This window comes from Tauraco erythrolophus, chromosome 1 (assembly GCF_009769465.1).
Source record: "Tauraco erythrolophus isolate bTauEry1 chromosome 1, bTauEry1.pri, whole genome shotgun sequence".
NCBI classification, from domain to species: domain Eukaryota; kingdom Metazoa; phylum Chordata; class Aves; order Musophagiformes; family Musophagidae; genus Tauraco; species Tauraco erythrolophus.
Window position 1 is genome coordinate 31,220,527 of NC_141465.1, and position 144,179 is coordinate 31,364,705.

Genomic DNA, 144,179 nt, shown 5'->3' on the forward strand with positions numbered 1-144,179 from the left:
CTGGGCCTTCTCAGCTCCCTGCTGCCCCACAGACAACTGCTTTGGGGTGTGAATGAAGACATCACTTTAGTTGTTAGCTGTGAGTGCCCGCATTGATTTAGCTCTTTTTAATACAATCAGTTGCTCCTCATGCAGAATTTTCAGGGCACCCTGGCTTTCCACTACTCAGTGACCTAATGAGGATGAGCATCTGCCTCCATAGAAAAGCATCTTCTTTAGGGACACAGAAGTCTGAAAATGCAGAACTTGAGCAACCTGTTTCTAAACGTTAATTATCTACCTGGATAATTCTAGAGATTTAATTATTCATTAGCCATACAGTATCCCAAATCAGAACCCTCTCTTCAAAAGCAGACACACCTGCTTCAAGTCTACTAGCATGTGTTAGTCTTGAACTCAGAACTGACTGATGGTACATTTTAGAAATGGTAATAGGATCTTAATCATCAAGCGTATCGTGAAAACACTGTCCGATGAATGTCACGATTTCTCATTTTAAAATGCTGATTTGTTACAAACAAAACATTTTCAATTCAGTCATAATCGTAGAATTACTTCCACGTTAAAGATCTTGTCCTATTAAACTTGGTTTTATTGCCTCCAACTTACTTGCAGGAGATGCTTACTTTCTTAAACAGGTTCATGTCAATCTCCATATAAAAGCATCATGGCTAACAGTGTATTAAATGGAATGGGGTCACTAGGTTGGCTTCCAATGTCAAAGAAAACTAAAACAAAAGAAAAGAAGTGCAGCATTCTAGAACAATTTTTGTGTTATTTGTCTTTATACAAAAATACTTTCTTTAAACAATTGTTGAGGTCAACTCATTTTAAAATGATAGTTTGAAACTAGCTATGCTGAAATGCAAACAAGCACATAAAAATCCCTTTCACTGGATTAGCCTGGGAAAAAATGATTTCTTTAAAAATAAGTTACCTTCTCCGGACCGTTACATCTAAAAGAAATGCAAGAATGGGGAAGAAAGTATAAAGACCACTCAAAACAATACCAAACATTCTAGTGCATATTTACTAGATATATTATCTATGAAATAGTTTAATATTTCAATATTCAAATTACAAGTCTCCAACAAAATAACGAACTTGAACAGGATTGATTCCATACTTTGCAGAGACAAGTGCTGCTACCATCACACAGAAGTGTAAATATTTATTGAAAACCTAAGGCTGAAACAGGCATCTGCTACGGAAGTGACAATTCCAGCTTTTGTCAGAAGTTATCTACCACACACAACACAACTCCTCGTTGCAAACAAGTGTAGCAACCAAACAGCTTAAAGAGGCAAAAAGGTGTTTGCAGAGCTTCATCTGGGCCCCCATTTGATGTCTTTTACACCATGAAATTGCCTTTTCAAAGCATGGTTGTCTGCCCACTCAGCATTGAGAAATGAGTCGTCCTCATCCTCTTCAAGTTTCTGTAAACAGAACCGGGGGTTAAGGAGGTTACGAAGGTTAAAAAGGCACCAACCACTGTCACCTGCAGTTAGTGCCCTCAACAGCACAGCTCACACACAGTAAAAAGACACTGTTACCTTAAGTTCCTCCTGCTTTCTGTAGTAGTACAGCATCATCTGTTTTTGCTCTTCGTGACTAATTAGAGGTTCACGCCCTGGAGCTCCTTGTCCTTTCTGAAAGGGAAATCATAAATTTTATTTATGATGGCATTTGCGATACAAAAGAGAAGCTGCTATGCAAAGATAGCAAAAATCTTTCTTCAGACAATAGGATTTCTCAAATTTACTAAGATCCCTCAGGACAGCAAAATAAACATTGACAAACTTCTGCTGCACTCAAGTGAGAATTATTCTTTCAGCTCAGCATCTGAATCCTGCTGTCAATTTCGTGGACATCAATGGAAGCTGCAAAGAGGACCGACTCTATTTTATTTAAACTTCTGCTTTAGAAGGCATAGTAAATCTCTCTGCCTCAAGGGTGTTCCAGATGTCTTGGGATGGGCCCACCCATCTTTAGCTCCCCTGGTAACAGAGACTCAAGTTGGCATATGACTTAGTAAAGCAGGGAAGGAACGCAGTTACAAAACACTACAAATAAAAGAAATTTTATTTGTTACTACAAATAAAAGAAATTATTTTTCTTCTAGGCAACTGTCCTCATGGAAGAAATGATGCGCACAGGAGAAAATAGCTGACGACAGCTATTGTCAACAATAGCAAACGGAACAGTTTGAATGGAGATGGTGAATCCTCTCTGGAACAAAAAGGGTCTGAGGTGGTTTAAATTAGCTCTCCAACCCAAGAATGCAGGCATCCCTTGTCAGACAGAAAACCACTGTACTACTTTGCATTCTCTGAAGAGGTCCATCAACTCACTAAACAGTAAGACAACTTTCCTGGGAGCCTACACTTCAATGGCTGTTGATTTGTCACACCATTTTTCAGTCATCTCGATAGGAGAGAGCAATTCTGGTCTTCTAAATGACAAACACATACATGACTTGACTTTTTTTTTTCAGGAATTCTATTGCAGACACCAGCAGATAATAACATCTACCATAGAAGAGAAGCTCTCACTGACATGGAAGGGAAATGTCGCTCCAGAATAATTCTGAGCTACTGGTAAGTACTCTGAGACATTTGAGATTCACAAAAGCACCATTTGAATGTGGTATTTTTTATATATGTGTATACACACACACACTCACACACTTATATATACACGAACAGGGCGAGCACCTTCTGACAAAGCTCTGAAAGCGAACTGAAACACCGAACATTCCTTCCTGTGTATGGCATTCTCACCAGAGATGAACACAACTGCGCAGTTAGTACAAAATCACTTTGTTCAAAAAAATAATCAACAGTCCCAGTAGCTTGATACTAATTCTGATATTGCAAGAACATGACCATTGCATCAGGCACCAGCATACACTTAATGACTGGCTTTTGCTGAAGCATCAGGTCTATAAAACTGAGAAGCAGCTGGAGATCTTTGCCTCATCTTAGCTTATTATTCCAGAGGATGACTCAGACCTGTGTTCACAATTAATACAGAAGACCTCATCTGCTTCACCACATGTGACAACTGGGAAGTCTCATTTCTTTAAAAAAAATTCAGCTGGGAGCTTTAGGTGAGCTGGAGCCGACAGTGCTAGCACTCCCCGAGTTCTCACTGAATACTTTGGAAGAGCATAACTTCAGGCTCTTCCACAACCTGTGTCCTCTCAAAGGAGATACATGTCCACATTTCCAAGGCAACTGAGACAGGCTGAGAACCTGCCATCAAGAAACTCTGGACATCACTGGCAGGTAACTACCGAGTTACAGACACTGTCCTTCAGACACAGAACAGATCGAAACGGGGATGAAGTACTGAAGTATCCACACCACATAGGCACAAATCACTAAAACTGTTTTTTAAAGGCCAGAATATGAAGACAAAAACACGTAGAAAAACTGGGCAGACTGAATGACTGGGTCTGTTCAGTGCTCTGCACTGAGGTGGAACCGAGAGCCACTTGAGGTTTTTTGAACTTTTTCGTTTGTATTTCATCTATTTTTAAATACTTTTTTGCTGTACTTTAGAAAAGCGCTATGGAGCAAGTAATAGCAACTACAGTATTTAACTGACAGGCAGAGGAACTAAAGAAAAACTTGGAACATAATAAATTAAAACCTTAAAATAGATGTACAGTTTTAAGGCACTCAAGCTGGAACTAATCTAACCCATTTTATACACCTACAGACAATTCTCTTCCACAGATAGTTAGGCAGCCAAAAGTGAGTAACTTGTAAAGAAATCTCCCAGCGATACTTACTTTCTGTATCTTGACGATGATGGTGGTTTTCTCATTTTTGCCTACATAGTCAGAGAGCAACTTTGTTTCTTTCAGCTCCTTTCCTGCCCACCATAATTGTGCTTTTGATTCTTCTATAACTTCAAGTCCAGCCTGTGATAAATAAACAAACAAGGTGAAGTGTTGGGGGGGTGTTGGTTTTTTGCTTTTTTTTTTTCAAAAAGAGAAAAAATTTCTGGGAAAATCCTTCTGGAATTCCTAACAGAAAGGCCAGTGTAATTTTACACTACACTTCTGCTACATCTTTCTCACCATACTAATCTACAGCATTTTCATTCATAATCTGTTCAGTCTTCATCTAACATAAACACTTTGGGCAACAAATTCTCAACACTGGCATTAGAAAGAAATGACAAGCTATTTAAAATGAGTTCGAGACTTCCCTGAACTTTGTATGTAACATTTGAAATAAATGTCACTCATCTTATTTCTAGTTAAGCTATTGGTGTGCTTTTACTTAAACTATCAGACAAAAAAATATTAAACAAAATTTGTCATGCAAATGAAAACAACCTTAACTGATAAAACGGAGACCAGCATAGCACATATTTAACCCAGGCACTACATATAATACAAATACATTACTGCATACATGAGTTCCTGATAAGTCTTCTTTATCTTCAAACTCCATCCTAACTGGATCATGTGGAGGCAATCCCATTGGATACACAATCATCACAGCCCCTCGGAGCTGGTCCAATGCATCTTTCACCATCTCCATAGTAACACACACATTGGCTTGAACTTGTTTCTGAAATACAGGCAGGGATCATTGGTAATTTAAAAAAAATATGAAGAAAGACTTTGCTGACTTTGAAGTCAGTTCAAAGGTTCAACAGGGGGATATTTGAGCAAAACTGCACAAAGTTATTAGAAGCACAAATTTTCTCGTTTGAACACCAACTTCTGAATACATCACTACACTTTTGCCCCCTCCATTTAGCTTGCTTACACTGAAGGGGGAACTAAAAAAAATTAAAAAAAAAAGATCATCACTAAATTATGTAGGAGGCATTTAGTAACAAATGTCTGTGGGATACAGGCAGTCAAGTACACATATGACCACAGAAACTGGATGGCGAGTCTTTTGTTCCTAGTACTTGTGATTCATGAACAAGATTCAAACCAGAAGATTCCAAGTGAGGGATAGAGAAGGGGCCTAAAATGTGAGGAAAAAAAAAAATACAGCACATGTGAGCAGAAGAGCAAAGCTTGGCTTACTGCACGGCTTATGCCGAGATCTGTAAGATCAAATACTTGAGATGATTCCAAACCCTACTGCAACAGATAAAGAACAAACAAGACGCATCTGGAAGAGAAGAAAAAGCTTTTGCTTATGGATTTAACAGTTCCAATATTTTCAGTAACATGGTTTATAAAAAAAAGAGTAAGAGAACGTTGCCTCCTTGTGGACATTCTTAAACTAGATAGCTGGCAAGTAACAATTGTTTTCTCAGTCTCAGATGATCGACATTTTCTTTTTTTCTTTTAAATACACAGGCATATTTCTTCATTTTCAGCATTGTAAGATGATGAAGCTAACAAACCACTTCACAAAACTATCCTTGACTTAATTCACCAGTGAAGAGCAGTGATTTCTGGAGTAAGTCAGCATGCAGTGCAGCACTTTTGCAACTTTTTATTGTAAATGACATCATGGTATATAATTCGAAGTTTTGCCCAGGAAGACTTGCAAAGTGGAGACCAAATCTGCAGATATTATTAATTTCCTCACTGTTTAGAAATAGAGCTGACGAGACGCAATCCAAACGAAAAAAAGTCTATCTGGAGAAGATCTTTATAGTCCAGAAGCTTTGATCTGAAATGTCTCTCATTTTGCGTAGATTTTGCTCTCACTCAGAACAGTTTGGCTGAAATCCTGCCTCAATTCAGGAAAGGTTTGCTGCAACTCAGCGCACCCGCAGCACTGCCAGGCAACAGGGCAGGTCCCCTGCTTGCCTCCACGAGGCCTTTGGAAACACTGAGCGGCTCACTCTAAACGACTGATACGACACTGTTATCAGCAACGAAACAGCCAAGGCGGCCAATTTAAGAGCACAGGCAACACTAAAAATCCAGTAACATTATCTATTTGCAGAACTGGTTTCAAGCTGTTTTAAAGTTCCGCAGACACTCATTCCCAGAATTGTAGGGGTGGGGAGACGAAAATTACTTGCAGATGTTTACCAAAAAAAAAGCAGTCTGATAATAAATGTTACTTAATTTGTGTTTCAAAGTCATATTAAAGCTGAGACACAATACAGAGCATCTACAGATTTGGTAAAGTGAAGCTGACTAATCGAGACCACAGTCCCATCAGGGCATACCCTCCCACTTACCTTTAAACACACAGACTCACTGGGACTCAGCATGAGTCTTAGTGCTTGTAAAACCAAGGCCTAATCTAAGAGATTAGAACACATTTTTCAATTAATTATACATAAAACTCAAAAGACTACGTTAATGAGCAAAAGGTATTCTATTCCAGGAACATTACAGAACACAGTTAATTTTTCACCAGAAAACACGACAAGCATTCGCCTAAAGAATGCATCAATAGCAAATTAAGAGCATGTGGATAAAATTAAATGTGATTTAATCATTCAATGTGGTCACGGCTGCCAGCATTCTCTTGGAGTTTAATATCTGATTCCTTAACTTGTTGAACCAGCTTGCCAAAAGCCATTAAGAAAATCATTAACAGAAATGTCAGTTTTTATTAGACTGTTCACATCACTTCATGATATTACTCAAAAACTGCTAGCCCTTGCACTGAAAAAAGCTGATTTTTTTCTCAAGCTGCCCAACTACATAATAGCTATTAAGAAAGTCCCACATACCACACGCTACTTCAGGAAACTTACCCTAGAGATTAATGCCTTGGCTTCCTCTATTGTCTTCTTTATAACTTGCTGCATTTTCTCATTTGGAGCTAAAAAGAAGAGACACATATTTAATAGTCTACACTTACTACAAGGAAACCAAGCAAAAGACTCATCCAGGTTATTCTCTACTGTAAGCAAATGGAACATTGTTAAATCACAAAGCAAGAGAGACACTACTAAGTTGCACTCTATTTACCAGTTTGATAGTTCATTGCCATATTTCTTACTAACTTAAGAGACAAAACAGCATTTCTCCTGTGGGAGAGCCACACTTACTTTTCCACAAAGACATTTGATTGGTATTTGGAACTTCATCTGGGACAAAAGTACTGAGTGGAAAGCAGCAGCCATAATCTCATACTCACCACAACCAAAACCAAGACTCTCTTCTCCATGCCATACTTAATGACTATTGTGGGCTGTGCTGGCAGATGTGCACAAAACGGGACAAGAGCTTCGAGTTTTCTGACTTTTTTTCCAATTAAAATTTTAACCTAACAGCAAATGTGGTTTTGCAAACACAATGTGCGTTTCATATTATAGTTACCCATTTTAATAGTTATAAAAAGCCTCTCCTCGAAAACAAAGATCCGATTAAATCACACTTATTCACAGCTGAACATTTAAATGCATCCCCTGCTGGGGGATTTATTTATTTATTTAGTTTGGCCCACATTGACATGCTGTTCCATACTGTAATTTCGTTAATATTGCAAAGCTGTCCTCTCACTAACAAATAAATGCCCAAGCACAACTACAGGTGGTTCTGGCCTTACGTGAACGTTGCTTGTAAATTTTTACTGTCAGGCCCGACGCGGCTCACAGACACATGAAACGCGACAGGCTTTGCCCACGTGCCTACGCGCGAGACACTCGGCTATTTCTGAGAACGCAGTTAGGAGGGAAAACATTTAACATAAGCTCTTAATCAAGTTCAGCAAAGGCTTAAATTTGATTGGACAATGTGTTGTGTTAGAAGAATTATTTTCCCCAAAATAAGACACCAGGAGTAAGCCGTTTGCATATGGCTAGTTAAGACTTACATTACTCAAAGACTCTTCCTTAACTGAGCTGCCCTGCAACCAACATCCAAAGGGCTGCTGACCCAACAAGGGCTGTTTTGGTGTCAGGAGTACAGGGACAGACTGCAAGAAGACAACCTCGGTCTTTTCTGTGCAATCAGTCCTTGTGCTCTCGACTCTAAAGCGGTGCTCGATACACACACCAAGTGCTAAGGCAAAACCACTTGGCTGGAGCTGCAGAAGGAAAAAGTGACAGGGGTGAGCTCAGCAAGTCTGAGTCACAGTGAATGAGAAAAAAAAGGAGAAACATTAGAAAAGCAACATGTATCTTGGAGCCTCTGGAGAAAAATATTACACAAGTATGCATTTACACATGGGGAGAACAAATTAAAGTGTAACAGTCAAACGTGCTTCTCATAATTGTTTACTTATCTTTGGAGTTTACTTCCAAGTGCTGCAGTTGCACAATTAAATAACGTGCTGAAGAGATACGCTACTACTTAGGCTTTTAAACCAACATTACAACAGGATCTAATCCCAGGCAGATGACTTACATATGTAACTGATATTTTAGCAGATTTATTGCAAAAGCAGGCTCTTGAAATAGCTATTACTCAACAAATCTACCTTTAACACAGTTTATTTACAGGTTTATTTTTATAATTAGCAAATAAACAGGAGCCAGCTAACATGCTGGCCTGAAATATGTATACTTAATATCTACTCTTTTTTTTTTTGTCTTCCAGGACAGCGAGGTAAAAGTGAAAGGTCCAGAATCATGTTTTTTGTGTTCTTCACTATATTATAGATTATCTATGCCTGCAGATAGAAAGAACCATTTATAATTGATTTACCATGTCCATTTCTTCGCCCAATTTCATCCTTCTTGAAGACACTTCCACCACTCGGTACACACTTTTCTGCCCACTCATCCTTTAACTTCAGTTCTTCGATTTGCTCCTCTGTCAGTCCTTGCATATTATAAGGCAAGAAAACACCATGCTCTGCCAGCTCCTCCATCTCTTTAAAGTGTTTAGAGAACAAGATTAAAAATCTCTGTTACTGAGAACATTTCATTTACTAAAGCCTTTCACACTACGTACATGCAGGCAAAATTTACTCCTAGCCTTCAGTTTCTAAAGAGCTAAGTATACAGAATAAATAATAAGGTATACATATACACATAAATATATAGCTATATGTGCTGTAATTACATATAATACCTACATTTCACATATATATGACATAATTTAACAAATGACACAGTACAGTTATGCAAATCTAGACAATATTTGCTGGCCATAAACTTTTTGCTATTTCCTTAGTCAGCTTTAGCTGACTGCATATTCCTTTTTCTAAGTACTTTTGGGAAACCAACTTCTTACAAAATGGAAAAACAATTTATTGTTATACAGTAAATTAATTTCTTTGCAGTTCAGAAAATAGGTAACTGGACTACCTATAGCTTTGTCTATATGACACCCAATCCAAGGGGTCAGATTCACACCCGGTATGAAGTAAAAAAGTCTCCACAATAATTTATGTCTAATCAAGAAACAACAGTACAGGGTAATTCTAGCTGAGACAAGAGAGGTGTAAACGCTGGTTACCAATGCACAGTCTCATGCAGCCGAAGTAGACAGTTCGTGGATGCAGTTTCCTACCCCTTTTGTCTATCCTATCGCACCTGATCCACGGCCTCAAGCTACGCTCACTGCTTTCCCCTAGAACAACTTATCCAGCTGTCAGACCGCTTCACAGCACCCTTTCCTTGAAGGCCCTCCAGCCTTACCACCACCATATCAATTAAAGCACATCGATCTCACAACAAACACACCAGAAGCACCCCAAGTCCCAAGAAATGGCAATTCTGATCCTGTGGCTGGGAATATAGGCAGCCACATGAAATCATGAAGGCCAAGACTAAATTAGCAAGTACTGTGGAGCAACAGCAGCAGATCTGTAATGTTGAATGCTGAAAATATCATCTGAATGCTAAAAATATGGTAACCATGGTGTCTGGGTTTTGGAATTTTTAAATTTCAGATTAGCTTCAGTATGGCCTCATACACTATATGCGTTTTTGAGGCTGAAGCACATCAGATGTACACAGACTGCACCCTTCAGGTCAGTCTCACCTGAAAGGAATCCCAGTTCTCCGGTTCCCAGGCTGATCCACAATGCAAACCAAAGTGTGGTCAGCAGGGCCAAACAGCAAATGTTTTTCAAAAGCTGACTCCTGAATTGAACTAAAGCACTAACACAGACACACCCAGTGACTCTCCATCATCACGGGGAGAGTCATCACCAAGCATGCACTAGGCAACGCGACAGTTTCACTCCCGTGTGGGGTACGCTGCTGGTCACAAAGGGTTAACGCAGCCACTACGGGACGGGACATACTGCAGTTCAGTCACGCAACAGGTGGATTTTCAGCCGTGTACAGTGGGAAGCTCAGAGCCACGAGGTCTCCAACAAACAAATACTAAAACTCGGGAAGGTGGGAATTTACGCACGGTTTGGTGGGTATTCGCCGTCCTCTCAAGTTTCGGGGAGGACGGCTTGTCTGACGCCGGGGTGGGAACTGAGAGGTGTCTCTGAACTTACGCCAGCGCAGAACTCCTGCGAGGCCGCAGCCCAGCAACCTCCCGGTGCCGCCGCTCAGCTCCCACCCTGGGAGCCCGCGGGGCAGAACCACCCCGCAGCCTGCGCAGCGCTGGCGGCCGCCGGAGGCGCGGCCAGGCCCGGGCGGGCGGCGAGCCCGCTCCGGCCCACGGCGGGGGAGCCGGCGCCCGCCACCTGCCGGGGAAAGGAGCCCGGCGGGCCGGTACCTGAGCAGAGGCGCTGCACCTTCAGCCTCCCGTTGTAGATGCGGGCGACGAGGGGCGCCAGGTCGGCGAGGCGGGAGCTGCCGGCCGCGTCCAGCAGGAACTGGCTCTCGTCGCCGCGCTTCACGTGCAGCCGCACCATGGCGGGGCCGGGGCCGGCGCCGCTCTACGCCTGTGCGGGGAGAGGAGGCGGCTGTCAGCGCCGCTGCAGCCGCCGCCGGGCTCCCCTCCCTCCACAGCAACCGGCCCGCGTCCCTGGATACCGGCGGCGCGAAGGGAGCGGGGCGGGGGAGAAAGGCCGCGCCCGGCGCTTCCTGACCACCCTGAGGGCGCCGCCCCGGTGCCGCCCGCCCTCCTCTTTCTCACACCCGCCCCGGCGCCGCCCGCCCTCCTCTCTCTCACACCCGCCCCGGCGCCGCCCGCCCTCCTCTCGCAGCCGCCCCGGCGCGCACCGGAGCTGCGAGCACCGGTATCTCCCAACGGGCGCCGGCCCTTCCCGCCCACCCTGCCCTCCGGCTTCCGCTTCCGGCCCTCCCGCTGCCGTCATGGGAGGCGCTTAAAGGGCCCGCGCCAAACCCTCCCAGCGATAACCGTGAGCAGGGAGGTGCTGCGGTAACGAGATTCCCGGGAAAGCGCCCGAGAGACAAAGAGAGGACGAGCGAATTCGTTACGGGCAGGTATGTTTATTTCATGAGTACACCACCGCCTTCCACAGGGCAGATAGGGAACGCTGTACGCCACGGAGCTTCAACACTGCAGCGCTGGAAAGGGGACAGCCATAAATATTGGTGTGCCACAAGCGAGGAAATCGTCACACTTCACAGAGCAGTTTACCACAGGGAACACAGAACTCGTGGAAACGTGGCGAGTGTTTCTAATTTTAATTCCTAGTATTTTCATAACTTGCGCTTAGTGATAATTTTCGTTAACGCACGTCACAGTGGTTAGCTATATACACACACGCGCTAATTTGGGAGCGTTTCTTGTGACCGGCGCAGTACTTTGCTGTCCATCTCCGTAATCCTGTAAAGCGTAAAGGTGTCGTATACCAGGTACATTTTAGACAGTAGGTTTTAATCACTGTAATTAAATATTCAACAAAGAACGTATTTATCACGTAACTCCCACTAGCAAAAAGTCTCCCCCCAAAATCGGTTTGCTAATGTAAGAATATACCAAAACACCAATCACACAGATGTTTATAGCAACAGTTTAAAACAGGGTAATTCACATACCGAAGCACAGAGAGGTTAGTACTACTGCTGTTTAAAACGCACAAGTACTGCTGAATGACCTGAACAGAAAAAAGCACGATATAAAACTCGCTGTTGTCACTCCTCCATCCACCAGCTGCAGCTCATGGCTTAACCACAAAAGGAAGAGTGGATTCTTTTATAAATAATGCTTTGATAGCATTTGAGAATTTAAAAAAAGTGCTGTCGTTGTGGCTTTTGCTGCTATAAATATAGTGCTAGTAGGTTGTGTTTTCAGTCCCTGGTTTTGCAGAACCAGTACGGTTTGTTCGCAAGTGAGCCAACGGGTGTAGGCATCTATTTGCAGTCCCCCGAGAGATGACGACGTCGTGACACGTTCAGCTTTGATGAAAGCACGCAGCTGCGCAACACGATTTTATGTCCTAAGACGCTGCAAATTTTAAGGAGAAATGCAGGGGTTTATAGCATACATAAATGGAGCTAACAAAATCGGTTATTTTAAATTGCCTCAAGATAATGACATACCGTACTTTATGTAACCCCACGTGAGCTTTAGAAAAATCACAGAAGCACAAAGAGTTGCATTTTTATCTCATAATACGTAGCAGTGTGACTTAGCCTTCACCAGCGTCAAAGCAGCACCACACAGAGGTGGCACCACACCTTCTCTGGGCAAGGAAGAGTCACTCTCTCAGTTTTAACTGCAGAAGTGACAGAATGGTATTGTTCGGCTCAGAGAATTACTGTTCTGCTGTTGTCTTTGAAAGCTAGATTTTAAAAATACAGGAGTAACTCTAGCAGGCAGGGAGGATGCTGAGCAGACAGCACAATCACATAAGATGACTTTCTCCTCTGACGTGGTTCCCTCACTCGGGTCTTTCTACAGGACAAGAAAGCCTTTCTAACATGCAAAAGAGGAGAGTGGGACAAGCCAACTCCAATATGTTGTCTGCAACTGGTAGAGACTGCTTTGTATCTTAAAACCCAAGGGGATTTTTTTTTTTCCAGAGGTTGAGGGAAAACTTGTTTTATCAGTTGTTTCCAATCTGTGGAAAAAAGTATCTTTAAAATAGTAATGACTAAATGGATGATATGCAACAATTATTCTGAAGTAATGCTAGTGAAGATATGTCACAATAATATTTAATAGCTGAAATGTACTGACACAGAAAATTAAAGTAAAATATGGAATATATTAATATGCAAAGTTTTGTTTCTATTTTGAAATAAGACAATTTTTGTTGTGCCTCAAATTCAAATATAAGCCTTACAAATATCCATAGCCTCTGTTATAAATTAAACAACTTCTAAACAATACTTGTCAACATTCAAATCTCAGTAAACTTTGGCAGCTCTTTGGTAAATACTTACAAATATCAATTAACAAAACAGTAAAAAAGGGATCAAGGAGGCTACCAGCAGGGAGCCTCCTTTTTTTTTTTTTTTTTTTTAAATTCCATGAAGGGGAACAGAAATGAGAGAGCTCCCTAAGCAAAAACTACTTCCAAGATTGGTATATTTTAATGAGTTTATAGTTCATCCTTCTTTTCTCTGTCTATTCAAATACTATTACATCAGGATTTTAATAAATTTCAGACAATTTTTTGTGCTCTACTATATATACATATTCAAAATTTATACACAAACAATAGTGGCTGTTTACGAGTAGAGTTAAGTTTCAGTGCATTTGACAATTAATTATTGCACACAGAGTAATCTCAAATGCCCAATTATTCTACTGGATAAATGTAGCAACAAATATAACTTCTTATATTTTTGAACATCTATCTTTCTGTAAAATCTTGCGTTGGTGACACCTTAGGTGCCAAAGAAGCGAAAGGATCTGCAGGGGATCTGTTGCTGGTTGTTCTCGATGGTATAGGAGGTGCAGGTGGTCTTCTTGCTGGCATTGTACAGAAGCAATCAGTAGAACTTTTATTCCAGTCATTATCAAAGTTAAAGTCTGAACCAAGAAAAGTATTTTGTTCAGTGCCCAGCAAATCTGGAGATCCAGCTGACTTCCTGGAACTGATTTGCTTAAAATCTGGAACACTTTTAGATGGCTTTAGCTTTACATTGAAATTCTCATCATCATCATCAAACGTTACCCATCCTTTTGGCTGTACGTTTTTCACCATGAGAGATTTACTTCGCAAGCAAAAAGTGTTTTCAAATGCATCAACAGAAAATACAGGCTTGCTTTTATTACAATGGGGGGGATTTAGAGACGGGAAAGGATTGCAAGCGGCATGTCCTTCTAGTAAACGTGAAGTTATTTCAGACTCCTGCGTTTCCGTTCTAAACGGGTTTCCAGCATTAGGAGTTCTTTCAGTGAATGGATTTGTGCAGTTCAGTCCAGTAATAAATGGATTTGGAGAGCTGCGGATATGTTCCTGCGATGTGTTAAAGGTTGGAATAGGAGGCATTGCTGGCATGCAATTTACAGTATTCAAAATATCAGCACGTCTTTGTGTTGCTGAAGGCAACTGCATTAATTCCTTTTGGTTTGAAGTCGGAACAGGTGATGTTCGAACAGACGTCTGCATCTTTGACACAAGCAGCTTAAAGGACAAATCTTCAAAAGGGTCACTGTTTAACTGGGTTTCAAGTTTAGTGCTGTACGTTCCATTTGTTTTAATCTGGAAAGAAAACAAGGTGCTTAGTAATCACGTGGCTGTCTGTCTTAAGATTATTACTAACTCCCCATTTCTCACTCTTCTATGAGAAGAAAAGAAGCTCTTGAGCTTAAACTGAAACTTCAATACAATTTGGCTCTAACTTGCACAATACACTTGTAGTGGAACGATTGCTTCTTTTCTGGAAAACAATAGCCCTTAACCCCTTCTTTGAAGAAAAGCCTACTAGTTGTTAAACACAATTTTCCCCCTTGCTGGTTGATGCAGCTTGAATCTACTTCATGCAGGTCAGAATCCTAGCCAAAATCACTAGTGGACATTGTGTAAGAAAATCTTTTAAGAAACTTGGGAAATTATGCTGTATTCTAAACAAGTGATAACCCAGCACAAATATGAAATAAAAAGCTCTAGGTTTCATTGTTTGAGAGTTTATAACACTGATGTTACAAGCAATGTTTAAGCATCACAATGAAAAGGAAAAATTAGTGTTATTAGTATATGCACTTCGGCCATCTCTGTGTAGACATATGCATCTGTAGGCATCTCCAGTGCTTCTTGGCATGGGAAGGTATAATCAGCAGTTTGTACTATTTTAAAATGGCAAGTTATCATTGTTTAGAATAATACCAAATGGAGAAGACAGAGTTTTCTCCACAGAACTTCTCATCTTTTAAAAACAAAATATTACTGTTTTTATAAATTTCTTCAAACAACAATGCAACTTTTATACCGTGTAACAACTGTCCAAAAGGGTAGAATGTCTACCTTTGTTCAAGTCATCACACTGACAGAACAGAGTTTGGAGCTTCCCCTTATTAAACAAATGCAAAGAGTTAAGTTAAAGCAGCTTCTGAGAGTTCAAATTTCACAAACAAATTTCTCGTTTTAACACATCACCTTAATACACCCAAATAGTTTGGATATACAGCATGAAAATTCTGTTAACTAATGTTTTATTGAACTAGGATGCTAGCTAAATCTATATTATTATAGCCTAACCTCAATCTTTAACAATCTTGGTTTTAACTGCATTTATTGTGACTAGTTTGAAGCGTGTCTCCACATACCCACTGCCTAACCAGCTATGCAAAATTAGTCTACAGGCTTTAGAGACTCTCTGGAATAATAAGAATAATATAAGTTTTTCCCAATGTGTCCAGCATAGCAATTTCTTTTAAAAAATTGCAGTTATAGCTTGAATTGGCTGGCAGGAGAAACAAAGTATGCTGGTAACAATGCGTTTGCTCTCATGTTTGGTTTTTTTTTTGAAATAATGATGTCTGTTACATGCATCCCTGGTACATCAGAGAGTTTCTAAAATAGATGAGACCTAATGTTACCAAAGCATAAATAGAGTATTTCAATATTGGTATTTTTGTATGTATATACTAAGTGTTTGGAAAATAATATTAAAACAAAGGCATCAAGTAACTGAGGGGGGAAATGTGAAAAACTGAACTGCAGAAACAATATAAATCAAATGCAGCTTGGCACCAGCTGGTTAAGTCCTGCGTTCATTAACCCAGTAATCAAAAAGTACAAGATCCCAAAGAAACTATGAATTCCAGTTGCTCTTTATTGTAAGTAAAAATTTGCTCTGAATAATTCTGCAATCAAATGCTTTTAAAATTGTAAGAAACAGTGTATTTTACTTTGGGTAATAGTAAGTTCTCTGTTCTCTGAGAAATGTGAAATACCGAATTAATTTTGAAAAGACCGTGGCAGTGCAATTGCATCAGGATTTATTTGTATTAAGGAGAAATGTTAACTGCAGCACCTACTCGTTTTTTTCCAAATAGACAGAGACAAGGAGATTCAGCAGTGACTAAGCAACATAATGTGAGGTTCCAATTGTTTCATAAAAGATGATGAAGCAAGATATTTACTATGGTGCTAATAAATATAGTTAACAGTATCAATTTTAATTGCATTATGAAGGGAAAAAGCAAACTATGGTATGACAGTCAATTCATTAATGTGGACAGGTGATTTCTAATGTGGATGAGACTGCAGATGTATGAAAACAAGATTCATACATCTTTTCTGCTTGAATAGATGGAGACCACATAGAAGATTGGTAAATAGTCAGATACCTGTTACCCTGATGGTTGCTCCTGCTTGTGAAAGAGAAACAGACATCAAAGGAAAGAAAATTAGGAAGAAAATCCAAGTAACAAAGCAACCTCATGTTAAAAATACTTAAGTTTTCACAAAGCCATTTTTTGAGATACGAATACGAACCAAAAATACTTATTGCACACTACACTAGATTTTAAAATTCCGTTGTATTCTATTGTAAGACTTACAAGCTCTACTTTTAAGAGTAAAAAAAAACCCAGCTCAAGCCAATTCTAATGCTATTTCCATACAGACATTCACTGTGCAGCTGATTGTGCTATTTTTTGAAGACTGATTGTAAGAATTTGACTATTGATGATCTAATTCTAACGATCTATTAACATGAAAAGCACTACAGCCCTCATTCTGGGAACTGTTGGTATAGTCACTACTCTATAGTAATAGTTTTTAAAGCTGAAAAAAACCCCATAAGACTTCTCATTCAGTCAAAAAATAAATGTCCTTAATTTAAAATAAATGAAACTATTTACAACAATTACTTTTCTTTTTCAATGTATTGCTTGGTAATCTATAGAGTCTTGAATATCACACTGTATACAAGCAGTTATTTTTATAAGGAGAGATTTAGGTTTTTAAATATCACAGTTGAGCTTTGAATCAAAGGATGGGCTTGGAATCCGCTCCCTCTCAAAAGACTTCATGTTTGTTTAAAGATCTATTCTCAGAAAATTTCATATTTACAAGTGATAGTCAAGAAATGAAAGAAATATCATTTAACTAAACTAAACAAAAAAAAAAGAAAACGGGAATAAAAAAGCATAGCTGGAGACAATAAATGAACCTCAGAGTGGGCTTTCCTTGTGATTGCACAGCCTGTGTTAATCAAAGAAATTTGATTGCAGAGAAAATTATAGCTCCCTGAACTAGTCTTAAACTCTCTGCTTTGGATATTGTTAACAATATAGCCACAGCACTACACAGCTCAAAAACCTGTTTACAGTGTTCTTAAGCGTATTTTTGATCGCTGTGTGTACACACAGGTAAATGTAATTTCATAATAATTTTGACAGAACTGCTTGCACCTCTTTCACAAAATGATCAGCAGTAAAACTACATTTAGAAGGTGTGAGGCTTCCAAAAGTGACACAATGCAGTACCTTATGCCTCCACGTGTATTCTCTGCTGCAACACTTCATACTTTCTAACAAACTACAAAAAGTCCTGATATTCTACCTGTATATTCAAAAATATCCTCTGTTTTTTTTGGCCTAAGTTTCCAAAATAAAAAAAGTTAACAGGCAGAGAGAGAGGTTCAGCAGAAAGGAAGAGCATTTAAAGATTTTTCAATTAGAATTCAAAATTAACTCACTGAAGAATTAATTTAGCTGCTTCATTGTGGTACAAAATAGGTATTAACTAACTGCTTTACTGAAGGTGGGCTTCAGACATACAGATAGGTAAAATCTAAAATACTGATGAAAACTTATGTATTCATAAATATCCACAGCTGAGTTTATGTTCTAAAAAACCAAACACCAGAAAACAAAACCACAAATTTACTCTTGGTAAGAACTAGGCACAAATCCATCAGCTTCAATAAATTTGTGCTTTTATTCAAGTAGTGTATTATCTGGCTTAGCACCTGATACTGTAAAAACTAACAGCACTGGCCTTTAGTGAAGTAGTTTAGCCTTATGTATATATAAATGACACCAAAATCCTATTTTCATATCTTTTAAACAGTAGTAAGAAACTGGCTTTTCGTAGAAAAAGAGGGTTTTTTGAAAATAACACTCTAAATGGTCCCACAGAACAGAATATTTATGTCATTGTATTAGATTTTTCAGAGTATTTTGATATGTTTCTGTATTTTAACTGACACTGGCAAATAGGGAGAAATTTATTCCTATTAAGTATCTATCAGTATTGTCTTGCTGCAATGAATTATCATCAACATAAAGCACCACATCATGCCATCTATAAAGCTTACTTTGTAATCAAAACCCATGTTAGCTAGTTACTATACAGTTTAAGTCATGCATGGGTCATTATAAAATTAAATTTCTTAGACTGAGTGTTTTTCTGCACAAAGTTGTCAAAAAATTTTAAGAACAAGTTGTCCATAAATTGTAAAGTCTGTCATGGGAAACCTTAAGTTAAATGTTTAGTATTTGTGATGTTAAGTTATTCATGGACAATACATAAGCAATTAAGTATTATCTTATGAGAGCCTGATGATCTTTGAATCCAATATTTTGACCTCTATTTTTGTTCGTTTGCTTGCTTTAGGAATTTCTCACAAATCCACAGCATTCAGTACAAGCTGTGTTAATTTGCCTAATGAAAAAACATATAGACGAGGTTCTTTTACTTACTTGCTGCTGTGAAGGAGGAGATTCAGAAGGCAAACTGTGAGATGATCGGCTACGAGGAGGCGGTTGTGGGGGTTCCAGACCTTGTGGGGCACTTGACTGAGACGGATGCGATGCCACAGGTATCAGAGGCTCCTGCATCCTTAGTACAGGCGGTGGCTGAGCGGTGGGCTGAGCAGGTCCAGCAGCCTGAGGCTTTAGTGGTTCAGGAAGCAATGGTGAGCCTGCAAGTACATTTGCAGTGAACGGCATGAATGAGAACACATGGCTATGGAAGCACCAGGCAGAACGGCAGAAGAAGGGGCTGTAAGAACAGCAGGTGTTCATGGCAACTAGATTTAGAAGTCATCAAAAGCTCAGCATATCTCCATTAAAAATTATCACTATAGATACAAAATAGAAAACCAGAAACCATGTCATTCTTAAGTGTACCTCAGCTGTATTTAAAAGTATTTTGGAAGTCACTATTATAAAACGCGTATTGCTATATTAATACAATTTTTAAAACCCCTAAGTTTAGGAAGTGGCTTTGAGAGTCAAACATAAACTCTACTCCAAATATGATTACGGAGCAACCATTGCAGAGAATGATGCAGTGATCAACACCTATGATAGGACACACCAATGTGCCCAGACCAGAACACAGCAATCTGATCAAAGTTTCTCTTGATGGCATGAACTCTGTGGGCCTAGATCTCCTCTGACTGCTGCCTATTATCTGACAAGAGTTTACAACACTTGTGGATGATCAACACTAACAGAAACTGCCAAATGTTACTACATTTGGGAATCTTAATTTCTAGTGAAAAACGAAGGACATCTGTTGAAAACAAAGCATTCAAACCAGAGACAGTACCTCTTGACTGAATAGTGACATTAACATTAAATTTCTAAAGTAAACTTACCCCTTGGTGGTTCAGCTGGTTTGGCTTGAGTTTCAGGCGCTGGTCTTCCCCCAGAGGGACGGACATGGCTTTGTGGTGCACTAATAACTCCAGCTCGAGGTGGAACAGTCTGACATATTAATTGGTAAAAAGAAATTATTTTAGTTCTACTTTGGATCTGTAATTATCTACTGTTAAATGATTCAGGATAATCAGGACTCTGAAAAATGAATTCTTTTATTAAAGTTGCTGAGCTAATTTTTTTACACACATATAAAAGCAAAGAATATATTCTCAAAACATTATGAGGGTTCAATTCAAAGCAAAGGATTTTTACAACAGTTTTCTACTTTATATAAATATTCACCCGTGCATCACTTATTATTTTGTCAGCATCAGTAAGTTAATTTTATGTAGGTCTGTGAATTTTTGTAAGCAACAAAAAAAACCAACTACTTTATTTGGAGATCTTGTAGGGACACATTGATGACCCACTGTCAATGTAGACTGTAGACACCATCTACATTTTAGATTATAATTATAGCCTGCCATTTGCAAACAACAGCAACAGTCAATTTTATATATTGGAAGTCCAAGATATGCATAAAAGACCACGATTAGTTCTTTTCTCTGAAACTCATGCTTGCTAACTGTAAGGCAGTTACTCCTGTTCCTCAGCAAACAGTATTAATGAAACATACATTCTGCCTCATCTGAAGGCTGGAGTCTTCCCAAATTTATTGGAATAGAAGTTAATATGCTGGGAAGGGAATTGCTCTCATAAAACAAAATAAAAAAGTCTACAGCAGTATTTAAAGAGAAACAGGAAACTATTCCAGATTACAACTGAAGCTGAATGAAACATAAACATCACATTTGAAAGCTGAGTGTAAAGCATTAGAATAAAAATGCTGGATTTCAGGAAAAAAAAAAAAGATCACGAGGCGAGATAGTTTTTAAGATTTGTTTCCTCTAAAATTTTGTGTACTTGGTATATTCCAACAAAATCTTAGTAACAGTGGATGTTCTAGAAATGGTTTTCAGAGCAAACCCCATTACACAACTCTCTACACAAACATGATGTAAAAGCAAGCAAAAGAACTTCCCCACTACAAAACCAGTGGCATCCTTGATCTCACTTTTACGAGATGTATGTACTCTACTTTGAAGACTCTGTATAACATCTGATTCATTATGATTGGCTAAGCCCATTTAACAACTTTCTAAATGCTTTAAACCATCTAACCCCTCTGAAATATCCGTCTTCCCTTTAATTGCCGAGAGGCATTTTGTCATTTCTTTGAATGCTCTGAAAGTAGGCAGCTGGACGGTTGGATTTAATGCCAAAATGTATTAAAAAAAAAAAAGAAAAAGGAAACAAAAGAAAACAAAAGATGTATCAAGAAAGACCAGGAAAGAAACAGAAAGGAAGTCTAACATAATCCTCAGGAGCACGCAGTGGGAAGCGGCGCTCGCTGTGGCTACTGTCCCTGGTCCTGAAATCCTGGAACTAAAACACTGCCCAAAAAAACAAACCGAGAAAAAGGAAAGAAGCCATGCCACTTAGGAAATCCAAACAAGGGCTGAGCTAAGGCTTGAAAAGCCAAGCATATCTTAGGAGATGTTTTTTCAGACCTGCTATTACATTTGTTTGGTTGGTTTGTTGTGGTGGGTTTTTTTTGTGTGTGTTTTGATTTGCTGAGATTTTTTTAAAGAAAATCTCAATGCCTGCAAAAGAAGAGACGCAGTCACATTTGTCTTGTCAAATTATGCTGCCAATTGCAGTACCATGGTCCTTGCTGGAAATGGGCAAGCAGCTCTAACTGTAGCCCAGCCTGAGTGTTGAGAAGTACAGCACAAGAGAACAGTACTACTTTTTTTTCCATCTTGTTCATATGAATAAAAATTCCAGCACTTATGTCAATTCCAAGACACTGGTGGAGTCTCTTCTGTACACCCGATTTTTTTAAATTGAATTATTTTGATTTAGAAATGGTAAATCACATGCTGGCTCCAGATTATAAAAAAAAAAAAAAGCATGAGGCACATGGTGATAAATGAATACATTCTTTCCTGTGTATGCCAGGTTTTCTTTATCCAAATTTTAGAAGAGGGTGTTTTACATTTCTTGGAAAATAACAAAAAAGTGCAAAGACCAAAAACTGTTCACTGTGAAAATCAATCTCTGAGAAAAATGAATCAGCAAAAATTGATTTCAGTGGTGGCTTTCAACAGTAGTTTTCAGTGGTTTCAATATTGTACAAGAATACAATAGAAATAGCAATACTAGTAAAGTACAACTCCTTTAAGCTCCATGAGAACTCTGGTATCTCTGCACAGCTGGCAGTGCTGTTTCTTCCTCTTTTGGAAGCTGGAAAAGGACTCTCCAGCCTTTTATAAAACAAATTGATATGGATTTAACTTAAACACTTGTGGTTAGCTGCATCTTTATTTTAATGGCTTCTTCATACTCTCATTCACAACAACTGGCCTATCACTTATACCTGAAAGATACGGCATTAAAGAAGTGCCTTACTGTAGATAGATCAAAAACCTCACCCCTATCTATCCCACTGGCATTGATGCAAGCAGAATGCTTTTTAGCCTTACTGAAGACTTGTATCTGTGCTCTCCATCCTGCCAGTGTCGTTGTGAGCATTATCCCTATGAGAAGAGCAAAATGCCATAGAGAAGGAAAATAAAGTTCTCTAATGACCAAAAACCTGATAACAAAGAGCCAACTTTTGCTGCTTCTTAGTCTGTTAAACGTCCAGGCATAAAGAGGTATGATCTAAGTTAAAGAGCCTGGAACTGCCACAACAGAGGGAACAAAGTAAGGACAAATACTGTGTTTGATGTAGATACATAAAGTCCTTCATATTGCTGCAAAGATTCTGTCTGAAATATGCTGCAAAGTCTAACGAATTATCAACAAACAATACCATTTCTTAGTAATTCTCTAAGAAGATCTATAGCTACTAACGCTTTCTCCTTCCCTAACACCAGGCTCCTGATAAGGCTGCTATTGAGAGAAATAAGGCAAATGTCTTCTATCTCTTGATTTCTTGCTTGTAGTGAAGCATTCAAGTGCCCATAAATACTTCCTTCAGTACATTTCCACAAATAAAGAACGAAATTCAGAACCAACATTTTTTGAATGTTTTGTTGAAGTAGTTGAATGTTTCACTCCCACATGAAGACACTTATCAAAATTAATTTTTAAAACAAGGTACAAAATTCCATTACATATCAAGTAATCAGCAATAGACTACATCAACTGCCTATATAATACTTTAACTGCCTCTAAGCAATCAACTGTCATCAGGATATACATTTCAGCACAGAAGACAATACACTTTATCACACAAAATCAGCAACATAGTCAACAGGAACATATAATACAAAGAATAACTTTGCACTTTGCAGTTATTTGAAAGTGGACATAAAACGTGGTATTATTTGTGAGCCTATGAAGTGATTGCATAGAGTGCAAAACAATAAACTCACGTCCAGTAAATATATTCCGAAGTATTTTTAGTCAACAGACAAGAATTGCTGAGTGAATTAACTCTTATAAGCTGTAAAATGACGAGTTAATTTTGCAGTTTTCTTGCATCTATTATCACTTACAAAAACCCACTGCCAGCATAATAAACTGTAGAAGCTTAGGAAGAAAATTATTTTACGACAGAATACCTACCGGTCTGGTTGTACCATATCCAGCAGTTCCTGCGCTGGAAATCCCAGTTGAAGGTGGAGGCTGGTTACGAACTGGAACAAATAAATATTAGAGATCGCTGACTTAGAACATATGTCAAAATCAACTTCTTTCTGTATTATAATTAGTACAAAGCGTGTATCTGTATTACCTAAGATATCTTTTCTTTGAGTTCCAGGACTTTTTTGTGCTTTGAAGCATGAAAAAAACAATAGATTATCTTTGTTAGATAAGCTGCAAGTGGGTATTACACAGCAATGGTACATTATCACTAATGGAAATGGGAGCAAAAAGACATTAGTGATTTTTTTTTAAGTAGTTACATATTAAAGTCTATCCATCAGCTAAGCTGTTACTCTAGCACACTCTTATCCCATGGCACACATGAGGTAATTTGACCCTTCTAATTACAAATTAAATCAAGTCACCTCCTATTTGTTGCAAGCTAAAGACGCCCACTTGTACAGGTACCCTGTGTTCTCAATCGTGCTAGAAGAAGTAGTTTTCTTTTGTAGTATATTCTGCAGATATCCTAACAGCAGTCTTTAAAACAAAGAGAACGTATGTAACACGCTGATTCAGAAACTCATGCGATCAGAAGAATACATCTGTAATTATATACGGTTCAGCAATCTACAGGGTCTACACCAAAGTTCCTGAACCTACTCTCTCCGTTTATGGAATAAATATATTACAGCACCAACCTCAACGTTTACATGCCAATGCTAATTACAACCTTGTACGCAACATTCAAGTTGTGAAGTGCAAGATAGGAAAAAATGACCTTTACCTCAGAAAAGTGCACAATTTCTAAGAGGCAAAGAAGTTTATGATTCTGGCTTGTGTTTCTGTTGCCTGTTTCCCAGGAAGGTAAAAACACCAGTTACAGTAGGTGGACAGAATACTCTGTGGTACATAAGACACTTGGTTTATCAAATTGGTTTCCAGTTGTTAGACAACCCTGCTTTCTTAGAAGCAGTTAGGATGGGTTTCTGGGTACAGTTTTCAGTAGCAAAACTTGTACCCTGAGCAACCTGGCACCAGTTTACCCTACTGTGAGCAGGGGGTTGGACTAGAGAACCACCAGAGGACTCTTCCAACCTGAACTATTCTATGCACATAGTGATTTTGCCAATTTAGAAAAATAGATCAGCAATATAGCCAAAATTAATTGTAGTATACAGGAGGACATCTTGATTGTGACTATATTAGGACTTCCACTGCCATACCTACATTTGCTACAAAGGGTCACATTCCCAAAGGAATAAGAAATCCGAAATCACGACTCCACTGGCAGGGCTAAAACAGGATCCATTCGGCACTATACGCACATACCCCAAGTAGAATAATTCAAGAGAGATGCTTCTCATCAATGTACATCACATGCATTCAGGCACCAGAATGAAAATACATATGTCGTTATTTTGTACATTCATCTCTTTAGGAAGTGATAAAAATATTAAATTACAGGCTAAATTATTTTAATGGAAATTTCTCTCCCCAAAATATATGAATTTATGTAGTTCTTTATGGAAAAATTAGGCTTCCTAGATTCCTGATTTAGTTATAGGTATAGCATTTACTCTAGCAATCAGCCAGTGACAGCTTCTTTTGAGAGTCAGTCTTTAAAGTATTCTTGATTAGTGCAGCCTAAGTTTTCACTTTGTTTTTCATAAAGGAAGACTGCCTTCTATAACAATTCACACCATCACTGAAAAGCAGCAAGAAACTTGCCTGTCTGAAAACTATATTAAATAAAAGAAAAAAGACCCTACAACAAACATCTTCATGAAACCACCTTTAATATCACAAGGGCAATAATATTACTCAGGTATTAAATTAGAAATCCGTTTCTAGAATACAAAAATTGTTATGTTACCTTCTACTTCTCTCCTAGCTACCCCAGGACTGGGAGGAGCTCCAAGACCTTTTCAGAGAAAGAAGAGAAGCTGTACATTGCATAAGAAAAGCAGTAGATTGCAAAAGTAAAACCAGAAAGAACACTGCCACAAGACAGCTTTACATAACTTAAAAATGGCCTAGCTAGGTTGTAGTTACTTGTAGGAGACAGCTGTTTGCAGCAGCATGGGGAAACCGTACTGATATGAATTAGAGATCAGCAAGTATGACCATGTTTAGAAACATGCTAATATTTCAATTTTACATTACAGCTGAAAGGGAATTTCATTTCTTCAGTATTCATTCTCCACAAACTTTTGTAAATTCAGAATGATACTAAATGTCAGTCTCGAAACTCTTTTAAAGCAGAGCACACATCTATACTCCAACACTTGAAAATAAACAGGTGCAACTGTAACATTAATTCTGCTTCCTGTAATTCAGGAGAATACTATGTAGCATGTTTCTGCCAAGACTACATACTAATAAGTAAGTTTATGGAACAAGTTTCCCATTTCATATAATGTATTGTATCCTACAGAATTGTGTCATTATCTCCAAGCAGCACTCTGCATTCGGGAAAGCTGTATCAGCTGGTGCGCAGTAGATATTATAGTTCAGATTGAGAGAAAGAAGATTTTCAATCATGCATAACCATGCTGAACTATTTTATTTCTGCAATATGATCAAGCATATATTGGGTCCATAAAATTGTATGGTAGAAACATGGCAAGACATAGATAAGGAGAAATCCTTAAGGCATGCGCATAGTAAAAAGTAACAGTAATATCTGGCAACTTTGGAGTGGCTCAAGTACAGAGGAAGGAAAGGGAGCCGGTGCTCAAGAAGCCTACCTTAAAAGCAACTTTTGCCTTAGCGATGACACAGCCTCATGCTTTCTCATCATGTGCCAATGTGTGGTATCTGCTCAGGAGCTCTCTATGATCTGGAAAGAGTGCTGTGAATTTTGTCAGATATGGGTGGAGGTGTCACTCAGAGTAGGAAGAGTGAAGGTGGCAGATGAGGCTGGTATGTGATTATCTCCAGAAATGTCAAATCTCTGGTTTTGCTGAACATCTGGTTTAAAGATGTTAAGTACTAGCATATGTTATATATTTGGGGTGAGCTCCAGGCTCTGCCAATTAACCTAACATTTCCATCGCAAAAGTTTCTGACAGTGAACTTCTCTGCGACAGAAGCAGCACTGAGGAGGGATAACAGAGAGTGTTTGTAAGGAGGGGGCACAGGATGAGAGCACCACCTGAGAACATTTCCTTGCTTTCAGGTACTAGCCCTGCCCTTCTCCCATGCAACCCAGAGGAACCCTGGGGGAGAAAAGAAAGCCGTAACCCACAGGCTACGAAAAGCCTACCTGCTAACTGGAGGAAAATAAAGGGAGGTGGAGGGCAGCCCAACAGAATACGGGACACTCCTCTGAACCCTCTGTGGTTACAGAGATATAAAGCTAACTGTTCATCTCAGAGTATTAATAGAAATGGACACAATAAAACCTCTCCAAGAGCAGGGAACTAATCTGCTCATTTCCCTCATTACCCTCCCAAAGCTCAAGTAAGTCCATACTTTGAATTGGTACTTTTCAGGAGGCTGTTGTTAAGCAAATCTTGTTTTATGCAAGATGATTAATAAAGTCAACTCCTTTCAGGAGAAGGAAGGCAAGAGAACCTCTTTGACTACAGCACACAGATATTTTCCTGTGTCGGTGCACCGTACAGAGGAAGACTTCTGTGCGGGAGGATTTAAGAAAGTTTTGCAAATTTAAAAAATTCATTATATGGGAGAGTGTGATAGTTTGATGTGTGGGGGGTGTTCTGGTGGCAGGGGAGGGGATTTGCTCCCTGTGCCACCAGATCTGAGTCCCATCCCCCCCGGGGGAGGTTGAGCCAAGGCGGCGCCTCTGCGAATTGCCCTATTTAAGTTGGGACAAAGGGGCGGGAATGGGGCTTTTTGCTCAGGAGCGAGGAGAGAGCAGGAGGGTGCTGCCCTCGCTCCGGGCTCCCGGCCGAGCGGCCGCTCGGGCCCGGGGCCGGCGCCATGTGCTCAAGATGGCGCCGGGGGAGCCGCATGGGGGACTCGGTAAGCGCCCCACTCCCGGGGTGCCCGCCGGGCCGAGCTTCCCCAGAGAGGATTAATATCTAAGAGAAGACAATTACAACGACCGGGTCAGCAAAGATGGAGCAGGAGGAGGTGTACTGGAGCTGAGGCTTCCCTTGCAAATCGGTGTGAGATGGCAGGCGGCCCCCCTGCAGCCAGGGTGTACTCGGCGGAGCAGCGGCCCACTCATGGCCTGTGGAGAAACCCACGTCGGGAAGGAGATGCCTGAGCCCAGGAGAGGTCGTGGAGCAGGGGATGCGCGACCAGGTACTGTTGATAATGGGGCATGGAATGCACGACGAGGTCGTGGAGGCATCTGGAGACCGTGGGACGACCCACGCCGACGCGAGTGGCAGCAGCTCCCTAAGAGGCCGAGACTGGTAAAGCCCGAACTGGTGCGATCCATGGGGAAGGATTGCAATCCTGCGGGCAGGACTTACTTTGGAAAAGTTTGGGGACTTTTTCTTTGTGAGTAGGGGATCCACCGAAGCAAGGGAAAAATGGTGTAAAGACTCCTCCTCCTTTAAGAAAGGAGCGGCAGTGAACAACATGGATGAACTGACCTGTACTCCCCCATTCCCTGTCTCCCTGCGCCGCTGGGGGGAAGGCAGAGCCAGGAACGAAAGGAAAATAGGGGGTGGGGAGGTGTTGTTTTAAGATCGGGCCTTGTTTTCTCTTTTCTCCTCTCAAGTAACCGGTTTTCTTGTTCCCTTGTGTCTCTTGTAACTGTTAATAAATTATTTCGTTTTAAGAAGTAAGCCTGAGTCATGTTTTGCCCGAGACCATGTTTGGTGGGTGCTCCCTTTTCGGTTCTTGTCTCGACCCTCAGTCCAAAAAAAAAAAAGAACCACGACAGAGAGAAAGGGTATAAAGGTCAGATACCCCAAATTTCACTTACTAATAACACTCTTGAACAGTGATAGAGCAAAATTATGGTACTGTGATAATGCAATCACAGTTGGCATTATAGGAAGATTTTAATCTTAAGGACAGTGAAAAATGTACATATGAACCTGAAACACCTTTTTGGGTATCATTTTAAACTGTTCATGTGATCTGTGTACAGCTTGAAATCTCCATTGCAGTTTGAAACAGTATTTCGGAAGTAAAGATATCACATACTTGTCTTAAATAGTATTTTAATGAAAGAGGTTGGATTTATACAGAAACAACCTGTAACTTATGTCCTGACATCTTCTAGACAAAACTGCATGTTTTGCAAAGATTACATTTACACATTAGCTTCTCTCATAAAGTAAAACGTGCAAATATACACACATGTGCTTGTGGGTGTATATATTTTTGTATAGATATAGATATAGATATATAGATATGAAACCTAGGCTGTTTACCTGTATTTGAACAACGTATTTACTATTTTAGCATTAAGGCTCCTTGTTTCCTCCATTACTGAATATTCCTTCTTCAGCAAGAAAAGAAGAAAGGTGCTCTTCCCCATATTTAAAAAACCACCCCAAACCAGTTTTTCCCAAATGACCACCATATCCTTATACACCCAAACAACCTGAACTCTGCCCTGCAAAAAAAACCCCAAACCTACAGGGGGAAAATAAAGATGCTGAATGGTTCTTGCCAGGCTACATTTAATGTGTGACTATAAATATCGGTGTACACTAATAAACACTTGCTGCTCAGGTGCATGTATTTTCATAGCTTAACATACTTGCATTTCTTTTAACGTCAAGTTTATTACGGTATTCTCTAGGTTTATTTAATTTGTTTGGAGGATAATCACAGCAAAAATGTAAATGCATTTTACCCAAATCATTGCATATACTGAAAATACTGTGCATTCTCTCAATCTTAACCCCATTTTAACAATTTAAACCAACGATACAACTATAAGCCTTTCCTGCATTAATCAGGAAAAGTCTGAGTGACATTATTAAAGGAAAAAAAATCCAAACAAATGTTATTTTTTAACTTCAAGTAACTGACAACTAGCGGCCTTTATAATTTTTAATGTTTTGTAAGAATTTACTCTGTAATGTATTAAAAAAAATCTCAGGTAAACAGAGTGCAGCAGTTTAACTACAAAGAACTGAGAGCTTATAAAATCTCAGTGGAAATCTATTCGCAGGCAAAAAAGCCTACACTTTGCAAACACCTGCAATGAGTACACAGGCTTGTTTCCTTGAATTCTGAGTTACTTCTCATGTAAAACACGACCAAACTCTAAGAAAACCTTAGATGCCCAAATCCTGCTCCCATCTTCAGAGCATACTGAGCCATTAGAAGAAACGTTACAGGCGTTGAAGGGAGTGAAGCACTCAGAAAAAAAGGTTAACACACATGGGGAGAAAAAAAGGTAACATTTAAATGCACAAAATTTTACAGACATGATCAATGTCACTTTGCATGTGCTACAGAAGTCTAAAACCAAAGTTTGATACACTTATATACACAGGGATATTTTCACAGTGCTTTAGGAGCCTTCGTTCTAGGTAAGAGAAACAGATGCCATTTCCCCAAGCATAGTAACACACTATGACATTTATAGTGCTTCCAGTTTGTGCTAGCTTGCTCAGAGCTGAGCTCAGGTACCGCTGAAAAGCAAAGTATTATGCCCTATAAATGTACACCATGAGGGGAAAATGAAGAGGACAGAAAAAGTGGGATGAGCTTTAGGTCAGAATAATACATGAAAAAAAAAAAACCTACTACAATCTGTTTTAAAAGATTGCATAAAAAGCAAGTTTTATGCAAGTTACAATTCTTTATGGAAAGCTATGCTGGGAAAGAGAGTAAAAAAAGAAGTCTAGTCTTTGCACAATTGAGAGAAACTAGGCAAACAGGATTGTGTCAGTGCACATAAAATTATATAGGACTGAAGTAGTACAATGAATTAAATCTCACATATGTTGTGCATTATATATAAACTGACTATTTTCTAAAACTTAAGCATTTTATCTAATTTGAAATAATATGCCTTTGGCATAATAATTTCCTCCCCTCAACTGTATCTAAAAGCCATGCATATCTCTGCCTGACATCAGAATAAGTTAGCTGATATTTGTATATTATGTAAAATAGTTTTCTTATTTTCTGAGATTGCTCAAAACTTTTAAATGATTTTCTCAAAAAACCCTCTTTCCTACCAACCAAGTGGCAATGTCTGAAAAGCCATTAAGAAACTATTTCAGAGCCATTAACTATTCTCACTCTACCCCATGTATTAATGAGTTGATTTAAGTCCAAGCAGGACAGCTCAACTATGAAGCCTGTGACAAAGAAGGACAAAGATTAGTTTCAAGAAGAAGCACTTTTGAGAACGTGCGAGTCGTTATTACATGCAAAACCAGATCAAGCTGCAAAAAAAAACAAAACTAGCCTGAACGGTTGATAAGGCCATCAGCACTATCAAAAGGGAAGGAATTAGAGGAGAATTATTTCAGGATTTTGTTACTTTGTAAAGACCTGTAGCTCTTAAGTGCCTTCAAAGTAACCAAATAAATTCAGTTGTTAAGTTGGTATTTCTGAATTACCTGCTAGTTCCAAGAACTATGGAGGATGTTAAATGTATCTAGGAAGGGCTTAGGAGCACATTTCAGACTTGGAAACAGAAAATAAACCACCCATGTGTCACTGTTCTGCTTAGAGATAAATATAGCTCAGTGGTTTGGAGCTCTCTGTTAACTGGTTTTCATCCAAGGGAAACTGGGCCAGACCAGCAGTAGTTTCAACCTGAACAATTAATTAATGGATAATCACTGCAAGTAGCTACAATCACAATCCATTTTACAATGCTCTTCGTTGTGGACTGCGAGGAAAAAAGCTAGCCTTTTCAAAACTGAAGACAAGTATCCACCTTCACAGAAAAGTTACCTGGGTATATTTTGAACAGGACAAAGTAATAAAAACCGGGAACAATATTAATCTATTGGAGTAATATTACTGGAGTAATATTTTTTCACTAAAAAGTCAAGTGTAATTCAGAGCAGGATACAAACCCTGAGAAAGAAATTACATTGACATTCAAGAATTACCCATTTTTATACCTTTGGACATCATCATATTAAGTACTGTCACAACAGACCACCACAGTAGTTTTGCTACGCAGTCATATTTGAAAACAATTAAAATCATTACCTCCAAATTCTTTTCTAGCAGGTGCAGGACTCCTACCGCCTTACAGTATTTAAGAAATGTATGCAGCAATAATGAAAAGTATCAGTACAGTAAGAGGGAAGAAAAAGAATGAGAAAGTTAAAAATGACAAGGGTCAGTTTGTTAGTAACTATGTTGCCCATATGGTTCTGAACATCTAGTTTCTCTTAGTGCTCAATTGTTTACATTTTCAGATGATCCAGATGAACTGTACATTAAAAATCTGGAGATGATAAAATGCATACGTACTGATGCCAAAATTTAACGAATATAAACCAATGAATGCACAAGATTATTTATCTTTTATTTTAAAAATGAAGATGCTATAAAAATGAAAATGTTGAGCAAGCACTGCTGTAGGAAGCCCACATTTTTAAACGGATAAATTTAGTTTATAAAAATTTTAAACTCATTCACTAAGCAAAGACAATAATATTTAAATGGTACTGAAAAATGCTGTTATTTCCCACACTGTTATTGCTATTCAATGTATCAACTAAACGTTTTAGTGGAAAACTGGTATGTCCCATTGAGCCCCAAACCAACAATTTAATATGTAGTTCGGGCGTGGAACTTCAAAGCTCATCTCACAGATTTGGAACAAAATACTCCTGGGTTCCTCATATATGTCACTGCATTACCTGATGGTGGAGGTGGCCTCTGTGGTGGTGCAGGGCGTGCAGGAGGAGCTACGGGGCGAGGTGGTGGAGGACGCTTAGGCTCCAAGCTCTGAGAAGATTCTTTCTGCTGGGTACCAAGCTGAATTTCAGCTAGATGACAGAAAACAATGCAAAAATGTATCACTTGTACATTCTAATCACAGGAAAGCTCTTCTAATAGCAAGTTATTTTCACAGAGAGGACAGTCAGTCCCCAGCCCTGCAAACAATGCTACAGAAGTTTTTGAGCAAGGGAAAACAAGAGAAATAAATTAACGGTGAAAACAATCAGATTTCCTAAACCAAGATTTTGGTCTCGTTTGCTTTAATCAGTATATGCTTTTCATGGAATCCTGAACATTCTTACAAATTGCAGAATTCCAAATTTCAATTTCAACTCTAACTTGTGAACCAAGTACTCTGGAAAAAGATGTTAAAAGGGGAATTCTGAGGGCATTCTTTGTAAAGGCAGTCTTTGTAAAGTTACTCCAAATTATATTGAAATAAACTGTTCTAGAAGCCATTCCAAACACCGTATTTCTAAATGTTGTGTCTAAACAAAAGCTTTTATATTCTACATCCAATTTATAAACCTGTTGATTACAATTTAGATATTACACCCAATAGAAGCATTAATGGAAATGGGCTGTATTTGAAGAGAATGACTACAGAGAACTAGGATTATACTGACACATTGCAACAAAATTCTTCAGTAGAGGTTTCAAATTAATCAACTTAGAAAGCCTGTTAATCACATAACTTTTTGAGATGGCTCTTTCATGATGAAATACCAAAGAACTAGAGCAAGCTAGATAGTTTGCAACAGTGTAGATCAGTGGACAGGGTACTAAAGAAGACTCCGGAAACAAAGCTCTCAAGAAGCTTTGTTTCCTGAGAAAACTCAGGAAACAAAACCCAGACACAAAGAATGAGGTGATTTACCCAAGGCCGCTTATGCGTAAAACGCTAGACCATGCCAAGAAAAGCCTTTTACATTAATCTAAAAGTTCTATCAAAAATAATCTATAAGCTAGTATTCTACCACTGAGCCATACAGCTGCCAGATTGTATAACAGTGATAGAGGCAGTCAAGCAATGTAATACACACTGTGTGTGGAAACAGGTGGTCCAGGAGTTTTTGTTGGTGCTCGGCTCGGTCTCACTGGGAGCGTAGGTCCATCTGACAGCGTAGGCGACTGACAGGGACTGGAACGTGGCGAAGAGCTCGGGGAGGTTCCAAGACCAGAGCTTGAAGTTGGCTGTAGATGCTGAGGAAGGATTTCTTCTACTTCAGCACTATAGTCGTCAATGTCTCCTAAATAACAAACCCCACCCCCCCAAAAAAAAAGCATGTAAAATAAAGGGAATAATAGGTACTTATTTTTAAAAGTGGAGAAATTATAAACTGATTCTGGGCATGGGATTTTCTGCAAAAAGCCCTCAAGTTCCAAGGAATTAGTTCAACAACCAAAGTCTGATTCTTGCATCATAAAATTACACATGAAGATTGCACATGTATTCAAATCAGCTGAAAATACTCCAAATGCACAATATATATTATATTTTATAGGTAACTACAATAGTGTGGCAATTGTAATGTTGCTTATTCTGAGAAACAATTAGCTTTACAAAGAAGATCTTTGGAAAAATTATTTCCCTGGTTTGCAATAGACAGCAAGCTTCACCAATTCTTCAGAAGGCTGAGGAGAGGATTTAAAGATATCTGCTATTTGTAACACCTCCTGTTTGAAAAGGTGGAATAATGTTTAAAAGAAAAAGGTTCAACATGGATGTGTCTTTGAAAAGTAAACTGTCAATATAGAGTATTTTTCTGCTGATACTCAAAATGCCTAAAATAGACAATTATCCCATCACACTCCAATAAGACCAGAGTAATCCTTTCTTCTACAACATCTAGGATTCTCTCTCTTCAGGTACACGAATGACACGCAATGTTCTACGGAAGTTCCAGCTTTAACTCTGCACTGTTCAGCAGTAACAGAGTAACCAGACTACTAATTAGATATTAACTCTTTATTTAAGAGTCTTGTGGGATTTGAGATGTCACATTTTAAGGAAATCGTAACATTCCACGTAGGACTATTGATAAAATCAACCAATCATACAGGCATCTGAACTGTTAAAGTCTTGTTTCCTCTCTGCACTGGAAAACAGATGAAGTTATCTTATGACATCGAAACTAAAGCAAATTCAAACTTTTCATACAGGTTTCTCATATCTGTACCTTTAACAAAACATATCTTCCTTTAGGAAATACCTGTACAAAAACCCCTTAGTCTACTCTTTCCAGAATACATACCTGCCATCCCTTTTCTTGAAACTTAAGCAACGTAATGTTTGCCACTAAGGAGCCTAGGTAGAAATTCAAAGCAAATGAGCTATTCAAAGTTAGAATAAACCAATATAGACACAGTGACTACGTCTAGAAAGTATATCTGTTCAAGAAAAAATAACTCATTTCTGTATGTATTTTATGACTGTGTAAAATACATACAGAAATGCAATATACACAGGAAGCGTCAGCAGGTAAGGTGTGGGTTTGTGTTGTTTTGCTGCTGTTCTAAAAACTGCTGTTTTACTTGCCAAAGATATAATATTATATTTTATTGTAGAGAAGAGAGTGAAGCAGACCTTTCCTAAAAATTAATTAATAGATTAAAAATTAGCTGTGACAAAGTACATAGATTAGAAACATGCAAACAAAGAAAAGCAAAAATGCAGAGGCATAATTGCTGCAATAGTGATATTCAGCAGTTTTGAGGATCCTGCTAGAAAAGTATGACGTAAAAAGATAAAAAAACTCTCCAGGGAAAAATCAAAACTAACAAAAAACAGAGGACCGGAAAACAGCAACTCATCAATGCCGAGTATCACCCTATTCCAAGATGTCACAGAGGCTGAAGGTTTCCTTGCCCAACTCACGTTTGCCCACCTGTCTTCTTGAGGGTGGTAAGCGTATCAATGCTCAGCATGGGAGCTCATTAGTCCTATTTACCTACTATGTGTATTGGCAAAAAAATAATTGCTTTGCACTCTGAGTTCTGTATATGCTGCTGCTGCTGCTTACAAGGTTTCTCCATGAACAGTGGAAGTTGCCTGAATGAAGTGACCTGAGAGGGTAGGTCACAGGATAAAGGGAGAAGAATAAAGAGAATGTCAGCAAATTAGTAAAATCTAGAGATACAGTGCGAACTGACACTACTCAACAAGTTGTCAAGATACTGTTGGAAATAATGAGATTTCTAATTTATCATATGTTTTAGTTGCACATAAATCCATAAAATTAAAGTATTGATATATGCATTAAATTAACCACATTATTTAGGACTGTAAGCATTTCAAAACAAGGAATACTATATTTCAACAAACCTTCCATATCATAGTCTGCAGTAACCTCAGCATCTTCACAAAGCAAAGTGGAGCTTGTTGATGAAGGCAGCCCAATATTAATCTTCTCTAGACTCATTTCATCTTCTAAACTCCTGATCCAATCTGGATTTTTCAAACTTATGTTTATAATCCTTCCAAGTAGCTGAATTGCCAAAAAGGTATGTACAAAACAGAAATTGTTAAGAACAGGAACATCAAAATTCAGGATTCTCAATTCAAAAAGCAAAACAGAAATTACTTAAAATATCACAAGCAAGGTTATCACAATTTCTGGGACTAACCAATGGCAGTAACACATCACAAACATATGCTTTTCACTTCATTTTGGTAATTAAGTACATTGATGTACTGTAAACTATTACAACTATTTAATATTTTTTCTAAAGAAAATTCAACAACTTGTCTCATAAGATTTTTATTTTCAGTTAATAGGAAAGCTTCTGGCTTCTTTATTCTGACTGAAACACTACTTTTTGTAAAGAAAAACAGACTTGCTTATAGACTATATCAATAAAGTAATTTTTAGAGACTGATAAACAGCAGGCCTTCATTCTGCAAACTGACACATGACAGTGAGCCCCTATCTTGCATAGACTGTCAGTGAAACTCTCAGCAGATGCAAGGATCCACCTGTAAACATCATATTACGGAATCTAAGACTTAACAGAAACATAGATTAGTAAAAATTTTAACATGAAAATTAGAATTTTTACAAAGATTAAATACTGGCTCTACAGAAGTCAATGAGAACTGAAATTTTGACATTTTTAAGTGACTGCAGTAAAGGAGTGCTGAATTGTGAGCAACTGTAGGGCTACAAATATGATAAACTGGTTCATACTATAAACTCAAGATAAAAACTCTGCTTTTTAAATAATTTTAAAAAAAAACAATTAAAAATTCCGTATTTGATGAAGATGCCCCTCAATATGGGATCTTCATTTCTCTAATAGTCTTCCTCCTAAAAATGAATTAAGTTTGGTACTTCTCTCAGCTGGCTTTTGAAACTCAACATAATGCTAACGTGGCTATCAAAAGTGAAAAAAAAAAAAATGGATGCAACAGTTTAGTATGGAACATGAAAAACTTTTAAGAATTAAAACCAAACACACAAAAAACCCATTTCACCCAAGTATTCTTTAAAAAGTTGTTTTTTCTCTAGCTATATGAAAGTTTAGTAATTTTTGCCTTACCTCAGTACCATTCAAATTCATGACATTCAAGGCAGAGCTTCCTTCCAGAAACGTTACCCACATCTTGTCTTCCACAAACCTGCAAAGTCCATTGAAAACAATAGTTAAAATACTTTATTGTACCTACTAACTTTTGACACCTCTTATCTTAAAGGTTTTTCAATGTTTCATTTGATGGAGAATTATTTTTTTAAGTTCATCGAAATATATGTAATTAGCTAATAAGCTTGAATTGAATATATCCTTGCAACAACAAAAAAAAAAATAAAGCAAAAGAGAACCAGATAAATATCACACAGCGAAAGCGCTGTCCTCTTAAAAATTACGTGACTACAGTTACACATTTGATATTAATTGTATGGCTACAGGTTAGATATTTGTATTACGTGTTCCATGTTACATCATACTATGGACTTGGGACTATGTTTCTAGTCTTTTGAAAAAACAAACCCAAACAACCCCCTACAAACCCCAAACAAAATACGACAACCCTTACAGTTCAATTAACAGCTTAATGAAAATGCAATATTCACAGGGACTGTCTCATCTTCAGTTAATTTAAAACTACTAACATAGTTTTAGAATACAAAATTTGTATAAAATTGCATAAATAACAAATTTTAATTCTGACTGATTTCTGACAAAGTCAGTATGATACTTTATCTCAAAAATAAAGAGTATCTGGAAAAATTAAGTCTGAAAACTAAGACACATACAGCTATGTAAAACTAATTTTCAACTGTAAAGCCATTAAAGTTGAAATCGAAATGTTAAAAATTAAGCAGATCATACTCGCTAAGAAGTAACTTTACTCAGGAAATAGGTGGGAACAAGGAAGAGGAATAGAGATTTAAAAGTCTTTAACCTTATAAGTATAACTTCACCATAGCTTGCAAATTTTTGAAGAAGATCATCAATCAAGTTATCATCAAAATAGTTTTCTTCTGCCGAAGAACTTCTGATGGAGACCATTACAGTACCATCAGGTGGTCCTTGCATTGCGATCACCTCCTTATAAACTTTTGTCTCTCTTCTGCTTCAATTTCAAATATGTCGATGTCAATCAAAGCAACCACAGGCCTTGGAAAAAAATACGCAAGAAAAACCTGTAAGCAGAGTATCTGAGCAACAAAATATATAACATGAATACTAAATCTTCAATGATTAGGAAGTAATGTATAAAATAAAACTGAAACCTATGATCAGATGTTTTCAGCTCTGCTCTTCCATAGTGCAACAAAGTACCAGGATTCCATGTATAAGGGACATTACTGTCATCGTGAAAACTAGCATTCAGAAGATCCAGGTCTTCAGCTACATTCAGCATTAATGAAAACAAAAGGGGAAAAACACGGTGATTGGAAGAATATGCTTTAAAAAAATAAGCTATTTGTAATAAGAGAAAAAAGAAAGCAAATGAAAACCAAGCATTTTACAGAAAATAACACAAGTTCCTTCTGAACTATTGAAATATCAGTAACTAGTATCTGATTCTTGGTCCTCCTGTTCAGCATTGCTGTATTTATTGCAGATGCTATTATAAGCTTGCTGTCTCATACAAAGTCAAGGACAGAAGCTCAGAATTGCTGGCACTGTGAATGTCATTAAATGGATTCTATAAGCCAGTCAAAATAATACTTTAAACAATATCAGGAAGCACTCAAACCTGATCGGTCAAAAGGCCATTTTCTTCTTCTCCAAAGAATGCGATCTGTCCATGCCGGTGTGCGACATTTCTCACTGGTGTCATAGTCATCAGAAAACAGATCATATTTGTATGTGGGAGCAAAATTTATTTTCCCTTCCAAAAATCCCCTAAAAATCTGTAAGAAACAAAGCAGTTATGTGTCATGCCAGAAGATAGAAACAGATGGGAAACAGCTTGAAACTAATCAGAATTCTCTTTTCTAACAGTGAAAACCTGTATATACATCTAAAAAAAAAAAAAAAAGTAATTTGTTAATATGAATCCTTCTCCAAATTTTATCTGTTGAAAACAGAACATTTGCCACTAAGACTAAATAGTGATCCAGACAGATTACCATGAGAAAGAAGTATGTCAACATTTATATCTTTAAACGCAGGCTCATGAGAAACCTACTGTTTCTCCAATGTCATTCAGAATTTGAGGTCATCTGTGGACACAGATGCTGTCCACAGCACTTTAATTAGTTGGTTAGTTGCTCATGTGTCAGCAAAAGTTGGGAATTAAGATTTACATTTTATGCACCCATCTGAACATTCAAAGCATTCCCTCAAAATGACACAAGATGCCCCATCAATAAATAAGAGTTAAGGGGAGGGGGGGGGGGGGGGGGGGGGGGGGGGAAGAAAAAGAGAGAGTCCTTACTACATTTAATATCAACTGAAAGTTTAGAGAAATCATATCACCATTTCTTCTCAAGCGAATCAGAAAACACAATAAAAAGAGATATTATGTGAAAGTATCTGCCATGAGTACATATGGTATTTAGAGATACAGAGTCAATTGAAAGGAATAAAAAAGTCCGTTAGGTACTTTGCAACATAAACAGATACAGCCAGCTGACACAAGCCCCTAAAAAGGCAGGAGATTTGCTCACTCCTTAAGCGTTTAAACTAGGCATAAGCCAAAATGCTTTAGTTAAGGCAACCAGCTCCACTCTTGAGCTTAATTTTGTATGGGCAGTTTTACCCCACATCAGAGATCTGTCAAATATAAATCTAACTTATTCTGTAAGTCAAGTCTGCACCAAATGACAGGTTAGTCTGCTTTTCTTGCTGGAAATATAAATTGAAATCCACTCAATTTAAAAATCAATGTCACAAGATCCATGTCAGAACGTCAGAAGACCCGTAACTTCTGAGACCATTTATTAATTTCTCTGCCTTCAGTAACTACTTGTTAACCTGCTTTTACAAAGAAAAGTGCTATGTAGATGCCCTTCCTGAACAGCAGATACATTGGTTAACAGCTGCGTGCAACAATTGTGGAGCTACCCTGGCTAGCCAGCTGATACCCCTGCTGTCCAGCCAGCCACTTCCAAATAATGGAATATTATCCTAATGGTGCAATAGTACCCCTTCTTCTTCCCTGCCAGGAGACTCAGAATAGTCTTTTTCATATTCCAGTAGTTTCCATAGATCTTTCTGCTTTATAACTGCTGTAAGTGTCCCCAAGACCTCTAGACCTCTCTTGTTTTGGGCAAATTAACAGACAATCATGCTGTCTGCTCCTTTGAACCTATGTCTCTCTTTCTCTAGGAACTGGAATATTTAAAAAAAAATTAAAAATTATCAAGTGGTTTTCCTCCTGTTTTGGTGCACAAGACACCAGCAGAAACAGAAGAGAATTCTAATTCAGAAAAAAACACTGCTTACGATCAAAGTGCTGGCAAGCAGACAAAACAAACAACAGAGGATTGTCTCTCATTTTACCATCTACAGCATTCCCACATAAGGCTGGAAAGAAAGAACGTGCACTTTCACACAAAATTTGATTCGTTACAAATATTCCTTTAATTGCTATGTGCTGCCTCCCAAGAAACCCTAAAAATATGAAATCTGAAGCTTTCTTCAGACTTTATTATTCCATGCTCTTTTTTTCTTTTTCAAAGGACTACCGTTTGGACTATTCCTTTTTCCAACAGAATGACAGTAACAGCATTAGACCTATTAGTGTAGCAATTTAAAGTAAACAGTAACATTACCAAAAGAAATACTGTAAATATTTTTTAAATAGTTGCACCTGATAAAAAGAAAAATATTATAATTAGTAACCTCCATCACAAAGTTCTAAAAAGATGATAGAGTTTTCTTTTTTTTCCAGAAGAGAAAGAAAAACCTCACTCCTATAGCTAGTCACTGTATCTGTATCAGTGACGCTTCAGGACAGTTACTATGAATAAGTTACTAAATGTTGCCAAATTCCCACACTTCCACACCACTACCTGGACAAAAGTGGTAAGTAAAACATGTTGAGGATATAGATTTACAGAAGCACCACAGAAAAATGTTTTTCTAAAGCCAAAAAGAAAAATAAAGTATTCTTAAGTGCAGTAATATTTTTAAGATACCTGTCCAGAATTTTTCTGATTGATAAGTTGGTCTCCTGCTATCAGGGGATCCCAGTTCTGTTGTCGTATTAGGTCCTTAACCTCTTCATTAGGAATATCTATTCGATAATTAAAGTCACCACACCAAAAGATATAGTCATGGGAAAAGAGCATCCTTCCCTGTAAAGAGAAGCACACAATGAAGCTAAAAACAGCTAAGACACAAATTTACTACTTTACAGGTGCAGAAATTCAGTTTTTAATTGTAAAATATGCTAAGTTTCTAGCTAATGAGGACACCTGAAGTACATCTTAGTATTTAGAGTTCATATGGTTAGAAGCACATAGCCAGTTGTATGGTATTCACACAAACACAATATGAAAGAAGTAACATTTCTTGTGTAGTTTGCATTTCTAAAGAAACATGAATCATCTGAATTGGATTCTAAAATTCTTCATCATTTTGCTCCGTTTTAGAAGTTTGCTCCAAGATGATGACTGCTACCTGTCACAAAGGGGTTACAAAGGAGAACAACACTATCCTGGGATCTTGCGGTGCAATATCCTGACAAACTGCACATTGGGGGCTTTATTCAGATTTAATTGAAGACTTTTCAGTTACATACGATTTTGAAGGCTGGGGAGAGACAGAAGGGCTCTGCTAGTTTAAACAAAGCCTCGGGTTTAAAGCGAGAAATTTTATTTCTCTTTTTATTTTGATTTTTCCGTTGCTCTTAAGTAAATTAAAGCAGATGCGCTGGCAGATTAAACCAACAGCATTTAGGAAACTGTTTCTGGGGCCCAGAAGAACACAGTACTTTCAAGAAAAAATTGTAACATGATCATGGGACAAATTTAGAAATTAAAACCCCTGTAAAATAAGATGTCAGACTCCTGTACAGTGCCATAGAAACTAACAAAGGACAGTTTGACTACGAAATATAAGACAGCTTTAAGCCTTAAAGAAGCATTTTGTTTCGCTGATAAAATTATCAGGTATTTATTTGGTGTTTGATAATCTTTTATGAATACAGTACGGAACTGTATGATCCAACTTGATGAAAATGAGTAAACAAGAAGTTAAAATGAATTAGCAAAACTCATTCTTTGTACTGAAAATACTGCTGTTTCCCATGGATATTTTTTCTCACAGTTCACTAACTCCAGTGCCTACAAAAGTTTTACTGCATGTCAGGAATCTGTAAGGTCTCCTTCCTAAGCTAAATCCTTCATGCCGAATGCAAGTGAATTAATGCTTCATCATCTCCATCAGTCATTCCAGTGGAAAGGTCTCTTCCTTCTGCAGTCACCTATTTTAATAAAAACTGTGGGAACTTAATTGAGACCTTTAATCCAAGGAAATTTGATTTCCACAGGAACCCGTGGAGGGGAAAAAAAATAAATAGAACTTTTGGATGACAATGCTGGAGCTCAGAGGGTTTAACTTCTCATTCATTATGGAATTTGAACACTGTTGCTTACCATTGGAAAACCAAGCTTGCGAGATATTTCTACGAAGTCTTCATTTCTCTCTTTAACTTGTGATTGCCCTGCAGCAAAGTGACTGCAGACAAAGCAAAGACTGGATGTGTGAAACAACATCCGAATTGCTACTGCGCCTTTATTACCAGTGGCTCCTCCCATGCCAGTCTTTACAGTATCAACAGCAACATCCCTAGAAGAGTTAAACAACCGATTAACCTTCAAATACAATGGCACAGAAGTTAACAGCTTTAAGTATGTCTGAGTACAACGTTATGTTGGTAAGAGAACGTTTTCACATTGTTCTTTCAGCAGTAAGGCCACTGGGCTGTTTTTAAAAAACGCCAACAGCTACTGAGCAGGTAACAATATAACACCTAAGCTTTTCAAGCTTTCTTGGCAACCAGTGATGCATTTATAAACTAAGATAGAAGAATTTAAGCAACTAGTTCCCCAGAAGATGGAAAAGCTCTTTTAGAGTCCCATATGCTTCTTAGTAAACTTGTACGTTAGTTTGCGATACAGAGCAAACTGAAGGTGACCCCACTTGGGCACAGCTGTGTGTACACTGACCTGATAAAAGGAGCATGCTGGGGCCTGATGAACACAAAAAGGCAGACACCCACCAACTGCTCAGAAGCCAGCAGCACATATTTGTAGTCTCTTGATATAGTCTTCTGCAGTTCAGCAGCCCAGAGCTTCTGATTGGTTGTGCTAGCAATGAGATTAAAAATGCCAGTTTTAAAATAAATCAAATTAAGCAGGTATCTAAACTGTTGATCTAGCTGAATAAGCTTCATACAATAACCTTAACTAAACCTTGGGGTAGTAAGCCAAAGTCAAGTAGTGAATGATGCTCAAATGCCTCCTTGCAGAGACACAGGCTATAGAGCGTCACGACATCATCATTTCAAACTCAGCCTCATAAAACGTAGCCTCACTTTTCTCAACAACACAGACAATGTTAGGAGCCAGAGCTATCTTTCCTGTATTTCTGAGGCTAGACTAGAGGAGCAAAACCTAAGAATCTTTCTAGGGAGTTACTTCCTAGTCTAGAGCTTAGTCAATATTGGAAAACAGAGATGTCCATGGTCTTAGATCAAGAAGAAACTTCCTTCAAGACCTAATAGACTATGTTTTTCAGAGCTAGCATCACACAAATGAAAAATATCAAGACCTGGAAACAGCATTAAATAGACATAGCGTGAAAATAGTGGATGACAAACTGTCACTTTTTCCTCAAAACAAAAGCCTGTGCAAAGGCTAACAGTGTTACAGGCCTCGGATGCTTTTTCCAATGAGTCAAAGCTTGATGAACACCAGAAAACAAGCAAAACAGGCAGACAAAACAACTGACAAAGTGAGTAGGATCCTAGGACTACATCACTGGTATCACCCATCACTGGTAAAAATATATATTTTCATAACCTGCTCTGCTAGGAGTGAAAAATCCAAACTCCACAATAATACATACATGTAATACATGGGATGACAGCAAAACCTGACAGTATGGAAGGAAGCACTTGCTTTATACAGATCAAAATCTGACGCAAGACGCTATATAAAGGCATACCAACAATACATGCTTTTGGAAGGAATTTCACAGGACTTGCTATTCCCAGCAGTAGGAAGGCACAGAGAGTACAGAACACTATGAGCATTGGAGGTAAATTCCTTCAAAGTGTTAAATCAAGGAAAAAGTTGAGGGGCTGCTGATAGTGCCATCCAAAATATGGTCAAGTACTGACTGGATCCTTGAGATGACACTACACATGATCTAAGTGACCACAGCTTTGCTAGGGAAAGCTGAGATGAAGTCTGAAACTCTGGCACAGAAACTGGCAAAGAGAGCTGGAATATAGTCAAAAATTAATCCAGACTAATCCAAATCATTACAAAACAGAAGAAAAAAAAATTAAATAACATTTTACTCAAAAAATGTGATTATTAACTAAACTAGTACTGTATAGATTGTATCACCAACCTGGCGTTCACAATGTTTCCTGCATTTAACTCTACCATTTCTTCAAATCCAATGGCAAATATGTCTACAGGCTTGCTTTTGCGATCTGCATTTAAATATTAAAAAAGTTATTTGTCGTTTATAATTAACAACCAAGACCTCATATATCTATTTTAATGTTTATGATCTAATTATGAATATCAGAGTTTTCAAGAAGAAAATTGACAGAATACAAATCCTACCTTGAAATTCATGAATACCAGCTAACTTTGGTGCATCTAGAAGCCAGTCAGTGAGGGTCTGATTTCTAAAGGCAATACTTCGAAACTGCTTCCCTCCGTTGACATTCCATGTCCCGACGCAGACTCGAATTTTTTTCGGTTTTGCATACTTATAAAAGTTTTCACACATACTCTTTAGCACTTTTACGGATGCTGCAAAAACATTTGAAAAGACATTATTTTTATATAGAATGTTTCTTCAGAAAACTTGGCAATGAGATCTTTCCCTTAAAAAAAAAGGCAACAAATCCATGCAGAGACATAGAAAGTTAAACTGTGAAAGCAAGGTGAATGCAGCTTTTCACAAGGGAAAGTACATTTGCAGACATATTACTTGTCTGGGTAGGATACTGATTGAATGAAAGTAGTAATTTGTTCAAACTAATATACATATATAAAAGAAACATAATTTCTGTGTTTTATAAATATCTGCCATTCTTTCACCCTATCTGTGATTGTCTATGGAAACCATTTTACTTACATGCCAACATAGGTATCTACAGATTAGATATATTAAATTCAATCTCCATTAACAAAAACAACTTACAGATATGTTCATTTCTAGAAGCGTAAAAATGACAGATATACTGGATTTACTAGAATAGATAAGGTACATTATTTTATGTACCTTATGTCTATTTAAGTTGTCTATTTAAGCCACAAATCTGAATTATTTTTTAGGTCAGCCAAATCCCTAAAATTCTGCTTTTTTGGGGAAACTAGGCGAGGATTCAAAACAATTAAACTAATTTCTCTGTCACACCAGCCTTTCTGTGCCTTGCTTCTATCTGCCAGATGGGAGAGTAATGACCCATCTGTAAAGGGCATTGTGAGAAACAAACAAAAAAGATTATTCAATGGTCAGACACTAGAGTTACAGAGATTTTAAAAGTCCCTTCATAGATCAGCTGCATAACATACCCATAAAGACATATTTCCTAACACAAACAAACAGATCTTTTAAAATTATACTCCTTTTTTTTCTTTAATTTCAGTGGAATAAAAATTGGATCAGGTGTAAACAGTATTGTTTGCATTGCGCTTTATCAAAGTGAAAAAAATTACCTATTTTGAATACTCTCATGGTTATGAGACTGAGAATCTCAAACAGTATCAGATGGAATTCTTCCCTTCATTGCATGCTGTCTTGCAAAATGGTCAGCTATTGGGCACAATATTTTCATTCAAATTCTCAGAATAGGATGATTAGTGAGCTGTCGTCGTTTAAGTTTACCACCTTTAAATTTGCTACAGAATCTTGGCTACCCAATTAAAATAAAAAATCAGGGATTCTTTAGCCCTCAAGGTTTTGAAACAAACTGGAAACAACAGAAGAAAATAATATTGTGTATTTGTTGTTTTTGAACTCTTTCACTGCTGAACAAATCATATATCGATATATGTATCGCATATAAAAGACAATGAACTGACCAGAGTCTCCTTGGGGTACTACAAGCAGATCATGCTTGGGCTCATGCTTTCCTTATCATAAGCCAGGTAAATAAAGTCAAGAAAACAACAAGGAGCCAACAGAATACTTTACACCTTCAGGTGAGAGCCAAATACTGAGTCTACTTCTGAATGTATCTACACACTAGCTAACAGTCAAGAAGCATCAAATGCCAGAAGAGCTTCCCAAGGGGTCAAGGACAGAAGCGACCCAAGCACCTGACCACTGAAGAGAAACCAATCCAAGAAACGTTGTAGCCACAATACATACAAGTACCCAAATCATCCAAAGGATTAGCTGAACCCGAGGAACCCAAAATAGCATCACAGATGAGCTTTGAAGATATGCAGAGATTAGCCTTCGTAGTACTCTGAGCAAGTTTAAAAGCAGAGTTTGGACTTTTATTTTCTCCACTTCTCTTTTTCTTTTGCAAATTTATCAATTTTCAGCTTAATTTCAAATAGTTAAGCCAAGTAATTTATATTTGCTATCAAACAGCATTTAAGAAAAGCTTCAAAATCCAATTATTGCCTATTTAACTCCTGACATTGTCATGAACCCCTAATGTGAAATATCTTACCAGTATAGATTCTAACTTTAGAAGTGAACTGACAATATGATTACAAACATGAAATTCATACCGTTAAACTAGCAAGATTTCTAAATTGTAGAATGTCTCTTTTTCTAAATTAGAATAAAGAAAAAAGATAAATTTTATTGTTTTCCAAAAGACTGAGTCAATTGTTTTTCAGAGCTCCTGAATTTCCTGCATACATTATTTTCCTACACATCTCTAGCTATTTATCTTTGCAACAAAATTGTGTCTCACTCTACACTGTTAAAAATCCAATCAATTACATTTTCTGTTATTTTGCAGCAAAAATACTTTAACTGCTGTTTACACTAGGCAGGTAGACATTTGGGAATCAGTTCTACAGAAGAAATATTAATTTGAAACTCTTGGTGGGATATTCTGTGCAACTGAACTTGATTGAATTATTTTACTACAACATCCAAATTACTGTAGATATGTTTCAATATATGAAATTTGTATCCAGATGAAAACCACAGTGAAATGTTACATCAGAAAGTTAAAAAATAGTTGAAACGTATGACCCTTTGTGAGTTATAAGGTACACTAATATTGTCTAGATGGTAACACCATAAATGACAATGTCTCTGTTCATTCCAGTAAACAGTTTTTAGCACTGACAAAATGCCACTGAATCAGTTAATTTTAGGTGTATCATAGAATCACAGAATGGTTAGGGTTGGAAGGGACCTCAAAGATCATCTAGTTCCAACCCCCCTGCCATGTGTATATTACCTGTGACTCAGATTTCATTACTTAAGTACTCAGTAAGAGTTAAGTAGATACAGTAAAATACTAATAGAAAAAGCAAAACTGAGATGAATGTACAGGAAAAAAAAAAAACAAAAACGTTTAAAGCTGAAAAATATAGATTACAGTTGAAGTGGTTTTCCAAGAGGAAAAAAAAAAAGCTTTAAACACTTCAAACGTATTTGAACAACAATCTATCCAACAATAAATCCTAATGCCATCTTCCAAGGATCCTCCCCTGTCAATCTTCAGTACCCAGGGTTAGTGGCTACTACCTGAGCACACAGGTTCAGCACATACTGTCCACAACTTTGCTATTCTCTTAAAATGGGAGACTTGTCTGAACAATTATTAAGAGCTTCCTCGTTTCTTTCCCTCCTCCTCTCCCTTCATTTTCTCAGGTATTGAGAACATACTTTTTTCCTCTCATCCAGAAACTAACCATCTGATCTGGTTTCACTGAACCTGCTTCCCAGAGGTAGCACAACAGACCTTATTAAGGCAACAGCTCAGAAACAGCTGTTTAAATTTCTGAACACATAGTAAAATCTGAACATACGAACATTAGGAATATTTTATTTTAAATAATAGTTTCTGGGAACAAGGAGATGATGAAGCGTTGCCCAGCTGACGAGTACTCGCAGCTCTCTCAAAAATACAGAATATGTATATATCACTTCTCCCCAAATGGAGCAGCTTCATGTAAAGAGCTTAAGTTAGAACAAAAAGAAGAACTTCCACTAAGAATTAGAAAAGTTTGAAAACAGAGTTCAAGGCATTATGTTGTGTTGATAACTTAGAATTACAATAACTAAGAGTTTTCAGAAGCTTCTTAAATTGAAGAGATCTTTCATGTCATTTTCCTCTATCTGGCTCATCCCTACACATTCTTATTATTACATATCACTTTTTCATGTTCACAGTATTGCTGAATCCTCCAAAGCCAACCTCTCATTCTAAGCCCAACATCACAGACATTGGTCAAGATACTACTGCAATGTCTCAAAGCAGAAGATCAGGAGTTAACTATGAAGTTCCCTCTTCACGCCTTCTCTTCACCAGAGTTTCACCTAAATAGATTTGGGTCATGCGCAGAGGTAACCATATGTCAGTGGTTTTGACTGTACTTTCGCTCCACAAAACACAAGTGTCAGCATGTTATTTCAAATCATTCCAGTACAACCTTAACCTTTGCTGAGAGATATTACAATTACAAAACCAGTCTGTCTCATGTAAGAACACAAGCAGGTAGAGCCTTCTAATGGCGAGTCAGATGAAGTCACAAATTGTACTGAAGAATTTTACTTCTTATTGTAAACAAAACATTTAGGCAAAACAAAAATACAGACGCTCCCAAACCAGATAAAAAAGCAAATTCCTCTACAGCTAAAATACAGCAGTTGCAAAAGTGAAATCCAAATGATGGGTTGCCTCTTTTCATAACTCACACCCAAGCACAACTGCAATATTTTTCGCCCATTATATTTTCACTTTTCTTGTATTAAAGAGCTTTTCTTGTAATAAGGGATTCTGGGGCACAGGAATGCCAGATCTAAACACTAGTAGGAAAATGTAAGCCCTGTGATAGTTTGATATGTGGGGGGGGGTGTTCTGGTGGCAGGGGAGGGGATTTGCTCCCTGTGCCACCAGATCTGAGTCCCATCCCCCCCGGGGGAGGTTGAGCCAAGGCGGCGCCTCTGCGAATTGCCCTATTTAAGTTGGGACAAAGGGGCGGGAAAGGGCTTTTTGCTCAGGAGCGAGGAGAGAGCAGGAGGGCGCTGCCCTCGCTCCGGGCTCCCGGCTCCCGGCCGAGCGGCCGCTCGGGCCCGGGCCGGCGCCATGTGCTCAAGATGGCGCCGGGGGAGCCGCATGGGGGACTCGGTAAGCGCCCCATTCCCGGGGTGCCCGCCGGGCCGAGCTCCCCCAGAGAGGATTAAGAGCTAAGAGAAGACAACCACAACGACCGGGTCAGCAAAGATGGACCAGGAGGAGGTGTGCTGGAGCTGAGGCTTCCCTTGCAAATCGGTGTGAGATAGCAGGCGGCCCCCCTGCAGCCAGGGTGTACTCGGCGGAGCAGCGACCCACTCGTGGCCCGTGGAGAAACCCACGTCGGGAAGGAGATGCCTGAGCCCAGACGAGGTCGTGGAGCAGGGGATGCGCGACCAGGTACTGTTGATAATGGGGCATGGAATGCACGACGAGGTCGTGGAGGCATCTGGAGACCGTGGGACGACCCACGCCGACGCGAGTGGCAGCAGCTCCCTAAGAGGCCGAGACTGGTAAAGCCCGAACTGGTGCGATCCATGGGGAGGATTGCAATCCTGCGGGCAGGACTTACTTTGGAAAAGTTTGGGGACTTTTTCTTTGTGAGTAGGGGATCCACCGAAGCAAGGGAAAAATGGTGTAAAGACTCCTCCTCCTTTTAAGAAAAGGAGCGGCAGTGAACAACATGGACGGACTGACCTGCACTTCCCATTCCTGTCTCCCTGCGCCGCCGGGGGGGGGTTTGAGCCAGGAACGAAAGGAAACGGGGTGGGGAGGTTGTTGTGTTTAAGATCGGGCTTTGTTTTCTCTTTTCTCCTCTCAAGTAACCGGTTTCGTTCCCTTTTGTCTTTTGTTTAGTAACTGTTAATAAATTGTTTTGTTTTTTTTTAAGAAGATAAGCCTGAGTCATGTTTTGCCCGAGACCATGGTTGGTGGGTGCTCCCGCTCGGTTCTTGTCTCGACCCTCAGTCCAAAAAAAAAAAAACCACGACAAGCCCACAACCAAGTGTTATGCAAACAGGCACAAGAAAAAAGCCAGAGAATAACGATAGCTGCTCAGATATTTACAGCTTAATTTACTATACTATACCTGATTGTAATGATTGCTCTGAAACTACGGATGCAGTAAGAAGGAAACAAGAAAAAAAACAGTCAAATAAGTCATTGGTTTTTAAAATTTTCCAGCAATATGTGAGAGAGCATGCTATAATATACAATTTATTACACATAACCGTTTGCATCAGTTAAAGCACATCTTTTATGCTGTAAAATCTAAAAAGTTCCACAACAGTATTAACAAATTATCTTTTTTTGCTTTATTAATAATGGATTTAGGTATGATGAAGTATCTATTTAATTCACCACCTAGTAGACAATGCAAAGACATACGTGCACTGAAGAGATTCATTCCTCAGCTGACAGGAGCTGCAAATACTGACAGGACAGCTCACTTTCACAGAGAAAGTGAGAAGAAACAAAAACAGCTTTCAACTAATTTTGAGGTGAGACTGATTTAGCAGGTTTCAGATACAATAAATGCTGCAATAATACGAAACCTGGTGGTAAAGAAATGAGAGGAAAACAGCCTGTCAGGTTCCACATAGGAAATATATAAATATCCACAAGATGAAGACTATTATTGGGCAAGAATTATTTTTTCTTGTGCCACAGATTTTCACTGAAGCTTTGACACATTTTTTTCTCATTCTAGGATGAGAAGTGTCCAGAAGAAAGGGGAGAAAAAGAAAGGAAAATTTAAGAATGTTATTAATCCCTAAAACCAGCAGTAACCCACGACTTAGGACACTCTTACCTGGGATCTGGGAAACAAAAAGTTCCTTCTTTGCCCAAGAATTCACTCCTCTATCTTTTACATCCCAGGGGAGTACTTTAAACACAGTCCTACACCTGGCCCACTTACTATTTGTCTGCCCATCATTGCTGCAGAAGGATGGGACATGACTGCAGTCCTGGGGACTGTGTGTAGGCTACACCTCTGTTTGGGGACGCAGGACGCTGTGGTTCAGCTCCTTGTTCTGAGTAGGTGAACCAGCTGTCTGTAACCAGATGTCCCAAGTCCCACATGGCTACTCTGCCTAAGCAGAGTTCCTTATCGAAATCTCTCCGATTTTGATATAGAATTTCACCCAAAGCCTGACAAGCTTTTGTGGTGCACACTTTCCTGGGAAAGACTTCTCACAAAAAAAAAAAAACCACAAACAAACATTTTGTGATGGAAATCCATTCATCAGGAATTTTCTGATAGCTCGTGTTATCTTAAATTTTCTTCCATTACCAACACCCTTTTTGTTCCTCAGTACCTTAGAAACCAAAAATGAAGATAAATACTAGCATTCTTAATCTTGAGAAAAGAATAAATGTTTTCTATCTAGTTTAACACCATGGCGAGAATTTATTCACTGACACGACAGACCAAATTAAGGAAGACATTTAGCAAGCAATAAAAAACCCTAATGTTTTAATAAATCAGGATTTTTTTTCCCCAAATTCAGCATGTAATTGTCACGATTAATACTTGCTATAAACGGATTTGAAGACCCGAACAGAACACATCTAACATGCATCTACTGTAAAGTTCTGACAAACATGCTCCACAAATATTTACTTATTACACCACCAGACATCAACAAAACATATATAGAAAAGAAATTACTTCAGCATGTTAGTTTGGTAATATTAGTAAAGCAGAAGTAACTTTCATCTTTTAATAAGCCAACAGAATATAAAATAGCATTTATACTTTCCAATATTGCTTTGAAAACAGACTCCATACAGCTTTCTTACACCAAATAGTTATCAGACAGATTAAAATCCTGAAAGACACATACCGCGTAAACTGCTGGTGGTTAAGAGAGCCCGTGCTTTATCTGCTAAATCACTATTTAGGGTATTTCCCAATAATAAAACATCAATGGCCTCCTGCTTGGAGCTATCAAAAAAGTTATTTTGAATCGTTCTGGTCACAGAACGAGCACCATCCTTCAGCTTTCCAGCCTGTTAGGGAGGAACACGTATAAAATATTTTATGTTGGACATTACTCACAAAAACATTGCCAATATTCAGTAACATATTTGTAAACTGCATTAACAATTTCAAAATCTAAGGCAATTTCCTTACTTAAGCACTAAATAGTCTTCTGAGCCTACTCTACTATATGTGCTTTTTTCCCCAAATGTTAAACAACACAGTTAATACCTTCAAGGTGCATCTAACAATCAGATTATTCTAGCTTAAATTATTTAAATTAAACAAAATACTGCAGGGAGGGAAATAATTGTTTTTTCCTAAACTCTTGGTCTTCAAAAATTAAATTGATACAGTGCCATATTTATGCCATGTTAAGAGATTTTGGGCTTTTCCCCAAATAGTGAGAGATGAGCAAGCACTTGAGTCCAAATGTCACGATACACGAATATGTATGTATGTATATGCACATATGAGCATATTAGTTCAGAATTCACGTTCTGAAAAATCCATGTTAAAAAAAGTGATAGCTTCAACTTCTTAAGACCCCTTAACTTTTTAAAATAGCATGCAAGTCTCATGCAGTATCCCAGAAGGAACATATACACTAATCTACAGCTACACACATACGAAGACGCTGTCATTGCACACACAGCTCACATTGAACAGTTCTCCAAAAGAACAGCGTCCAACTACATGAACTAAACAAGAATCTCTAAGAGATGTGCTGCTACTACAGATATTCTCTGTGGATCAGACACCTATAGGGTAATGCAATTAACATATCATGCAGTCTCATACTTGATTCAAAAACCAGCAGTGTTAACCTGTGTACTCAGCACTGACGATTTCACAGGCACAAAGACATTTTCTTGATTACAGAGTTTATTATCTTAGGCACTTCTGTATATTTTGCTTGTAAGATGCATGTAAACACATGCTATTACATTTATATGAAATATAGACTGTAATCCATCAGGGATGCTGCATGGCATTGTATTATTATAAAAAAAAAATACTCAAAGTTCACAGCTTGCATTATTCATGAAGGTCTCTTAAATACATAAGAAAAAAAAGACAAAAGATTAAGAAAACTACAAAACCAACCCATCATTTAGTTCTATGAATTGTACTAGAAAAGAAGAAAGAAACTACTCTTTTGTCAAGGGTAAGTAGTAGTAAATTGGCACCATGATTTTTGGAAGATAATGTGGATGAGGTGTTGGGGAGCATACTATTGCAATAGGATTTTAATAGGATGCTGCTCCCTTTCTGTCAGAAAATGTGTAACTTATGACATGATCCAAAAAACCACACTCACCATTCACACATCAGGCAATTAATTGAAAGGAACCCAGAGAAAGCAAAAGAAAGAGTAGGTAAGGAGTTAGATGTAACAAGTATTATAATACTTCAAAAAGGACTGTTTTTCAGTATAAAATATACATTAACACATTTAAGGTTAAAATATTTTTTCTCCTATACTAAATTTCTGTATTTTTACTTTTGAGTTCTCTTGGACTCTGAAGAATTAAACTGATGAGCAAGAAATGGATGCTTTTCAAACATCAAAGTTTTCATTTGAGAAATGAGAATAAGAATTGCAACTTAAAAACTACATTTTAAAATATATTATCAGACTACTCAAGTAGATATCGAGTTGTGACCTGGTCAAGTTTCACCAAAAGAATGGCAAGGACTGTTCGGCTTTGCAAGTATTAAAGATCCTCTTCGAATAAATGGACTTCTGTCAGGGACACTGTGTTTGATTTACGCAATGTGGTGCCCATTAACAGTTGTACCAGGGCAGGGATGCCTGAAACAATGAATTGCCTATTCTGCCTTATTACAAAGACAGCAGAGTAAACGTATTCTGTATTTTACGGATTAAAAATTGAAATGTAAATACAGTAAATGCATTTTATAGAGTAAAAAATATCTAAGCAGCCAAATAAATGGCAGAAAAGAATTAATTTAGAAAAAGAAACAAGTAAGGTTGAGCGAGAAAGTCAGGAGAAGGTGAGACACCCCATAAAATACTTACTGTCGTTTTCCTGATCGTCTGGGCAACATTTTTGTAAGAAAATAAAACTAAACTTCTTTAACCAAATTCCACTCTATACTAAAATACAAGCAATTCCCAAATGAAAGAGTCTTGTATGCACCAATTAAGGATAGAATAAGCAACAAGTCTATTTTACTTATTTTCTTTTTAGGTACCTTACTGCAATGCCTCGTATATGTGCAGAGAAGGACCCTGATTTGGTTTGAATGTACACGTGAAGGAAAAACAAAACAGTTGACCATGAGTACACAGTATTTAATATCAAATGAGAAGCAGTGCATTCTTGAATAAAAAGAACAGTATGAAAATAAATTCTTGAAAGAACTAAGGGCAAAAATTGCTATGGTTCAACATTTGTTTGTATTGATGGGTATCACCTGATAAGAGAATTATGGAAACAAAAAAAGCAACATTGTTAGAAGAAAAATAAAAGACAGAATTAGAAAATCTGAACAACTCAGGCATCAACAGACACCAAAAAAGTTGAAGAAAAACAGAGCATTACACTGTCATGTAGTACAGAATTGTTATCACAAAATTAGAAAGCAAGGTAGAAATAGAATTTGGTTTTTTTTCAGTTATTGCAAAATTAAAAAGAAATAGCTGGAGGAATATGCAAACAAAAACCACCTAGCTGCAACCTGTTAAATTTTAACACTGTTAATAAACATTAAAAGCACGAACAACAACATCCAGTGAAACACATTTTAAAAGAAAGGAGATAAAGTGAATGAAGGCAGAGGTACAGAGAGAAAAATGAAAATATTCAAAGAAACTAAAGTTGATTTGAATATACATTTTTCTGAACTATGATGCAAAGAAATGAAAGTTTTGAGCTTCATCCTTTCCTACAGAACAGTGTTACCTGGGAGGCATGGGCATGGCTGAGAAAGGATGTATGGAAACAAGATCTGGTTATCAGCATAACCAACCTTTTTATGTTAATTTTTTTTGGTTGGTTGGTTGGTTTTTTTAGGATTACAACAAAAGCACATTTAAAAAAAAACACCTCATAGTTGTTATACTAATAACAGAATATTTAAAAACCTATACTGAATACTGCTATCGTTTTTAATAAAATGTACTTTACCTTAGCTTTTCCTTCAAGGGCTCCAGTTCCAGCATAAATTTTACTGACAGAATCACCGTTCACAGACCACATGGATCGGAAAACTTCCTGAAAGCGAGTAACCAACTGAGGCTTCTCGGCTAATCCTAATACCTCCAGTTGTTTTGTTAGCATCTGCAACAGTTGAAGACAACAATTGCAAAAGAAAAATTTTAAAATGTAAAAGGCATATCATATTTTTTCAGCATACATGCACAAAAAAAAACCCAGTCTTTGGTTTATACATATCATTCTGAACAAACTGACACCATGTCATGTTTGAACAGCTGCATCGTATATGTAACTTTAGCACCAGTATTTCATTTTCTTTTAAAGACAGGTAGTAATATAGGGAAGGAATTATGTAGTTGATTTGTAAATATTTTCATCTAAAAATTCACTAGTTACAAGGTAAACTATTTTTGGTTCTCAAGTCCTTCTACTTAGATCATTTAGAATTAGAGCAATTCATATTCTTCCCAAAAAAGTGTAACATCAAACACATTGACCTCTATTATCAAACATACCAGCAACAGAGCTCTGTGATCAGTGAGACAGCAATGGCTTCTGTCATTCACTCTGTTTTCATGTGTAACACACTGCAATCCTTACCCTTACAATCAACATACCTGAATTAATTTTCCACAAAGCACAGTCTACATTATATGCATTTAAATTGCATACATAAAATACACATAAATGTATTACTTTACATTTAAACACATTACTTAAACGTAGCATTATGTTCATGGATGTAGAATGGGGCATTGTACCTTGTTTGAAATCCTGGTTTACAAAATCGTGATTATATTTAAAAAGCCAAGTAAGTTTCTAGTGTTTGTGGCTACCAACATAATACTGAAAATAAATATCATAAATTAAAACTAAATAAAAAAGCTATTTCAAGAGCTTTTGAAGTCTTTAGATCCTTGAGATGCCCAAAAACAAGAAGCAAGAGTCTAAAATGACGAACATAAAATGACACAAAGACAAAATTCTGAAGGCTGGGCAGGTATTAACAAAGGTTACAAAAGGAAACTTGCAGATAAAATTAAGTAGAAATAAACAAGAACAGAAGCTGCAGAAACTGGATGCTTTATCTTGTATTTTTAGGTGGTCATCCAGAGATCATTACATGATATATGAAGTATCTATTGTGTTAAAAAAGTAAGAATTTAAATATCTCGTTTAAATACAATTTTAAAATTAAGTAAGCAGCTCATGAGGATTTACCATTTTCCTTCTCATTAATTAGTTTGATACTTTTAGCTCTCATACTTTAGCTGAAATAATAATTTAGCTCTTGCCAAGGAAGAATTTGGTACATCTAGTCTAAAAAAAAAAAAAAAGACTATATTTAATTCAGTTTGTAAAAGGATAAGAAAGGAAAAAATAGAGCTGCAAAGCTACGTTTGCCATATATGTACTAAACACATTAAGAGTGTATTAAGATTTGTTCTGCCATAGAAAACTACTGCATTATCAGGAAAATATAAGAGGCAATGTTTTGCATGGCTCATTTAAGATAATCTAATTGCTTACTTCGAACTTGCATTTGTATCTACAATGAACTGTTAAACTCCAGCAAACAGATTTAGGAGCAGGAAAGACTTCAAGGTAACCATTTGTCTCTGTCATGGCAAATTCAATAAATGATGGACAGATATTCAAACTACATAATGCAATACAATGCTGTGAGATTTTCAAAGCATACTGCTATTCTTTTCAGTACATAGTGAACTAAAGAAAAGAATAAGAATTTTGTCTTAATTTTGGTAATTAAAAGGTGTGATCTCCTCATGTGGTACATGCAGAGCCGGAAGAGTAGAGAAAAAAAGTCACTAGATCGCTCAGACTGCATTGTATCTGCTACAGTATGTACTGATGTTGAATGAGAGAAAAAATTTCGGAGTATGTGCTTGAAGGTACACAGTTCAGTATTCCGTTTGACTAAAACCGGCAACAGTGTTCACTAGGTAAATGCAGCAGCAAAGCACTACATATTCCAGGATCAGAAATGTTTGCTCTACAGCCAATGGATTTTGCAGTTCTCTCAGAAATTCCTCCTGTAGATGCTAAACCATGAGCATTTTAATTAAGTAACATTCAGAAAACAAAAGAATAATCGTTTTACTTAGTTTGATGTTATAGCACCCCTAATTTTTGATTTTGAAACATGCTAAGGATTTTATCTTCAGGTGTCAAACTTAGTTTATTAAGATGAGTGGAGCTGTCAAAAGTTTTTCAGAGCTACCCTTTCAGCCCTGCCAGTACTATTTTACTCCGTCAGTTCCTATCAGGTTCGTGTGTTCAAGCTTTTCTGTATAAGCCTGCAGGCTAGAACCTTTGTTTCAATAGCAAGCCAATATGATGAAGCACAAACCTGCAGGAAGACTGAATCCCACAGTTAATTATCAATCACTCAACTTGAGTACGGCCAAAGCCTCAACCATGAAATCATCCTGTGAGGAATTCACAGCACAGTGTTGTGAAAATATGAACACACAGCACTGGCAGATGCTACGAACAACAGTAATCCTATATGCTGAAGAACTTCATCTAATAGAGTAACTGTGAATGCATGTGCTTTTGTGAAAGACTACAACATTATTACTCTTTGAGAATTGCAAGCCTGAATATTAACAGACATAAGAAATTGACACTTAAAAAAGAAAGTACATTTTTCATAATGCTGCATGACTACTGTTTAATTACAGCTACTACACAAGTATTGCTTCTGTAGCTACTGAGATCTAGTTGCCTCAGAACAAGGAAAGTATCATGCTATAAATCAAACTGCCATCTACGAAGCATTGTAATTCATCTTTCATAGGGAAAGTAATGCTACTTTTACAGCCTAATTGCTACAGAAGCATCAGCAGCAGCTGTGCATCCGGACACTGTTTTTCCTACCTCTAAGCCAAAGAAAGCCTGCACGCTGTTTGTTCTATCCAGACAGTCCAAGCAGTTTGTTCTGACAGTACCACTTTGAGATCTGTGCCAAGGACAACGAGAGACAGAGAGAGAAAAAAAAACACAACTGAAATAACTCATTTAACACACATATCATCAACAAAGACAGGGACATGAAGATCTGAACCAGAATACTAAATCAGGGAATTGTCAGTGCAATGTTACTGCCACCGCAAGTATGTTTAGAAACGCGTCAGCAACAGAGGGTTAGCTCCAATAACAGCAGTGAATTTTGCAGCAGTGTTCACTATACAAAACTAATTTATTTCCTGCAAATAACAGGAGTCTTTCTTCTCCAGTTTTTCTCAACTCTCCATGCTTGCTCAGTTAAAGTGTGATGCAGGATTAAGTTTTCTTTTCAAACAATCCAACTAACACACTTCCCAAGAACCTCAGGGGGAAATAACAACTTAGTTGAAACAAAAATGAAAAAAAAAAAATATTAGGACAGTTCTTGGATTCGTTTAACTAAAGTAACAAGAATTTGTGATAAAACTGAAGCCAATTTCAACCCCTCATTACTTTCTCTTTCCTCCTCAAATAAAAATTAAAAATAAGCCTCTCCCCCTTAGCTCAACAGATGCTGGAAGCCCTCAGGCACTCTGAATTGCTCCCCTTTGAGAGAAGCCCATTAACTTGTGCTATAAAGCTCTCAGAAAGATCCTATAAGGCAATATCCATGTTCTTCTTGCATGGCTAGGAGTACAAAATTCCAATGGCTCTCCCAGTGACAGACACTTATTCCTTACTTTTGTCATTCCCACTACACATTTGTCCAATTAAGTCAGCAAGGCTTCACCACACTTACTTGAAGATCTAATCATAAATTGTAAGAAGCTTTGAAGAACTTTCTCCAATATTACTTTTTTCATTACTATCTCTGCAGCAACTTGCTATCTGTGTTCAAAAAAAAGCCTGACATTCTCCAAAAGGGATGGGGTCCATGAACTTATAAAAATCATCACTGTATCTTTTATTAATGCAATTCTTCAAGCTATCACAAGCCACAGCCTATTTTGCTTTTGTTCTGTTGTCAGTCTTTTTGATGGGTGATAATATTATTTGAACCTCTATCAAGACCAAATAGTGTCCTCCCAACACACACTTTTAAAGCTTTTTGGAGAATAGTCAGTGACATTTTGAGGCAGAGATGGGACCTAGATGCCTTCCCACTAAATCTGGCACTGGAACCCTCTTTACCTCTCCCGCTGCACTAGAAGATGAAACCCCACTGCATGTGGCACAACTCCCTCACTCAACAATTCTCTTTCTCATGGAGAACCTCACTCAGCAGTTTGCTCTGGCATTAATTAAAAGGAGGAAGGGTGTGGAAGGGAGAAGAGCAGGAACGTTGCTTAGTTCTAGCCCCACTTCCCTTTTCCTGCTGAGATAAGCACAGCCTTTGCTTGAGAAAGAGAGGTGGGGAAACAGGGACAGAAGTACTAGTATAGCAGGACTGGGAGGTACAGAGCAGGGCAGAAAACACGCATCCCATTCATGCTTTGTGGAGAACTGAATCTTTCAAATGGAGGATCCAGGTGCAAACAGATTTAGAAAAAGACTGCACCGAACATCAGCATCTACAACAAAATGAAAATGGTATGCTCCATTGCTGAGGAAAATACGAGTAACATTATACAGGAAGATGGAAAAATATCCATCCACTAATCCCATGTGGATACACCCAAGAAAAAGGACAATTGCTCATTTTCACCAAAATTGTGAGCTCAAAGACCTGAAATTAAGTCATGCCCCATCAATGTCTCAGAGATATTTTCCATTAAGATTTTTAGAATATATTCAAAATGAGACAAAATTTTAATAAAATAAGCGAGTCATATTTCAGTTATTGAGCATCATCTTGGATACAATAAAAACACAACAGAAGTAACATTCTTTTATTTTCTTGCTAAGAGGTGATGAGCATCCCAGAACCATAATTTAATTTGAAGAAATTTACAGAAGTTATACACACAAACCTTTTAACGTCTTTTCCATCAAAATAAAAAAACCCACACTCTAAGAATTTCTGGACTTGAGGTTTAAGCACACTGTGTAGTTTTTCTGCCTTTCCACCTTTAACCATTTGATGATAGTCGAAGTTCACCATTTTGATGTCAGCTGAATGTTCAGATGCTTTCAAATGGCTCTGACATCGTAAAAAGAGAAGAAAAAAAATAAACATACCAATATCTAAATAAGAGGCTATCAATATTTTTAAGTTGTTTTATTAGCTATCTTCTTTATTACACATTTTCTGTTAGGTAAAACGAAACCAGTTTTATCACTATTGTTCAACAAATCACTCAGAACTGATTAATATTTAACCTGTGTCTTTTCTTTTTCTTGTCACAATCAAAGTCAGTTTTTCCTTACTATACTAGGGGTCACCAAGACAGTCTACAACCTGTTCCACTGTAAATGCTTCAATTTTTGAATATCTGTTTCAGTGGAAACTCCCTTCACAAACAGTCATCATTTAAGACATTCCTGCCAGCAACAGGGACTAAGTAAACACTCCATAAACTACTAGTGAAGAAAGACAAATTATTTAGGTTGCTGTGGAGGGTGGCTTGAACAGAACTTTCCCTAATATTCTCTGAAAAAATTTTGAAGTGATCATACAATCTTTGTTGGCAAAGCTATGATCTTCACTGGGCACTGATATCCATCTGGGAGCACTAATGTCTCCTACCAGGACAGCTGGATACAGAAAAGATACCAGTGAATGGTCTAAGATATTCAACCATTAAAATACAAAGGGAAAAGGGAAAGGGAAACAACAGATGGCTATTGACATGTTCTCTGGCTTCAGACAGAACTTCTCAAATTGTCAGTATTTATGGACTACAATGTGACAGTTATTTTTAACTTAACTAGTAGGAATTCATGAAAATGGTCACTTACTGTTAATATCTTCTGAACAAACATTTCTATTGAATCATGAAGCAGCTTTTTATGTTTTAATTGAAAAATTAATTTGTGATTTTTTTGGAAATATTAAGGAATATATCCAGGAATTCCAAGGGAAAGGTTTTTAAAAGAAGCATCCCAGTATTAAATACCACAAAGTATAATTTAGCTATTCACCAATTTTATAGTGCAAAAAAGATTTATTTTATAAATAAGCCACTAACAAGCATAAAATAGGAAAATAATGGAAAAACTCTCAACATTATGTATGTTGCTGTTACAATTTTTTGGTAATCAATGTGAACATAATCAAACACTGATTGTATATAGAGCTTTTACAAATTCATTTCACTTTACGTATTTTAAGCAGTGCTTTTATTATAGATACAATTTTATCTACAAGTGGTAGTTGCTCCAGAGTATAGCACACCTGTTTCATTTTTCGAAGGCTATACAAAAGCTTCATTGCAAAAAGGCAAATTCCAAGGATATGCACAGTGAGGGAATTGTCATACTCACCTGAAAAGCTTTGCTGAGCATGTGCTCCCCTTCTTTTGCCCCAAGTAAATTTACAATAATTTGCTTGCCATATAAATTTTTAAGAGTTTGGAAATGCCTGTTAATAAAGAAAAATTCCACATTCATCTTCTGGCATGCAGAAAATTAACACAAACAACTGCAACACTGACTGAGATGCTGCAGAAATGCACTGGGTACTCTGATAACTGCTGCAAGCCTTTTATTATGTCATGTCCAAAGAAATCAATAAAACTCAATAATGACATACAATCATTGATAGTTATTTATTTAGAGTAATAGCACCAATTTAACATCACATGTTTAGTTAAAACCACAAGGCTGTGAAGCTGAAGTGTCATGACAGGAAGAGAATTAAAATATAAATTTTACTTTTATACAGCAGCTGACAAATATAGATTATTCAGTGTAATCATCCTGTAATTTTTGTTTTCAATTTAACAAAGTATTTCACTATTTTAAATTTGCTTCAAACTTTTCAACAAAGCACTAAAGGCCCAAGAAATTCTGTAAAAGTTTGAAAAAGCGCCCAGGCAGTTTGCTGCTTTGCTCAATCACATGTTTGTATAAACAAAGCCTCCTGTTTGGAATAAGATATCCCATCCTTCTGATGCATCCCTTATCAGAGGTTTGTAGTGCATTAACAAAAATTTAAGACATTTTTTCACCTGTCAAAAGCTGGTGCATTCGCCTCAAAACCCCTTGACATTCTTACACGATGGGATCCCACCTATAACATGAAGATTACATTAAATTATCTGTCTTTACACATTTGATTAATCGTTCTTCAAAGACTGACTTTGATCCTAAATATGGTCTAAAAATTCATTTCACTTTCTAAATTAAATCTCCAAAATTTATTCTCCTTGCTACAGTGTATATTCTTTCCATAGGCTTTTCTAAAATTCCTCTTCTTTTTCTAAAAAACACTTTTTCATTTAATATGCTTCATCATATCATCTAATTACTTCCTGGTTTGAGTAAAAGGTATGTAAATGTTTCAGCAGTTCTACTGCAAAATGCTTGTATGTCTAGTTAAAGAATCTAGAGTCACTGTGAGGCATGAATTTTTTTCACCTTCCCTGTAAAAACTGTATCACAATAGTAGTTACTGATGTAATCCCTCTTTCAAGAAAACTGGGATGCAATTATATCACAGTAACTCTTGATCTATATTGACTTCTTGAAAAGACTTATCCTCAAGAACAAATCAGAAGAAAACAGTCTCTTTGGGGGCCCTTAGATAACTTATTTTAAAATAGTAATTTAATTTAAACCAGAAAAAGTCAGAACTTCAAAAAGAAGATATCTCAAAAGCAATGGACATTCAAATCTTGTGCAAAACAGCATTCAGAGACTCAAAAGCAGCAGGTGTGGTGAATTAAACAATAGCACCAACTTGCTCCCAAAGGATAACCTCATTCTGACAGGTAACTGTGCAGAAATCCTAATTGCTACTGTAAGATGTTTAAAAAGACATGAATAAATTATCTGTATAATTAAATCTATCTCCTGACTACCTGCAGGCCTGGCTGTTCCCAAAATAACGGGACAGATCCTCGAATCTGTATGAAAGACGACACAGAGTCATCTAAAAATATCACCTGTTAAGAAAAAAAAGCATAGTATTAATAGATATTACAGAGAGTAAGGTTTTAGGTTTCTTACCTTTAGCTAAACATAGAGTAAATAAAACATATTTACATATTCCACACTATAAGCTAAAATATTAATTGTGTTCTCTAGACTTTTGTCTCTATTCATTCTGAACAATGCATTAAAAGTTCTGGCACTCTCATGCTTCCTTGCAGAATCATGATTCACAACATCTAAGAAAATACAGCAGACTTATTATTTGGGCCTGAATGACTTCTGTGCTAAGAGTAACCTGTTTTAAAAAACTTGCTAAGATCTTTCTGCAGGAACAGTTAAAATGTACACCAATGCACAGAAAACAACAACACAGCCTACTCAGAACACCTACACAGATTCTGTGCATCAGAATCCAAAATATAGTGGTCTATTAGGTATACAGGAAAGGAAACTTTTAAGTGGAATGATATGCCACAGTCATCTAAAGACATTAGCCTGCCAGGAAACATGGACAAGGAACTGTAACAACGGTGTGCGGACTAAATCCCTGAAATTGGATGTGTACAAGCAGAGCTCTTCCTGGATAAAATTCTACTGAAGTCACCTAGGCTTTGCAAAGAGTCAATGAGTCAACCAAAGATACCTACTCACATGAATACAGTTGCAGGAACAACATCTTGGCAACCGTGTTATCGTAAGAAGTGAGCAAAGAAAGGCCAGTAAAGAATTATTTAATAGCTTCTTACATTTCTGTATAGTAAGGGGAAAGATATGCAATAAAACGCAGCTGAATTACACTGACTTTAAAAATTACCTTTCAGAGGAGCTGTGTTAAGTAACCGTAGGAATGCTTTTCTCTTTCCTGAACCACGAGGTAACATTTATTTGCCAAAAATATCTTTTGCTTGTTTCTAAGGTCTTTTACTTTACTATTAGCTCAGGTCAAAAGTAGTAATACACTTGCCCACAGCTCAGGAGGCTAAAACGAAGTACAGCTGATGGATAACAGCTTCTTAAGCTATTGAAACTCAGACCCATGCATGCCCTTATCCTAAGCTACACTAAAAACTAAGATCATCAAATTACATAATCTACTTAGATTCCTTATTTAGCAGCAAAGGAACTATTCCAATATCTGTTGATTACAGACTTGACTTCTGATCTGTCGATTTACGGCAAAAAACTATCCACACACATGCTTACCTTGAGTTCATGGGCCAAGCAACGTGCACTGTAGCATAACATACCTGCTCTGTTTCAACGAAATTAGCAACATGACCATCGTCGTTTGTTCCCCGGACGTTAAATCTGGTGCCAGCTCGCTCACAGCTTAGTCGTGAAATGAGACAAGCCTTTGCCTGCTTGTGAGCCGCATAAATTGTCCTTATCTCCACTCCTCCACACATGAGACGTAACAACCAGTCATCACAGTTCACACCGTAGTGCTTCAGATGTAAATGCAGTGACTGGTTCCTATTAGTAAAAAAAAAAAAAAAAAATAACTGGAAGGAAATACAATACAGCTCAAATTATTAAGCCAGCTACTAACATTTTATATTTTATGCCCACTACTACAAATACGAAAAGGAAAATACACGTTATAGTTTTATGACATAACTCTTATTTAAACATACTTGAAATATCAAAGTTTACAAGAGAACAGCTTAAACGTTTGCACAATAAGAATATGGGGTGAATTCATGAATTCTAATGACCTTTAAAAAATAACCCTTATAGCCTCTGCTCTTCACCCAGCAAAAAACAACACTCCAAGCTTGTTTGTATTTCTCTACTCAGCCTTGCTTTGAGAAGCCTAAGATTCTCAGACTCTGGGAAAAGTAAGCCAGAATTCCAATTACGAGGTTACTTTTTGTGACGGGTAAAGCACTATTCAATTTCACAACACCAGAAAATAAAGCTAGAAAAAAATTTTTTGTCAATGTACGTTGGTAATTTCTAATATACATCACCATAATGCATCACTTGCCCACACAAGCTTCCAGGAATACATTCACAGTCAACTGATTTCCAAGTTTCTGTAAATATTAATCTCAGGATTAAGTGTTGGTACATAATATACTGCATATACCATTCTCTAATGCCAATAACTGCTCAAATGAAAGAAAGATCCACAATTTGGATATACCTGTGCATTAAGTAGTACCAATCAACACTGTAGTAAGTAAATAAGACTAAAGTTTGGGTTTTGTGAGGTTTTTTTTTATTTTATCTCACTCTAGTGGGGCTTGGCTTTTGATCTTCTTTGGAAACATTCGCTTGTATAAAAAGGAAGTAAAGTATTCTGCACAGCAAAGAAAAGTAAACTCCAGTAAGACAGCTGGTTTTGTCACTGTCCAGAAAATCATACCATAATTGCAAATAACGTATTTGCTATAAAGTTGAACCTATTCACTTTAATTTTAGCCCTTTCATTCTAAACTTCCAATTAAAAAAAGAAAAAACACCACAAAACAACAAACCCCTGCAACTTATCAAACATCTCATTCATTAATGAAGATTCAAATATCACGAATCAAGTCTGCATTCACTTTACAGAAAAGTATACAGCTGCATTACAATAGGGGACTGAGAAAGCAAACAATATCCTTTCCCTGGGCAATCTGAGACCGGAACTTTTGAATAGAAAAAGCCCAAGAAAATGTTACTGGAGTGCATAAGCAGAATATTTTCTTTATTGACTTTTAGTGTTTACATTTCTAGAAGTTGGAATCTGGGATATTCCAGCTACCTCCTGCAAGGATTGATTCTTACTGCAAAAAAAGCCAGGTAACTTAACAAGTTTTATGACAGAGATCAAAATCAGCCAAGCTGATTTGGACAGGGTCAACAGGCATCATCGTTCCTCAAGCCTTGAAATACTGACTTAACAACAGAGAGCCCAGTCTTCTTCCAGGTGCAGAGACAAACAGCTAGGTTCCTATAACTCCTGTAAACCTACATCAAGGCAGGTGTGTTTCTGAACACTACAGCTTATTTTCTGTCATAATACACATATTTTGTCTTATATAAAAATCTGATCATATTCCTCTGTCTGATCAAAATATTGACAAAGAACAGAGTAGCACTGGCACATATGCCACAGCTGGTTGGTGTCCTGTATTTTGGACAGAAGGAGGGAGGAAGATGTCACTTTTCACTTGTTCTAACATTGTACTACCAAGTCTTCAGGACCCTTCCAAGGTTCATGGACACATACATCATTTTCAACAAAGGCAGAAAATATGAGAGCAGAATTTCTTACATGACAGCATGCATCACTGGCATTATTTAAGCTGCCATTGCTGTTCATTGGCAGAAACAGCAGTCTTCCTTTCTCCAATAACTCCACATGAAAACCTACACTTTTTTCAAAACTATTCTGTAAAAAGATCGTGAGTTCAGCAGTCAAGCAATGTGCACTGTAGCATAACATATCTGCTCTTTTTCAACAGAATCAGCAACTTAACAATTATCTGTGTAATAAAACTTTTAAAGCCCTCTCATATGCTGGAAACCCACCTGGAAACCATATATAAACATCACATCGTTTTAGAATCAAGAATGTTCAAAAGATTAAAATTTTCTTTAAAGCTCCATTACCACACTCATTCGAAAAAAACTGACACACTTGATGAAGCATCTCTCACTCTTGTGAGACCCCACCTGGAATACTGCGTTCAGCCTGGAGCCCCCAGCACAAGAAGGACATGGAGCTGCTGGAGCAGGTCCAGAGGAGGGCCACGAAGATGATCCGAGGCCTGGAACACCTCTGCTATGAAGACAGCCTGAGAGAGTTGGGGCTGTTCAGCCTGGAGAAGAGAAGGCTCCGGGGTGATCTTATTGCAGCCTTCCAGTACTTAAAGGGGGCCTACAGGAAAGCTGGAGAGGGACTTTTTACAAGGGCATGTAGTGACAGGACAAAGGGCAATGGCTTTAAACTGAAAGAGGGCAGATTTAGATTAGATATAAGGAAGAAATTTTTCACTCAGAGGGTGGTGAGGCACTGAAACAGGTTGCCCAGAGAGTTTGTGACTGCCCCATCCCTGGAAGTGTTCAAGGCCAGGTTGGATGAGGCTTTGGGCAACCTGGTGTAGTGGAGGGTTTCCCTGCCCATGGCAGGGGGGTTGGAACTAGATGATCTTTGTGGTCCCTTCCAACCCAAACCATTCTATGATTCTATGAAGAATTAAGAGACATCAAAGCTGAAACAACATTATGACAACTGTTCAGATCAAAGTATAATATCATAAGCAGTGAAAACCTGTCTTCCAATTAGGAAACTCCAAATGGCCATGGAAACATTGTATCATTAATAACATACTTATGTCCTTAGAGTTACAATAATGCCATTCTATCTGACCAACGTTTGTGGGACAGAGGTGCACATTTAAGAGCTGATAAAGACAAGGATAAAAACTTGCCACAGATTAGTTTGTACAGGCATGAATTTTTCTATATAATGGCTGATACGACGCATTATGAACTCACCAGAAAAACCTATTGTCAGTGGTGTGCTCCTGCATGCTGCGGTGAGCGTTGAGACTAAGATCTAAACTGACACCAGTTGCAGACCATGCAAAATAAAAGTTTCCCGAGTTCAAAACTTTGCGCACTTCCGAAATACGATCCTCATCTGTTGAATCGATTCGTAATGATACAAATTCAGTGGAAGTAACTCGAAAAACTTCAGAGTCTTGAATCTTTCCCACAGACATGCATCCTGTTACTAGAACCAGATAATGTAACAATGTGTCTCCTGTAAAACAAGAAAAGACACCAGTAACAGAACGAATCTTAGTGGAACATGACCTTGATGCATTTATGTTTAACTGCACATAGTCTGACCTCAGTTCGCCTGAAAACAGTACAAAAATAACCAACATCAAGAACTCATTCTCATCTTCTACAGAAGAAAAGGAAACACAAACAGGAGAAACTATGCTGCAAATAACATGAATTGTGAAAACGGAAGTTATTTTTGTCCACTCCCTCATTTCTGGGAGTGCTCCAAACTTGCAAGTTACTCTCCAAAGACAAAAAATAAAAAGAAAAAAGGAGTCCAGTTCCTGTTGCAAAGGTCCTGTGCTGGGAAGTTTTACAGAACCACAAGGTTTAGGTATTTTACTCACCAAGGTTTAATCTTAACACACCCAAGAGTCCATACGCATCCATTACTTTGGAGTAGGTATTCTTGATTGTGTCTTTTTCTGCAGAAGCTACGGAGAGAAAACATAAGATTTTATGACGTAAAAGATCCTACACTATGTCAGGGAGAACGAGTCCACTCTAAACAGAAAATCCAAGAGATTACAGCAGCAGCGCTTACATGAAACTCCTGGAAAGAAATCAAAATGTATGAGCATATGGCACTTTATAATTGAAAATGACTGTTTGATTTTATGACAAAGTATGATCATGCTACACTGGCATTTTTAACATCATCATCTCCCAATATAAAAAGCATCTCAATCACAGGCAAATGCGTTCCATGAGAACGCTCTCCTGTAATTAGTTAAAATTAGAGTACTGCTAGATGCTGGTTTTTTTTCTGAAAAAAAAAAAAAAAAAAAAATATCCCTTTTCTCCAAGAATAAAACCATGATGTGGCAGTGTTATTTTCAGATAAGTAAACAAGATTATCACAAGTGCATTTTAACTAGTTCTAGATATATTTCAAGCATATAAAAACTCTTGCAGGTCCAGAAGATAATGGTATTTAAAAGTCATGTCTTAGATTAGAAAAACACAGTTTTCATAGCCATTTTTGAAGAAAAAAGTATTTGTAGTATTTTAGAAGAAATCGAAGCATATCTATCATTATTCACCTGGAAGTTAATGTTAGTGTACACTTTAGAACTTCAATCAGCACTTGAAAAACCAGGTCCACAAGCCTGACTGCAGAGCCAGGCGACAGAGACATTGCAGAGCGGAAACTGGATCCCACCTGTCCTGAGCTTTCACTCGTGACTGAGACTGCACCTGAAGCACAAAGATTGACAATTCCAGCTAGAGTCACTGGATCCAGAGGGACCGAGATTTCTGGGTCACCAAGGATCAGTGCCTTCTTCCTCCTCAGAAATGATCTGCTAATTAATTTTCACTTTGATGCTAAAAAAAAATAAATAATCAGACTTCGACATAAAGAAAACTGTAAATTGAATCGTCTATTACCCTGGCATTCTGACGTGCTCTCTTTCATATTAACCACATTTTCTTTAGAACTTCTGTTGTGAATCTTTCTGATAAGTATTCCCTAAGCTTAGCACAGCCCTGCCTGTGCACAAGCCTAATCCTTCTGTTCAAATGTCCACCAGCTCTATTATTAAAGTGGATCAGAAACTTCAATACAGGTGAAACGATTATTTAACTTCAGCCTGAAATCTAAGCTCGTTCAATGTTTTCAGTGCATTTTAAAAAACCTTCTTTAACTATTTGCACTGATACGCTGTATTCCTGTAATCCAGACGCTAAAGATGAAAGAGTTATAGCAGCATGATTGTTTCCAAAGTCTTCTCCCATAATAAGTCTTAAGACTTGCAGCCAATCTAAACACATTGTTTACAGACAGTGATTTTGCCAGCATGAAATCATGTTTTTGTTAACCAGATCACCATCAGGCTAGAAAGAACAACTTCTAAACTTCAAAACCTGGTTCTTCCAATCCATTTTTCCAGCAAGCATTTAATGATGTCAACATACTCTTCTAAACTCAACTTTCAGTAACCAGAGAACTGCCACGTTCTTCTTTCACACTTCAAATTAATAATGAAAGATGAGGTTTAGTTTCAAAGCTTTTGCAGGATTTTTCTTAAAGGTGCCTGCCAACATTTAATGACATTTCAGAACAATGGCTTTTCTGTCTTCTATGGATTTATTCTCTTTTTCCATTGCACAGACTGCCCGTTATCCTTGCTAAGCCTTAGTAAGTAAATGCCCAAAGTAAATTAAGTAACATGGGCTTTGCAAATTCATCAACAACAAAGGCCACTGCTAATAAAGTAGCAAAGGGTTACAAAAACAAACAACAAAAAACAGAAATCAAAAAACTTACTGTGGCTAGTCAATTATCATTTTCTTAACAAAACACCCCATCACCAAGCAAAAGCACTTCATGCCATGTTTTTCATGTTAAGTTACGTTAGATTTAATACAGCGTGAACTCTGAGCAAAGCTTTTCTACAGTGAATGTGTCAGTATTTCTATCTCACACTTTTTTTTCTATCTCTCTCTTTTTTTTTTTTTTTTTTTTTAAGGACAAAATTCACACAGGAAAATGGCAAACTTTGCACACCTCAGAAAGTTCACTTCACCCATCCTGCCCTGGCCCGTCCTCACCTATCCCCAGGTTTCAGCCGCTGCCTCCACAGAACCCAACTCCAGGCGCAAGGCACGTTTAACAGGCCCCATAGCAGGCAGTCAGGATGCAGAAGAGCTTACCTGCCACAGGCTCCTACCACCCTCCCATAAAGCACATCATGCATACTGCAAGTTACAACTTCATAACATGAATTCATAAGGCAGATTCCCCTTCGTTGAGGGCACCCACTTGAATCTCTAGTCGTCAGCGTTCATGAAACCGGAAAGCATGATGAGATTTGGTGATGACTGATACCAGCCAATACAGAGGGATGAAAAATGGCTATCACATAAACCTCCTTTTCTTTAAGAAACCGAGCTAAAAAGAAAGCACTCACAACAGTAGCACTGATAGCCAAAAAGGGAGCAAGCACACGGCACCGCACTGCTGCCTCCTCCCTACCTCAGCAGCACCGACCCCGGCTACGCAGGGATGCTTTGGATGGTTGACTGCAGCAGTGCTCAGGTGGATTTCGAAGTAACGCACAAGGAGGTCAGGGCACTGGTAGCCATGGGGGCTCCCCCAGCGAGGCAGGGCAGGCTGGGGACAGTCCCAGTCCAGGACATCAGGCCCCTCCATGGGGACAGGCTGAGGCCAGGCCAGGTGTCAGTCTGTGGGCAGGAGTCAGGCCCGGTGCAGGCAACCGGGGCCAGATACAGCCCAAGGATGGCCACGCAGGCCATGGGGACAGCGACAGGCTAAGGCTGAGCTAGGACATCAGCCCGGCTCAGCAAGGCCCATGTCCAGGTTGGGCAGGGCTGTGGAGAGCTGCAGACCAGTGCTTTGCTGCAGCACCTCTGGGGGAGGAACCGACAGCCCTGAGGGGACTGAAATGGGGTCCTGGGCTGTGGGCAAGGGGAGGAAGCCCCAGGGGGACTGGGCAGGGACAGTCAGGGCTGGTGGTGTCCTCAGGGTCCTGACAGGAACAAGCAGTAATACTATGAAAACATGCAAGCGGTTGTACAGCTGGTTTAGACCAAAAGTCCATTTAGCCTCCAAACATTTCCAAGAATTTCCTGAAGCAGCACTAGAGCTAGCCACAAGGATGCCTTTCATTTATGGATACTAAAAGAAAAAATCCCGAACACCCAGGCCAGAGCGTAATCTATTATTGACTGTCACTGTACACGGCACTCCTCGTTTCTGAAGATATCAAAATTAAATCTGAAGGTTGTTGTAACACTCCGTACCAGTGTGAATAACAACGTAAGTGCTCTGGAACCATTCAGATTCTTCCCATAAGTATCATATTTAACTCTTCCTTCTTCTCCAAAGCAGTAAGCTTCATGAAGATCTATGGTCTCTCACTTCATGCAGCACGCGGTCATCGGATACAGCTGGATACGCAAAAGTCGCTGAAGTTACAAAAACACATGGCTAAGACTCCATCACTACACTATCTTCTATCCAGTGTATGCGAAGCCAACTTTCAGTTTCCTCTGTGAACAGCTGAAATTACCAACTGGGTGAACCACAGCTTAGAAGTTAAACCGCAGGAAGGCTAAGGTAATCCTGACAGACGGAGAGAACATTTCCAAGAGCATTTCCTCATTTCCTCTGTAACATTCCTAATGAATGAGAACATCTCTTCCCAGAACGGTAGGTTGGCCTGCAGCCATGAGAACCCTTTTGACTTTGATTTATGAGCTCCATATCTTGAAAAAATGTAGCTAATATAAATATGCACTCAGAAAAACATGAAGTCCTACAAATTAACGAACCTACTCCTTGAGAAATTGACTTTTCTATTTATTCATCTTTAAATAGCTGGAAGTAAGTAAACACAATGAAGGCTGAAAAAAATATAAAACACTGTCACTTGCTAAGAAGAACTAGTTAAGACATGTAACTTCTAAAGACAGAAATTACCAGCTGGAATGACAACTTTCATCCACAACATCGGATCTAACATATTCTAAATTATACTGTAGAGGCGCACTAAATAGTAGACAATGCAAGCACATATGTCTGTGTATAAAGATGGACACGAAACATTACCAGGCAGTATTTTCTTCTATTACTTTGTGTCAGTTCAGACGCTAAGCAGAAAGGAAATGAAAAGCAGCTTCTGCTTAACCTATTGGATTAATTAGATATAAATTGATCAATTTCTAAAACAGAAATAATGACTCACTGTTCAGCAGTACCGAAAAAAAACAAACAACCCACAACACTTTTAATGTGGTTTTCAGGTCAAGTTGTAATGCATTCCTGCAGAAGGCCAGCAAGTCTCATTTGCCATGTCAACAGAAAAAGAATAATTTTAAATCAATCTTTATTAAAAATTAATAGGTCATAGTATTTTTAAATGTTAACATCTCATTTGTTCCACGTTAAATCACAAGTGTGCATCTGTAATAATCACACCTTATCAATCACCGATTCATTTAAGAAAGGTGACTGATTAAATTATTTTAAAGGGATTATGTCAGCCCTCTTACTGTTAGGCAAATGGAACCCCATTAAAAATGCTGTTTTCAGGACAACTTGGTTCCATATGTATTCTGCTTAATTCCAGATAATTAATTTAGCAATTCTAACAATTACAAAGCTAAGATCACTTTAAAGTTATCATTTAGGCTTTCTACAGTTACGTTCTCTTTTTGGTGGGTTCACAAGGCGCCTTGATGACACATTATGATCTAGTGGCTACAATCCCCAGCTAGAACATGAGGCACTGAGCTGGGAACAGACAGACTCCTGAATTTAAGTGCAGTTCCTTCAGAAACAAGACTCTTCCTTTAAGTTAGACAAGAAAAAGCTCATGCTACTGTCAGTTTATAAAGTTTAAAATCTGAAAAAAGTATTCTTACACAGTTTGTTTTTGAGCTTTTAAGATTGAGGTTTTCAAGCTTTTTGTCAAATTAGGACAGTTAAACTTTCAGAATTTAAATTAAAGCTAACACTTTAATATTTCCACACAAATGACATTAAAATCACTGGAGTCATCACTTTCATCTATAAATCAACTAATTGAAGAACCATTTCATTACTTTTGATACTTTGCTGACAAGAATAGATACCCAGAAAACTGGGTGGCAGCTGTTATTTAAATCTGCCATAATTCATACGATGTTTGCTTTGAATTAACTCAATTATTTTTTTTCCCAGTCTGTTTGCTAGTCCAAGTTATAAGGTACCATTATTCACTTCACAAAGACATTTATATGTTACCATAATCAACATGTATCTTAAGACTATAGGGAGGAATGCCCAAATAACAAATTACCTCTACTCAGCAATGAAAAAAAATGACACACCTCTAGATATTAGCAATTATATTTATATACTACATATGAGAAAAAATCCCACTGTTTGGAACAACAACAACAAAAATAGTTGTAACATGAGCAAATAAAAGGCTTGGTTGCTTTAACACTATTTTTTAATACTATGCAAATGTACTTCACAGAATGCATCGTTTCAACTAACACTACTGAAGAGAGGGGGGAAAAAAAAAACAAACTGAGAAACAGAAGTGTGAAAACAAAGCTGACCTATGTAACAGCCTACAAGCACTTCCTTTCCATCAGATTTGGGCTTTCTGACCCAGTTACATGTTCCCTATTGAAAACAAAAAATTATAACACCAATAATTATAGCACCAATAATAATAAACAATATTTTACACAAAAGCAAACTGTTGCAATTTTTGCCTGTACAAGTCAATTCACAAAATTACAAAGTTTTCAATTTAAATACGTGCTAGCATGCAAAAAAGCAACCAAATTATCTGAAATGTAGAAACGCTAATTAGTTTTTCTAAATTACATCTGAGTAACTCCACAAGTATGCAAACTAGGCTTCTTAACAGACATTTAATTAGCAAGAACAGACATTTAATTAGCAAGAACTATCATTCACTGGATGCCCAGTAGGGCAAAACCAAGACTTCTACTATCACGTGTGCTACCACAGAAATGAAAACTTACTGAATTGAAAAGGGAACATTCATAAGGAGAATTACTTGTTGCCAGTGAAATCCCTTGTTAAAATCACACAAAGGGCTGCGGTACACAAGCAGAATAATCTTTACTATTGCTATAAAGCTAGTCTACCCTGAGAAGAAAAAGCCTTCAGAGTCTGTTGTAAGTAACTTCTTTTTAATATTTCCAGAACTGCCGACCAAATTCTTGCAGATCCATTGTGCCATTCAAAGAGGTCATAGTCCTCCCAAGCAAGAGTTACTGCCTCCACCGACCTCCTGGGAAGATTCTTACTGTACTTCTTTTAAAACAGTGCTAGGCTAGTATATGTGATCTTTGTTAAACCATGTGATTTTGTTGGAATTGTCTGGAAAGCAATGAGCGGAACATCTTCGCAGTAGATTCAAAAGGACAGTGAACTCTGGCAGAATCCTAGGAAAGGCACTTGATGACAGGAGGACAGGTTACAGCCTCCCCCACCAGCCAGCTGCCTTTGGCGTCCATTGTAGCTGTTGCTTCTCAGCAGCTTCTTAAGTGTATAACGAAAAACAGAACGTAGTAATTAATTTTGAAATATTCTCCTTCTCTAGTCAAGGAGATGTGATTTCACTCAAAACTCTATATAAACATTATCAGGGGGGTGTGGAGAACCACAGTGGCAGTTTATTACTGGTGGCAGCCAACATCGAAGAAAAAAACCCCTCTGGTTAAAAGCATACAGAATGTTACCCTCCTTAATAATTATGTACATATACTAGGTGCTCATCAAATGTATTTGTCAATACATTTCTTTTCTGTGTATCTAAGTTTCCTCAAGCACTATATCAACTTAAAATCTCTTGCAAAGTGAGTATATCCCATCTGCTACTGTGGATGGATAATAGCGTATCTGCTTTCTGCGCCCCCCCCCCCCCCCCCAAGAACACAGTGGAAAAGAATTTTCTTTTTAAAAAGAAGTGGAATGTGAATGGGTGATACAGTAGTATTGCTAAACATGACTATGAATACCAGGATGCCTGCTGCACACAGGTTGTTACAGCTCTTACTTTATCTAGCTCTACAGAAAGCTCAGGGTGGGCATAGTGCCTCTTCCTGCTCACACCTGCTCTCTTCTCAGCTTTACCATAAGACTGAAGTCAAAGGCTGAGCATGAAGCTCCTGCTCTCTCCACTCACGGCTCAGTATTTTCCCAGATGACAGAACATTCTCCCTTATTCATTGTAGGCGACAGGAGTAAAGACAGCTTCCCACTCATTTTGTTATGACTCACCAGAGAGGAACAGGGAGAGAGAACACCCTTCTGCTCAGTCAATGAAATCTTTACAGGTAAGATACCTCATTGAAGAGTCTTATTTCAAAGATTAAATATACTGTCTATTTTATATGTCAAATAAGAAAAAGCAGATCTATGACATCCTCCCACTAAATTCTAAACAAATCAGCAGTGAAGCTGCTGACATTTAAAACTAAGTGCTCTTACAAGGCCTTGAGAAGCAAGTTAGCAGGATCCTGCCAAGACTTCAGTATCTTGGGCTAACCCAATACTAGGAGTGAGTGGATAAAAGACGTATTAGATATACAAAGGCAAATGAAGTATTTCTCAGATGTTTTGGTCACAGTAACATTAGCTAATCCATGTCATGAGCAGGACACAGAACACTTGCAGCAGAAGCATGGCTGCTTCCACGGTAAGACTGAATGATTATGCAACAACCACCTCTGTGAACAGTACCTTCGACCCTCTTCCTTTCTTCCAGCCTGTTTTTTTGACCTGAGTAACAGATAAAGCGCACACACAAAACACATGGAAAATCGCACAACATATGAGCTGAAGAGCATTTCACACAGAGGCCTAAACAAACCCTCTGAATCATCTTGCAATGCTTCGTTGCATGTAAAGGGGATGAAGGTTAATACCGTTATCCTTCCCTCAGCAAAATGACAGATGTACTTCCCTTAAGATGAAATTTAAAGGATCAGTAAGCTTTCATTCCTTTCTCTTAGCCCATTTCAAATCCGAATTTCTATATATGGACACTCCAGAAGATGCAGTTCACTAAGGCTCTCGGAACTGAGCCACAGGAATCACTTTCAATGGTTAAGTGTATTTCACTAGGTTGCACCTATATCATACATTCTACATAGAGGTAAGAATTATGGACGAGTATAAGGCTAGACATGTTATTTTAACTTCAGTATTTATTAAAATCTTTTGAAAAATGTCTAACAGTTTGGATCAGTATTGTCAATTTTTGTAGAGTCTAAAATGTGTCAGCACCATCAGCAAAAAATATGAGTTTTTAACAGTTTGCAGTGATGTTATTCTGGATTTAAAGTGATATATTCTTGATGTGATTGTTTTTCTATTTATTCACACAGATTTTACAAACACCTTGGGAATCTTCCCCAAGGGCCAGTCTTTCCTTCACTTTGCCTTTTAGATTTGTACCAATATCCAGAAGTTTGTAAGGCTACGGACCAGAATCTTTTGACTAGTTTCTGTGGCATGACTAGAGAGATGGAGAAGTAGTACTTTACAAATATTCCCCAAGCACTAGTAAGTGTACTCCTTTAAATAAGTATTAAAAAGAATAGATATCAGAAGAGAGAAGCAAGCAGGAAAAGAGGAAAAAAAAGTAAACCTGAGCTAGGGAACTCTAGAACTTTTTCTGCTGTCAGTTCAAGGGTATGATTGCGATCTTTTAACCATTAACAAACGAATCACGTTTCAGTACCTAAAGAGTTTAGGTGCAAAAAGGGAATTAAAGCAAACTGCCACAGCTAAATATGCATCGGGAAATATGTCCATTTACCAGATAGAAAAAGAATAAGTGCTTGACTGGTTAAAGTTACAGAAAACAATATTCAGTGTAACTATTTCTATCTAAGTATAAATGCTCACTATGTTGTAACCTACCAATTAGAATACCAAGGAGTAACATTTTTTTACAGATTAATAACATGCTATTACTAAATACAGAGCCCAAGAGGAGAGAGGCTTTTGAACTTCCTTCAGGATCCACTTCTGTTCGGTAACAATGTGAGGCATAGAAGATGGCAGGAGCTTTGATATGGCTACAGATTTTTAATTTTTAGAGAAGAAAGTTTATCCAGGTCCCTGTAGAGTATCACGGCACAAGCAGCAGCTAATTCACTGTCCTTTTTCAGCATAACTTTCAGGAATAAATTTCTTTCTAACACATTGCTGCTCCTTAAGTAGCTTAAGCACATTCAGTAATTATTAACTACACGCTAAAATAAAGTTTTCCACAGATCTTCAAAGCATTGTTTCCCCTGCTTTATGGATTTCACTAAACTGTTCACTAGTTATATGATTGGACACTTACTCTCAACTCAATCCACACCACACAACACATTTCAAATACTGCTGACAAAGTCAACAAGATTACTTAGATAAATAGTAAGAAGAAATAGTATCAGAAAAAAAAAAACACCAATTCTCAAAAACAGGAGAAAAGCATCCATTGTTTTTCACCTGGATGATCAGACAATCACAGCTATAATGTCAACCACGCTAGTGTGTCCCATTGCTAGGCCTCTAACAGCTAATGGCAGCTTGTTCTAATCGCACCTTAAAGATGCAGATTAAGCTGTATGCTAGAGAGCACTTGTTCATACAGCCTGTCTTGTACAGGTGACTACGGCCCAACTTCTAAGCACCTTACGCAGGACACAGGGACAGTCAGATGCCTCAGAAAGAGACCATGCTGCTGCCAAGGAGCACGCTCACGTGTAGGAGAGCCAACTGCAAACACCAAAGAAAGGAAAAGTATCTCAAGTCCCACTCTTTTTTGGAAATCACATTTCTAACTCTTGAGTCTTGTTAGAGAACGCAGCCCCCATTCAGCCTGCTCCAGTTTCGAAGCCAGAGCACCCTCCTGAGAATTACGTCTTTGAGTCCTCTCATGCTTCAGAGAGTGAATCAAACCTCCCATTTTCTGATCAGGTGCTCAGAATAGCTAGACTAGAGAACCACAAACAAGTATCAGAATTAACTCATCAAGAAGTTATTGATTAAAAAACAATCAAAACCAAACTTCCACAGTATGAAAGCAGTTTTCTACAGCAGAGTCAAAAACAAACTTAGAAACCCTGTGCAACCAGGTGCTAAGACTTTCTTTCTGAAAATACAAATCAAACTACATTATAAAATCCTACTACAAGCTTCACGGACCTCTTCTGCACTTCTCATTTTAGTGTCCTCCTTCAACTATGACTTAGAGAAAAAAAGAGGGGGGGGGGCGGGGCGCAAAAAGAATTTAAAAGAAACATTTAATGCATTTATCACTGAAAACACGCAAAAATAACTTGCAATGCAAGACACCTTGCTCCAAGTACTTACTGATTTTATTACAAGATGAACCAATACAGAGCCTCAAGATAGGTTAAAAATACAAGAACAAAATAAAGCTAAAAAAATCAAAAAGCCATCAAAAATCATGATACAAAATGAGAAAAAAAAAAAATTAAGATGATATACCACTTAGGAATATAGAAATATTTTATTATGAAATACAACAGAGAATTAGCTTTTCGATGAGTTATCATGTATTCAAAAGGAGAAGGTTGTTCAGAACCAAAAAAATAAGCAGATGTTGGAAACTATTAGAAGAAAATTCAGTATACATGAAAATACACATGCCTGATAAAAATCTAATTAAATGTGTAAAATTCTTTCTCATATGAAAATGTCTTCTTTTTTTTCATTTAAATCAGAAGCCTCTCCATTAGCAAATAAGAAAACAGAATAGTTGCTTCGTTATATTCCATAAATAAACAGCTTACACGATGTCAAGCCTGCCAACTTTTTACATTGTAGTTATCAAAACATATCAACTTACAGAGGACCGCCACAGCTCCGGATTCAAACATGAGACACTCTTCTCTGTTTCTGGCTTCCACTATCACACTGAATGGAAGCGGATCCAGCTTGTGATAGACACGGTATCCTTTACTGAAAGCCATTTTGCCTTTATCAGAGGCGGTCCTGTCCAACACAAGATGATGTTAGTGAAACCTTCTTGTGCTTCCAGATACCTTCTACAAAGCAGGTCTCACTTGCATCCTTTCCCAAGGATTTTACAGGTTTAGCAAAAACAAACAAACAAACAAAAAAGACTTGCTCTCTCTACCTTATGAGACTTATTTTATTTCATGTTCCAAAACAAATATGGGGACTATCTAAAGACAACATAACAGTGTTTCAAAAACACAATTACCCAGGGAAACATCTTTCAAAAGAAAGCATTTATTTAAAAGCCTCTCACAAACAACAAGAATTTCTTTCACAATGCTTACAAATAGGATTTCTTCTTAGGAAAAAAAAAAAAGAAAATAAGGTTCTCTAGTCACCACAAATATGTAAGAGTGGCAACTATCTTAATGCTAAACTATTGCCAAGTGCAGAGGACCAGAAGCCCGAGCAGACTTCAATGTTTAGATCTATTTTAGTGCTTCTGACCTTATACAAAAGGGTAGCATATTTTAAACACTAAAGCTGTTAAGACGTTTTACAAGAGCACACAAAAACGTTAACCTATTTTGTTCTTCCTTCCTAAAATGAAAGCAGGTTTGTTGATTTTTCTAATTTAAAACCCTCCCCTGCGGTAGCTGATGACTGAAACATTGCAGTATTGCACTAGTGAGGCTGCCTGTAAGCCACAGAGGCAAAAAGCTTCCTTTAAAACAATTAAAAAAAAAAAAAAAAACAAAACAAAAAACAAATGCCCAAGTTTTAAGGGCTTAGGCTCAGGAAGCATGCCGCCAGAGAAAAAAGAAGCCAGGAGCAGGGTTTTCTGCCCTCTCCCTTCCCTTGAGCTCAGCGCCCGTAACCTCTAGGGCGGACACGGGCTTCCCGCCGCCGAACGGAACATGCCGGCCCCCACCCTCCCGCGCGGTCCCCGCGGGCGCGGCACCACCCACCCGGGGAGCCGCGGCGCCGGCCCGGCCCTTCACCCGGAGCCCCTCTCCCTTCCCAGGCAGAAGGAAGGCGGCCACCGAACAGCCGCGGGTTTCCCGCCGCCCGGCCGAGGGGCAGCCCCGCAGCCGGCGCCGGGCCAGCAGCCCCCCGCCCCGCTGCCACCTGGCGCCCCAGGGCAGGCGCGCACCGCCGCCCGCCGCAGCCCGGTGCCGCCGGTACCCGCGGCGCTGACAGAGCCTCCATCTTGTCTGGCGCCAGCGGCGCCCCCGCAGCCCGAGCCCCGCCACGGCGACAGCCGGGCGGGCCCCGCCGCGCGCTGACAGGTGCCGAGCGCCCCCGGTGCTGCCGCCCCGCTCCCCCAGCTCCCCCGCCGCGGCGGTACCAGCGCCTCCCTCACCGGCCGCACCACCTGCCACTGACGGCCGCCCGCTCCGCTCCGTGCCGCGGGAGCCGGCGGGACCTCACTTCCGCTCCGGCCCCGCCGTCCCTTCCGCATTGCGCCTCCCGCCACCGGAAGTGGGTGGAGGGCGTGCGGGGAGCGCGGCGGGGCGCGGGGGGAGCAGGGGCAGCGCGATGGCGGCCGTTGGGCGGCCGGTCGGCGGGATGCGCTGCGGCCGGGGCGTGCGGGAGGGGCGAGTGTGCGGGCAGGGAGGTGCTGGCCCGCGGGCGCAGCGGCAGCGGGCGGGGTGCGAGACCCGGGTTCCCGCGGGCGGCGTGCCTGCCGGGGGCGCGCTGAACCGCAGCGCTGGCGGCGAGCGGTGGGCGAGCCCTGCCGTCAGGGTGGAGCTCAGCCTGAGGACGCCGAGCCCCTCAGGGACAAGTAAGAAGACAGCCCCTGGTCGTTCTCCTTTGGCGTTGTCTTCTGGCGGTGCTGGATTGCCGGCTTCTGGGTTGGAAAATGTGCTGTGGATGCAGCATGAGGCCGTGTTAAACACAGTCAGCCTCAGGCCCGGTCCTGTGTTTGTTACAGGTGCAGCAGGGAGAAAAATGCTGGGGACGGGTTCACGAATAGCAGAGCAAACGGAAAAAACTTCTGTCGTGGTTTAACCCCAGCCGGCAGCTGAGCGCCACGCAGCCGCTCGCTCACTCCCCCTCGGTGGGATGGAGGAGAGTCGGAAGAGTAAGAGTGAGAAAACTCGTGGGTTGAAATAAAGGCAGTTTAATAGGTAAAGCAAAAGCTGCGCACAGAAGCAAAACAAAACAAGGAATTCATTCACTGTGTCCCATGGGCAGGCAGGTGTTCAGCCATCTCCGGGAAAGCAGGGCTCTGTCACGCGTAACGGCTACTTGGGAAGACAAACGCCATCGCTCCGAATGTCCCCCCCTTCCTTCTTCTTCCCCCGGCTTTATATGCTGAGCGTGATGTCATATGGTATGGAATATAGAATATCCCTGTCCCAGCTGTGTCCCCTCCCAACTTCTTGTGCACCCCCAGCACGCTCGCTGGTGGGGTGGTGGGAGAAGCAGAGAAGGCCTTGACGCTGTGTGAGCACTGCCCAGCACTAACAAAAACATCCCCGTGTTATCGACACTGCTTCCAGCACAGGTCCAAAACATAGCCCCGAACTAGCTGCTATGCAGAAAATTAACTCTATCCCACCAAAACCAGCACAACCTTGCTGTGCGAAATGTGCAATGGGTATAGATGCTGTCAGTGCAGATGCTCTCTGAGTGTCTCAGTCTGGTGGGAGCACAGAACCATGGCTAAAGCCTACCTCTTCCTGAGAGGCTTCGAAAGTTTTAGGGACAGACTGTAAGCATTTGGTTGGAAATTTCCATTCAGCCTGTGCAGGCTGTAAGTGGAGGAGGAGTACCGCTTCACAGGAGCTTTATTGTGTTAGTGATACATTACAAGCTGCTGAGAAGATGACAGAAGGCAGGTTTGAGAGCTACATGCTACAATCAAGAGAGAAGTGGACTTTGCTGCACTTTAGATAAGGCTGGGGCCAGGATGGCAGTTTGAGTGGAGAGGTGAAGTAGAAAAAAAACAAAATCTGAAAAACTGTGTAGAAACTCCCTTCACTGAGACTATAATTTGAATTAAAGAATATGTGTAAGGGCAAGTGAGAGAAGTATAGCTACCTTCTGAGACAGGAGCTGACTCATCTTGGATTTTAGATCGTAGCATTTCTCCCCGCTGCCTTCTCGTCCAAGTTCAATTCCCATTGCAAAGGGTAAAAATTAAAAACTGAAAGACCTTTTTGTTTCTTATAAACTTTATATTGAAACACGGAAAGTTAATGTTTGATATATATTCCCTGAATAGTCTCATCTATTCTAAAGAAATAGTAGATTGTATACATAATCTTTTGATATTTAAGTATGGTCTTACCTCACATTCCTACCATAGGCTAAGTACAAGCTGAGTGGAGTACACTGGTGGGAGAGAACGCAGAGCAAATATTTGCGATGTAAAATACAGCGTAAGTATTCTGTGTGTATTTTTAGCTGGCCAACTTCCTACATGCATTATGACAGCCCCAGTGAGAATGTCATATAAATAAATAAAAGTACAATATTTTAAAAGGCTATTTAAAGATAAGTTTCATTGGTTTTGAAATTAGTAGAATGCATAATTGATAATAGCTTTTTACAGCTTATACTGTTTCTCACTTGATCATGGTAGATGCTCATACGTAATTGAACTATCTCTAGCATAGCATCAAGAAGAAACTCATGAAGCTTTTTTACTATTGAGAATGTAAAAATAAAAGAATGACAGTATGACTACTGTGGAAGCAAAGCACGTGTGTCCTGATTTTGTCCATTCATAAAGATCACTACCAGGGACACCAATTTAAAGATTGTTTTACAAGATATAGCCAAGGCTAAAAATTATATGTACTTGTAGCATAAAACATGTTTATTCACATATTCTTTAGCAGATAAAATAGATTCAGATGGCATGCGTGGTTGTTTTCTTGTGAACGCATATTTTGCCTGAGGGTAATAGAATTTTTTTCTGATAGCTATTCATTATTACATGGTTGAAAATGGACTACTGCATTATTTGCTTAGTGACTTTTCAAAATGTCGGAGGAGTGCATCACTTGAAAGTATAATCATATAATCACAGAATGGTTTGGGTTGGAAGGAACCTTTAAACATCACCTAGTCCAACCCTCCTGCCATAGGCAGGGACATCTTCCACTAGATCAGGCTGCTCAAAACTTCATCCAACCTGGCCTTGAACACTTCCAGGGATGGGGCATCCACAACTTCTCTGGGCTACCTGTTCCAGTGCCTCGCCACCCTCATCATAAAGAATTTCTTCCTTATGTCCGATCTAAACCTACTCTCTTCCAGTTTAAAACTGTTGCCCCTTGTCCTGTTACAACAAGCCTTGGTAAAAAAGCACTCTCCAACTTTCTTACAAGTCCCCTTAATATATTGAAAGGCTGCAATAAGGTCTCCATAGAGCTTTCACTTCTCCAGGCTGAACAACCTCAGCTTTCTCAGCCTTTCTTCATAGGAGAAGTGCTCCAGCCCTCCGAAATGGGAGGCCCTCATTTTTTTGGTCCTCCTCTCGACCCACTCTAATAGGTCCATGTGTTTCTTGTGCTGAGGACCTCAGAGCCGGATGCAGTACTCCAGGTGAGCAGAGCGGAGGAGGAGGATCTCCTCCCTCCACCTGCTGGCCCCAGATACAACTGGCTTTCTGGGCTGCAAGCGCATGTTGCTGGCTCATGTCCAATTTTTCATCCACCAATATCAGTTTACATCAGCTGAGAATGTAAAAAATGTATTGCTGTCCAATAGTGGGAGCTTTGATAAAGCTATTATTAACTTCAGAAAATACTGCTGTTTATAAGTTAATGGAAAATGAATATTTGATTCTAACTAATTGCTGATGGAATATACTGCATAATATGGCAAAACATGTTAGAAACAAAGTTTAGTTTGTTCTTAAATTTTGTGTAAGAAAAGGTTTTGGTAATTTTTCCCTGCCTACCAACTGAATTTCAGAATCTCACCAACCTTAAACATATGGCAATGTTGAGCCATACCTTTGTAACTGGAGCTCAAGGAGCAGGGAAGAGGTAGAGGAGTTGATAATGAAGAAGTTGAGCCTGGGACGAAGGTGCTGGGAGGGGGAAGATGTAGCTTTAATTGTCTTTATTTCTCGGTATCCAAGTCTATTTTAATTGGCAATAAATTAAATTAATTCCCTAAGTCAAGCCTGTTTCCCATGATGGTAATTGTTAAGTGATCTCCTCATCTTTTTCTTGACCCGTGAGCTTTTTTGGTCTATTTTCTCATCCTGTCCTGTTGAGGAGTGAGAGAGCGTCTGGGTGGGCATCTGGCTGCAGTTCAAGGTCAACTCACAACGACTTCACTGGGCTTCAAAGCAGAGCCTATTTAAAACCTCTTTGCTGTCTGAAAGTAGAGTTGGCTCAGGGCTTCTCAGCAACCTAGGCAACGTTTAACCTTTGGTATCGAAAAGATGAGGAAACCCAGGCCCATGCTGCATCTGTCACAGAGAAGACAGACGTAGAGGCAGAATTAGGATGCCTGAAAAGGGAAGAGGAAGGTTTCTGGGCCTGCAGATCCTGCTGCAAAACTGGGAGGAGGAGTGCAAAAAACAGCAATGGCAATAAACAGGGAGAGAGTGAGCTTCAGCCTCAGCAGTATCAGCAGCTTCACACCCCCCACCTCTCCCCTCGGCAGCAGCAGCCCAGGGCTGCCAGGCTCCGGCATGTGTGCTGCTGGCAGCGAGGCCACCGACTACTTCACCTGTTTCTCCACGTGTTCAAACACCGCTTTCTCAGGGCTGTCTGTGATGCTGTACATTGCTAAATTGGCACCTCAACAGCAAACAAATGAAAGTTTTGAAATTGTGTTTAGTTTGCACATCCTTCCTCGCACCTATCATAGACCTTACTCCTGCAAACTCCTACTGCTCATTAAATCTTTAAAGCTGAGTTTGCTCTATCCATCACCTGTTTGCAGATGCAGGTTCTCTGAACTGCTCACTCCTTGAAGTAGTAACCGTGTGTGTACATTATAATTTCGGTATATTTAGTTCAATGAATGTCTTACCCTGATTGGAGCTTTTGGGTAAAATGGTGATATGTAATTTAAGTGCAATAAAATGGTTTTAAGCCACACCTCCCCAGGGTGTGTGAGGCCCATAGTCACACAACCTACATCCCACAATGTTTTCTGTTAGCTAGGTATCAAAAAAGTCTTAGGACAGTAAATAGGTAATACTCAAGAACTTGCATGAAATCTAGGCTATGAATATTTGGGCTTAAATAGGGAAGAAAAATACTACACCAAATCTTGGAGATACATCTGTGCTTCACTCCAGGTCTCTGCTCTACAAAAACATTTAAATATGCACGTAAAGCACGAAAGTAATGTGTGGAGCCAGTGGGACAGTTCACGTATTTGAACAAAACCATATGCTTAAGCCACTGGTCAGAGCAGAGCCTTAGACTGCAGGCCCTTGTGTTATCAAGTTTGTCTCCGTGCAACTGTTTTATCCCCACTCATTTATTTCTTCATATTTAGGGCAAAAGTTTGTGTTATGTACAGAAATTAAGTACTCTTGGTCAAAAAATCCTATATTATTTCATGATGCAGATAAACTAATCCAAGTAAGAATTGTAAGGCTACCAAAGTTTTACGTTTGGAGTAGCACACGCAGGGTAAAACCGCTCAACTCTCATCCATCCTGTTGGTTGCGTGCAAGTTTCTCAAAAAACCACAACCACCCTCCTCCTTGCAAGAACCGTTTCTGAAGACTCCTCAGAGCTCTCCTTTCTGTACACGCCACTACTATCTCTTGCAGGAATGGTTCACTTGTGACTTCACAGGTAAAGCTAATGGTGAAATTACAGGTATTATTGTTCCCTTTTAGAGCCCTGATCACAGGACATTTAATTTTCACTGGGCAACTAATAAACCTGAAATGACAGGGACACTGCTTTTAAGCACAACCACGCATAAGAGACAAATATCACAAAGTCATTCTACCAAAGCTGTACACCACATCAAAACTGCAGGAGCATATCCCCTCCCCCAGTATATATAGTTAGGGTTCTTTCTAAAAAAAATGACTTCTTTGTGGAGTAACTTAGGGAGAACTGAAAGCAGAACCACAGTTTAGCAAATTTTTGCAGAAAATGAGATGTATCTGAAAGGAGGAGAAATAGGAATCACGTGGCTCCCTGTATCTGCACATTTTTTCCTCAGACTTCTCCATTTCACACTTCAGATCTCATTTTGTTTTCCTGTATAGTAAAGGACAAGGTTTTCCCTTTGCTGTTGATGACCTTTAAGGTAAAGGTAAATCTGTAATAACTGTAATCATACATAATTGCATAATAAAATAATTATAATAATTAAATAACTGTAATAATTCTGTAATATATTATCCTGTTCATAAAAATGTCAATGACTGATAATTTTAAATGCAATTTTTTTTTACCTGTTCTACATTTTTTGTTTTCCTAAACAACACTAGACTTTCTCAAGTCCCTGTAGAGTTCTGATCAGAATTAAGATTGCCATGTCACTTAATGTGTCAGTACCTTCTCGCATGAGATTTCATCATCATCTAGGACATCAGCCTCTTAACATGTTATAATTATTTGTTAATTTTGATAGTGAACAGTGAGACACACATGGTAAACTCTGGGAGAATAATGTTAAAGCAGTTGCCCTCGAAATAGACATCAACCAAGCAAGAGTTGTGTAACATTGTTTAGAGATTATTACATAAAGTAGTATGGCTTTACTACTAGCATTTAATTTGCATTGATAAATGAGATACAGGTGAAGCATAGAAGTGAAATTATTTTGTTTATAAATAAAATTGGGTAACGTTATTTACATAAAGTCTTTAAATGCCTCTACAGTTCTAACCACTTACACATAGGAAAGGCATCACGTTGCCCAAAATGAGAAGTTAGATTACTTATCACTCAGCTTCTGCATGTTGTTGTTCTCCAAACGTGACATTGTGTGGGGATAGGAGGGAGAAACTCCTCGAGTGTGCAAGGGCTTAGACATCATAGCCATGGCATCTCTGTAGCAGAGGGAGGATGGGCTAAGTGTAATACCAATAGCTGGTGTTCCACAGCAGTTAGTTAGGAAAGTGACTACAGGCTGTCTTGAAAAAAAGATTCTCTGTAGCTATAGTTTATAGTGGGGTTACAGGGAAGATACTCTCTTCATTCCGTCCCTTAAAATGGTAGTCACAACGTGAAGTGGAGCAAAATACCTGGATTTTTAATAATAAATGTCTTGAAGTTTGCTACTCCCCTCATCTGGAGCTCCATTAGCAGTGTGCACACCTACTGAAACTGCAGTTATAAACCTGCATTTCAGTTTTGTAATTATCTATGTACCTATACACACTATTAGAAGGAAAGCAAAATTTGAGAAGATAGCCGATGGCTTGAACCTACAGCTTTTCTCCTCCCTGAACCACAGCCAGGGAGAGAGTGAGGGAGTGACTCACTGCAAGTATTCCTCCCAGAGAGGCAGCAGAGAGTGTGAATAAACATGATTTCCAAACCAAATCCAGTTACTGTTTTCTTAGCCCAGCCCAGCACACCACCACCACAGGGCGACTGGGTGGACAGCAGAGCAAGGCTGAAGAGGGCTTTCAGAGCAGATGGATTACTGTCGACCACCTCTTGTGAACGGGCCACCTTTTTCGAGAGGCGCGTGGCACCACGAGACTAGATGACTCCAACCCTTTTCCTGCGCTCTCTAGCTTCATTATGCCTAGTGTCTGAAAAATTTTATAACTGAAAATCCAAACTCTGACACCATCTGATCAAGTACTTTCCTTATTTTCCCAGTGTTGAAATCTTTGAATCTGTCACCTTGTAGCTTCAGTCGAAAAGCTACAAATAGCTTCAAAAAGTTCAGATAGCTTCAATAAAAGTCAAAATTCTGGATGTAGGAAAAAGGGTGAAATTCTTTGGCATTTGAAGTTGTTACTCAGTGATTCTGAACGAATTTGACAGTGCACAATGTGCATTTATGTTAATATATTCAGAGAGGACAGGCTTCTAAATTTTTACAACTGTTTCAATAATTTCAGTTTAAGGAATTCCATTGTCTAAAATATCCAAATAGAAATGAAGTACATTTTCGCCCCCGCAGTAATATTAGCTGTTTACACTCATTTGCAAACAGTAACACAAACTATCCACTTGCGCAACCGCCCTAATTTCGCAGCGCAAGTCTTGGAACTGCTTGAGCATATTTTATTCTGTCCACAGAATATACCCACACCCCTCCCACATATCTAATCACAGATGTAAGGGTCACAGCTATTCTGAGTATCAGCAGCAGTTTTGTCATACCCTAAAAGCCTGCGCTAAAGACTTTATCCTAATGCCAGGAAGTCAGCCTTCACTGAGCTTCACACTGCAGTGGCTGGACTAGAAAGAGCAGCCAAACCAGGCTGTGTAAAAGATGTCCGAACTATGGCTCCTCACCCCTGGAGATCCTGTGACCTGAAGGCAGGCATCATGAGTTAAGAAGCAGAAAAGTCTCTGTACAGTATTATTCCTCCCAGTAAATAAACACTCTACAACTTTGAACCTCTCTGATGATTAAATCACTTGAGTATAAACAAATACTTTTTTAGAAATGTTGGTAGCATGGATTATGTGTCCTCTTCAGTCAAGCAAAATACTAAAATCAGTAAAATTTTAAGCACAGGAAAGGTCAAATCTGCCACTATTAAAAATAAATCATGTAACTACCAGCACAACAGTATTTCAAAATATCTCAACTACTCTTTATATAGGCATATGAATTCCACAGTTCATCCTATTGCTTTTTCAAAGTAAAGACACTTGTTCACTCCAAAAATCTGCCTTATAAGGATGATTTTTCTCTGACACATTGAAAGAGTCAACCAGCACACATCATCTTTTCTTTTTCCACCTTCCTAAAGGAATATGGCTTACCAAGTTGCACTGCAACAGCTCCTTGACAGACAAGTTTATTGAAACAATTTTTAAAAGCAGATATTTCTGAACGTACTCCATCAATCCCGACAGTTCAGAAAAACAATTGTTCAGTGTCCAAATGAAGTGTGCATGTTACAAATTGTACATTTTTAACATACTCATTTATACCACATGACATGAGCATAAAATACAATGATTTCTTATGTTGTTCAGTATGCCAATTTATTGCTACAGTTCCCCCCAAAAGTAGGGCACACCTGGAAATAGCTCTTAAACCAAGGCTATTACAGCTGTTCCTATGCCTTAGACCCCAAGATCAAGTCAATAGTGTTCCGATGTAAATCACCAGATTTTAAAAGTGTTTTCTTTTTAATTTACATCAAAATTAAATGCTTTGTTTTGCAAGACTATTAGATGGTATTTAGTGGGAAATGTAACATTAGGATATTTACTACAATATAAATACTTCAAATCATAAGACAAAGTTTTCTTCACCTTCATTTTGCTTGACATTTTTAGCCATACCAATCAGAAAAAAAACAGGTTCCATGTACGAAGTTACAAAAAAAAAAAAGACAAAAAGAGTGAATTTAACCAATTTGTACAAGGAACAAGAGTCCAGAGTTCATCGATAAACTATTACTCCTATAAAATGAAAGACATTTGAGGCTTAGGAAGTGCTGTCACGTATACTTGCGCAATAATCACAAGTTCTCATTGTACGCCTGTATTAAAACAAAACAAATTAAGTATTGATTTAGGTTTTCCTTTCTGTTTTGTTTCTACAAACAGTCTTAAGAGTTCCATATTCTGAATGCAAATAATTTTTTAGCTGTTCTAATCTGAGTGCAGCACAGCTGCTTTTTAAAGGTCAGGTTCCATTTAGCTCACTCTTTAGAGCTAAAGAGCTCTACTCTTTAGCTCAAATGATTTTCACGTATTTGAATTTTGCCAGCCCTTTTGACCAATAATATGATCATTTTATTGTCAAAATAAGTAATTTTTAGCAAATGAAAAGCTTATTCCAATAGTACAAGATCTCTATATCCAGTGTGAAAGCAACATGGTGGTATAAATATATGCATACATTGTATTACACATAATATATTATACACATTCCAGTTAACCATGAACAATTAACAGGAATAGATGACTACTAATCATGGGTACAAAGTATTTTTGTAAACAAGATTTTGAGAAACTTTAAGGAAAACCTGATTTCTGGAAAGATGACAATCTTGGGATTCCATTTTTGTTTCCAAAGAAGTAAATTTTGTTTAAGGATGCTGTATATAAGAATGCACTTTGTATTAAAACAAAGATCAATACTTTACAGTTTAAGAAACTTTACATATGTACATAAATTACACATCAGGAATGGTTTTAAAGCTCAAAATGAGTTGTCAGAAAAGTCTATTTTCCTTCTATTAAAATCTTTAACTCTTTTACATTGTGATCATTCGCAACTGTCATAGCATGATCCAGTGCTCGGATACTCGCTAGAAGCTTTATGATCTGCTTTATGTGCTCCCTAAAAAAGAGGAACCAGAGGTCAGTACAGGAATGGAACAATCATGCACTATTATTAATATTTCAACAGAAGACTACATTATGAATCCATATAGCAAATCAGTTTCAGATAACTTCACATCATCTTCTCCTCCACTTGCTTAGTCTGATAAAATAAATTGGTTATCAGCTTTGTACTGAAATTGAAACATTTATTTTGGGAGCAGGAATTAATCACACAATACGGTTTAATACTAGATGCAGTATAATCTCAAGAAAAAGCCTTGGATTACTTATGGTACTGTGCAATGAGTCACAGCTCTCTTGGTGACTAATGTGTAAGCCAAAAAAAAAATAAAATCAAGGCGGCAAGTACACTTTAACGCACGCCTTAAAAAGGCACGAAGCTTGCCACCAATGAACTGCATTACAGTTCAGGTCAATCTAGGAAGCTTAAAGTGAGTAAACTGCTAGGAGGACTGTACTTCTTTGGATGTCAAGAACAATTATGGTATCTTGTTAGGAGGATGGTCATGAAGTTTAGACCAGTCTCACAAATAACACCAGAAGTTCAAAATTCATCTTAAAAATTAACCTAGCTGATCTGTGAAAAAACATTTAGAAACCCAGCACCAAGATACACTTCCCTCTTGGTGGAAAGGTCTCAGGCAACAGATTTGTTAAATGCCAGGAAAAAGCAGGAGGACAGAAGACAGAATTAAATTAGAACTCACTATGAAAAAAAGGATTAATTAGATGTTTCTCTTCCAATACAAAACTTTATCAAGTTATCATTTCAGCTGGTAAAGAAAGTTCTTAAAAAATTTAGAAACAGGCTACCAAAAGAGAAAGTTTAATCTCTACTGGATTCTCTCTCAACTCCTTCATTTCAATTCCAGTATCATGCTAGGCTAGTGTCCTGGTTTTGGCTGGTGTCATTTTCGCCTTAGTAGTTAGAACAGCACTGTGTTTTGGATTTAATATCGGATTTGGTATGAGAAGAATGTTGATAATACACTGATGTTTTCAGTTGTTGTTAAGAAATCAAGGACTTTTCAACTTCCCATGCTCTGCTAGCGTGCAGGTGCACAACAAGCTGGGAGGGAGCACAGCCGGCGGAATGGACCCACGATCCTTGGCTTAGGCCCAAATTAGCCAATGGAATATTCCATTGTCATGCAATGTCATGCTCAGTGTATAGATGAGGGTTGGCCGGGAAGCTCTCTCTTCTGGGATTTCTCTTCTTCAGGATCGCTAGCCAGGCACAGGCTGGGCATTGGTGAGCCAGCAGTGAGCAATTGTGATGTGCATCACTCGTTTGTATATTGTATTATTATTTTAATCATTCTTACTTTTACTTTATTTCAATTATTAAATTGCTCTTATCTCAACCCATGAGTCTCCTTCCCTTCACCCTTTTGATTCTCTCCCCCATCCCCCCCCTAGGGTGGGGGACGTTGAGTGAGCAGCTGCGTGGTGTTTAGTTGCTGGCTGGGGTTAAATCATGACAGGTAGGCATTTTGGTTTTAGAAAGGAAGGCATAACAAGTCCACTTTGAATTTGAATCACGGGGAAATTTAAATTGGTATGTGACATTGCTATTGTACTTTGGACACAAAGTTCTGAGGCACAACCTGAGAGCGGATAAAAAGTTGTTTGAGCACAACCCAGTGTGGCACAAAGCTTGGTGTTCTGTGAAAATGAGGTGATTCATACGCCACAGTCAAAAGTGACTCTGAACAGAAAAGTGTCTAATAACTAACACAGTAACTGTAAAAAAAAAAAACAAAAGATACCAGAAAAAACCCCAAACTCTTAACCAAGATTTTTCTGCTAAGGTTTAAGGGAAATTTCTGTCTCTATGTTTCAGTGCTATGCATAAAATCGAAAAAGGAGAAGGATCTAATCCCCCAGAGAGCCTCAATAATTGAAGAGTAACTCAACAATGGCTCAAGCAAGTTCAACTATCAAGAATGACTAATGCAGGTAGCAAGGGTTCGTCTTTCCAAGTTTCAGGTTTGCTAGAACAACTGAACTATTGACCTTGAAACCTCTCCTCAAGCAACAGCACAGGAATAAACAATCTTCCGGTCTTCTTGTATTCCTGTGTATTGGTCCAACAATTTGTCTTTTAAAGTTTATCATTGTTCAAAACAATACACCCATAGCATTTCAGGTTACTTGGCAGCAGTAACATTTATGCACCTAATCTGAACTTTTCATTATGCTGGTTATCAGACACAAGTAAAATCTCAGGGAAAACAGGTTCATCTAGTTGGTTGTGTAAATAAAGCCAGAACTTTTGTACTGTATACAAAAGCACAATTTGTAATATAGAAGCCATTATGCAGGGACCTGCAACACACTCACAAGGTGGAACAGCCCAAAACCAGTCACAACAAAATTTGTCAGAATCAGGGACACTAAGCAGTAGTGCAAAATGCATTACAAATGTTTCATGATTTCTAGCAGTTGCTGTTCTCAGACACCTTAAAAACATCCCCATCCATCACACCATAACATTTTTAAAGTTTGAATTCAAAATTGTTTCAAAAGACACACAGCAGTATGGAGATATTTACCTATGTTTGCGTGCATCAGCAAAATAACACAAAGGACAAGAATTGCACTGCAAGAATTGCATTAACTCAAAATAAGTTACCTTGCATTTCTCTTCTCTACATCAGAGCAACCAATGCTGTTTCTATAAATTGTATCAGCCAGATGAACAAGGTATCTACAGAAGTTTTCTAGCTGAGAAATAGTCTTGTCTCCTTTCAGATTAGTGAACCACTGTTTAGGAAAGCAAGCAATCACCTGGACATAACAGGAAAAAGAAAGGTAAACAAAATGTAACAAAATTTTAAAAGCTATCTAACATGATTTGCAAAGTCGTCAGTGACAAGGGCCAACTGAGTGAAACTGGGGGTGGGGAGGGTGGAGCAGAATCCAAAATTCAAGCAGTAAAACACTGAAACTTAACTATACCTAAACTACGTATGGGTATGAACCACAGAAGCATCTTTAGTTTGTGTATTAAAAACAAAAATCTATTTTTTTTCACTGATATTACAATGTTGATATATCAAAGCCAAGATTTTATAGGTAACCTCAAGTTTTAAGTACATCTTCACTTAACTCACAAATTTCAAGTGATTTTAAACATTGTTTGATTTTACTTACACTTTGAGCTTTCTTAATGCTGTCCTCGCCATACTCAGAGTTTTGAAAAGCCATAAGAATGTATCTGTTTAGCAGACCATCTATTGACAGTTCCTGAAGAGTTTTGTTTGAAAGGATTCCATACCACTGGAGAAAGTTTCCCAACAACTGAAAATACAACACAGGGAAAATAAGTATTTAAAAACGTACTGAAACCAGAAATTTGATCAAACACTCTAGAGCCTCTTCAAATGCAACAGCATGGCCAAGGCAAGCAGTGGAAATATGCCTTCTGTTAGTTTCAAAACTATTCAGAATCCATAAAGTACCAGCTTAGAGTGTTAGGAATTCTCATACAACAACCCCCCACCATAGTTTCGCTCATGTTTTGCACAAGAAATCAGAAAAAAAAAATTAAAAGTTTTAAGCCATCTTGTTCTTAAATTTTGCTATCAACGTCAAGCCAAGCGAGCTCTAGCATATGCCACAGGGGGGCAAATTCACAGCCCCCTTGTCAACGAAACCCCCAGCTACGCTGTCAGCACACCCTTATCTCCAAGGCACGGTGACACACGAGACACAAAGTGTCACGGGGGAGTGCTGGCTAAGCCAACTGCACAGCTGTTATTCCCCGCTGGTGTACGGCCTGTGGAGAATTGCTGCCAGCCTCGTCCAAATGAACGCAGCCGGCAGTTCACTGTTGAGGCAGATCATCGGGAAAACAGCAAAGGAGCGACTGCCTCCCAGCTTCTATTTCTGCTCGTCTGTGATGCTGTAACTGATGTGCTAGCGCAAGAGAGCTGTATTTTTAATGCTTCCCTAAAATAAAACAGTGGTAACAGCATGCACAGTTCTGAACTGCCCGGGCTCTGACACATACTGCCAGAAGCAGGCAATTTCACTCTTAAAGACATAAGCCCTAAACAAACGACCTGTTTCACTTTTAACAACAGCTTTTTAATAGATGAGCTTTGTGCACTTTTTGCTCTAGACAGCATCTAAGTTTACTTTTATTTCAAAGTGAAAGAATTCAGTGCCAAATATTTTAAGTAAACGAAGCGATTGCAAATGTGTTCAGAATACAGTCTCCCTCATGGCTGCAATTTAAATAGAAAATCCCAGATAAGAGTTCTGTTTGTGTGATCATGGAGATCAGCAGTCCAATCAACATGGCTCTCACACTGTACTTTCCTCTTTAGTTGGGAGCTAATTTTATTTCCAATATATGGTTGTGAAGAAACTGCATCAGTCATAGCTTCTTACAGACCTCTGCACACTCTACATGGCACATTTCACACACACAGACTTTTTCTGTCACACTCTTTATCGTTTCAATTAAACTAAGATTACGAATGCTCTTACACTTTGCAAATAGCGGTGAGCTTTCCAAAAGGGGCCAAGTTATTTTCATGAAGATTCTCACAATATATATAAAAAAACCCAAACCAACCCACTCATTCCCTCATAAGTGAAATAAAAACATCATATTTTATGCTGACAAGCACAATGACATTAAAAAAACCCTGGGTTGAGTATGCTAAGTGGGTTGAGTATGCTAAGTAAACGCACAACGCACAAGTTAAAATGACAGTGCTTTCACTTGGCAATCTTTTGAAGAGGGCACAGCGCATTATCAAAGATTAAGAATCCTAGTTTAGAGTCCTTTCAACTAAAGTTAAAGCAATTTCCATCTACCATTTTCCACAAATTTGAAGAGGATTTTATTGCTACGCTGACCGAAGATTTACTGGATGCATTTACTGACTTACCTTAACAGAGGACCAAAACTGACGTTGGAAAAACAAATATGGACCAGAGTTCTTGTTTTCTAAGATGCTGGAAAGTAAGAGATTTCTTTAATGAGCAACCAAGACCACCTCTGTCTGGAGTTTGCTGGTTTCCTCCTTCCCACACACAGTTCACTTCTATAAATATTCCCTTCCATCCTGCTTGTCTTTGCTAAATCTTCACAGCATGATAACAAAAGATCTCCTGTATCCAGCAAACTGTACTGGGAAAAACCCCTACCAACTACAGACAGAAGACACCGACTTGCTAATAAAGGTCTAACACCACAGTTGAAAGCAAACTTACTTTTTTGGATATAAAGGCATGAATACATCGTCATCTAATGTTCTCCTCATTCTTAGCAACAAAGCCTTTAAAAGCATCTGAAATAGATAATATTTTTTTTTTTAAAAAGCATCCAAAGCATTGCTTAGTAGTTAACCACTCAGAAATAGATTTTCAAAGCAATAAAGAACATTTGTGACCCTAACAGTAAAAGGCAAACATACTTAAACACATATATAAAGTCTTAGAGAAGCCTGTAATAATTAGCAGAGCTGAAATTTGAGGCTTTAAATAAAAACTGAAGGCAATGGAATTACTTATGGTTAGGCTTGGCTATGCAATCAGCTACTGAAAAGTCAAGTCTATTGTCATTTTCAATATTCTGCTAACTTCCCCATACACATGCACTTTGGCACATTTTCCATTACTGTAAAGGCAAATTGTATTAGCTACAGCACCTGAACTCATAACATCAGTTCTTGCCTTCATAGAAGATAATCAAAACAATCAAATTTCAAGGCAACACATTTGAAAAGGTTACAAAGATGTAAAACAAAAAAGCCTGACTATTTGTAACTGACCCTTAAAGCAGAACTGCAGACCAACAAGTCTTAGTACATTTGGTATCTCTTTTTATCTCTAGCTTCTATTCTGGGGAGACTTCACCGAGTTCCTCCTCCTAATTCATTACCTTACTTGACTCTCCATAACTGGGCTGCAGAGCATCAAACAATTGCAAAATTCTCTTTCTTGCTCCTCACTAAGCATGCTATGTTCTTCAACATAGCGTATTAAAAATACATTCAAATTCCTTAACTTACCCAAGAAATTTAAAAAAAAACAACTTACTTGTGTATTTTTGTTTTCTGCATTCACCACTGAAGGATATCCATCTACTAGTTTCTGTACAATTGCTACCATTCTAGTTGTCTGTGTTGTAGAAAAAGGATCCCATATGTTTTCAGAAATTACTGTAAGAGATTTAAGAATTACTCCACTTTAGAAATACTCAAATACGGGTACTAAGTCAGACAACAATTTACAAAACAGTAAAATCTGAAAGCACAGGCAAGCATCAGCTTCCACACACGCCCCTTTTGCCCGATTTTCTTTCCAAGACTATACCTGTTAGTTTAGGAAGAACGACTCTCTCCACAATGGTAGGCAATAGTGAAATATCAGCATCATCTTTCACTTGCTCCTGTTCTTCACAGCCATAAAACAGCAATGATTCAAACCACAGCATAGTCTCAAAATCTCGACACTTGCCCTAATAAAAAAAGAATTGAGGTTAAATTCCTAAACAAAGATTTGAAGTAAACACACGCAAAAAAAGGATTATATATGCAAGTATAATACACTCACAAACCAGAACAAGACTACTTTAAAACAGTCTACCAAGTATGCTAAGCAGGCAAGGTAAGCAGCAGTTGAGCACAATAAGAACTCAAGAATCCAGTCCTTTTTGTCTATGTGTCAGGTACTCATCTGCCCTGGAAATAACAATAATAATAAAAAAGATACAGTGCTTCAAGACCAAATATTCTCTTAACCTGGCACAAGGATAGACAAATTACTTCACCTCTTGCTTTGGCTTCCCTACTTCTGAAGCAGTGACAATACTTTCTTCGGAAACACAGGCAAGCCTGATGCCTGAGGAGTGACAAAAGTGTGCTGTCTCTTTGCCTGGACACTACAAATCATGTCAGCACAGGTCATAGAATCATAGAATGGTTTGGGTTGGAAGGGACCTCAAAGATCATCTAGTTCCAACCCTCCTGCCATAAGCAGGGACACCTTCCTCTAGACCAGGTTGCTTAAAGCCCCATCCAACCTGGTCTTGAACACCTCCAGGGATGGGGCACCCACAACTTTTCTGGACAACCTGTTCCAGTACCTCACCACCCTCTGAGTGAAAAATTTCTTCCTTAGATCTAATCTAAATCTGCTCTTTTTCAGTTTAAAGCCATTGCCCCTTGTCCTATTACTACATGCCCTCTCCAGCTTTTTTGTAGTACCTTTAGGTGGTGGAAGACTGCTATAAGATCTCCCCGGAGCCTTCTCTTCTCTTACCTTTTTTTGATTAGCATATATATGGACAACCCAACCCAACTAAAACTTGAGAGAAGATGGGGACCAAAGTCAATTTTCCATAAAACAGCCAAATGAACCAATTCATTCTACAACTACACAATCATTAGATCTAGTGAAGTGAAAACAGTGGAAGTGAGACTGCCTTTTTTGGCAGCTGTTACCCTACAGATTTTAACTTTTAATTACACCTGAGCCAAATAAAAGCCCGCTGATTAGGCTAAAAGTGAGAAGTATAGTTCATTTGTGCTGCATTATAAAATTATGTTTTCTGGATTAAAAACCTCTTTTCATGAATACCTTGTAATTTTTCTAATTTAACAAAATGCTTAACTGGACCAGTAACACAGGGTAGTGAAAGTGATCAGCTTTGAGAATTCTGTACCATGTCTCCAACTAATCTGAGCTTTGCTTTGCCTGGGAACTCGCATAGAAACAGCATGGGGGAAGAGAGAATTTACAAAAAAAGTTTTAAATTTGACGAAGACATCTTTCATAGATTTTCCCTTATTCTGAACACTCTCTGAAGAAAAATCTTGCTTCTCTTTCTCTGCAATCAGCACAGAGGGAACAAAAGATCCTGTTCTACAAATATCCTCTTAGTAGTTAAGAAAAAAACCCCCACACTTCTGAAAAAAGCAGAGATGCAGTGATTTGTGAGGTAGGCTGACACATCTGCAGACGGTGCTGTAGATGAGATGTTTTGCAAGGGGAGAAGACAATCTGCCTTATTAGCCTAGTTTCCTAAAAAAACCCCAAACCCCAAGCTTATGCAATTGCACTCACTCTGTGCCTTGACCCACTCCCATTCCCCCGTAAAAGCCATTAAGACAGAAAAAAATTCCTTCCAGTACTGTGAAAATGAGTACCTGACTGCAGCAGAAATACCTTACAAGAGCTTTCAGTGGTAGGAAGAAGAGAGTGGGAGTCAAAAGCTTCCTGAACTGTTTGTCCTAATGGCTACTCATGTCAGCACACACATGCAGGCTGGACAATGAATGTGTGCCAGGGATACTGGTCTGCAACAACGATGCCCTGCTTTTCCCATGTTTCCTATCTAATCACTGGGCAATAAGTACTATGGAAATTGCCAGTCAGAGTTCTACAGGGCATGAAGGTGTAGGTGAGAGACAGACAGACATAATGTAGAGACATAGGTTGTAAATCAACATAGAAACAAGCTTCTTAGTTCCACTTCTAAAGAAATATCATCTCTAGAATCACAATTTTTTCTTAAGTATTTTAAAACCTAAATGTATTACTTGAGAACCTGTTTAGCTTTTTGGTCTACTCTACTCACTGAGAAGGTACTGTCATGTGCTGAATTGAACTTTGGTCTGCTGGGAACACAGGACAACAGACCCCACAAAAGCTTCACTCCAAGAGAAGTGTCCACTCTAAACTTCATGCCTAGAACATGCATTTATGAGAAGCACACATCAAAGGCTCAATTCACTTTGCTCTGCAGAAGTGTGAAAGAATCACTATATATAGAAGAAGTGTGAAAGAATCACCATACATAGAAGTTACTTGCACAGGACCTTACCTCCAAAGGAGTCCAGATAAGCAGCTGAAGTCTGATTAAAGGGTTAAACAGCTTCGGTAAACAGAGGCCAATATAAGCATCCTTATAAGAAGCAAAATACTTTGAGCGCCAAGCTTCAAACTGTGACTTAATACAATCGATCGAGTAAAAGCTTTCCAGAACATCTTCAAAAACTTTGCTGGATTCTTTCAATATGCGATCTGGTCGGGGAGAAAAACAGTAATAAAATTAATCACCTGTTCGCCGTAATCTCTCTTTCAAGACAGACTTTGATGCTCACTGGCCTAAGCTAACTCCTATGAACACAACCAAAAATGCATCGCCTTTAAAAGTTCTCTTACTTATGCCTCAAATACACACAGCAATAAAAACATGAGCACATGAGTACTCTCCGATATACTGCTTTATCACAGGTCTTGCTTTAAACATTTCATACAATGATTTTCAGTTACCAGACATTGGATCAGTGATGAATTGGGCTGTATTCATAGAGGTAAGAAAATAGCGTGGATCTAACTTCAAAGCTGGCCTTGTTCTGGATGGGAGTTTGGAACAGCTGATCTGCAGGTTCCTTACAACCCAGATTACTCTACAGTTTTGCTCACTGAAGTGCAAGTACAGGAGGGCATCTCAGACCAGCCAACTGAACTGGCACTTCAGACACAGCAAGTTCTGGCAGACACCATTCTAAACTGCTGAACATAACATGGCTGTTAGCACTGGGCAATTATTACAATCCCTTAGCACCTTCCTTACTTTTTTTTTGTATTTACAGTACCAATATTCTATGCAGTTCAAAACCTTTTCTCTGTATATTATTTTCCCTTCATCTTTTCTACTTCCCAGGGTTAGTTTCATTTTAATCAGTCATTTTTGCTACAGCAACAGTTTTAAATGTTCAGTTATACAACTGACATAACTAGTACACACAGCAGGTAGAGACAGGGCTGAGGGTACATGAGATTATTCCATATAAACACGCTTTTCACACTGGGATCAAGAAGAGATGCTACAAGTAAAGTCAGCGGGTCCAAAGTGCATCCCTCTGTTCCATGTAGCTTACTGCTGATTCTGGATTAACATGAGAGCTACGAATGGTTAAAAACAGAAAAAGCTTTAGAAATACTATGCTTACTTGGAAACTGATGAAACTCCTACAAAAGGCTTTTGTACACATAAAAGTGCCAAGTTACAAAGAGCAACTGAGCCACACTGAATTTTTAATCTAAATCATTTAACTTAGCAAAGTTAATTATAACATTTAACAACTCTTAACGGTTACTTTGCTTATCAAAGAGCTCTCTCCCTGCATCTGCAATTTTGGTAAATCAGCCAGCAACTAAAGGTGTGGAAACTGCACTTCTGAAGGATCCAACTGCTAGACAGGTCATCTAATTGCTTTTTTAATCTGTTCATACTTTGGGTCTCCACAGCCACCTACAGCAATGACTTTGGCATTTTTATTACACTCTCTGTAGGAGGTGATTTGTTTACTTTAAACCTATCCTATCACTCCATTTCGTGCCCCCTAGCTCTCATACTGTGAAAAGTCAACATCGTTTCCCTCACTGAAGAGTCCAAAACTGTTTAATCCCTCCTCCTATACAACATAAGAAATTCTATGTATGTGATACTTGCTGCTCCTCTTCTCCACATTTCTTCTACTCTGATTAAATTATCTTTAATCCAAGAGAATGATAACTGTACTCAGGTTCAAAATGAGAAGATAACAGGATTACTAGAGTGATGTTCTACATTCTTCACCACTGGTTTCACAGTAACTGCTGGCATTGTTTGCCAACTGCTGCTGTGAAAGATGACTGTTCAATCAAACTATCCATACTTCCTCAAATCTCAGGTTTCTTCCATCTCCCCCAGTGCTTTAGAGGCATTGGCTTAACTTACAACACCATTTATTGCAGAATTATGGTTATGCATAATTGCATAATAATGGTTACTTTGAGCAAACAAATCATAATCATATGAATTTCAAATCAAGTCAGTACCACAAGATCTTTCTGCAAAGTTTACATTCAATAGTTTTATGTCATCTGCAATGTTTGCCAGGCTGTAACAAGAGTCTACAAAACTTCTGTCATTGCATTTCTAGATGCTTATGCAAAATTCCAGAAAATATCTCCTACTAGGCAAAAAAAGGTTTCTAAAGCACTGAGGTTTTCAGAATTTCACATGTAAAACAAACAGACATTTGAAGAATAAAAAACCATGTTACAAATTAGAAGGAAGACTTAGGTACAAAAGCTTACTGCTTGCCAGCAAAAGAACGTTTGAATTAAATAAAAAGAATCTCACTAAGGATGAGGTATTTAGTTAGCTGCAAGCTGCACAACAGCTTGGCAAAAGAGACTGTTTCGTTCACGTTGATGATCCAGCAAGGAACAGTTTCTAAACTTTCTCCAAAGTATGGTGAAATATATGGACAGGGCTGCATTTGGATCAATATTTTTCTGCCAAACGTTCTATATTTTGTTAGATAAAGCTTCGGTAGCTTTTCTAACCTCGCTCCATGTTGAAGTTTGTAATATCTGTTGAAGTTTCCTCATCATCGCTGGAAAGGCCTTCAAGGTGATCTGCCATCTTCCCAGTTTGCTCTCTTGCTTGTCTACGACGAGCTCTGAAAAGGATCGGCAATATAAACCAGCTATTACTTTCCCCACCACTCCCATACAATGAACAGACTTGCCTAAGCTTGTCATAATTTTTAATACAATGAAATCCAGGTTGAAAAAAACTTTCACTATGTTACCACCTCAAACATTCCACTATGCTGCCGTCTCAAACAATGGAAGGAAGAGAAACCAGCAGAGACCATACTGATACAGCATGGTTTTACTATGCTTTCTTTCAGTGATTTTAAAAACGGTATCATGTAATGGTGCCTTGTTTTGTGCACTTGCATGCTAAGTTGAGATATACAAGAACACCCTTGCCCAGCATGCCAGCTCAAGTGTTTGCCTCCCTTTGCAGGAAAGGAGCAAATGCTGCTACTTATGTTCATCTCACAGGATAACTGCATTCTGCAGGCAGGCAAAGACACCTAATGGACAAGAAATCTCAGTACTCTTACCTTCTAGCTTCTCTTTCTGCAGTCCGACGCTTTACTTGTTCTTGATAGATCACTCTGTCTCGTCCAAAAGATTCAAGATTTGGTGCCATCAGTGCTTTATCTGTAAAATTACATTGATGAAAATTAAAATGCTTATCTACGATTACATAAATGTGTTGTAGGCAGTTTCATAAGAGTCTTTTACCTACTATAAACTAAGTGTAATTTGAAGCAGAAAGCCAAAGTTTTCAAAAAGATGCACCCAGAAGTCTGATCTCACAAGTGTAGAGGTTAAAAGAGGAAGTAGCAGAGTTTGGAAAAACTCCACTTAAACGTCAAATAGTTTTCACCATACTTCACTCTTGTCCCTCCCCTCTCACAACAGTACCCAACTATACAAAAGTGAACAGTTTCAAAAGAAATTGCTTAAATTGAATGTTCCAAGACAAAAAGCACTCCTTACACAAACGCGTTCACCACAAATCTTTTGAAAAGAAAATGCACAAAAAGAAAGGCAGAGAAGAGTGACCAGTGCAGGAATATATGATACTTCAGAGTTCTAGTCACAGGGTTTTCTAAGTTTATATGCTTTAGATTGCCTAAGATTAAAACACATTAAAATCTACAGGAAAATAAATCATCTCCCGTCCTCTTTTTAAGCTGTGGTTCACTATAGATGTTCCTGATTATAGAAAACAACACAGCTAACCAGTGAAGCTGATCAGCAACCAGCAGGCAGACCCAAGAATGTTTCCAGTTTATCCTTTTCAGGTAAATTTTTCAAAGCGGATTGAGTGTTAGCCAGTGCTCAAATAACCCATTAAAATATAAACATCAAAAATTAACCAAAAGCCTACCCAAATTTCAGGAGTAAATTTACGTGTTCTAACTGAATCTATTTACAAATCCATCATTAAAAATATTAATTATGACCTATGGCAGCATTCCAATTCTATACCAGAACTACTAAGAGCCTTAACATAAAGATGAAGTCATAATTTCTCCAATTTTTTAAAATGTTATTCGAAGCTGAGAGCTACTTGTCTTTACACAGAAGTAGAGCAAAAGTTGGCAGACAAACTCAAATTCACTTCTAGTCCTTTAGTGTTCTTACACTGTATATGAAGGAAAGCAGATCATCTATGTCTGCAACACACATCAAATCAAAGACTGGCAACGATTCCTAGTTTCTGTGATAATTTGAAGGACAGAACTAAACTATTTCTAGACATAGCGAAATTCATTCTCAAGACTCTCAGATACTAAATAAGATCTCTCTTTAAAAGCCAGCCTTTAAAACCCAGACAATGACAACGATTCCCATCCCACCATTAAATTCAAGTCTAAAATAATCCATTCTAAGATTCTTTTAAGAAAAATGTTTCTAGTACATTAGGTTTCTAGTTCTCACAACAGCATTTCATGGTAAAACTGCAAGGCCTACATGTGATGCCTGGGGCTCCAAATAAAGGAGAGACCTTATAGCAGCCTTCCAGTACTTAAAGGGGGCCTATAAGAAAGCTGGAGAGAGATTTTTTACAAGGGCACATAGGGACAAGGAGTAATGGCTCTAAACTGAAAGAGGGGCAGTTTCAATTAGATCTAAGGGAGAAATTCTTCACTCTGAGGGTGGTGAGGCACTGGAACAGGTTGCCCAGAGAAGCTGTGAATGCCCCATCCCTCGAAGTGTTCAAGGTCAGGTTGGATGAGGCTTTGAGCAACCTGTTGCAGTGGAGGGTGTCCCTGCCCATGGCAGGGGGGTTGGAACTAGATGATCATTAAAGGTCCCTTCCAACCCTAACCATTCTATGGTTCTATAAAGTCCTAAAGGGAGTACGCATGCTAACCACTCTGTAAAGGGATGGCCAACTCTGATGCCATAACATTTTATCACTCTCATTAAGTTCTATCTAATGGTATTAACAAAATTTCATCTCTGGACACACTGTGACAGAATAGGAAATAGTGCGTATTACAGGATTTTAGGTCAGTAATAGGACAGACAGAAAGCCATTTTAAAACTGGGAAACTCTCCAAAGCAGAAGACGACTACTATTAATATGGTATTTTACCTGTCATTTAACATGCTGAATAAAACCTCCTCCAAGGAACGTATATTTCCAACCAAGTTAACATTTATACTTTTGTAGAGTTTTACATACTGAAGAGTAATCACCACAAGAAAACTCTCCAATGACAATCCCCCATCCACACACTCACAGTAAGCAGGTATTTTAACTGGTTAATTTTAAGCTGTATTTCATATAGGGTCACTTTGTATTAGTCAGAATTTTAACAATGGCAGAAGTCTCTTCCAGTTCCTTAGCTCTACCAGTTAAGTGTCTGAAATGAAATACTTATGCTGCCTACAAAATAGAGTATTAGACAGAAGTTAGCTTTAGCCCAGTGCTTCATGGCTTTGTACAGAGTTAACTGGAGATGTTACAGGAAATTTATAGATTCAAGTAGGTTAAAAAAATAAAGAGAAAAAAAGAAAAAAAGTCCTGACATAAGAAGAAAATTGGGAGTCACATGCTACCACTACTATCACTGCCACCATGCGTACATTTTCAGTGCTAGGAAAGAGAAAATATAGTTAAGAGCAACAGAATGGAGAGATGAAGTCAGAGTTAGACTGGCTTTGAGTTTAAAACAAAACAGATTAGAGAACTTTTAATGCAAACTTCCTTCTACCTATCTCAAGAGTAAGGATGAAGTTTAAGACAATCATACTTTAAACATTTACATTTAAATTAAGCCATACTAAGTAAACAAGGTTGTTTAATGAATAATAAAAACCTTCAAGATGGACTGACTTGAATGGCTTGAAAACTCCGAAGATTCATCTTTAATATCATCTTGTCGTCTTTGGACAAGGCGGGAAGCTCGCTGTTTGTACAGCTGGTGCATTGCAGATTCAAGTTCATTAATCAGAGGCACCTGTAAAAATACAACACACTACGTAATACCAAATTCTTCAGGTGCTTAGTTTCTGGGGTACCACACTAATCCGAAGCATAATGCTGTCACTGTACTTTTAGCAGCACAAACTGTTTCCTTTCACCCATGTGTATCGTTTGGACCAGTAAGTATTTCAACGTGAAGGAAGTGCATGCGTTTAACAACGCTGACAGCTTTCAACCGTAGCAATAGCATTCTGAAAGTAAACTGTGTTGAGTGAGTGAGTGTGCACAGTAAGGTAACCATTTTAGAGAGTGTGAAATGTTATTTTGAGTATTCTTGTTTTCTCTACCAAGTGCATTAGATATTGTGTTACAGTGCTTACAGTTCTCAGACCTCCATGTTTCCTCTCTTTAAACAAGAATGTAGTAGTAGTTTACACTTTAATAAGAAAATAACCTGACCATATACAGTGAAAAAACAAAGCATGGATCTAACCTCCTGAAGCCAGCAGGTACTGTTTTGCTCTAACTCTTATTAGCATATGCTGAAATATTATTACTGGAATGCAATAAAACAGTGCATAAACACGTTATGCCAACAGGTAATTCAAATCAGTAAAATCTTACTCTAGCCTATCGTTAAAATTAAAATTGTACAATTCATGTAAGTTATGCATTAAGTATAACTTTTGAATGATATAGACTTAAGTCAGATAAGACCTGCCACTTTTTTTTTTTTTTTTTTTTTTAAGTGGAATAAACGTCAGTACCAAGTATAACAAAAATAGATGATGTTATAACAACTAGGAATTTCCTGACATTAAATAGCAGATTCACTGCTCACTTTTGCAAAAATTCATTTCCCAGGACAAGTTAAAATTAGATTATAAACATTCAAATGCAAACCAGAACTTTTCACGATCTCATAATTTGGAAAGGCAAGTCCTTCTGGTATGAATGCTTAAGCCATAGCCTCCTTACCTCCGAGACATATGCTTAGTCCACAGTCTTCCAGTCTTTTAGCTCAAATATTTCATTGCTGCCTACTATCCAGGATTAAGTTTTTTTTCAAAATAAAAGATAAAAATCAGAAATTGTTTCCTGACATACTTTAGAATATGACTCAGCAGCTATTAAAGAACCTCCTCCAGTAAAATATAAGATTATGAGATTCTAGTTACAGGGTCATCTCAGCTATCTGAGAATGATGTGCACATCAGAGGAGATATTAAAAGGAAAGAAATATTAGTTCTTTGTGGTATAAACTCGGCTACAGGGATTAAAATGAAACTGCACCAAATCAAAATACGTAGAACTTTCTTCTGGAGAAAACAGACTAAGGAGAAATAGGAGGAGGGAATATCCCAGTGCTGGAAGTGTATATTCTGAATTTAAGACAATTTGGAAAACAGAAATAATAATTTTGAAAAAAATAAAATACTAGTTTTACTGCACTTTACCATAGAAAACAGCTTCTTCTCTTTAGCATGTAAAGGAAATTCTAAAATTGAAAAGTTAAATGAAAATTTTTCAAAGCATCTGTAAAGGTTCTTTCTATAATTGCCTCAGGATTAAAAAATCCTGCTATGTATTTAGGCATATGAATCCACTCAAAGTATTTCCTATTTAAAACACAAGAAACTTAGAAGCTATAATAAATACTGTGGTTGGTGAGCAACTGACAATTTCACTGACTACTATAAAGTTACAGCTCTCATTTATTGTGTTTTCTTTAGTCCATACCTTAAACTCAGTGTTTGTTGGTTTTTTTTCTCCTTCACTTTCACTGTGAATAGCGTAAGAGGAAAAGCGAAAAGCTCTCTGAACATTTAGATGACAAAGATAATTTTAATCTACAGTCCTCCTCTCTGGCACATACAGTATGTTTTGATAATTTGCTTTTGCAGGTAAAATAACAGTTCATCTAACTGTGCTGTCAGAGATAAGCTCGGAACAATTTAATCTTTCTCTACCCCTTGCATGTTCCTACATTCAAAATGTAAAAACACTGTTTCCACTTTCTAGCCCTCTCAGAAAGCGAAATTCTGACAGTAATTACTTGTGAAGGAAGTCACGCAAGCACCTTCTGCTCCATTGGTTTTATCATTTATGGGAAAAAAGAAAATCATAGAGGATTTGACATTTCTATTGCTTGTTTCTAAAATTTGTGTAATAGCTGCCTCCACTGCACCTTACCAATGTTCTAATGTTCAGAATCTCTTCAAAACAGAATACAAACAAAATGGTTTTGCTTGGCTTTGGGTCATGAAAGGCTGAGCATAGTGAATAGGTGCAGAAATAAGATGGTATGGGGAAGAGAGTCTAATTTACAATGATATTTTTTGCTCTCTGAAACTAAGTCAATAGTCATACAAGAAAACTCTAGGGGAATGGACTCCAATTTTGGAGTGGGCAAATATATTGTGAACCCATTAGTGCTCCTTCAGCAAACCACTTCTCATTCAGATCAGTACCAATGCGAATTTGACTTAAACCATGACTCGTCCTAATAAAATGAAGAGAAAGCATTAAAGTCTCATCTTTGAAAGGATAGGGAAGGACCTGGCTTTACACGTATCTAGGATATGTGTTCATATAGGTATGTGTATACCTACACACACACACAATATTGTTATTATGCATATGGACACACATTTTATATGTTTATGTACATTACAATCGTAACAACTACATACATTATATTATAAACACACACGCTTTAAAAATTAAGTACTCAGGGTCACAGGTTCTAGAAAAAAGCTTAAGGTAATTTATCTCTATGTTCAAAAGATAAGAAGAATTTACTGTCCTCCTGCATTTTGTTATTTTATTTAAATAAAAACTGTTATTGATTTTATTACTTTATTTCATCTCCTCCCTTTCCCTTTTTAGAAAACACTGCAGGGTCCTGAGAGTTACTGGTTTTGAATTTGATAGTACTTTTGTCATGCTGAAAGCACTGAATTCCATACCAGATTATCCAGCCAAAGAACTGAGGAATATATAGGACATAAAAAAAAAAGTAATGCTCCTGTTTAACTGACCACGTCACCTCCTAATTTTGCAACTCATTGTACATACAGGTACTGCAGCAGCCTCCAACTGAAAACAGGAAAACTGTGAATGCCCGTAAGAAGCATGAGATGATAAAAATCACATCTTAAAAGTTCAATGGACTGGCATGGCAGGTGGGATATGGGGAGGGTGGGAAGGGAGAGGAAAGTGTCCAGGTGTACAAGACTTCAAAGACCAACTACCAGGAAAACAAAGGTATATCGTAAGAAAGCAACTTTAACAAGCTTGTTTGTTAAATTATCAGCAGCTAACTTTCAGTATAATGGCTGGGACTGATTTACTTACTAGTATAGCTAGATAGGTCAATAACCCTGCTACGAACTGAACTGAAATTGTTACACTATTAGTTAACAGTAAGCTTTCCTGGTTTACACAAAATCTGGGAGACTAAAGGGCTTGGTTTATACTCAGAATGGTGAATTCTAGAACAACTTGTTTAAAGAAAATATTTGAACAAGACGGCATGGGCTATCAAAGAGAACTTCCAGACATAGCTTATAGTTATCACAAAAGAAATTTAATAAGAGGTCTTTAGAAAGCAAATGCTGAAGAGAGATACAGGTATTTAACTTGTCTTCTGAAAGACAAATGAATCTCAGAGAAATAATATAAGAAGTTTTCTTTAAGCAAGAATTCAGGCATCTGGGCAACCGGCACTGACTAGAGCTACAAAGGAAAGTACCTTTACTACCCCTCAACAGCTAATGCCAATATAGACTCAGGAATACTACTTCTTCAGTGAACAACATCTATTGTAACTAATCAATTAGCTGGGTGAATTAACTGGTCCACACTTCCTGGGTTTGTTCATGGCAGTTACTCTCCAGCTCACGGGATTGAAGATGGAACTCTCCCAATAACCAACACCACCCAATACCGGACAATTAATGTCTAACCATGTAGCAACCAGAATGCTTTTATATTCCTCTCCCACACCTAATAAGCTAGATAAGCAGTAGCTTCAACAACTCGAGTAATTCTGACAGCTAATGTATTAAGAAGGTACTATACTACAGTGCTCAAGTCAGAAGACAATGACAAAATGGCCTATGTACTGCTAACTGAATTTTACAGCTCCTCTGTATTTTTTATATTTTTATATATATATATACATATATATATATATAAACCCCAAATATATATCTATATATTCAGGAGCTCCTGTTATATTTACAGCTAAGAAAGTAATTAAAGCATAATGAATAACCTAAGAAAGAAAAACTAAGCTTTCAAGTTAGACATAGATGAAAGTGTCACACTACATGAGAGAAGTATATTCTTAAGTTTGGGTGTCTTCAAGTACTAGTTTTAAAACTTTTCTCCTTCAGATACTAGAGTAATACCAAGTACGTGAAACTGCCTGTCAGGAGGAAGCTTATAATAACAACACACAAAATACAAATCTTTGTTCCTGTGTTCACAAAGCATTCCAGAAACTAGCAATGTTGTAATTCAGCCCTTATTTCTGTTAACCTGGTATTCAATACAAGTAAAAACCAGTATTTAAGTGAAACTGAAAAGTCAGAATATCTACCAAAATCCTAGACATATATAATCTAAAAGTGGCTTTAGGCGATCTAAAGTCAGTGTTCTCTTACACTGTGAAAGAGAGCCTCCAATAACCAAACCTTTCGAAGAGTATGTTCTCAGGGGACTTTTTTCAAAAACAGAGGGAGATGTGGTGTTTGGCATGTATTGAGAGTCCCTATTTTTTTTTTTTTGTAAAAGAGATGAATGTTTTTGCATCCTTACCTTTTCACTGAAACACTCAAGCAAGTCTTGGACATACCCTCGCATTTCTTGCAAAAACTTATACTGTTCACCAATACCCCCAGAAGACCCTTCTAATATTTCAATTGCCTTGGTAGAGTCCTCTCGGCTTTGCTGATGTTTCTCATATTGCTGCCGATTAGCTTTGTGCAATTCTTTCATAGTGTCCAACCTGAAGGGCAACGGATAAATAGCAAATTTACATCCAAAAGTCTATATATTTCAGGCTGTTGAGATATTAAACAAGACAGTGAAAGTACCAAGTCTATATATGAGAAATAGTGCAAAGACATATTCTCTAACTTTCATTGGTCACTTTCTCCCCTCTCTACAAAAACAGCAAGGCTAACGGTTTAGAATCATAGAATGGTTTGGGTTGGAAGGGACCTTAAAGATCATCTAGCTCCAACCTCTCAAAAATTAATTTGCTAGACTATGCTGAGTGCATTGCACTGCCTACTCCTACAAATTTTTACAGGAGTTGATAGCACTCAGAATAGCGCAAGGCTGGCCCTCAAGCAAAACTGGGAGGAAAGGTTTTGGGGCTGGGGCGGAGAGAACTATAGCTTATACAAAGCAGTTTTATTCCTCTACTAACTTGATTCACTGTCAAAGGCTGTAACACTACAAGGGGCATACAAACCAATTTTGAAGACATGTAAAGTGCAAGTTGTTCACTACAAATGATCTCTCACTGCAATTGGGTTGTTCATTCAGTAGGATCTTTTGCGTACCTGACGAGCAGATTACAGTGTTTAAACCAAAAAGTCCCTGTATACACTAAATTATTTATCTACTGAAGGGGAAAAATCTGATTCACAGTTTAAAAGAATGCAACTTGACAAACTAAACACCTCACTGGCCTTTAAATTCTTGACTATAAGACTGTGCAGTGTCCAGAAGATGCAAGTCAGACCTGTCTTCAACAAGATCAATGGCCTCATATTTAAAGCTTCACTTCCAGAGAAGCAATCCAAGGAGATTTTCGAACAAAGTGTCAACGTCATCTTCACTTTGAGCTTTTTTGGTTTGCCTTTTTATTACTTTTTTTTAATGGATGTGTCAGTCAGTACTTTTCCAGCGATGAAACTCTGTGTTTGCTCACCGAGACTAAAAGATGCCTGAGGAACAGAAAGCTAGGGGACAGGTCTTTAGGTCTAAAAAGATGGTCTGTCCTACCTGTCTTTAAGCTGTTTCTTTACCAAATCAATAGTAACAGGAGTCATCTCATTACTGGGAGTTTTGAAAGGAACTGTATTATCTGTTTTTTGAGACTTGGTTTCCGATGATCCATACGCAGCGTAAGTGTATGGAATGCCATATGATGAACCATAAGACAGTGTCTGGTAAGTGTTCTGGTAGTACAGATTATTCACTTCAGCAGGCTGACTTGGTTGAACCTAATGGGAGAGGAAATACCATTGAACTACGTTAGACTTCAAAGGAGAAACCTATTTTTTTTCTCATCTCAAGTGTTATAAAGTGAAAAATGTAAACAGGTACATTTACCAAATGTAATTATTAAGTGGATTTAAGTGTAGAACTTCCAACACCCAAAGCGGAAGAAAAATTTCCTCAGAAGCACCTTCTTAAATAGACAAACTCTTAGTATCATTACAATTCTAAATATTTATACTTACAACAAGTTATTAAATGACAGCTTTAACCAGCCTGTAACTCCTACAATAACCAACTGTTTGGGAGCATACTAAATTTCACTAATAATATTTAATAGAATTACATAGGTTCTTAGAGTCAGTGTGTTTGGTTGTGATTTTTGCTGAAATCTTTTTTTAAAAAAAAAACTATCTTCTTCAACCTAGTGGCAACTTCACTATGAATGCACAGACAACATATGGCACAACTTGCTACAAATTCCAACTCCATGCTGCAACACAAGATACAGAAACAAAGAAACACACTCTGTTTACATACTCTACAAACCCAACGATAAACAAGAACAGAGGTCTCTTCAAAGTGCAATTTTCCTAGCTCTGTTTTAGGCTGTAAATAAATGCTGGTTAACAGCACCACAAACAATCAGTATCTACCCAGAACAGAGAGACTAATGAAACAGATACCACTGTACACTTAAAATCTGACCTCTCATTTCTCTCTAAAGAATACCAGAAGTTACATGTTCAACTTCTCAGATGGAACAGCCTTCTGTAAACTACTAGTTTGTAATGGATTTAGCCAATATATGAAGAAAAAAACAAAGCAAAACAACAAAAAGAGTTCACAACTAAATACATGCCTGAGGTATGTTGATTCCTTTCCGTATCTGTTCTTGCTCCCATCTACTGAGCTCTTCATCTTGCTCCCCTGCCACCAGTGCTTCATCATCGCTTCCCTCAATACCTTAATACGAGTAAAACAGACCAGTAACAAAAAGAAGATAATGTATTCATAGTAAGCATCATGAGTTCAAAAATCTGAGAGATCATGCTTCAGTGGGAACATCTCAGTGCATTCTCTTTTCACGAGGAATTAAGGATGCTAGCCTGTGAATTATTCTCACAGAGGTTCCACTTAAAAAAATCTAATGGGTAAATTTGCAATTAACTGCTGGTACAACCTTCTACTGTTGAAATCCTATATATCTTACTAATTCTCCTTTTCCAAAAGGTTATTTTACCTGCTTGTCAGCAAGAAGAATGCTATACCAAAGAACTAATGTTTTTCTTTTCACATTATATCTTCTAAAAAACAAAGTACAGGAACAATACTAGTCGATCCTTAGCGTAAGTTTCTACCAGACTGAGTACAGTTGTGTGCTTCTAGGCACACAAACACAGTTTGTGCTCAAAATCTTATACATAGATTCCATTATGCAGAACTTTTCCTTACAAATGGAATACAACTCCAGATTCATGCCTGTTTGAAAAACAAGTTGTTTAAAATGTTGAATGGGAGCACTTGCAGTGAAAAGAGTATGAACGTTTATCAGCTGTCCTTCTAAAAAGCTTTTACCTATTTCCTCAGCAATCTTTTGCCTTTGGGATTTTTCCTTCACTGTAAAAACTATCCTCCTCTTCTCGTCATCATCTTCATCATCACTGGCATCATTTTCATCTTCTCGAACAAGGCGGCCTTTACCTGGTTCACTGTCAACGGGGGTAAAGTCTCCAAGTTCACGAGCCATTTGACGCTTTTTCCTAGCGGCATGAATAAAAGCAGCATCTGGAATTTCTCCTAGAGACAGATGTTTGCACTGTTAAACAACCACTGGAATAAAAGAGGTATTATGACTTCCTATTACTCATCTCTGTCACCTTACCAAATCATCTTCGCAAACAGAAAAAAACGTGAGAGGAAAAGAATCCATACACTCAGAAACATTTGCAAGCAACTTAAAAGATGCACATGCAAACTTTCTGACCAGAAACCTTCAAAGCTGGGATCTTTCCCAAAAAGCTTGGCTCTGCTTCCAGTAGCTCACATGCCAAAAGAGCAGGAGCCTGATGTTCCTATGGGAAATATTCCTAAAGAAGAGGAAGCCTTTTACAGGACTTGACTATTGCAACGGGAGGAAAAAAACAGGGTTCTTGACTGTGTCGTTTTCTGTTCCAATATTGCTCCCAAGAAATCTTATTTTGGGGAAAGAAAAAACATTGGCCATTTCAACAGATGACAGCTCAGCGATTAAGAGGATATCAAACCGGACAAAGCTAATATGAGAAGACTGTACAATCAAGAAGAAACAAGAAAAGCAGATTTAATTAAAAAAATCTAAAATCCCTAGCACAAAATCAATGCAACTGACATAAATCATATAACCAATGGTACCCCAAAATAATTTTTTTTTGAAACATAAATAATTTTTACCACTACTTTGATTAGGCATGCACGAAAGGTTAAATTTAGATTCTCTTTATACTTGACATGAGATACTCCACTCAAGCCAGCAATACCTTTGGAGATGGAATAATGTACATATCGCACCACTTTGCAATTACCCCTAAAAGGAAAAATTATTTGGGAGTCAACTAGGAAATTCTTTTTCCCTTGAAATATGGCCAAGTCTGTGGACCCGAGGCATTCTTCTTCTATTTGGCGAGCAGGCTACTGCAAGTTAGCTAACAATTAGTAAACTGGTTTCAAAAATACTTTGTCAGACTGATTTCTTTGGCCTCAGGGCCTGAGTAGAACCTCATCAGACAAAATAGGACAGGAAAACATTTCAGATATCTTGCATACCTGTAACTGAGACACTTGAACTAAAGACAGAATTTTAATTGAAAGCAGTTAAAATTTGTCTTGTCATCTATTCCAAATCTAGTTTTTTCTTACAGTTGGTCATCACTTTGAGACACAAATTCTGCTTTTGACATCAAGATAAAGCATTCTGCAGTACAACGTGGTTTTTTTTTTTACAAGGCTTGTAAAATTAAAATTTGGAAAATACAAGTTTCCTGAATTCTCAGATGCTGGATACATTGCTGGAAAATATTTCCTAATCTCTCAAATACATTAGTCTCCCATAAACATTAGCTAAAGTGTTTGTTAACATATCAGACAAATTACAATAACCAACCTGGGCGGAGAACATTCAGTGATGACAGAGCACTTGAAAAAGCACCACCAGCCTTTGGTTTTTCTTCTTCCTTCTCACTTTCAACTTCCATTTCTTCTTCACCATGCTCACTGTTTGCAGTCCCATCTTCTTGACCTATATCCTTAATCTGTCCTGACTTTTCTAGCGGTGGTTCAACTGGCAAGACAACAAAGCCCATGTTTTACTCCTTTTATAAAGATCACTCAGAAGTATTTTTTTTAAGATCTAACAACCAGAAGCAAAAATCAAATGAAAATGTTGAATGATAATTTGACTGTTTGAGACCCAGTGAAATATGCCTCCTTAATCGTGATTAAGTCACTGACATCCTCTCAAAATAAAATTTGAGACAGCAGACACCTCAACAACCACTAAACATTCTCTGTATTGCCAAGTATTAAAAAAGTGAGAGAACTCAACAACGAAGATCGTATGTGCAACCTTCACACAGTCTCTTACATGTGTAATTAGAAAGTATTGCCTGTGTTACACCAAATCTTTCCAAAAGAACACTCATTTCAAAAGAACCCTTTCATTTTCCTCTTGGGCAGCGGTGCAACATTACCCTACATTAGGTGGGTAACATAAAGATACAGGCAGCACGTACAAATGTCATGTAAAAATACGTTTTAAATCCAGCTACCCAATCCAAGCTGCACATATCTGAGTTTTCAGACTTCAGCATTTGTTCAGAAAATCCAGATTCCCGACTCAGTAGCAGCCATGAGGTCTTTGCACTATAAGCAAACCAATTACAGGGACTGTAACACAGACCAACAGAAAACAAGCACATGCTAGCCATATGCGAAATGCAATTTTTTAAGGATCCTTGTGACAGAAGCAAGAATTAAGACCCAGGTTTTCACAGATCACCTGATCATTAGCCACAAACAATCATTTCTGTTCCTCTCACACCCTGTACCACTGCACAGTCAACTAAAAGTTTCTAATAAGCAAAAATCTGTGGTTTTTTTAAAAGCAGACAAAGCCTTTTTAAAATATTTAAGATTTTTAAAAGGCTAACTTAATTAACTTAAAAAAGGGAAATTTTCTGCAAAGGACTCTGTTCAACTCTCATATGCTTCAGCTCTATCATCACAATTTTTTGATGACAAGCCTCTCAACCTGTGCTCATAGAGTCGTAGATTATTACTCTACACAAAAACCTAACTGGAAGAGGAATAATTCCATTTTACCAAAGAGCTTCCCCAAAACCAATAGCAGAAGTACAATGAAATTCAAATCCCAGGGTCTATGCAAGCTCTGGAGGACTGCACATTGTTCAGAGATCCTTCTGCTCCAACACTTTCATCCTGTCACCTTAATCATCAAGTCTACTCTAAAGGTCCAAGTCCCAAATCAGGCAGCTGTTGAATAACTTACTTAACAACAAAGAACACCACTCTGCTCACCCCAAAACTCCCCTTTTCGAGAAGATGCGTTACAAGGACACGTTCTGTCAGATAAGCACCAGACACAGTTCTACGCTAATTAAATTCCTTCCTAATTCAATAGGAAAAACTCACCTGACATAAACAGAGCTGAAATACAGAAGCTACTGAGGTCTACTGACAACCGTACACCTAGCTGAGAAATTTCATCCTTCTACATTCATTTTGACGAGAGAGAATCAGAGAACTCTCTACCAGCTTCACGACGGCATTTGTAAGGTTCAAACGAACACATCTAATGCATGCTTCCCTTCAGTTCTAAATGCTAAATCCTCTAAAAACACTAACAATCCATCTTGAAAACAACTAGTTTGTATTTACAATACTTAATCTGTGCCATTACAAAAGTGACTGTTAGTTTTGCAGTTACCATCTGTTGGAGAATTGACCTCTGTTCTAACTTTTGATTTTTCAAGATCTTCTTTGTATTCTTTCTTCAATTGTTTTACGATCTTTTTGCTGTAACTTGATTTCTTCACTTTAAAAACTTCTTCGGTTTCTTTAAAAGAGAAGTCAGAAAACATTATGTTAGACCTGCCAAGAAGTATACTTACCTATTAAATCTCTTAACTTTCTACCTAGAATTTTAAATAAATGTCACTAACAACATAATTCAGTGTGACTTTACACTTGCTCTGTTGCAACAAAACCAGCCCCACATCATTTCATGTGGACCCATGTCCATCTCATCTTTTTGTGGTCATTTTCAAGTGTACTCATCCCGCTCACAGCATGGTTACAGAAAAGCAAGGCAGAAGTTACACAAAAGTGTACACACATGGCCTGCAGTAATCTGACTACAGTAATCTGACTACAGTAATCTTTTACAAAAAAACCCCAAACCACAAACCAAACAACAAAAAAAAATACAGCTGATCCTTCACTATGACTCCAAATTTGGAAGAAAACAACATGAAGCCCCAACATTTTAGGTCAACAGTCTTTTCACAGCCACACATACACCTAACTAATGAGTAAGGGAATGGCTGGTTTTGGTTGTATTACCAGTTCTAATGCCTGCAGCACTATAACCTACCAAAAGGTATGCAATAAGGTAAAGAACTACATAGCATAGAAAAAAAAAATCCAAGTTTGATGTAGGAAATCAACAAGTGTGGGGTTTTTTTTTCAAGTTTATAGTGTAATTCCATGTTGCCAGTATTTCTGTCAAGATTTCAAATCGCTAGTCTTAAAATCCAAGTTCCAGTGACTACAAGAGAATTCCTTATAACAAAACTCAAAATTCATACTAACTCTCCTGCTGACAAAAGGTATCACAAAAACAAGCTCCTCATTTTATTCACCCTGAACTTCTGGGATGCAATGAACTCTGGAGCTTGAAGAGTGGGTTTTGATCGTTTTTTGATTATTTTTAATACATAATAACTATTATCCATAATCAGATTATCTGAGTGTGAATGGACCAATTCAAGAGTGCAGTATCTGCTGGAATTCAGCAGAATTACTAGCTGAAGTATTGTACAAACACGACTATGTTATTTTTACAAAAGCTGAGGTCCAGCAACTACTCAACCATTTTTTCCACTATTTGTGAAGGTTAATCTAATAAACCTTGTGGACGGCTAGACGAACTAACTCTTCAATAAACCACCAGTGGCTTCATATGGAGTTCGCCAGGATAACAGGCAGTCGGACATGACCTGCGAACACCAGCCACATCGGATGAAAGCAAACTCGACACAAAGCCGCGGGAAAGATGCCCCTCAACCAGCACTGCAGGCTCTGGGGGGAGGCAGCGGGGGCTGCACCGGTCCCGGGCCCAGTGCCTGCTACCGCGCAAAACCCAGGTCTGGCTAAAGCCAACAAAGCCACCGGGCTGCAGGGAGCGCAACACGGGTGCAACAGCCAGGCACGGGCAATGCAGAAGCAAAGGCAATTTGCCGCGCTAAACCGGGATGAAACCCGCGGGACATCACCCCGCTACTCTCCGGTGCTGGGAGCGCGCTGGCCCCGCAGGAGCCGGATCGGGCCCGGGAAGGGAGCGGGGCCAAGGGCGGCTGCTGATGGGGCGCTCCCTGCCCATGCACCCCTGGCCCCCCGCACACACCACCCCCACCCCCCCACCCCCCCCCGGGTCTCGCTCTCTTACACGACCCCTCATCACCCCCACGTCGCACGGGGCAACCCAACTGCCTTAAAAAACCAAACTGAGCAAGCGCCCCGGCTCTCTCGGCGGCCTGGCGGGCGCGCAGCCCACAGGGGGAGTCCCGGTGCAGGCAGATCGGCGTCGGGTCCCCTCCCACCCCCGCAAGCAACGCGCCGAAGGCCGCGCAGCCCCGGTGCCCGCGGGGCGGAAAGCCCCCCGCCTCACCCTCCTCCTCGTCCTGGAAGCTGAGCAGGCTGGCCCGCGGCACCTCTTTGTTCTCCCGCGGCCGCTTCTTCTCCTTGGGGCGCCCAGTGCCCGGCAGCCCGTTGCCCTGCTGCTGCGGCGGGGGGGGCGGCGGCGGGGGCAGGAAGGCGGGCGCCGGCAGAGCCCCCAGGCCGGCTCGTTCGCCTCCCACCAGGCCCAGCCCCAGACCGAGAGCCGCGCCGTAGCTCGCGGCGCAGGCAAAGGCCGCAGGGCTGCCGGGCAGGGCGAGGGGCACGCAGCCGGCAGGCAGCGGCAGGAGCCCGGTGCCCGCCGCCAGCGCCATGGAGGCCTCGCCGGGCCCTTCCCCCCCCGCTCCAGCCGCCGGCGCCGGCTCCTGAGGCGGCTCCTCGTCGCGCTCCTCGTCCTCCTCCTCCGAGTCGTTCCGCTTCCGCACGTTCACCCTCCGCGCCTTACGGAACATCCCGCCGGGCACCGACCCCCCGCGCCGCCCTGCACCGGCCCCGGCGCCGCCCGCTCCCGCCGCCCCGCGCCGCGGCCCAGGCCCGGCTCCCTGAGCATGATACCCGCCGCGCCGGCGGCCACAGCGCCCCCTGCCGCCCGCCCGCCGCCGCCGCCCGCCCGCCAACAGCGAGCGACCGCCCGACCATAGAGAGGAGGCGGTGGTGGAGGACAGAGCGTGCGCGGCGGGGAGCGTAGAGAGCCGGGGCTAGAGTGGCCCGCCACTCCTCCCGCTTCCTTTCCCAGAGGCCGTCGCTGCCGCCATCTTGTGTCGAGGCAGCGGCGCGAGCGCGGGCTGCGCGTCACGTGGCGGCGCCGCGCGCGAGTGCGGAGCGAGGCGGGAGGGGAGGGGAGGCGCGGGGAGGCGCGTGCGGTGTGTGTGGAAGCGGCGCCGTTGCGGGGGCGCGGGCGGGTCGGAGCGGAGCCCCCGCCCCCCCCCCCCCCCCCCCGGGTCGGCGCCCCCATCGGCTTGTGTTCCACCAACGGCTCGGGGGCGTCGGGAGGGGGTGGAAATCACCGCGCAGCGCCCGGACCCCGGCACGTCCTCGGCGGCCAGGGCGCTTGCCCGTGCCGAGTCTGGTTGCCCAGCTCCGCACGGCCTCTGCTGGAAAGCCCGCGGCCTCCCTGCGGAAATCTTGGCCTCGGGCTTGGAGGGGGAAAGCGATGTGGTGGTAGCGTCTTTCATGTGCAGGGCCCTTAGGGGTTCGGTTTTATCTGGGCTGGGGGCGTCCTTAGAAGTCAGTCAGGCTGCCCTCAGAGGTTGCCGTGTTGGCTAAAAAGCTGCAAGTTTGATGGCAGGTGGCAGAAGATTGCTGGCCTTTTTGAAGACGGTCTCTCCGAGTAAAAGTGTTGGAAACTGGAGGGACCTCTCTTCAGCCTTCGTGCTGTATCAGGAGGGCCAGGATCCCTTGCAGCCCATCTTTGCCAGCCACCTTAGTAGTCTGCCCAGGAGGAGATGTGAGGGACCTACCTGATCTCCTGCAGCCTCTCACTGTGGCTGTACAGCGAGAGCCATAGAAAGCATCACAATTAACTTCAGTGCTGTTCTCTATCTGTATTGACTTCCCAAAGTCACACCAGAATTACTAGTAGGAAGGAAAACTCTTGAGTTCACAGCTCCCGTGTCCATTTTTTTCTGATGTGAAAAAATGGCCTCAGTTTCCATTGATTGGCATATCGAATAATCACACATCGAGGTTAAAAACTGGCAAATACAGACAGGTGGAACTTGATACATGGAAAATGAAACTACTGTGCATATAAATATTGCTATAAATATAAAATCAAAAGCTATAGGGTGTTGAGTGTGGTTAAGTGTGGGTATCTTACACTGGGAGGTATAAGACATTCGCAAAATCACAATTACTTCTGCAGAGTGATGCTTAATGTACTGCTGTGCGCAGTTTACATGTGGAGAAAAGAAACCTCTGCTAACAGAACTAATAAAACTCACTGTGGTATGTTGTGTATGCGTTGCTCTGAAGAAATTCTGCAAGCTTCTAATGCAGTACTTCAATATGGCAAAGCCATATAAAATTGAAATTGGGAGAATCAGGTTATTCTCTGCTGGAGAAGAACAGAGATCCCTGCAATACTGGCGCTGTGGATTTCTGCTCCACATGTAGTTGAGAGGAGGATTTTTTCCTGATTCCAGGAAAACCTGCAGCGCTTACTTGGGCACAGGAATAAAAGGTCTTTTACGTCAGCCTTACTCAGAACACTACAGTAATAAAAGTAACTTCAGCTGTAATTTGCAGTGTTAGAAAGCCCATGGATTTATTAATCCCATGGTTTCTTCCCAACAAGGCCAGAATACCTACAATGTCAGTTACTGCTAGATGTGTGAATTTTGATCAGTAACAGCAGCCAACTGCTGCTGTCATGGCAATGTGGAAGTGTTGTGCTATTCAGCACATTTTTTGCCAGAGGGCAGCAGAGCCTCAGTTAGTGAATTTGCTGAAGATCATTTATGTTTGATTTTTGCAGATTTTAGAGAGAGGGTTGGTAACATTTAGAAATCAATATATTTGTGTGTGCCAGCTCTTTTTTTTTTTTTTTTTTTTTTTTTTTAATTTTACAGCACTATCCTGTGCAGGATTAGTGACTATCCAGTTTGTGAGGGCAAGGTTAGTACTCTTGCACAGGCAGTTGGAGTAGGAGAATCCTGGCCAGACAATATGAATTATTTGCCTGTGTCTGTAATACATTCTAGGCATGTAACATGCTCAGAACACCACCCCCACCCCCCGCTGCCAATCTCTGTCACCCCAGCTCCAGCTCCTAGCTGTTTTGTAACCTGTGACACAATCATGAGAGGTATCACTAGAAATATTTGTGATCTGGGGAGCCCGCATGCAGTTTGTTGTCAAGGTGCTGACAAAAGAAACAATGTCTTTACAACAGCTGATTTAATAGTTCTCTGGTTTGGTTAAATCGAGTTCAATCCCCAGCCTTCAAACGCTCATGTGCTTAAATCTGTTAATTTACAATTGCAAATAGACCCCATTAACTCAATATTGGGTTGTTGATTTCAGTGGGAAAGCTCCCAGTAATGGAAGGTGTGCATATATTTAACTATTCTGAAAATTTAAGTTTTGTGTCCTAGCAAAGTCTTTCTTTAAAGTTGTTGAACCAAATTCATTGATTCTTCAGAATCTCGATAGCCATTCCTCTCAGTACACAGATTTTATCCTAGTCTCATGTAATCCTTAGCTTGCAATGCAATGCTGTTAGGACTTGCTATTCCTAAGCCTTTCGTGTACTATATAGATGAATCCCAGCCTTAATTATATCTCATAGAATGCAAATACTGCAGATATGGGCCAGGAGCAGACTTTGGGCTATATAAATAGTCCCAACTTATGTTTTTCAGGGGATGGCAATCTTCTCCCACAACACATCTGAAAATTGTTTGCTACGTGTCTGCCAGAAGCGTCACCTCCCTTACCAGACGAGAGTCGTTGGATGGGTTCTTCTCCTTTCTCACAGGGAGAACACGAGCAGAGCTTGCCATTATCACAAAAGATGAAGTCAAGTTCCCTGCATTTGGGGAAATTGCTGGTGTCAGCACGCCCAACGTGGAAGAAATAGGCCTTTCTCTGGGAAAAACACCTTTGTGAGTGTGATGTCTCACCTGCCAGTTGGCCCCTAGCCCAGTGCTTTCCCATGATGTGTGCCGTGGCTTGGCAGAGAACACAACTTCTTGGTCATCCCCCAAAATGCACCTTCGGTTGAGCGCTGAGGTTGGAGGCTGCCTGTGTAGCCCGTCCCTGCTTTCGTAAGAGGCTGTGTCACCCAGCCTGAGCAGAGGGTTCCCAACTCTGACCAAGTACCAGAGGGCAAGGACAGCTCCGCGCTCCAAGTTTGAGTAACCTGTAACCATGTCACACCCCTTGAACGTGACAGCAGAGGGCTGTACAGACAGGGGCACAGCCAGTAGATGGAGGGAAGGGATTATTCCACTTGTCCCAGCACCTACTAGACTGCATATGGAGTGCTGCGTGCAGTTTTGCCACCCCCCCCCCAGTGCAAGAAGGATATGAATCAACTGAAGTGGTCCAGTGGGGAGCCACTAAGATGGTCAGGGGCTGATACATATGACTGTGAGAAAAGTGTGTGAGAACTGGGCTTGCTCAGCTTGGAAAAGGGGAGGCTGGGGTTAATACATGGAAAAAAGTTTCCCCATGAGGATAAGCAGGCAGTGGAGCAGGTTGTCCAATGAGGTTGTGCAGACTCTGTCCTTGAGGGTTTTTGGGACCTGACTGCAGAAAACCCTGAGCTGCCTGGTCTGATCCCAAAGGTGGCCCTGCTTGGGGCAGAGGATTGGACCAGAGATCTCTCGAGCTGCCATCTAATCTGAGTGTTTTTCTGGGAGGCTCAGGTTCTTCTTCAACCGAAGGTACATGGTTATGTCTTTTTCTGTCTGAGACACAACCTTAAAACAAAATTTATCTGCAGGTTTCAATTCCTAGCGTACAATATGTAAAAAGAGTTTGTACTGATGCTTTCTAAAACAGATGTTTCACATTTTCTTTGTTCTTTAAGAAAGCGTTTACTGAATTAACTTGATGAGTCTGTCTTACTTTAAACACCTCCTTGGAGAAGGCTATCACAGTCAGAACTGTCCATCCCGTAACAGCTCCTCCTGGCCAAACCGAACAGAAGTAAAGAAGTCCCATCTCTCTCATAGCAGTTGGCCATGCCTCTGACTGCTGAATATGTTCAATAACTCAGTAAATGAATGTTACAACATAGCTCTTGTTATCTGAGGTGGAGAAAACATCAGAGTACAGCAGGCTGGGGAAGTACTTGGTGATACTAGAGACGTTTTCTACGCTGTATGACTTCAGCAAAGAATATCCGTTGAAAAGCGAGGTATCCAGAAAGGAAATATATACAAGCATTTGCCTGTCTTTGTTCTGCACCGCAAGTGAGTCTTCTTTTTTGTTGCTGCTGCTACTGTAGATGGTTACACTCTGCTCTGGAAATCGTCCCTTGACCTTGTTTACCCGGAGCTTTCGAAGTCCCCAAATGGCCAAGTATTCTGTTGGGAGAGAAGAGGTGCCACAGAAGGCAAGCTTCAAATCCCATGCTCTTGTGAAGTTGAGGAGCATCTCCAGCATGGAGGTGTCTGTGAACCAAATGGTCAGGTGGCTGTTGTAGGTAGTTTTTTCCATGGTAGAAGGCAGCACCGTTTTGCAATTGCACATCAAGTTTGCCAGGCAGTAATCGCAGTCACGGATATCCGCCGAGCAGCTGCAGTTGCGAATTGTGTTTTCCTTGGTGAAAATTAGCGTGTGGTTCTTCTGACTTCTCACAAAACTGCCGGCAATGTGTATGCCAAGGAAGCCAGCCAAAAGGAGAGCCAGCCAGAAGGATAAAGCAGAGAAGGCTGTTGGCTTCATTGGGACTGGTGCCAAGCTGCCAAGTGTCTCCTCCTTTTGCTCAGTGAATTGTATCACTTGGCTTTACCTACTGAGGAAGAACAACTTCTTTATTACACTAAAGACCACTCACCAGTTAATATTGCTTTGCTTTTCCCACTCTTTATCTGTCTCATCTATTCAGAACCATATTGTAGTTTGCAGGTTGCCCTACATGAGAGGGGAAGCACAGCTACACTGATTCAGAAAAATGAATTGTGACTCATGTTTGAGAGTCTTCTTTCACTCCTCTTTTGCTCTAAATGGTTTCATCTGCTTATGGGACAGCTTGGAGACCCTCTTCTCTATCCAGGCAGCTCCTCAGCCTGCCCAGTGTGAAGGTAAGGGCAGGACTCCTCCTGCTTGTTTCTCCTTTCTCCTTCCTCTTTGCTTCCCAACAGACAGAGATGACAAATGACCCTATTCTCTGCTTTACAGAGTGAGGCAGTCTGAGAAGGACTAAAGAGAAGTGTTTTGGTTTACACCTGAATTGCTAAGTAAGGGTTGTGATAACCTTCCCTTTACGCTGAGTGTGGGATATACTGGGCAAAGAGAAAGAGAGAAGAAGCACTACTGGACACAGCAAGTATCTTTCTGAGCTATGTGGTATGCTGATAAAACCTACTTTTGATCCATATGAAGTTACATAAGGTAGATTTCAATTAGACATAAGGAAGAAATTTTTTACAATGAGAGTGGTGGGTCACTGGAACAGGTTGCCCAGAGAAGTTGTAGATGCCCCATCCCTGAATGTGTTCAAGGCCAGATTGGATGGGCCTTTGAGCAACCTGGTCTAGTGGAAGGTGTCCCTGCCCATAGCAAGGGGGTTGGAACTAGAAGATCTTTGAGGTCCCTTCCAACCCAAACCATTCTATGATTCTATGAAGCTACGTCTGCTGCAGCCTTAGCCTGTAACTTTTGAGGACCAAGGACCACCTCTCACTGTGTCTCTGCACAGCAACTAGCTGTAAAGGACCATGTTAAATTTTTTTCTCAACATTGCTGTTATAAAAAAAGCACCAGTCGTGATATCTGTCTGAACATTACTGGAAAGAAAAACCACCAACTGAGCAAAAAACCACCAACCGAGTTACAGACTTCCTGAACAGGTTATAAAAAAGACTTAACCCCACACATGCACCCAGGCTCGGGGTCCAAAGAACGGAGGGGCTTGAAGACCCTCGGAGACCCCTGAGTGTTGACAATATTGGGCATGTGCACTACCGCTGGCTGGTGGGTGGGGTTAAGCAAAACTGTTCTTGGAATATCCTAAATGATTCTCAGAAGAATGATGAATATGTAATGAGAAACCCCAATAAAAGAACGGTACCGACCAACATCGGGGAGGGGGAAGAAGAGGGAGAAGAAGGCACCCACGACATCATTGGAACGTCACGGCGGCAGACAGAACACCACCCCCCCACCGCACAATGCTGCAACTCTGTCGTGGTATGTCTTCTATCTCTTCCTTTCCTTTCTTTTTTTTCTCTCTCTCTCAGCGTTTTCCTCTCTCTAATAAATTTGCTTGGCGCCTGACTGTGTTTTGAGTCTTAATTCTGTTCCCAAGAATATGAACAAAAACCATGCTCTGGTCTATAACCGGTGTGTTACACTTGCATAGGATCTCAAGCAGTTCCTTGTCGTTCTTGAACTGAGGGGCCCAGAACTGGACACAATATTCTAGATGCGGCCTCACCAGGGCAGAGTAGAGGGGGAGGAGAACCTCTCTCGACCTACTAACCACACCCCTTCTAATACACCCCAGGATGCTATTGGCCTTCTTGGCCACAAGGGCACATTGCTGGCTTATGGTCATCCTGCTGTCCACCAGGACCCCCAGGTCCCTTTCCCCTGTGCTGTTCCCCAACAGTGCAGTCCCCAACTTGTACTGGCACATGGGATTGTTCTTACCCAAATGCAAGACTCTACACTTGCCCTTGTTGTATTTCATTAAATTTCTCCCCGCCCAACTCTCCAGCCTGTCCAGGTCTCTGAATGGCAGCACAACCTTCCGGTGCGTCAGCCACTCCTCCCAGTTTAGTGTCATCAGCAAACTTGCGGATAGATCCTGGCTTTGTTGGTTGCTCTGCCCTCTTCATTTACTCTGGCAAAGCAAAGTAGCACCTCCACGCATGCTTGTGATGATGGAGCGAGTTTCCATCCCAGCCATGCTCCACCTCAAATGGTTGGCAGCATATTTGGTGGGGACTATTGGATTCTCAGCTACCAGCCCTTTGGTTTTCAGAGCAGGGTTGGATCTCACCAGGAGCATTTGAGTTCTCCTGGCATGTTATTAGACCATGGTACAAGCAATGATGCAGAATGTCATTTCTCAACACAAATTATAAGATGTTGGAAAGTTTGTCTGATTTGACTGTAACTGTTTTGAAGCACCAAGAGACATTAGAGCCAAATTTTGACCAAAGGTCGCAGGTCCTAGTGAAGGCAGCAGTAGGGCATGCAATGGGCAGAATTTGGTCCATAGCATGTGAAAAGATTGATCCATGTCTAGAATGCATGTATGTCCAGCACCTCAGTGGCAATATACCTACAGTTTTGGAGAAACATGCCAGATAAACAGGAAAATAATAGTATTTATAATAAAAACACAAGTTGTTTTTGTCTGTTACTCAGTCTTCCATCATTGGACAGTAGAATCTTCTGCTATAAACTTTGTGGTCATTTAACAGACAACTAAAGTGTCTTTAGGAGCACACTATAGTTATCTCAGTCAGTAGCACTATCATATGCATGGTAGTTTACCATGTGTGTGATTTAGATCTAAATGTTTTAAGCTCAATTCCTGCTGCAAATTCAAGTGGGAGTGTTTTTTGACTAAGATTAAATTTTAAAAAACCCACAAAACTGCCTCTTGACAGAATAGTTTGTGTCATACTTTCCACATTTCTCACTTAAAGAGGATATAGTCCTCTAGTTCACCTGTTTTTCTTTGAAGTTCGATCTCCTGTCAGTGAATCTGTAGAAACTGTGATAGTTCATAAATGACCAGGACCTTGCCTTCCATGGGAAATGGAAGAAAAGCAAAAGTTACATGCACATGGGAGAAAAATCTGCACATAAGAAATGGTGTACTCTGGGCCACACGTTACCACCGGATCCTTTCCAGGAATGAAATCTTTAGCTTGGGATAGACAGTTGCATGAAAACATCAGCTTATCGCTTAACAGCAGCCAAAAAGTAATTAAATTGTTAAGATGTAAAGGGAAAATGATGGAAAAAAAGAGAGTGCTGTTAAGCTACTGTGTAAATCACTTGTTTGCTGACACTTGCCTGTTGTGTGCAGTTCAGATCCCACTATTTCAGAAAGGATACCACAGGACTGGAGTTCAGAGAAGAGCAACAAGAGTGACGAGATATGGAAAGGCTTCCCTTTAAGTAAGTTGGGGCTAGGTAAGGCAGGACTATAGGTGGGAAAAGAGATGATTGAGGCAGGATATGGTGGTGACCTATAACAGCACAAATAACATGGAAATGGTAGGTAAGGATCAGCTTTTCACTGCTTCTTCCAAGAACAAGAGCAAGACATCTCAAATAGAACCAGTAGGGTCACAGCTGACTTGTTGATCCTTAGCAAAGGATGTTGGGGATGTGTCGGGGGAGTTCCTGGCTACTACAATAGAAAGCACCTGTGCCTTGTTAGGACAGGTGCTGTGAGTCACGTTGGTCAACCGGAAACCACGTGACTCATGGCACCTGTCCTAACAAGGCACAGGTGCTTTCTATTGTAGTAGCCAGGAACTCCCCCGACAGGGATGCAAAAAGTTTTCACAAGTTCAAGGCAGGAGTGGGTGTGTTCAGTGAGGAGAAGTCCACTGTGGTTATCGCACCACACCTGGCTTCAAAAGGCCCTGTGCTGAAAATAGTCAGAGGCAAAGAAAGTTATAGCAATAAGTATCACATATTCTCATCCTATTCGAAATATCTCCTACACATCTTACAGCTGCACATGGAGATGGCTACTTGAGTAGATGGATCTTTGGTCTAACAGATATGGCCATTCTGATACAAGGCCTATATAGTGTAAATGTACACAAACTGACTCAAAGGTGATTTAATTCTGCATGTACTCCCTGTATGTTGTTTTCTTAAATGGAAGATACAGCCATTTTAATGCTCAAATCAAATATTTAATCCATGTTGTGGAACATACCAGAAATACCAGTCCAACTGTTAGCTAATGTTTAACTTCAAAGGTCAGACCTGTCCAAGCTGTAGCTGTTCTGGTGTCACTACTGCTAGATTAATTTAGTCTCCAGTATCTAAGCATCTAGTCATGCATCACAATGAAAATCCTATTACTAAACCTCTACACTGTACTTATTTTCTCAGCCCTTAACCGTGGCTAACAGTTGTGATAAATCAGAAATCTGTAGTATCGCCACTGTTTCACAACTCAATGAAATTACATGGATTTGTCCATTTAGGAGGTGATATTTGCAAGAATAATTCCTAGACAATGTTAACAATATGAGTTTGAACTAAGTAAAAGAGGTTTTAACTGAAGACTCAGCACTTCTGCATTTCAAACTCCCACCTATGTCAAAAGGGGTGATACTGCTTTTTCTATATAACGTGTGAAGACTTAATAGTGATAAAACATTAGAATAAAATACTTTGATGCATCTTTATTAATTTTAAATCTGATTCCTTTTCACTTTCTTTTTTTTCAGTACCTGAAGAGTGTAGAACCTTAAGTTCTCTACTGTCTTGCAGCCAACTGAAGAAAATTCTCTTTCAAGTTTAGCTTAGCTGATAGGATTTGGGCTTCATCCATCAGAATCCAAACACAATTCTAAATCTTGGCATTCCAAGAAATGTTATCTCCAGGAATACTTGCCATTTTCTTCTGCTCCCTGCAGCACAGAAACATTTCTATTAATTATGTTCTTGGTATTTAGTTTCTGTGTGGCCCGGTGTGTGATATGCAAGCAGTGAAAAATATATGTTGCAGGTTGTCTGCCTGTGAAGTGTCAAAGTCACCTGCAGTGCACCTTAACTTAAGCTACCAATTATCTACAGAAAAATGTGCATTATATGGCTCTTAATCAAACTACTTGACTGTCTGCACTGGTTAAGGCTTGGAAAAAGGTTGGCTTTAATTTTTAGGGGTGAGGGGTGCTGCCTTGCAAGGAAGAAGTGAGTTAAAGCATAGATAAAACTTAACTGCTCTAGCTTGACAACTCTGAGTCGTATCTTTTTGAATTATTACTGCTGTCAAGGCACCATTAGGAGGAAGGGGGTTGCAATTTAGCGAGAGATTCTTTTCACTAGAAGTCTGGGGGAGAGATCTTTAGCTTGTCTTCTCTAGGAGTAGCTCAGAAGAGTCAGAGTTTCAGTAAGGAAGATAAAGAAGAATGTGAAACAAAAGTCACAGACGTGACAGTTGAGGGACAGGGCTCTGCCAGGGTAGATGATGTGGGGAAAAGAAAGAAGATCAAAGAAAAGCACAGGTATGAGAAACAGGACCAGGGCCTGAATGTATGCACCTGCAGGATAATGTCGGGTGATTAGGAAGCAAAATGATTGAGGTGATCTGAGTTTAATCATTGAAAGGACTGAAACACAGGTTATTGCTTTTTTTTTTTTTTTTTTTATTCTGGTGTGCTGATGTGTGGTGAGCTGCACAAAGAGTAAAGCCTTTGTCTCTCAGGAAGTACTTTTGAAGTTGCTAAAGCTAACGGAGTTATTTTCTAAAGTCTTCCTCCTTTGCAGAGATTTCTTATATTTTGGATTGCTTGTAATGCAAAGATGCCTTCAGTAAGGCTCTTGGAGATACACAAAAGCCCTTTATTGTAATGTTGCCATTAAGCTGAAAGAAAATATGGGGTAATTCTCTTGCCTATTGAGGGTCTGTGTTCTCCATCATCTCCAGATTTACAAAGAATGATAGAATATCTTCAGAAAACTGGAGAATTTGGCTGTGGGGATACATCTTTCAACCATGCTCTCTCTCTGAGCATTATCCGCTCCCCTTAACAGAGATAATTTATTCATTGAGCTCACTAAAATATTTTTAGATATAGAAACCCAAAGAATGCATCAGATCGTGTTAAATGTCTTTCCATACAGTTTTCCAGGGAAAATTGGTGACTGTGCCTTCTTCCCTAATTTTCAAATCAAGCTTAGCTAGATTTCCAATATAATCAGTACATATTCAGAGACTAAGGAACAGTCTCATCATATGCATTTAATACACATGTGTTCAACTAGTTCTGCAGCCTTCTTCCTTGATTAGGGCTGGGAAACACCATTTCAGTGATAGAACAACCCAACAGACTCAGTCTATGTCTAACTCTTCTACTGTGCTACCAACTTTGGCAAAACGAGGCTTATCATGCAGTTTTGAAGAAAACGTCTATGGATGTTGTTTCTACTTAAAACTTTTAAAATCTATAACTATTTAAAGACTCATCCATCTGACACAATGGATTTTACAACTTGTTTCCATAAGCCATTTGATATTTCCTTGCATAACATAGCATAGCCAGTATAGCAGTCCTGTAAAAATCATATAAGCATCTTTCAGCTTTCCAGTTTATACTAGAAGATTGCAGAACTCTAGAAATGAGAATGGTATTTCAAATCTGAACTTGGCAAATTATCTGAATACTCTTCCCTTACAGATGGGTAACCAAAACCTGCCTGCTTTTATGTATCTGTTCTGGTGCAAAGAATGACTCATTTGTCTACCGAAGCTCAAGCTAAGAGGCAGCTGGTCTGCATTTTGTTTCCATATAGTCGTTCAATTCAGCTGTTTCAGACAGATGTTCTTGTCCAACCTTATACTCAGTGTCCATCAGTCCTTGCAAGTTGCTGGAGTAATAAAAATTGTATTACATTTTCATACCAGAAGTGATTGAAATCGTTCATTAACCAGTTGCAGTGAACTGATTGATAAATACATTTTGATTAAAACATAGAATGGCTCTACAGCCTAAACGTGACATGTGCTACAGGAGTCTTGTGCTATTGTCGAAGGTTTGATTTAAACTTTGGAGTAAAAGAATCTAGAGCTCTATCAGGCTGCAGAATGACCTCCAGCAGAAGTAATACCACCTTGGCTTTATCTCTTTATCCAATGCAATAATAAATAATTTGTCCAAACAGATGGTGGTTAATTCTAACAACATGTTTTTTTCATGGTGGTATTATTTCTAACAACATCCCAAACAACGATGTTTCAAATGGGGCATAGATGAGATATAACAATATGCCCTTCACCTGACTGCACTGATAACCTTTTCTAAGTTGTTCTCATTACAGTCAGCTAAAAATTGCAGTGTTTTGAAACTGTGCACTGTGATGGCAACGTTTCATTTTATCAGTTACTGGCCAGGTTTTGTTACAGCTGCAACCTTCAACAAATCCAATGTCTGCATAGGTAAATTGAAGGTAAAGCCTACTTTCCTTCCCTTTCCATCTTTATGTAGTTTGGTTTTGGAAATACAATTAGAAGTGGAAAAAAGAAGAGGTGAGTAAAACTAGTAGATAAATAGCTGTGGAGTCATGTCCGCCACACTGCCTCTCTGGCCAGGATCACAATGTTGTAAGCGTTTAGTTTTGAGAATGAAGTGCAAAGTTAAATCAGTGTATGAGAATGACTCAGTGACTTGAATAGTAATTAGACTGTATTGCCCTAGAGGTCTTTTCTTATGCCTGGGCAAGCAGTCACCCAACTTCACTGAGCACTGCTAAGAGTACCACTACTCCATGGCAATTACCGATAGTTGATCCAGTACTTCTCCCAGCAGCTGACAGTGCTTCCCCAGTAGTCACCTGCCAATTACAGCATTTGAACACTTCAGAAAGGTTTTGAAGTGTGGATTTTGATTTCTATGAATTGAAGAGATACCTCAGTTCAGGTATCAGAAGGCAAAGATTCAGCAATTACAAAAAGAGTACTGAGAGCAACTCTGCCACTGCAAGGGCTTTCTGGGAAATGGGGAGGTGGAAGTGGAATACGTTCAAGATCAAGAGATTCTTAATTGTCCTGAAGATGTTAATCATCCAGAAGGCTTTAGTGATTGGTATCATCTTCTTGATTTTCATCTGGCATTTAAGCTTCCTGAAGTCCAAAGCTAACATCCAGTTTTCCTTGTAGACTCCTTTAGGAAAGTCTTACTTGACATTGAAGGGAAGCTGTTGCATCACCCTGAATTGGAGCACTTTTTGTTGTAACCACATCTGTTCAGCTGAATACTTGGAGAACAGGAAAGAAAGGTCAGCTCTAAGCACCAAGAGCAACTCCGTAACAACTAAATAAGTCTATAGTAAAGCATGTGTAGGAGTACCTGGACACAGTACCTAAACCCCAGAGCACAGACTCAGCAGACACAGGTGGATGAGGAGGAAACCACAGCAGCCTGTATGGTGGAACAAGGAGGTAGCTGTGGGCAAAGGAGGCACTTGCCTCTCCTCCACCCAGCCCCTTACCCCTAGCAAATCAGGAAGCTCTTTTAATAGGGCAGAACATGCAGAAATAGTACAAAATTGAGGTCCTGGGGCAGGTTTTTTGCTAACTTTCCAAGCATGTCTTGCCAGAAAGTAAAAGAAAAGGAATAACGTTTCTCTAGAAGAACCACCCATTCTGCTTCTGCTTTGGCTCCTGGTTCATGTGGCTGATATCCAATCCAATATTTGTTGTTCAGTAACGAGTTGTTCCTTCTGTGCAAAAACTGGAGAAAAACTAGATCCCTGCCTTGGAGTCCGTCCAGCCTGCAGTGCTGGCCTGGGGAGGGGTAAGGCAGCCACCGCTTTGGAGCTGGGATCTCTGCGATAGGAATGGGAGAAGAGAAACTGCGTCCTCTGCTTAGCAGCAAACAAAAATCCTACTGATTTAAGGGAAATTTTGCTTGCTCCTGGTAGCAATAACCTGCTTCTGAAAAAACAATTTTGAGTGATCTAAATCTAACAAATCATTCGTTCATTTTTGTCCCGAATAGGAGGCCCTTCAAGTGAAAATAGGACTAGACACAGATATCAGCAGAAAATGATTCCAGTTTGATTGCTTCAGCCATGCGTGTTTTTAGATGTGTGTCCTCTTTCCAGCATTGAAACCCCTGTTTTATTACGTGCTGTCCCAAAAGTTTTCTAGCACAAGATTCTATACCCACTCCTTTTGCTTTGCAGGTTTTGATAGCTAAAGGGGATTTTCAATGCTTATTTAGTAATAGTGTCATTTCAGGTTTCTGAATTTGCTCTGATCTATTTTTTTATTATTATTATTATTTACTATTTTTTACTTTTTTTTTTTTGCTAGTTGCAGATCTGTGTATTAAGAAAACTGCAAAAAGCAATAAAAAGCCTTTGACTGTTGCGTGAGAATGCTACTGTCTCAAGGAAGTTAATCCTATTCAATGGAAGTCCCAAGCCTATACAATTAATTTCTTCACAGGGTGCTTTCTTCCATTCTCTATTCAGAAAAAAAAACTAATTAAAACCCCTCATTGATCACTTGTGTTAACATGTGCCTATGTGAAAGTGCTGTATTAAGCAAAGAGGAGCTTAAATCCATATAATCTTGTGCAGCTTGAGTAATGTACACAGGATGAATACCAAAACCACCCAATTTAGATCAAAATAGCATGAAAGGCCGAACAACACCAAAAGCATTTAGAAGAACTACAAAGACTGCCTCTTTCTTTCCCCGTTTGCATGCAGGTATGGGAGGGATGTGTAAAAAAACATGCTGCATTTCACAGCGAGGGTAGCAGCAAGGATGTGAGGTGCGATGGGATGATCCCACTGAGGCCGATGAATTACTCGCCTGCCACACGGAAACCTGGACAGGGAGGCAGGGGGGAAGAGGAGCACAGACAAACTCCCCTTGCTCTAAGGAGCAAAGTGTGCCCCAGGCTTGGCTTCATCCGTGTACACTTTGGTGATATTTAATACTGGTCTAACCTGTAAAATGCTTGTTGAAAAAGGAGTTTTTAAAGACTGCACAGGGTGACTGTGCTGTGTTTGCATCATGACTAACTGGAAATTTTTGGAGTGCAATTTCTTTGCCATCTGAAAGAGTAAACTGAACTCTTTTTTTTTTTTTTCTCCTCAAAGATAAGGCTAACAATTTGCTTGAAAGCCTACTGGAAAAAAAACCTTTTATTGTTAAATCATAACTGAAAAAAATAACATCTCTGGTTTGCAGAGAGGCATGCACATGAGAAAGGGTGAGGTTAGTTTTTAACATTGACTGAACTAAGCGGGTTTTAAAATACAAGATTACAGGAAAATCAAAAGGCTTATGTAAAATGCAAAGAGTCAATCCCTTCATAAGTCTAGTCTGAGTCTTCACTGCAGAGTAGCTACTTTATCTGACCAGAAAGCCCTAGGGAGGCTCAGGTCTTGAGGAAAACAAAATGCTGGATTTGACCTTTTTGCTCTGTGGAAGTTTTAGAGTTACCTAAGTGGGCTAATGGCAGAGAGAGAGAGATATTTTGTTTTCCATTTCTTTGTTTAACCAATTACCATATTTATTTAGATACTCCACTGATAAATGTAGGAAAATAACTTTGTGATAAAAGCTGACGTTCTACAGACTTTCAGGCTGCATCACGATCCGTGCTTATTGTCAATAACTTGAAAATTTTATTTATGTTTGTTTGTGCAGCAAAAGCCTGGGCTGCTGTCTTTAGACGGAGCCACCGGTGCTGTAGCGGTGGTGCTGTCAAGTGTAGCGGAATAAATTCCTTCCCAGCTGTGGTAAAAATGCAAGATAAAATAGGCAATTCTGTTGCATTTAACTTGGACAATGCACAGACCCTTGAAAATGTTCCCGTATGGGTATTTTGGTATTCAGGTGTACCTAGGCTCCGGGACACAATTAATCTAAAAACACCTCTGTAAAATCGTGAAGCCTGTCCATCGCATGCAAAGCTTCTGTCCATATCAGAGACAAATGTTACAGCGGAAAGGTCGTGACATGGAACTGCAGGGAGGCAGATTAACAGGAGAAAACTCGAAGGAAAGGAGGAAGTCTTGTCCTCCCAAAGAACTGGGAGAGGTGATACGTCCCTTTGTCCCCCAGATGAAGGTCACCCTTGGCAGGTCACAGCCTGATTATTCCCAACCCTGAGAGAGCAGAAAGGATGCATGTGTAAGGCCTTCATTTTCATGCTCCGCTTCACACACGCAGTCTACACTTCCCCTAATAAAGAGTGGGGCACCAAGATGAGTGGCAGGATTTGCTTTGCCAGCACAGACCTGGAGCCATTCCAGCTTGGAGATATGCACAGTACATGCTGTCCGGGAAGGCTGATGCACACGGATCTGGGTATTCACCTTTGAATTGCACCAGGAGAAGCATTTACATAAATGAAAAGTGAGAAGAAAGTGGTATAAAGCTTTACCAACTCAGGAGGAGAGCCCTGTTGTGCACAGCTTTACAAAGCAGCAGCAGATCAAACATACCTTACCCACTCGAGCACCATAGGCGGGATTTGTCATTACACCTGTGTAACTGGATTGAAATCAGTAGTATAAATCTGATCTAATGGAATGGAAAATGAGAATTTTAATTCTAGCAGTGCCCTTATGGCAGCGTGTCTCCATCCTGCCTGCTAGTACAACCTATGACTGCAAGTCCCAGTTTTCTATTCAGTGGTTATGAAGTGCTGTAAGAGTCTCAGAGGGAAGACATTACAGAAAAATAAGTTTCTTCCTGGTGCTATCTAACCAGGCAGCTATTCCAGTCTGTTGACTGTTTGATATTTCTTTGCAGTGCCTTCTGCAACTTTCAAATAGTGGAAGCACGAGCAGCTTGAACTCTTGTCTTGATTCTTACGAGAGAGCCCTGTACCAAAAAGGTGTCGGAAATAAAAAATCATGCACTGGCTTTGTGTTAAAGAGAAACTAGAGTACACAGTTAGATGTTACACTGCGAAAAGATCTTACTTCTACTCTAAATTATAGATTAGCACTTTTCACTAACTTCCTTGTTCACTTCTTGAATTATCTAGACTTTTACTTTCCAATTTCTGTAAAAGACAAGACTTGGCAAATATAATTTCCTTCCCTACTGGCACTGGCTCTGAATGCACTGAATGTATGCAAGCTACAATGTTAGGGGTGTTGCGCTTCCTGTGATTTGAAGTCTGAGTATTCAAAAAAATAAATGCCCAAAGCATGAATCTTTATGCTCGCAAATGCACAAATGCACAACATTTTCATATAACAAGTATTTTTGTAATTGTAAGGTATGGACAATCAAATCCCTGTTTATTCATCTGTCCTCAGAAAGGGGCACCTTCTAGGAAATCAAGTGTCCCAAGGGCGGGTGATCAGCAGTGCCGGAAAACCAGAGTTACCCTTGGTGGCTTGAGCTGAGTGCTGAGGTACTAAAATTAATTTAAAAGCCACTTTTTAAAATTATCTGGTTTTTATATCAGACCACCTACTCTCTGGAACAAGACTGCTTACACGGAGTGAACTTTAGGAAAGAAAGCTTGGCTGCAACTTTTTGTTATTATTTCCCAGTGCCCTTTCTAATGTGACCTGAACAAAAGTTCAAGTTAAGCATTACACTAAATTAAAGATTTGCTAAGCTCAAAACATAATGCTTACTTCATGAATGAAAATGGTATAAAAAGTATACTTTAACACTTTATTTTCTATTATTCAAATCCTAAATTAAGAAAAACATAGGTGAGAGGAGAAAGCTGCACGATAGAAAGCTGTTATGAAATGTTAATGATCACTAAGTAGCTGGAGACTGAAACTCTGGAGTAGGGCCTCCTGGTGCCGGGTATCCTGGCTCCCGTTCGCTCACTCGGATAGTGGATGTTGTCATTGCCACTGAGACTCCAGAGGTATGTAAAGATGGCGTATTTACTTTGTTTTGTCCTTACTGTATCACTGACTTGATTTATAAATTAAATGGCAGAATAAGACACAGGTCCTAGCTGCTCTTTCCCTGATCCTCCCCTTCCAGTGCTCTTCTCAAGACAGTTTAAACTGAGTAAAATGACTCAACTCCAGTCAGCTGGAATAATTCCCACCAACATTTCTGCCACCTTTGCCTGAAGAAATATTTGCAAAAAGGAGAAAATCATTCCACCATTCTTTGAGGTTATTATTCATAGAGCTATCAATTATTACCTAAGGCACACAGATACAGCATATAAACAATTGCGACATATGAGGGACAAACTTTGCAGAATCTGTTAGTTCACCGTGATTACAAAACAACAAATGTGAGACAAAATACCTGCTGGGAGCAGCATTACTGGCAAGGAGAGAATTGTGCTGGAAGAGAAATAGCCTCATTCATAAAAAAACAAGCTATTAAACATTCCTCTGTCATTTACTCCCCTCCTTTTAGAGCCGAAACAAAGACAGCGACTTACTCTTTCTCCGGACGCCAGCGGATGGGTTCGTTGCCACTCAGCTTCCCGCTTGGCCGAGCTTGCCGAGGCAGGGATGCTCAGCTGCGACTGGGAGTGGGGTCAGCCTGCGGGGCAGGCAGCAGTGCCTCCTCTCCCACTCGCTGCTGCTCTTTTATGTTTTCGTAGGGCCGGCAAACCATGCCGTTCCCCTGACAACCGGGAGAGCGGTCCAAGGTCTACCCCTATCATTAATGCCACAGCAGCAGGATCCCTACCTGTTGCTCACCAGCCTGGGCTGCGGCACCAGGGACGCTGTTGCATCTTCCGCAGCCAGGAGGAAATGGCCTGCCTCTTGTGGGCAGGATAGGTACCTTGAGTTGAGTAGTTAATTAGTAGTTCATTATCTCAACTCAGTCCAGCTGGATAAGAATGATTGGTGCCATAATTCCCCCTTTTTGTTTTACCATTTTTTCTGTTTTCACAAAGGCTTTAAGGGTGAGCAGAGACCCGGCCCATTCATCCAACTCCAGCACGCTTCCCTCCCGCGAATACCACGTCGGGGCTTGCGGCTTTACCTTCTTCTCCGAAGGACTCTCGCTCGAGCTCCCGGCTCCGGCGCTGGCTCCGGCTCTTTTGGCTCGGGCTCTCGGCTCGGCGAGGGAGTCGGGGCTTCCCAGGGCTTTCCAGGGTCTCATCGATGTATCACGTCGGGGTCACCAGTTGTTGCTCACCAGCCTGGGCTGCGGCACTAGGGACGCTGTTGCATCTTCCGCAGCCAGGAGGAAATGGCCTGCCTCTTGTGGGCAGGATAGGTACCTTGAGTTGAGTAGTTAATTAGTAGTTCATTATCTCAACTCAGTCCAGCTGGATAAGAATGATTGGTGCCATACCTACCTGTCTTTATTGCCTCTCCTCCCACACCACCGAGTGTGCCGTCGTACAGGAAAGGCTCAACTGGAAATATTTAGAGGTGACTGATGGGCTCCCTGCTTGCTCTAGGAGGGGAACTGGGGTGTAGCCGAGCAGTGGGAGCTGGTGACCTGTGTTTGCAAGGTGATGGCCGACCTGGTGTGTGGGGAGGGAGAGAGGTGGGGCCTCCATTGTGCTGTGCTCCCCTGCTGGCACCGTGCCGGCCCTCCGTGTGGGGAGCCCCGTGACTGTCCCCATGGGACATATACTGCTCTGCCTGAAATCTCTGCAGCTAGCCTGGTGCTTCCTAACCTGAATAACCAGCAGGATTCTTTGTAAGGACAGGCCAGTCATAAGCAGCTTCACAAAGAAATGCAGTAAGATCGTCCTAAAACAACATGAGGCTGCAAGGCAAAAGTACTCTGGCAGGGTACCCGCCCGGAACAGGGAGTAAGAATTGCTGTGATTCAAGTGAAAAGGTATTTGCTGCTTTTTCAAAAACAACGCCTGACCTGCACATGCCCAAGAGCCCTCTGGGAACTGCTGGTGCCGTTACCTCGGTAAGGGCATTTGGCCAAAGCCAGGAGCGAGAGTGTCATTTAGGCCCAATTCAGGGAAGTATTTGGGCATTTTATCATCACTAAAACCATTGGAAGTTAGACACTAAAATGCTGCCATGATTCAAGCCCTACCTACTCATTTACGAGACGTATTGCATACGCAAACGTAAAGGAAAAACTCCAACCAGTTGTACTATAGATATTTCAGGCAAGTTGTCTGATTTGCGAATTTGGGATTTGTGACTGTACTTTTTTTTCCTGGAAGAGCTGGTGCATGAGAAACTCCAGTCCCCTCTCACCCTTATTCAGCATCCAAGGAGCAGTGTTTCACTCTCTGCCCATCAGAAGTCCATTCAGATGCCTGAATTCCCAAGATGCCCATTCGGCTCCTGAAGGAGAGGTGCTCTGGGGAAACTTGTTTTGTAATAAATGCATGGGCTGGGCATCAGGCAAATATGAGGAACACATAGGATCTGTTCACTAGAGTACTTCTGTTGTTAATGTTACACAATACAAGACACTTTGCCTTACTTATACCATGCGTAAGTTAGTGGCAAATTTGACTCAGTATACACTTATCAAAAAGCCTGTTGTGTTTCAGGATAAACTTCACTTTAAACCCATTTTGCCCCTCTTGGATGCATCCAACTGGGGAAGACCTTCATTCCTTCCTTGCTCCGAACCATTCTTAGCTTTATGTTTTCCTTTAGGGCTAACACAAAGTGCCTTTATTTCTGGTAATTTCAGTCTTGCTTTGAGTCCATTGGGTGTTGTCAAGTAATTTAAGAAACGCAGCCAGCTCAATAGCCCAGCTACGGAAACTGAGAGAACCTGTGTTTGATACCTGTATGCACCTCCACTCCAAAGATCTTTCTTTACCAACAGGTTCAGAGCAGCTCTGAATGAGCATCCTCAAAAGAGGGCATTACTTGCTCTTGTCATTCAACAACACAAAACACAAGGAAAGGGTAAAACTGATGAAGAGTCTTCCCTTAACCAGACTGTAATCTTTTCTTGGAAGATACTATCATCTGGCACAAGCAATAGAGAAGAAAATGATAGGTTGTTAAAGCTGGCTCATCCTTCCTTTGTGCAGGGCTGAGCTGTCCCTGGGGCAAATGGAGAGAGAGTATGAAGCTGAGTTACTGCCAGCTTCTTGCTCTTCCACCTTGACACACCACATTGCTTGCTTCTGTTGCTATTGCCGCGTTGTGGTGCAAGGAAGGGAAGGTACTTCTGTTGATGTGCTTCACTGTGAAAATATAAGCTGCTGTCAATTGTGAAAACATGGTTTATTAGATTTTCCTCATGCTTATTGTTTTTTGCTTTCATATACACTAGAAAATAGGCATACTGTTCATGCTAACTGTGAAATATGGTGTTAATTTATCTTTTTCTGCTCTAGTGATTTCTAAAGAAGTGTTGTATTGCAACGCCCAAGAGTTTGATGCTCAAGAATAATGGGAGGAGGACCACAGTCTCACAAGCAATTTTGTCTTGCTGCTGAGAACTTGTGGGCAATGTGTTTATTAGACATCACTCACATAGAGGTTGATGTTGCAACTTCACATTATAGGCAGAAGCAATGGGAAGCTCTGATCGGGACTCACTTGTGTCTGCACACATGATTTTCAACATTTTGAAAAAGCTTACTCATCATCTTCGCACACAGCTTTTGAGGTACAGAGCCAGCTTTTACATCCCCAGCTCTTCAGCCATTACCTCTCGGGAGGGTACTGTCAGGTAGGCAGATTCACAGAATCTCAGAGTCACTCAGCTCGAAGGGCCCTCAGGAGGTCTCTGGTCCAACCTCTTGCCCAGAGCAAGGCCCAGCCTCTCTGGCATCAGACCAGGTTCCTCAGGGCTTTCTCCAGTTAAGTCTTGAAAACCTCCAAGAATGGAGCCTGCACAACCCCTCTGGGGAGCCTGTTCCAGTGTTTGAGGATTTTTTTCCCTTATATCAAGTTGGATCCTCCTGTATGTCTCACTGTCTCTTGTTCTCCCATTGTGCACCTTAGTAACAAGCCTACCTCTGTCTTTTCGATGACTTCCCAATAGATATGGGGAGGTGGCTATTAGGTCCTCCCCAGCCTTCTTTACTCAAGGCTGAACAAGCCCCATTCCCTCTGCCTCTTCTCATAGGACAAGTGCTCCAACCTCGACCATTCTGGCGGCCCTCTCTAGTCCTCACTCCAGTTTATTGATGTCGGTCTTGTATTGCAAATCCCAAAACTGCATGCATCGCTCCAGATGCAGTCTGGCAAGTGCCAAGTAGATGGAGTGAATCCCTTCCCTTGATCTGCTGGCTGTGCTCCTGTTCAAACAGCCCAGGATGCTGGTGGCCTTCTGTGCTGCTGGGGCAGGCTGCTGGCCCGTGCCTGGCTTGCTGTCAGCCTGCACCCCCAGAGCCTTTTCTGCAAAGATGTCCTCAACCAGCCAGTCCCCAGCCCTTAGCATTGCAAGGGGTTATTCCTTCTCAGGTGTATGGTTTGATAATTGTTGAATTTCTCGGGGTTCCTGCCAGCCTTTCCTGCAGCCTGCTGGGGTCTCTCTGAGTGACAGCCCAGCCCAAACCCCCCGTTTGGTTTGGTGTGTACTGAACTATTCATCCCAGTTTCTGAGCAGAGCAGTGTTTGTTCGCCTTGGGTTGCTGTATAGCTTCATCTCCGGAAATATTAATCATGAAACCTGGTCGACACAGTGAAGCAAACTGCTGGTGGCTTCAGGTCTATGCTAAAATGCAGAGAATTTCTGTAGAGTGAGATTTCAGTAGCTGGCTCTAGCTACACAGGGGAAGCCGCTTTTGAAGTCTGTGGTTTCCCTCAGGAGACCCTTTTTCCAAGCTGCTTCTCTAGCAGGGGGAGATGGAGGCAGAGCGCTGGTGTCCTGTCGGTGCGAGGTGCACGGCTGCCATCCTGTGGCACGCTGCCCGCCCCGGGCTGCCGCAGGGCACCGGCCGGGTTTCCGACAGCTATTAGTTATTGATACCTGAGTTGGAGTAACAGCTTCTGAGCCCACCTAACATCATACTGCTGTTTAGACAAGCTGCTGTAGAAACCGAGAGGAGGCTCCTTGCCCTGAAGGCTCCAGGGAGAAACAGGGGACCCGGAGCAGAGCTCCGGATGTGTCACGGTGGTGTGGAGGGGGAATTGAGGGGCTCTGACATTCAGATCCCAGTGCCTTTTCCTTCGGGTCTACCTGCAGGATAATCCTCGTGGTTGAGCCTTTCCCACCCACACAGCAGGAAAGTCTCACCAGTCCAACTAAGTCTGTGAACTACGTAAAAACTAAAAAAGCCCCACCTGTTCAAGAGCTCATTCCCAGAGGAACAACATCTCATTTCAGTTGTACCTTCTCGCACCGCAGAGCCTGCCCATATTGCTGTGCTCCGGCTGTGAATGGGTTAGCTGACTCTCCCGGACACATTAAAATTAATCACAGAAACACAGAGCCTGAAGAGGTCTGAAAACCTTGTACACTCCATTTCCTAGGCTGTAAAGCAAATTCAGATCCTCTTTTTAAAATCTCCACTTAAAGAGATTCCAATGCCTTCCCGATTAACTTGTTAAATGGTATTAACAGTATTATATCAAACTCAGCATTAGCAAGTTTTCCTGAGTATATAACTTGCAAATAAACTGCTTTTTCCCCTCACTCTCAGTGGACCACATATTTTTAACATGAATTTTAAAATTATGAGTGTTCCCTTTTCTAGAGCAAACAGCTCTGTCACCTTGTGCTCCTAAGCTGAGTTTCTAGACTTGACTGCCAAGATAATGTCTGAAATCCTGCCCCATCTTTAGCCTTCCGTGAGCCTTTTCCTTCTGACTCCCTGCATCTAATAGGGTTAATGCAGCAGGAGTGTGCCCTCTTTTCTACCTGTGGGTAGCTGTCTGCTCAGCCAAGGGGCTACCGTGAGCAACCTCCAATCCCTGCAGTACCATAGTCCATTAGACAGCAATTTCTTCTTCTCTTGATTGCTAAGTTACTTTCCTGAGGACCAGATTCTGCAATATGCCAGGCACTCCCATCCTTGTCATTTCAGCCCTCACAGCGCTGCAGGATCAGGCTCTAAACCTCTACTTGATTCAGAGCCAGGCTGAGGGACGGATATCAGCCTTGCCTGGGTTTAGCTCTGTTTTACAGGTTCATTAAGTGAGCCAGCCAAGTGGCTTTTGTCCAGCTGTGCTACTGCTTATGTGTGGCATCTCTCAGTGTGTCATCCTGGGGAATGGTAACATGCTCCCATCTGTGGACTGCTACAAAAGCACTTGTGTAAGATGACTGATACCTTTTGCCAGTTGTCTTTGAAGGAAATGAAATACATCTGTTAGCTCTTCTGTGTAAGTGCATATGTGTGCATATATATAGCTTCTTGAATTGGAAAATTATTCTGAGGTTCAGTGCTCCTCCAGGGAGAATGTGAAGGCTTGGGATTGGGGTGCTTTTCCCCCTTGTTCTGTGCATTCTTCTTCTGTGAACATGAAGAGAAATCCTATAATGCACCAGAAACGCTACAGCCTTAGGCCAATAAAAATAAGCAGCAGTTCTGCAAGAGGCTAAGTAGCAGAGAGGTTTTATGGAATGGAGCATACATCCCACAGCATGGAATAGTATAATATCCCATATGCGTCATAGAGTAATAATGAACATATATGTTAGGTATATACATGTTACAGCAGTATTGAAACCATGTGAATTCAATGATGATTGGGTGTGATAAATCGATGCTTGCTTCTGAGTTGACTAGGGTTAACTATTAGGGTTGGTAGGCACTGTTCATTATCATCCATAAAGTGAACTGGAAATTTTGTCCTGTTGTGAAGGGATGAACATTTCTAAACAAACACCAAAGCCTCACTTTGGATAAACGTTTCTAAGC

General features: G+C 39.6%; 4 protein-coding genes across 8 annotated transcripts; all 4 read right to left on the reverse strand.

Annotated features, from left to right (window-relative positions):
* Positions 1-1,146: 1,146 nt before the first annotated feature.
* On the reverse strand, positions 1,147-10,712 carry CFAP298 (cilia and flagella associated protein 298). 3 transcript variants are annotated; one of them, XM_086617693.1, is made up of 7 exons: positions 10,574-10,712; positions 8,597-8,764; positions 6,700-6,767; positions 4,428-4,586; positions 3,797-3,928; positions 1,554-1,649; positions 1,147-1,436 (listed from the first exon to the last, which is right to left on the reverse strand). In XM_086617693.1, exons 1-7 carry the CDS (start codon positions 10,710-10,712, stop codon positions 1,326-1,328), a joined length of 873 nt encoding a protein of 290 aa, XP_086473819.1. In that variant the 3' UTR covers positions 1,147-1,325. The 3 variants fall into 3 exon arrangements, with proteins under 3 accessions (XP_086473819.1, XP_086473831.1, XP_086473825.1); XM_086617705.1 differs by lacking the exon at positions 10,574-10,712 and adding an exon at positions 10,259-10,396; XM_086617699.1 differs by lacking the exon at positions 1,554-1,649.
* A 527-nt stretch (positions 10,713-11,239) lies between these two features.
* Positions 11,240-81,011, reverse strand: SYNJ1 (synaptojanin 1). The gene is given in 33 exon segments (XM_086617716.1): positions 11,240-14,423; positions 18,875-19,095; positions 19,777-19,885; positions 23,456-23,526; positions 23,625-23,663; positions 25,353-25,400; positions 31,595-31,633; positions 32,254-32,382; positions 33,379-33,585; positions 35,661-35,823; positions 36,875-36,953; positions 37,740-37,893; positions 37,896-37,954; positions 38,071-38,188; positions 38,541-38,697; positions 40,930-41,088; positions 42,391-42,583; positions 42,964-43,104; positions 44,375-44,459; positions 44,596-44,787; positions 50,281-50,304; positions 52,040-52,205; positions 55,332-55,484; positions 58,263-58,344; positions 60,302-60,471; positions 61,755-61,851; positions 62,441-62,502; positions 63,293-63,376; positions 64,613-64,838; positions 67,854-68,121; positions 68,495-68,581; positions 79,511-79,656; positions 80,987-81,011. Coding segments are annotated over 32 exon segments (4,761 nt in total). The 5' UTR covers positions 79,635-79,656; positions 80,987-81,011; the 3' UTR covers positions 11,240-13,568.
* A 9,432-nt stretch (positions 81,012-90,443) lies between these two features.
* On the reverse strand, positions 90,444-119,623 carry PAXBP1 (PAX3 and PAX7 binding protein 1). 3 transcript variants are annotated; one of them, XM_086617728.1, is made up of 19 exons: positions 119,592-119,623; positions 119,066-119,559; positions 117,104-117,232; positions 115,262-115,438; positions 113,698-113,919; positions 112,982-113,085; positions 111,904-112,124; positions 110,707-110,896; positions 105,793-105,916; positions 102,998-103,097; positions 102,429-102,544; positions 99,910-100,109; positions 97,398-97,542; positions 97,122-97,243; positions 96,294-96,370; positions 95,969-96,035; positions 94,221-94,367; positions 93,700-93,854; positions 90,444-91,059 (listed from the first exon to the last, which is right to left on the reverse strand). In XM_086617728.1, the coding sequence occupies exons 1-19, from the start codon at positions 119,621-119,623 to the stop codon at positions 90,942-90,944; spliced, it is 2,940 nt and encodes a 979-aa protein (XP_086473854.1). In that variant the 3' UTR covers positions 90,444-90,941. The 3 variants fall into 3 exon arrangements, with proteins under 3 accessions (XP_086473854.1, XP_086473867.1, XP_086473861.1); XM_086617741.1 differs by lacking the exon at positions 119,592-119,623 and having other exon boundaries at positions 119,066-119,253; positions 119,398-119,525; XM_086617735.1 differs by lacking the exon at positions 119,592-119,623 and having other exon boundaries at positions 119,066-119,253; positions 119,392-119,525.
* Positions 119,624-123,792: 4,169 nt separating this feature from the next.
* EPCIP (exosomal polycystin 1 interacting protein) lies at positions 123,793-124,467 on the reverse strand. Its single transcript, XM_009978983.2, has one exon. The coding sequence runs from the start codon at positions 124,465-124,467 to the stop codon at positions 123,793-123,795; it is 675 nt and encodes a 224-aa protein (XP_009977285.2).
* Positions 124,468-144,179: the final 19,712 nt, after the last annotated feature.

Bases quoted from the DNA above. Each gene is read 5' to 3' on its own strand.
- CFAP298 (XM_086617693.1), bottom strand. From the start codon at position 10,712: ATGGTGCGGCTGCACGTGAAGCGCGGCGACGAGAGCCAGTTCCTGCTG. The intron at 3,929-4,427 runs GTATGCAGTAAT...TATTTATCACAG, and splicing joins AAGACTTATCAGGAACTCAT to GCTGGACTTGAAGTTATAGA. The intron at 1,650-3,796 runs GTAAGTATCGCT...TTTCCCTTTCAG, and splicing joins TCATCGTCAAGATACAGAAA to AAAGGACAAGGAGCTCCAGG.
- PAXBP1 (XM_086617728.1), bottom strand. From the start codon at position 119,623: ATGCTCAGGGAGCCGGGCCTGGGCCGCGGCGC. The intron at 115,439-117,103 runs GTAACTGCAAAA...TTGTCTTGCCAG, and splicing joins GGTCAATTCTCCAACAGATG to TTGAACCACCGCTAGAAAAG. The intron at 103,098-105,792 runs GTCAGTCCATCT...GTAATTTTACAG, and splicing joins GGAGTTTTCAAGCCATTCAA to ATAAAGCACTGATGGCACCA.
- EPCIP (XM_009978983.2), bottom strand. From the start codon at position 124,467: ATGAAGCCAACAGCCTTCTCTGCTTTATCCTTCTGGCTGGCTCTCCTT.